Genomic DNA, 144,179 nt, shown 5'->3' with positions numbered 1-144,179 from the left:
GGTGTGCATTGTATAAGTTGGGGAATTGACTTTCTGGAATATGTGCTTCCAGATCACATGGGCACATGGAGATGATGTTCTATATAAATTTTCAGTATATGTAATGTTTAATGATAATTGTCTGGCTATTTGGGATGGGAAGAAAGGACACAATGGATTTGCCTGTTTCCAGCAGTGGTGGCTGGTCTGACTCTTGTCTGAGCTTATGGGGTGAGCACCAGTATCACCACTTTGGAAAGGGAAATAGAAATTAGGGCTAGAAAAGAAGCTATGTACAGTTTTTCCCCAGATTCATATGGACAGAAAAGTCACATGAAGAGTTGGTCATGTAAGTAGAGGGCAGTTTCTATTGTCCAATGAACTGAATGGTAGGAGTTGGAGGGGCAGAGTGATCTTGCCTAGTGGTCATTGGCCTTTCCCCAATAGTCCCCTCCATGACCAGCCCAGTAATCTGAAAGAGGCATTCAAATTTACAAGACTAGATAAGCCTGGTACCTTGCACATACTATACATGCATTATATAGGGGAATGTTTCTGGCCAAAACCAAGTTATAGAAGCATTTAGGATGTGGATCTGTGTTTTCATTGTAACCTACTTAGGGGATAGGCTGCCCTTTGCAGATTATTTTCATTATTGAAAGTAGTTTCTCCCCGAAGAGCCAGAGAAGTGACAGGGAATCTACAGGTTATAAGAGATTTGTGAACTCAGCCAAGCACAGTGGTGACAGGGACTCACAAAGACATGTTTTAGACAATACTCATGTATATGGGCAAAAAACTCAAGGACTTATTTGTGACTAATTGTATAACATGTTATTTTAGTTTCTGTTCTGTAGAAAGTAAAGCATTCCAACAAAGGATTTTAATGTAGAGTTGTTTTTTTTTTTTTTGCACCCATGCTGTTGATTGCTAAATGTAATAGTCTGATCATGATGCTGAATAAATGCCTTTTTTTAAAAAGAAAAAAAAGAAAGATAGTAGGCCCTTGTTCCTGGCCTTTTCAAACCTCTTGTTATGAAACAGCCTTTTGCTGTGATGCATACTCTTACTTCACTTTTTTTTTTACTTTTACTTTACTTACTTTTGCTATATTGTGTTTTTCTCTGTAATTAACTGTAGATTTGTTAGCATTGTCATTTGGGGTCCTATGAGTCTTCTTTAACAACCAAACCCTGTTAAACCCTGCTTAATTGCCACCATCCATGCAGCTGGTGTCAGAAGTAGGCTTTACTGAGACCCCTGATTTATTCTTAACTCAAAATATGGCAAAGTCATTATTTCTAAAGTAAAAGCATGATTCTGATAAATAGGATGAACATGAACAATCTCCTCTTGGTTTGAAGTAGCACAAACTTTGAAATTAGATACTAATAATAAAACTTTCCAGTGAAATTTGGAAATAAAGGAATCTGAACCTCAGGAGCTAGAAAAATGGATAAGAAAGGAACTGCAAACTGCTATCAGATCAGCTGAAATCTCCGTTCTGTGGCTGCTGCTTTGAGCATCAGCGAAATGAAAATAAGTTCAGGATTTCCTTCTGGTGAGCTGTGTCCTCTCTGGCAGGCACTGTAATTTTTGATGAATCAGTTAAGCCTGTGAGACCTATGCAAACTAAGAACAAATTCAGGTAGGGCGAAAAGACAATGAAGGGGAAAACCCCACAGAAATAAGGGGCTGTTCAGTGAAGGAACTGAATCATTGTGTGTCATTACAGACATTACCCTGAGAAGATGACTCCTGAGAATTTTAGAACAAGGAGCAGTGTCTCTGCTTTAAACACTACTGACTAGACGGGGGATATTCAGGCCCATCTCTGGGGGGACGGTTCATGAGGAAGCCCCTAGATTACTAGAATGGATTAAGCGAAGGATCCATCAAACATATCCAGGGAAGGGCAATTTCACCCCCCTCCCTTCTCAACACAGGCTGAAGCTGCAGAAACACTGCAGGTGCAGGCAATATGGGACTACTAATATAAAAACAGAACCCAGCTCCCTAATAGGCTGCCCCTCACCCAGCCTGTGACAGATACTGTAATTAAAGGAGTCCCAGTATGAGCACCTTATATGACTTTGCTGTTGAGATCACAGGAGAATGAAAAAGAGGCAGCCTTGAATCTTTTATCCCAACTACTACATGTGAGATTTCAAACTTAAAAAATAAAAAAAGAGGTGGTGCAACTACTTTGTAAAATAGTTCCTCAAACAGTTAAACACAGAGGCGGCCAGATGGCTCAGTTGGTTAGAGCTTGCGCTCTGAACAACAGGGTTGCCGGTTCATGGGATGGTGGGCTGTGCCCCCTGAAACTAAATATTGAAAATGGTGACTGGGCTTGGAGCTGTGTTGCTCCCTCCACAACTAGATTGAAGGACAACTACTTAGAGCCGATGGGCCCTGGAGAAACACACCGTTCCTCAATATTCCCCAATTAAAAAATGTTAAACATAGAGTGAATATTTGACTCAGCAATTTTACTTCTAGAGACCCAAGAGAATTGAAAGCATTTCGACACAAAAACTTGTACACAAATGTTCATAACAGCATTATAATAGCCAAAAAGTGGAAACATTTCTAATGTTCATCAATAGATGAATGGATAAAACAAATGTGGTATATGCATGCAATAAAAATTATTCACCCATTAAGCAGAATGAAGTTCTGATACATATGCTATAACATGGATGAACCTTGAGAACATTATAAATGAAAGAAGCCAGTCACAAAAGACCACATATTATATGATTCCATTGTTACAAAATCCAGAATAGGCAACTCTATAGAGACAGAATGTGGATTAGTGTAGTTGCCTAAGGTGAAAGGTGATCGGGGGGTGTTAAATAAAGTGGAGCAGGGTTCTTGAGGGGGCAATGAAAATGTTCAAAAACTGATTCTGGTGATGGCTGTGCAACTCTATGAATAGACTGAAAACTATTAAAATGTACACTTTAATTGGGTGAATTGTGTGAAATGTGAATTATATCTCAATAAAGCTGTTTTTTAAAAGGTTAGGATTTTACAAAAGGAAGAAAATCAAAACAAAAAAGGAGTAACAATTCAGTCTCTACTCATGTAGAAATCTTTAAACAGTTCATTTTCAAGCATCATGAAAAAATAATAAATTTCCTGGGTGCCATGAAAACTTTGATAGAATTCTGTGGCAATCTGAGGTTCCCACAAGTAAGTACCCTCAAAATCCCTAAGCTTTAAAAATCTCAAGACTCAGAGAAATCTCAGAAAGAAGATTCCAGTGAGCCTACAGCATTAGATTCCAAAACACCTACTTTTAATATTAAAGCAATAGTTCTTTGTTCCATACTTGCAAATTTTCTTTAAGATTGAAATTATTACAAAATTTTAAAATAATTGATATTATTTATTTTTTAAAAAATCAAGGCAGTAATGGAGGAAGAAGATTGACTTGAAGGCTGGAGTCTCATTCCAACTTCCGGGGGGTAGGGGTGGGGTTCTAAGGTCTTTAATTGATGTGTAGGTGAAATAGCCAGGGGTGGAGAAGAAACTCTGCTAGATCGGGTGGGTGCAGAAGCACAAGTAAAGCACTGCCTCTACTGATTGGCTCCTCAGGGGCAATAGAATTAATTCAGGGGGAGAAGGGGATGCTACCTACTGTGAAAGAGATCAAAATTAAAGTCTGGTTACAAGTTGGAATATGTGATTTTTAAAACATGTATACTGCTATACTTTTTGGTGGAATTGGGGCAGAGTGGAGCGGCGATTATAGAGGACCTTACCAGTTTTCTTTGTCAATATTGGACCTGGTAGTCTCTGTACTGGTAAGGGTTCCAGAGGCTGGAAATATTACACAACAAGATACCATGCCCATTAATTTGGACCTAACTGCAGGAATTCCAAAGGCATTGGTGGAACTGATTGTCCCTCCCCACACCCAACCACCTGAGAGTTGACTGCTGGAAATGTTCTGTTGCCTGGTGGAGAGGATAGTTGTATTTCTCTGCCCTCAAGATCGACTAAAGGGGAGGCCCTTCTTGTCTTGTGTCTTGTGTTGCTACCAGCAATAAAGACGGACTAAGCCAGTGAAGAACCACAGGGTCCTGCTTCAGAGGCAAAGGATTGGATTAAAATTAATGATACAAGGAAGAAGGTGAGATTGCTACAGAGGGAGAGGCTACCAATACATTGTTATTAAAGGGAAAATCCAACTGAATTTTCATGCTTTGTGAAAGCTTAGATCAAGAGAATAAATATGGTCTGTTAGCTTTGACTCATAAGGTCCCTGGGGCAAACTACTATTTGCCAAAATCTCCTCTCTTTTGAATAGCCAACAAGCGAGCTCACCACTGTGGAAAACAATTTGGCAGACTCTCACAAAGTTAAACATAGAGTTACCATACGATCCAGCAATTCTACTCCTAGGTATACACCCAGAAGATTTAAAAGTAGGAAGTAAAACAGATGCTTGTACATCAATGCTCGTGCATGGCGCTATTATTTGCAATAGCCAAAGAATGGAAACAAACTAATGTCCACCAACAGGTGAATAAACAAAATGGTATACATATACAGTGGAATACAGTCTTTAAAAGGAATAAAATTCATCCATGCTACAACATGGATGAACCTTGAGAATATCATGATAAATTAAATAAGCCACTCACAAAAGTGATACAGGTCAACGAGTAGTCCCCCACCCCCCACTGAAAAACTTTTTTAAGTTTTCTTTCCTATAGAAATTGTAGGTTTCCTTCTCAAGTTTTCTTTCCTCCAGTTTTTTAGCTCCTACCCCTGCTTTAGATAATTACCCTAAAACTTGTGATTCATACTTGTTGATTGTAACCATTGAAGCCTAATGTTCTCTCCTACCTGATCAGGGCCTAACTCCCAGACAATTAACACCTGAATGACTGGTTGAATGGCCACAGGCTCTATACAGCTAACAGATTTATTCATTATAATCTATTTTTCCTTATTCAGGGGTCTTGGGGATACAGAGAATACCCCAGCAAGATTGCCAGCCACAAGCAAAGAAGCCAACATGGTCTTCTAGGCGGATCTGGAGACCCCTTCTTCTCATCTAAGATCAGATAGGGCAAGAGTTTCATGAATCCCTCAATAGGTAGGGACAACTCTATGCCCCTGCCCAGCAGGAAGCAGATACAAAAGAAAAGATCTCCTGTCCCTCAACTTTCTATGGAGATTTTATGGGGATCACGTCTCTCATGGGGAGGGCAGGGCAGGCAATTAGAGATAGGCATTGGGTCTCTGCATTACTGCCCAAAAGACCTCCCCTCTCTGTCCAAAACGTCCCCTTTTCATTGTAAACAAATGGGTACAAGATACTCAACTAGATCAAACCAGCCACTCACACCTGTGCAGTTTAAAAAGATGAGGTAATAGCCTCTTGTCAATCACAGGTGTCAATCAAGTGGTCCCACACCTGGAAAGGAACAGCCCATTCTAGAGAAAAAAGGATAAAAACTAAGTCCTCACCAGTCAGACCCTTTCTGAGACCGGGCCCTTGGCCCTTGGGCCTTTTGAGCCTCTTCTTACTCAGCCAGCTCCAAACCCTTTGGGGTGTCCTTTTTCTCCTAATAATGCCACCTTGGACCCTTGAGCCATTCCTACTGCTTGGCTCTGCTCCTATTTCTTTGGAGTATACTATCTCTTCTAATAAACAGCTTTTTCATCACTTTATCTTGGTATCTCGTTCGATACTTGGCATCTTTGCTCGAGATGCCAAGAACCTGGACACTGTGCCGAGGAGGGCCCACTCTCTGGTAACAACAGGACAAAACATTGTATGATTTCACTTATATGAGGCAGCAAGAATAGGCAAATTAAGAAAGAAAGTAGGGCTGACCCGGTGGCTCAGGCGGTTGGAGCTCCGTGCTCCTAACTCCGAAGCCTGCCGGTTCGATTCCCACATGGGCCAATGGGCTCTCAACCACAAGGTTGCCGGTTCGACTCCTCGAGTCCTACAAGGGATGGTGAGCTCTGCCCCCTGCAATTAGCAATGGCAACTGGACCTGGAGCTGAGCTGCGCCCTCCACAACTAAGACTGGAAGGACAACAACGAAGCTGAACGGCATCCTCAACAACTAAGATTGTAAGGACAACAACTTGACTTGGAAAAAAGTCCTGGAAATACACACTGTTCCCCAATAAAGTCCTGTTCCCCTTCCCCAATAAAATCTTTAAAAAAGAAAAAGAGAAAGACAAAGTAGAATGGAGCTACTAAGGGCTGGGGGAAGGGTGGGAAGAGGCATTATTGTTTGATGGTACTGAGTTTCGGTTTGGGATGATGAACTAATTCTGGACATGGATGGTGGTAAGGGTTGTACAACATTGTAAATGTACTTAATGTTACTGTCGCGCAGGGGACCCTGCTCGCTGCGCCATTTGTCGTGCAGGGTCTCAGCTCCCACTCCCCGCCCAAGAACGCAGGACACGGTAAGGCCAAAAAGGAACACCCATGGAGCCATAAGTAGGGGAGTCAAACCAATATATTCTCGCTGGCGGCTGGGCTGGAGACACAGGAAGCAGGATCTACATAATCTGCCTAACAGCAGTCCGCGCTTGCCAGCCACCATCTTCTTGCTAGCCCCCATTCCTTCCTCTGCTAGCGTAGCCACAGCCGTTATATTAGTGGCCAATGGCTTACGGGTTACAGCTGACGGCCAACTAGCCACAGCTGATGGCCATCTGATCACAGTTGATGGCCATTTACTACCCGAGCCAGCACCTTTCTATGTGAGGCCGAGAGCCTGGAAACTGCTTTTTGGGGTTTTGTCCCCACAGTTACTGAATTATACACTTTAAAATGATCAAATTTATGTTATATATATATTTTACTACAAAAACAAAAAGAAGTCAGCTGACGACTTCTAATCTAATAAACTTCTGAGAATGTTCTATGTCCTCACAATTGATGAACAGGTGGGAGGTCTGACTGCATGACCATAAGGAACAACACGAATGTGGCTATGTGTTTGGGTTCACCTTTCACAGAATATGTCTAATACGAGGTAAGATAAAAAAAAATATGGTGAATGTTTAAATTTTTAAAAATGTATTACAGTAAAAGACACATTGGCATTAATCCCCCACAAAATACTCCCCCTCACTTCAAATACACTTATCCCATTATTCTTGCCACTTTCTGAAGCAGTTGTGGAAGTCCTCTTTCGTGAGTGTCTTTAGTTATGCTGTCATGGCTGCCTCGATGTCCTGACTTTGGGGAAGAGCCAGAAGTCACACGGTGCCAGATCTGGTCAAACACACCACAATGTTTTTATTTGACAGAAATTTCTGCACCACAAGCGATGTGGGACATGGAGCATTGTTATGAGGATGAAATAAAGACAATCACAAAAAAGGACTTCCAGAACTGCTTCAGAAAGTGGCAAGAATGATGGGAATGTGTTCAAAGAGACAGGGAGTATTTGGAGGGGGATTAATGGCCATGTGTCTTTTACTGTAATAATTTTTTAAAAAACGTTCACCGTATCTTTTAATCACACCTCATATGTCTGTGTTGGGAAACAACCTGCAGGAACATTTACCTGGTTAAATTCAGAGTATATTAATTAATAACAACCTGAGCAAACATTATGTGGCCACTCCGTGAACCTAAAACTGTTCTTTTAAAAAAACTTTTTTGTAATTGTGTGGGTATTAATAGTGATGATGAAGGTTTAATAAGGGTACCAAAATATAAAGGTAGAAGGTTATCCATCGCAGGTCCTGAATGTCATAATGTTATGTATAAAAATAACTATTTTTTTCTCTCTGGCGTGTGGAAAACCATAAGGAAGTAGATGCACAATTGGGGCACTTGAGTCACTAATAAAGCAAAAGAATGAGCTATGGTTGGGGGCCAACATTCCTGAGAATGAAAAGCCAGACATTCCACACGGATGGCTATGAGTAGCACCATGGCTACCCAAACAAAAGTCTGTTTAAGAGGGACTCAATTGGTCTTACCCTGGAGGGAGGACTCAACATTGTGGGACGCCGTATTTGTGTCCTAACTGTACTAAAGCAGTTAGTATTCAATGGTAACCGCATGTCTACGGATGAAACAGCAGTGACCCACTGGGAACGGCAGAGCCCTACCTAGGTGAACAGGAGCTGGGCTAGGAGTGATGGGCAGGTGGAAATCACTCGTAATGAGGACAGGCATACTGATGAAAAAGACCTCCTTTCTAGTGCTTACAGGATTGCCTCAAAGGTGTCCTGTTCCAGAAAGAAAGACAAGGAGGTGTGAGCTGCCAGAATAGTCACAGCGTGCTGTCATAGCAGACACTAAGACAGCATGGCCACACCTACAATGAGAATAGCTGGCATGTCAGCACAGCAGGTTAGGTTTCTGGGCACCCACGTACAAGGACAAGGAATTCTCATGGCAGAAGCCCAAGATCTGCATTTATGGGAGAGGGGTCTCAGTGTACAGGATTTTTACAGGGAAATGCAATGATAAAAGTGCTTTTAGCAGCACTTTGGTGCCATGACTTGGTGCTAATCGTTCTTTCCCTAAAGTGCAACTTGCAGGTATTGGGCAGTTCAAAGCAGGACCAGAGTGCTTCCCATGGAGAATACCTGGGCCCTGGTGAGGGGTCCCTCTTACTGGGAACCAATATCTGTCCAACCATGTGACTTGAGAAAAGTAGTTTGACTATGTTTTCAACATATTTTGACCCTGGAATAACAGACACAAGGCCTCTACCCTACACTCCTGGGAGAAATAATGTGTGGTATATGAGAAAAGGTAGATTTTGTTGGAGGGACAAAATAATCGTGGTAGATTAATTAGGGTTCAATCAGCCAGCAGAAGTACACTATAAAGAACAGATAATCTTTCTTATTGGAGAATCACTTTGCAAGTTATAGAAATGTTTACTCACTGTGTAGTATACCTGAAACTAATATAATAGTATGTGTCAACTGTTGTTGAAAAATAAAAATAAAAATTGTAAAACAACAACAAAAGAAAAAAATAGATAGTTATTGATGAGGGAGGAAAAGAATTGTAAAGTATGAAAAAGTTTGTGCTGGTATTATTGGATGGATCAGCTCTCAGTTTAAATGAATACAAACCCCTCAAATGGCTGCAAACATTTGGAATTTTTTTGTATATCTGGATTGTCTGCATGAACACGGTCTCTGCTCCAAGGGGTTCTGTGCACGTGTAGGTGGTTCCTGATCTAAGAGGATAATAGAAGCTTGCACCTGACCTTTCCAGACCTTGTGGTAAGACAGCTTTTGGCTGTGGTACATTTTCTTACTTTAATGCTGTTGCTATCTTGTGCCCTTTTCCTGAAACAAACTATAGATTTGTAAGCATTACCATTTTGAGTCCTGTCACTTTGGGTGTTTAACAATTCAAACCTGTTTAACCACCACCATTTTTGTGCATTAACACTCACTGAGTCTCCCGATGATGTGCACAGAGGACACACCACCAAGAGGTGTTGCAAAATGCTTAAATGATCAAACAAATTCAGAATGAGGGACATTCTGTAAAACATTTAGCCCACACTCTTAAAAATATATCAATGTCATGAAAAACAAGAAATAATCCTTTCACAATGTATATGTTTGTCGAATCATCATGATGTACACTTTAAATACCTTACAATTTTGTCAATTATACCTCAATAAAGCTTGGAGAAGGAGAGAAGGAGAGAGAGACAGAGAGAGAGAGAGAGAGAGAGAGAGAGAGAGAGAGAGAGAGAGAGGAAGCATATGGCAAAATGTTAAGCGTTGAGTCAAGAAGGGCATAGGGGCTTTCACTATAGTATTTCAGCAATATTTTTATGGATTTGACATTTTTCTAAATAAAAATGTAGGTGAAAAAATAACAACCATTGTAATACATTAGACCAAAGGTCAGCAAACTTTTATGTAAAAAATATTTTAGGCTTTAGGGGCCATGTGGCCTCTTGCAGCTATTCATCTCTGCCATATACCATGAAAGCAATAAAAAAATGAATGGGAATGCTGTGCTCCAATAAAACTTTATTTACAAAAGCAGGTGGTGGGCCAGATTTGGCTGCAGGCCATATTTTCTGACCTCTGTTTTAGGCTGTGGGAAACTCAGAGTGATTCTGCTACATCCTATGGTCAATTGGAAGTTCATGGCTGTTTAGGAATTGACAGAGTTTATTAAAAAGTGAATCAAATATTGTAGCTTGCAATGCTATAATTGTGGTCTTCTAATAACGGAGGACCTAACAGTCTCAGCCCACTTAAAAAATTCTGTCTTCTGAAAAACAAAACAAAACAAAAAATCTCTCTTCTTTTTCATCTTTTCTGTAATTAAAACTCTTTACATTTCATTACCTTCTGAAGCCCAAGGCCTAAAACTCCATTCTCTGCTCTCTGAGATATTGGGGAGATTTGGTGTAAAATGATGCTTTGGTGTAAAAAAGTGGAACTGTATGGGAATGTAAAATAGTGCAGCCCCTATGAAAACAGTGTGGCGGTTCCTCAAAAAGTTAAAAATAGTCCTATCACATGACCCAGCAATGCACTTCTGGGTATTTCTCCAAAAGAATAGAAATCAGATCCTGAAGAGAAATCTGCACTCCCCCGTTTATTGCAGTACCATTCACAATGGCTAAGATGTGGGGATAATCTAAATGTCCATTGATAGATGAATGGATACAGAAAATTTTGAAGCATAAGCATAGCATGGAATGCTGCTCAGCCTTACAAACAAGGAAATACGGGACACATGGGTGCACCTTCAGGATGTTATGCAAGTGAAATAATTCAGACGCAGAACAACAAATACTGCCTGGTTCCACTTACATGACGTATCTAAAACAGCTGAATTCATAGAACCAAAGATTGGAGTTGTGGTTACCAGGAGTTGGGAGGAATGGGAAATGGGGAGTTATTAATCAACAGGCACAAAGTTTCCGTTAAGCCAAGGAATAAGCTCTTGGAGACCTGCTGTACAACCCTGTACCTACAGTCAACAACAGTGTATTGTACACTTACAATTTTGTTAAGAGAATAGATTTCACATTAAGTGTTCTCACCACAATCAAAAGTAAAGAAAATAAAGAGTGAGGGCCCCGGGTTTGAATCCCGGCTCCCCACTTCACCTCTGTGATCTCAGGCAAGCAAGACACATTGCTGCACCAGCTTTCTTTGTGCCTCAGATAGTATTAGTACCTACCTGCAGAGTTCCTGAGAGGATTAAATGTGTTGTTCCACGGGCTGTACTTAACACAGTGTCTACCGGTACCATGCATTAAGCACTAATTCATACTACCTGCTCTTCTTATTCTTGCTATACTGGATTTGTTAGACATATAAAGCATTTTAAATGCTTGTTTAGCACAATAGCCAGTACAATAAAGGCTAAACACAGGCAAGATACTGTAATTACTCCACTGAGCAGTTAAACGTGCATTTGGTGCCTTGTCACTTCGTGGTATCTTACACTCAACTAAATCTCGAGCTACTTAACTTTTTACACCTTCCCAGTTTTCCTGGATTGTAAATAAACTGAAGGCAAAGTCCAGGACCTGGGCCTTTTTGCAGTCCCTCCAGCACCCTTCTTAGGGTGCTTAGCCCATACTCCGGGCTCAATATATGTTTATGGCACAGAATCAATATGCTTTTACAGGAAGAACATTCAGCAGACCACCTACTCTTTCCCCCCACTGATCGGTTCATCCAAACAGGGCTTTCAGAAGGAGTCCCTGATATTTACAATGTGATAAGAGAACTCTCCACTTCAAATAGTGACCATGTCCATCCACCCCTCTGACTTTTCAAATCAGGAGAAAATGACCAGATGCCTCCCACGCCTCACCTCTTGACTACCTCATAACAGGTGCCATCAGAATTTCAGGTTAATTCTGACAACAGCCTCTCCTAGTGCTTAGGTTAGATTCCCCCATATTTAAGAATGCTTACCAGTCTTCTGGCTGCCACTTCAAATCCAAGAAACTAGATGTCTTTCAGCTTCATTGACTTTTTATTAGGGGATCAAGCAATATTCCTCTGGCAGTGAAACATTCAGCTGGTAAGTACTTCTGTAGAGGGAATTTAAACCAGACATCTACCCCTGCAGACAACTCATTATTCTTTTAAAGAAGGGCAGGCCTCAGAACCTCTGAATAGGGTGATTCTACCCCTACAGGTAACATTCTATATTGGCAAGCAAAGAGAGGTTGCCTGGGAAACTCTATTCAGAGGCAACTGTGTCACTCTTTTTTTAATTTAGTAATTCTTTTACTTATTTATTTTATTTTTTAGTAAAGCATAGTTAGCATACAATATTATATTAGTTTCAGGTGTACAACATAGTAATTTGACATTTATAGATCTTACCATGTGATCACCACACTGTAGTACCCATCTGTCACCGTGCAAAATTATCACACTATTATTGATGTTATTCTCTTCTCTTTTTTTACCCATTCCTTCACCTCTCTTCCCCCTGGCAACCATCAGTTTGTTCTTTGTTTCCATGAGTCTGTTTTTGTTTTGATTTGTTTTCTTTTCTAATTTCCACACATAAGTGAAATCATGTGATATTTGTCTTTCTCTAACTAATTTCACTTGGCTTAATACCCCTTAGGTCCATCCACGTTGTCACAAATGACAGGATTTCATTCTTTTTATTGCTAAATAATATTCCATTGTGTGCGTGTGTGTGTGTCTGTGTGACATATATATATATATATATATATATATAAAATTAACATGACTTAATCTTGTATTATGTAAGAACCGGTCTTATATTATAGTAAAATAAGACCCAGCCTTATATTAATTTTTGCTCCAAAAGACACATTAGAGCTGATTGTCTGGCTAGGTCTTATTTTCAGGGAAACATGGGTGCACTTTCAAAACAAACTTCTCCCTTTAAGAGCTAATATTTATTATTACAATTCTGTGGTGTACAATGGTTTGGAAAGCTTTTGTTTTTATACTCTTAGAATATTTTTGTCAATTTTCTAATTATAAAGCAAACATAAAGTTCGGAAAATTTAGAAAATATTAAAAAAGAATATTAAAACCACCTACAACCCCCAAAACCAATGGCAACTACTGATAATATTTTGCTGCATTTCACCCCTCTCCCCTTTTTTTCTAGCATTACATGGGATTTTAAAATAAATTTGGAACTATGCTTAACATTATTCTAGGACAGTATTATACATAATTATTCTTTAATTTAAACATTCGCCTCTACAACAGTTTAAACACTGGAAAATGTCAACCTCTGTAGTCAATATTTTTACATAAATTTTTTATTGTGTTGACAATTATTTTTTAGCATAACTTTCTAGAAATCAGATAACTATGCCAAAAAGTAAAAAGGATTTTTAAGGCTTTTGACACACAGTACTAATTTACTTTCTGGAAATGTTATAATTGGTGCTTCCATCAATCAGGTACATTTCTCTGTACATTTATAGTCATAAAATGCTATCATAAATTTTCACCTTTGCCTATTTAACAAAAAAAAGTTCTATTTGTTATTGAATCATTTTACATTTCTTTAATTACTAATGAAGTTTAATATTTTTCCTCTGTTGTCCATTTGTAATTTATATGGTGAATTGTTTGTTTATGTCTTTTATGCATTTTTAAATAATTGAAGTGTTTTATTTTTTATTTGAAAAAGTACTTTCAAATATTTTTCATATTTTATTAGTAATTTGTCTCCTTTCTTTCCAGGTTTATTTTGATATAATTGATACTGTGTAAGTTTAAGGTGTACAACATAATAATTGGATACATTTATATATTGCAAAATGATTACCACAATGTTAGTTAACACATCCATGCCCTCATATAATTACCCTTTTTTTTTTTTTTTTGTGGTGAAACATTTAAGGTCTACTCGCTTAGCAACTTTCGAGTATAGAATACAGTATTGTTAACTATAGTCACCAGATCCTAGGAATTTATTCATCTATTACTGGAAATTTGTTCTCTTTGACCAACATTTCTTCACTTCCCCCACTCTTCAGCTCTTGGCAACTGCCATTTTATTCTCTGTTTCTATGAGATAAGCGTTTTCAGATTCCACATATGAAAGAACATACAGTATTTGTTTTTCTCTGACATCTCACTTAGCAAAATACCCTTAAAGTCCATCCATGTTATCACTTAAGTCAAGATTTTCTTCTTCCCATGGATAAATGATATTCCATTTTATATGTTATATATATTAGGTTGGTATAAAAGTAATTATGGTTTTTGCAATTATTTTCAACCTTTTAAACTTTTGCTCCAACCTAATAACATATAATATATTTTGTATATGTCATATATTTTATTATATGTAACACATTTTCTATATTCAATTATCCATCAGTAGACATGTACCATATTTTGCGGGGTATAATGCACACTTTTTGCCCAGATTTGTGAGGGAAAAATAAGGATGTGCATTATACATGGAGAGTACTAATTCTGTATCTATATAAATGTTTGTAATTCTTTTATTTAAAAGTATAACTCTAGAAATCAATAACGATATCTGTATGCAAAATAACACCATGGAATATGATAATCAGTTTTGTTGAACTTATGAACTTGCAATGATGAAGAGTTCTTGGCCTTCTATGATGTGTAAATAAGGTAAATTTGTTACTGGTACATAAAATTTCTTGTACTTTATATCTGTTGTTGTGTTTTGTAATTATTTGTTACATAAAATTTCTTGTGCCATAATATGTTAAAAAATAAATGCTCAAATTCCTTTATAATACAAAAAACAAGTACCTAAATACAAACAAATAAGAATTTAAATTAAAGTAAAAGATTTTTCCCCCTGAAAATCTGGGCCAAAAACATGGGTGTGCCTTATACACCAGCAAAATATGGTAGGTTGTTTCCAGTATCTTGGCTATTGTGAATAATGCTGCAGTGAACATGGGGGTGCAGATATCTTGGTGTCTCTTCAAGATACTGATTTCATTTCCTTTGGATAAATACCCAGAAGTGGGATTGCTGGATTATCATATGGTAGCTTTAATTTTTAATTTTTTTTGAGGAAACTCCATACTATTTTCCACAGTGGTTGCACCAATTTACATTCCCATGAACAGCACACAAAAGTTCCTTTTTTCTCTTCATCCTTGCCAACACTTATTATTCCTTGTCTTTTTTTGGTAATAGCCATTCAGACAGACATCTCACTGTTAGGTGATATCTCTTTGAGATTTTGATTTGCATTTCTCTGGTGATTAATGATGTTGAGCATCTTTTCATGTACGTGTTGGCCATCTGTATGTCTTCTTTGGAAAAATGTCTATTCAGGTCCTCTGTCCATTTTTTTTTCAGATTGTTTTATTTTTAATTGAGTTGTATGAGTTCTTTATGTATTTTCGGTATTAACCTCTTATAAGATATTTATGGTTTGCAAATATTTTCTTCCATTCCGTAGTTTGCCTTTTCATCTTGATGGTTTCTTTCTCTGTACAGAAGTTCTTTTAGTTTGATGTAATCCCACTTGTTTGTTTTTGCTTTTGCCTTTGTTATCAAATCCAAAAAAATCATCATTAACACCAATCCATCATCTAAGTTTTCTCTGGGAGTTTTATGGTTTCAGGTCTTATATTCCATCTTTAATCCATTTTGAGTTGATTTCTGTGTATGGTGTAAGATAGTGGTCTAGTTTCATTCTTTTACATGTCCAGTTTTCCCAACACCAATTATTGAAGAGAGTGTTTCCCCATTGTATGTTCTCAGTTCCTTTGTTGTATATTAATTGACCATATGTGTGTGGGTGTAGTCGCACAACAGCCTAGCCAACTGTCCCTCCATGTTTTTCCTTAAAGAAAGAAGAGTCTGTGAGATTGTGCCTTTCTGGGACTCTGTTCCATCCTTGTGTTTACACCTTATGTCTCTCTGTCTGATCCCCAAAAGATGGTTTGCAGCCAAAGATGGGTAAGATATCTTACAGGAGATACAACCTAAGCCAGGCGGAACCGAGTGGGGACCCCCAATGAGCTGCCTTAAACAAATATGGGAAAAGGCCTTGCCTCCCCTTCCCCCTGCTTGGGAAAGTCTGTTGCCGGCTCTGGCTTTTCCCTCACAGCTGTCAGTTAGAAAAATAATGAGGAGAACAAAGACCAGTTATCTCTAATATCTGAGAGACTTAACACTGAGAAGATACTTACCTTAAGTAAGATATAGTGGGACCTTGTACTTCGGCTGTTTAAAGACTAAGATAAATTGGCTTGGGATGTTTATATGATGAATGAGTCTCACAGACCGTGCCATAAAACACTGTTACTCCCTTGTATACTGGTCAATAAAAGCCTCCAGTCGGCTTTATTCGGGGCTCCAGTCCTCTGAGACTGAGAGACCCCTGGCCTTCTGAGAGATTTAATAGCATTAAGTCTCTGTTTGTTTGTTTCTTTCTTAAAAACTTAACCCACACCCTCACTGCCCGTGTTGCGCTGGACGCGACATGTGGGTATACTTCTGGGCTCTCTATTTTGTTCAATTGACCTATGTGCCTGTTTTTATGACAATACAATACTGTTTTCATTCCTATAATTTTGTAATAAAGTTCAAAATCAAAAAATGTGATGCCTCCACTTTCTTCTTTATTTGTTTGTTTGTTCTTCTTACTCAAGATTACTTTGACTATTTGTTGTCTTTTGTGGTTCCATACAAATTTTAAGACTGTTGTATTTTTGTGGAAAATGCCATTGGAATTTTGATAGGCATTGCATTGAATCTGTAAATTGCTTTGGGTGGTATGGACAGTTAAACAATATTAATTCTTCTGATCATTGAGTACAGAATATCTTTCCATTTATTTGTGTCTTCTTCAATTTCTTTTATCAATGTCTTAACATTTCCAGTGTATAGGTCTTTCACCTCCTTGGTTAAATTTATTCTTAAATATTTTATTGTTTTTGATGCTATTTTAAATAAGACTGATTTCTTAATTTCTCTTTCTAATAGTTCAGTATTAGAATGCAACTGATTTTGTATATTTATATCCTGTAATATTACCGAAGTTATTCATTACTAGTTATAACAGTTTTTTTTGACTCGTTAGGGGGTTCTACGTATAAACTTATGTCATCTGCAAATAGAGAATACTTTACTTCTTATTTTCTGATTTGGATGCCTTTTATTTCTTTTTCTTGCCTAATTGCTCTGAAACTTCCAGTACTGTGTGGAATAGGAATGATGAGAGTGGGCACCCTGTCTTGTTTCTGATCTTAGAATAAAGCTTTCAATCTTTCACCATTTAGCATGATGCTAGCTGGGAGCTTGTCATAGATGGCCTCCATTATGTTGAGTTATGTTGATTCTATACCCAATTGTTGAGAGTTTTTATTATGAAAGGATGTTGAATTTTGTCAAATGCTTCTTCTGAGAGGATCATATGATTTTATATTTCATTCCATTAATGTGGTGTATCACATTTTTTTAAATGAAACAATTTATTTATATTAGTTTCAGGTGTACAAAATTTATACCCCTCCACAAAGTGATAACCCCCCCAAGTCTACTACCCTCTGTCATCATATATGCTGTATTATTGGCTATATTCCCTATGCTGTACTTTACATCCCATGAATACTGGGGGTGCCAAAAAATGTATACAAGTGGACACTTTGGTCAGCATTGTTCGAGCAGTAGTTTGCTGTAATCAGAAATGTCTGGACCCTGAGGATAACCACTTTGAGCACCTCTTATAATTGCAGAAGTCAAATGTGACTTGTATTCATCTTTTGTTATTGATATATATTGAGTATTACAATTTTAATACAGTTTACCTCTCTTAAAATGTGTATACATTTTTTGGCACCCTCTGTATGGAGGTCTGACAATTAAGTGTGAATTTTTTACAATGCTATTGCTAACTTATTTTGATATCAGAGGGATTATTCATTACAAATTTGTACCAACTAGACAGTTAACCAAGTTTATTATTTGGGAGTGCTGAAAAGGCTGCATGAAAATGTTAGATGACCTGAACTTTTTGCCAACAATTCGTGGCTCTTGCATCACAACAATACACAGCTCACACGGCACTGTCTGTGAGGGAGTTTTGAGCCAGTAAACGAACAACTGTATTGGAACACCCTCCCTACCCACCTGATCTAGCCCCCTATGACTTTTCTTTACCCAAAGATAAAGATAATATTGAAAGGAAGACATTTTGATGGCATTCGTGACACCAAGGGTTATACAATGACAACTCTGATGGCCATTCTAGAAAAAGAGTTCCAATATTGCTTTGAAGGGTGGTCTAGGTGTTGCTGTTGGTGCAAATACTTCCCAAGGGAAGTATTTCAAAGGTGACCACAGTGATATTCAGCAATGAGGTATGTAGCACTTTTTCTAGGATGAGTTTGTGAACTTCATTGTCAGTTATATATACACAAAGATATAGATATATAGATAGATATTTAATTATAGTTGACATTCAATATTATTCTATACAGCATAGGGGGTACAGTACAGTGGTCAGGCATCTACACAGTCTATGAAGTGATCCCCCTAATAAGTCCAGTGACCATCTGACACCCTACGTAATCTTTACATTATTCATTATATTCCCCACACTGCATTTCACATCCCTGTGACTATTTTGTGACTACCAAATGAGGATTGTACTTCCTAATCTCTTCACCTTCTCCCCCATCCCCCAAGCCCCCTGCCATGTAGCAACCATCAGTTTTTATCTCTGTATCTCTGAGTCTATTTCTGTTTTGTTTATTTTGTTCTTTAGATTCTACATATAAGTGAGATCATATGGTATTTCTCTTCCTCAGTCTGACTTATTTCATTTAGCATAATATACTCTAGGTCCATCCATGTTATTGCAAACGGTAAGATCTCATTCTTTTTATGGCAGAGTAATACTCCATTGTATAAATGTACCAAATTTCTTTATCCAATCATCTACTGATGGGAATTTTGTTCGTTGCCAAATCTTGGCTATTGTGAATAGCACTGCAATAAACATAGGGGTGCATATATTTTTTTCGAATTAGTGTTTTGGATTTCATTGGAGAAATATCCAGGGGTGGAATTGGTGGGTCATAAGGTAGTTCCATTTTCAATTTTTTGAGGAACTCCACACTGTTTTTCATAGTGGCTGCACCAATTTGCAATCTGACCAGCAATGCATGAGGGTTCCAATGGTGAGTGTTCATCCTCACCAACACTTGCTGTTTGTTGATTTATTCATGATGGCCATTCTGACAAGAGGTGGTATCTCATTGTGGTTTTGATTTGCATTTCCCTGATGATTAGTGAGGTCGAGCATCTTTTCATATGTCTATTGGCCATCTGTATGTCCTCTTTAGAGAAATGCCTTTTGAGGTCTTCAGCCATTTTTAATTGGGTTGTTTGTTTTGGTGCTGAGCTGTATCAGTTTTTTTAAAAATAAATTTTGGATATTAACTCCTTATCAGATGTATCATTGGCAAATATCTTCTCCCATTCAGTAGGATGTCATTTAATTTTGTTGACAATTTACTTTGCTGTGCAAAAATTTTTTAGTTTGATGTAGTCCCATTTGTTTATTTTTTCTTTTCCTTCCCTTCTCTGAGTGGATATATCAGTAAAAATATTACCAAGGGTAATATCTGCGAGTTTACTTCCTATATTTTCTTCAAGGAATTTTATGGTTTCAGGTCTTACATTTAAGTCTTTAATCCATTTTGAGTTTTTTCTTCTATATGGCATAAGAAGGTGATCCAGTTTCATTTTTTTTGCATGTATCTGTCCAATTTTCCCAGCATTATTTATTGAATAGACTGTCTTTACACAAATCTAAGTTCTTGCTTCCTTCGTCATAAATTAAATGATCATAAAAGCATGGATTTGGGCTCTCTATTCTGTTCCATTGATCTAGGTGTCTGTTTTTATGCCATACCATATTATTTTGATTACTATAGGCTTGTAGTATAATTTGATATCATGTAGTGTAATACCTCCAGCTTTGTTCTTATTTCTCAGCATTGCCATGGCTATTTGGGGACGTTTATGGTTCCATATACATTTTAGGATTATTTGTCCTAGTTCTGTGAAAAAGATGTATGTTTTTTGCTTCTTTGTCAAAAATTATCTTTCCATATTCATGTCGGTTTACTTCTGGGTTGTCAATTCTATTCCATTGGTCTATGTGTCTTTTCCTGCCAATACCATGCTGTTTTGATTGTTGTAGCCCCCGTAGTACAAGCTAAAGTCAGGGAGTGCGATACCTCCAGCAGTGTTCTTTTTTCTTAGGATTGCTTTGGTTATTCGGGGTTTTTTGTGGTTCGAAACAAATCTGATGATTTTTTGTTCTATTTCTTTAACAAATGCCATTGGGATTTTGATGGGATCACATTAAATCTGTATATTGCTTTGGGTAATATGGCTATTTTAACTATGTTGATTCTTCCAATCCACGAGCACGGAATGTCTTTCCATGTCTTTGTGTTTTCTTCAATTTCTTTTAAAAATGTGATAATTTTCAGCATACAGGTCTTTCACATCCTTGGTTAAGTTTATTCCTGGGTATTTTATTCTTTTTGCAGCAATTGCAAAAAGAACTGTTTTGTTTTTTTTTAATTTTTTTTTCCTGAGATTTCAGTGCTAGTATATAGGAATGCAATGGACTTGTTTACATTGATATTGTAGCCGGCAACTATACTGTATTTGTTGATTGTTTCTAATAGCTTTTTGGTGGAGTCTTTAAAGTTTTCTATATATAGCATCATGTCATCTGCAAAGAGTGATAATTTAACTTCTTCATTCCCAATTTGGATGCCTTTTATTTCTTTCTCTTGCCTGATGGCTCTGGCAAGGACTTCCAACACTATGTTGAAAAGCAGAGGTGATAGGGGACAGCTCTGTTGTGTTCCTGAACATAGAGCAAAGGGCTTCAGTTTTTCACTGTTAATTATGAGATTAGCTGAGGGTTTGCAATATATGGCCTTTATTATGTTAAGGTATTTTCCTTCTATACTTATTTTATTAAGTGTTTTAATCATAAATGGATATTGTGTCTTGTCAAATGTTTTTTCTGCATTAATTGATATAATCATATGATTTTTGTCCTTTATTTTGTTTATGTGATGTATCACATTGATGGATTTGCAGATGTTGAACCATCCTTGTGCCCCTGGGATGAACCCCACTTGGTCGTGATGAATAATCTTTTTAATGCATTGTTGTATTCGATTTGCTAGAATTTTGTTTAGGATCCTTGCACCTGTATTCATCAGAGATATAGGTCTGTAGTTTTCTTTTTTTGTGTTGTCCTTACCAGGTTTTGGTATCAGGGTAATGTTGGCTTCATAAAATGAGTTAGGGAGTACTATCTCTTCTTTTATTTTTTGGAAGAGTTTGAGCAGGATTGGTGTTAGATACTCTTTGAAGGTTTGGTAGAATGCACTAGTGAAGCCATCTGGTCTCGGACTTTTGCTTTCGGGAAGGTTTTGAATAACGGAATCAATTTCATTACTGGTGATCGGTCTGTTTAGATTTTCCAGTTCTTCATGGTTCATTCTTGGAAGGCTATATGTTTCTAAGAACTTGTCCATTTCTTCTAGGTTATTGAATTTGGTGGCATATAGTCCTTCATAGTATTCTTGGATGATCCTGTGTATTTCTGTGGCATCCGTGATAACTTCCCCTCTTTCATTTCTGATTTTGTTTATTAGTGTCTTTTCTCTTTTTATCTTAGTGAGTCTAGCCAAGGGTTGTCAACGTTATTAATCTTTTCAAAGAACCAGCTCTTGTCACATTAATTTTTTCTATTGTCTTTTTGTTCTCTATTTCATTTAGTTCTGTTTTTGAATTTTTATTATTTCCTTTCTTCTGCTGACCTTGGGTTTCATTTGTTTTTCCTTTTCTAGTTCTTTCAGGTGTAACATGAGGTTATTTATTTGGGATTTTTCTTGTTTCTTGAGATAGGCCTGTAATGCTATAAATTTCCTTCTTAAAACTGCTTTCGCTGCATCCCAAAATTTTTGGTAGGATGTATTTTCATTGTCATTTGTTTCTATGTATCTTTGGATCTCTCCTCTTATATCTTCTTTGACCAGTCGTTCTTTAAAAGTATTTTGTTTAATCTCCATGTATTTGTGGTTTTTCCTGCTTTCTTTTTGCAGTTCACATCCAATTTCAAGGCCTTGTGATTAGAGAATATGCTTGGTATGATTTTAATCTTCTTAAATTTGCTGAGGCTAGTTTTATGTCCCAATGTATGATCTATCCTTGAGAATGTTCCATGTACATTAGAAAAAAATGTATAGCCTGATGTTTTAGGATGAAGTGCTCTATAAATGTCAATTATATCCATATCATCTAATATGTCATTTACGGCTGCTATTTCGTTATTTATTTTCTGTTTGGATGATCTATCCATAGCAGTCAATGATGTATTTAAGTCCCCTAGTATATTTGTGTTTTGGTCAATTTCTCCGTTTAGTTCTGTTAGTAGTTGCTTGGTATATTTTGGTGCTCCCTGATTGGGGACATAAATATTGATGACTGTTATGTCTTGTTGTATTACAAAATGTCCATCTTTGTCTCTTGTTACCTCTTTTACACTGAAATCTGTTTTATCAGTATGGCTGGTATCAGTATGATATCATTATGGCTACACCTGATTTTCTCTGGCTAGCACTTGCTTGGAGTGTGAATTTCTACGCTTTCACTTTGAGTCTATGCTTGTCCTTGTAGCTGAGATGTGTCTCTTGGAGACAGCATATGGTTGGGTTTAGTTTTTTGATCCAATCTGCTACTCTGTGCCTTTTTATTGGTGAGTTCAGTCCATTCACATTTAGGGTGATTATTGATATGTGAGGATTTCCTATCATTCTATCTTTAGTATTCCAGTAAGAGTGTGTCTCCATTGTTTCTTGCCATTTTGTTGTTGACTATTTTTCTGTGTGGTGGTATTCTATGATGTTTCCCTCTGTTTCTTTTTTTTTTATCACTATATATATTTAAGTTCTGGATTTCTTTTGTGCGGTTACCATTAATTTTATGTAAAAGAAAGTTTCATATTTAGAGTATACCTTTTTTTTTTAGCATGCTTACTTTCTCCATTCCCATATTCCGGTTCAGGCCTTTACTCTCCCCCTTTTTATATTTTGGTTGCCACAAATCGTCCTTGTTGGTGGTGGTCGAATAGCCTCCTTTAGTATTTCTTGTAGTGCAGGTCGTGTATTAGAAAATTCCCTCAGCTTCTGTATGTCTGGAAAGGTCTTTATTCCTCCTTCATATCTAAATGATATCTTTGCTGGATATATTATTCTTGGCTCATAACTTCTCTCTTTCAATAGTTTGAATATTTGGTTCCACTCCCTCTTGGCTTGTAGAGTTTCTGCTGAAAAATCTGATGATAAACTAATGGGCTTTCCTTTGTAGGTTACCATCTTCTGTTCCCTGTCTGCCTTGAGGATTCTTTCTTTGTCGTTAATTTTAAACAGCTTCAATACAATGTGCCTTGGAGAAGACCTGTTGGGATTGAGCTAATTAGGTGTTCTGTTTGCTTCTTGGATTAGAGAATCCAGTTCTTTCCACATGTTTGGGAAGTTCTCATCAATTATTTGTTTAAATATACTCTCTGTTCCCTTCTCTCTTCTCCTTCTGTATGCCCATTATTCTTATGTTGCTCTTTCTGGTGGAGTCAGAGAGTTCTTGTAGAGTTCTTTCATTTCTTTTAACTCTCAAGTCTCTTTCTTCTTCTATCCGTGGTCATTTCCAGATTTCTGTCTTCGATGTCACTGATTCTTTCCTCCATATGATCAACTCTACTACCTAAGCTGGTCATTTCATTCTTCATCTCTACTATTGAGTTCTTAATCTCCAGAAATTCTATTTGGTTCTTTTTTAAAATTTCAGTCTCTTTGGTAAAATGTTCATGTTGTTTTTTGTGTTTCTGAGTTCATTAAACAGCCTGTCTGCATTTTCTTGCATCTCGTTGAGTTTTTCCAGAACTGCAATCTTGAATTCTCTGTCATTTAAGTCACGTATTTCCATATCTTTAAGTCCATTTTCTGGAGGTTTTTCATTTTCTGTCTGAGCTGTCTTGTTGCCTTGGTTATTCATGGCAATTAATGACTTATTATTTCTCTTCCTAGACATCTACAGGAGTGGGTTCTGCAACAGGTTATAGGAAGAGGTCTTTCTTTTGTTTTCCAGTAGGTATTGGTAGAATGTTTTATTTCCTCTCTGACTGCCTTTTTTCCTCTGTCACACAGTAGTGCTATGTTTTCTCTGCACTATTCCAGCTTCTCACACAATGGGGGGATTCCCTGGAAGGCAGGCTTCTCCTCTGTTAACAGTTTGCCTGGGTCATAGGGCACCATGTCCCTGTGGGGATGCGGAGAGCTTTTGTAGTTCTAAGGCTCCTCCTGCACCAGTATCAGAGCCTGTGTGTTCCAGCAGTTCTGTTTACTGTGGCAGGGATCCACCCAGATAGGTGGGGACAGGCGGTGGGGTGCGTTGTGAGAGGTGGCCCAGAGCAATGGTGGCGACCACCACAACCAGTCCTGCTGCCACAGTTCCCTCCCCTTTGCCGGAACTAGTTGGGCTGTGAATCTGTGTCTGTGGTCCACAGTTCTCAGAAGAGTAAATATCCTGTTCTTTTGATCTGACACTGCTACTGTTCCGCTTCTAGCACTGGGCAGGGGGGTGGGGGACAAGCTCTGGGCGGCTAGTCTCAGTGCCTAAGGCTTCCATTCTCTGCTCGGCAGTGAGGGCTTAAACCACCGCTTTCAGCCTTCTTCCCTCAGTCTTTTCTCCGAGGTCTCTGCCGTGAGCGTTGGCTTCAGCCATGTTATATGTTGCCCCCTCAGCCCTGTGGGCCGTAAGCGGAGCCCTAGCAGTCCGAGCTTTTCCGTCTCCCGCAGCTGCGGTAGTTCCAGGAGCAGCGGGCTCCGAGCACTGAGCTAGGTCTGCGTCCTGCGCCCGCGCGGCTCTGTCTCTTAACTTCTCCCTTCCCTCCTCCCCTGCTTGCGCTACTTGTCCACCTTTAGGTGAATTCAGTAGTGAGACCCTTCGTCTTTCCTGTGTGCTGTGCAGGGAGTCCTTTGTGGAGTTATTGTTGTTCAACTTGTTGTAAATTCCAAGGGAGATTTCTAGAGGCTCACCTCACACACCGCCGTTTTTATGATGTGACTCCCAGTTAGATTTTATAGCCATATGTTATGGGGACTCCTCTCCCCAGCACTAACGTCCCAGACTGGGGACCCTGTGTGGGGCTGGGACCTCTGCTCCTCAGGCGGGTACTTCCGTGGCTGAGATATCCCACTGAATTCTTAATCGCTTCTTTTGGGTGTGGGACCTGCCTGTTCTTTGTTTCCTCCCCTCCTACCAGTCTCCAGGTGGCTTCTTCTTTATAGCCTTATTTCTAAAACTTCTGTTCAGCTTTTCTTCAGATGGCTCTCAATGAAGGTTGTCCTATAATTTAGTTGTAACTCTGATGTGGTTACGAGAGGACAGGAGCTCAGTGTTTACTTACTCTGCCATCTTGACCAGAAGTACCTCATGAAGTACATATTTATACCTTAATACAGAGAACCCAGCCTGTGGGATGACAGGAGATAGGATTGTGTGTGAGCTGGGGGTCCAAGACCCACACTGTATGCTGCACTGTTCTATCACTTAAAAACACAAATTCAAAGGTTAAATTATTAAGAAACAAAGATGTCAAAGACAAAACATTAAAGCCCAACCACAGGTACCTTCTAAGAACAGGACCCTATGTAACCACCGAGGCCCTGTATAGTGTCTGTTGTGTTTCTTCCTCAATTTTGCATTTTTTTTTCATATAAATCCCCAAAGCTCGTTACTTCAAGGTGATTTATATTTATTTCTACTGTGAATAATTTTTTTCCCATTATATGTTCTGACTGACTAGTAATGAGATATAGAAGTCATTTTGTACAGTTACTTTTAATAGCTACTTTAACATTTTATATGTCACTACTTTAGTGAAATTTAATAATAGCTTTGATATCAATTCTCAGGTTTTCTACATAGAAAAATCACCTACAAATAATGGTATTACTTGAGCACTTAGCATTGCTACGTAGTGTCTTAGTCATTTAATTCTCCGAACCCCTTGAAGCAGGTACTATTATTATCCCCATTTCATAGATGAGGTATGTGAAATCTGAGGGACCTGTCCAAGGCCAGAGTTAATAAGCAACAGACTCAAAATTCAAAACCATATTCAAGCCTTCTAGTTCATGTCCTCACTACCAGGCATAATCGCCCTGTATTAGATTTTTTCTTTTTTTTTTTAGATTTTAGTGGGGAAAAGGAACAGGGCTTTATTGGGGAATAGTGTGTACTTCCACAATCTTTTCCAAGTTAAGTTGTTGTCCTTTCAGTCTTAGTTGTGGAAGGCGTAGTTCAGCTCCAGATCCAGTTGCCATTGTTAGTTGCGGGGGGCACAGCCCACCAGCCCTTGCAGGACTCAAACCAGAAACCTTGTGGTTGAGAGGACGTGCTCCAACTGAGCCATCGGGAACTCAGCTGCAGCTCAGCTCAAGGTGCCCAGTTCAATATTAGTTGCAGGGGGCGCTGCTCACTATCCCTCTCGGGAGTTGAGGAGTGGAACAGGCAACCCTGTGGTTTTGAGCCCACTGGCCCATGTGGGAATCGAACTAGCAGCCTTTGGCATCAGGAGCATGGAGCTGCAACCGCCTGAGCCACGGCGCCGGCCCTGCTCTATATTAGATTAACTCCTTTCCCCCTTTACCTATATTTCTGCTTGAAGTCTGTATACCTTGGGTAAAACTTTCAGAACAATGCTACTGTATTGATAGCAAACATCCTTTTCTTGCTATTTTTTTTAAAAGATTTTATTGGTGAAGGGGAACAGGACTTTATTGGGGAACAGTGTGTACTTCCAGGACTTTTTTCCAAGTCAAGTTGTTGTCCTTTCAGTCTTAGTTGTGGAGGGTGCAGCTCAGCTCCAGGTCCAGGTGCCATTACCAGTTGCAGGGGGCGCTGCCCACCATTCTTTGCGGGAGTCGAACCTGCAACCTTGTGGTTGAGAGGACGGGCTCCAACCGAGTCATCTGGGAGCTCAGCGGCAGCTCAGCTCAAGATGCCTTGTTCAATCTTAGTTGCAGAGGGCGCTGCCCACCATCCCTTGCGGGACTCGAGGAATCGAACTGGCAACCTTGTGGTTGAGAGTCCACTGGCCCACGTGGGAATCGAACTGGCAGCCTTCGGAGTTAGCAGCACGGAGCTCTAACCGCCTGAGCCACCGGGCCAGCCCTTTCTCTTGCTATTTTTAACTGAGATGTCTTTAATGTTTCATTTTAAAGTATGATATCTGTGGCTTTTATAACATGAAAACATTAATAATGTATATTTTCCTAAGATGAAGACTCAGAAATCAATTTGGAAGAGGACCATGAAACTTTATTAATAAGGATTTCTGTCCCAAAGATTTATTCTAATCACAATTATAGTACATAAAATATCAATACTTCTTGTTGAGAAACAGAAACTCTGGCCATAGTATTGATGCTGACTTAGAGAAATGGAAGCCTCTACCGAGGGCAAGAGTCTGTATCTGAAGAATTCAACCAATATGAGATATACACAAAACAATCAGTTCAACAAATTAAAGCATGTCAGAAATCAAGAGGACAGCTTTAATGGGAGGCTGATATGCATATTTTACTTAGGAAACATAATGTACAATGACTAAAAGAACTATATATTCCCAGGAGAATTAAGAGTACGTATACCTGGATTAGCACCTAGAAAGTACATAGAAAAGAAAGCATGGTGGCGGGGAGCTTTCTGTGAAAATCATTTGGGCCCAGGGTTCTAGGAGCAAGTTCTCACTGGCATTTGATTCCATTCCACAGGAGCTTGGTCAGCTGCCTCAGTGAACTGCTTTATGTCTTCAGTGCTTATGACAATGGATGTGTCAGCTTGCTGGGGTTTATATGTAAATTTAAGTAAAATATCAAGTTTTATACTTTCCCTAGTTTTATCCCAAAATTACTGCACTACAAATGTGTGGTACACTATTAACAAGATGTTAGGAAAGTAAAGGAAATCTTTTTACTGAATGTGTGATGTGCCCTTGTTCCAGCATGCTGCCCTGGGGATTACTCACAATCTCACAGGTACACTGATAATCTTTGGGGGGGTCACTGAGGGGAGGAGGACCCCAGACGGCACATCTTGGTTAGAAAAGGCCCTACACTGACCGTGGCTACAAGGCCTCACTGAATGAGATGTCAGCTAACATTATCCTGAGCACTCACTGCAATGTTCTTTGCTTACATCATATTCATCACCAGGAGGATAACTCTCCTGCTTACAGAATAGATCAGTGGTTCTTAACTGGGGGCGATTTTGACCCCCACCCCGGAAACATCTGGCAATGTCTAAAGACAATTCTTCACAACTGTGGGGCGTGCTCCTGGCATCTGGTGGGTCCAGAAGCCAGGGGTGCTTCCAACATCCGACAGTACACAGGGCCGCCCCTGCACCAAAAAGCCCTCAGGCCCCAAGTGTCAGCAGTACCGAGGCTGAGAAACTGGCATGTGTCTGGGTTGTCCACAACGCAAAGAGTACACTCTGGAGGCAAAGGAGCCCCATTACCCACAGCTCCGATGTGCCCATTCAGCTCTCAGCAGAGCCCATTTTCCTCTGTCCTGTGACCCAGGGCAAGCTCTCCCTTCCATCCAAGAGCTCCATAAACATCCGCCGAGTGAACGAAGAAAGACGGACGAGAAGCATGTTCAAAGTCTTCAACTGACTATACTGAACAGTGGCTTTTAGGACTTAAAATTCCCCTGCACCTCAGTGACGTCACAGTGTCTGACTACACAGGACCTCACAGGTAGGGTCACCACACTGCTGAAGATGGAGTCAATATTTAAGGGAAACATGTCTAAATACTTCTAGATTCACGTTAGTAGGGAAAACCGAATAAAAGGGGATAAAAGGCAACATTCAACAAACCACTTTAAAAAGACATGAAAGGCCATGCACAGCACACACCATTCCTTTTTTCTTATATATTTACAATTTTACAGACATCAATATATCTTCTATCTTTACAATTATAAAATTATTTCAAACTGTAGAATAGGTACCATTGAATTCCCTTAAACATACATCTTGTAGCATTTATTTGTTTTATCCTTTAAGAACAATTATTTACCCAAATTCAAACCACTTTGAATGCTACAAAGGAAGCACATGGGAAAATCATGGAGAAAAATAGATTTAGATAAAATTTTCACACATGACTTAAGTGAATCTATTTCAATAACTCAAATAAATAGTGCTTTATTATTTACTAAACTTCCCCTGCCAGGGAAAACAAAACAAAACAAAAACAATCCCCACAAACTGTACCTTTAAAAATGCTGACATTTATAAGCAATTAAATTATACTCTAGATCCAATCAGTAGACTGTGGTAAGGGCTAGCTACAATTTGGGCTCAAATAAATATTACCCATGTACATTTTCTCATCCTGCATAAACCTGAGGTTGCAGTGGTGGAGGAAGTTTATCATTTTCAACATTTTCAGAGTCAATAGCTGCTAAAGACTGATTTGGGGGCTTAATTTCAAGTGGACATTTCTCAACAATGTCTTGAACCTCTTTTGCAATTCCATCCGTCCAATCTATTAGGTCTTTTTCAAGTTTCTTGGCTTCATTCATAATCCTTTCCTGTCGTTCATTCAATTGAGATAGGAGATCCAAGTTCTTATACATCTGCTTAACACCTAAACAAGCATCAGGAGACCAATTCTCAGATTCTTGCTTCCTGGGCGAAGTCTGGCCAGACATATATCGATCAAAATCTTCCTGACTTAAATTCAAAGACTGAGCGTCTAACTTCTCAATGAAAGCCACGGCACAGCACTACAAAAAGAAGAGAAGGTTATTTATTATTGTCACATGAGGAAAACTACAAATATTCCAATGTATTTTTAAAAAATCCTTTTATTATGGCAAATTTAAAACAGAAGGAAAAGTAGACAAAATAGTCTAATTAACCTCTACAGACTTCAGCTTCAAAAACTACCAATTCATAGCCAATCATGTTTCCTTTATGCCCCCATCTGAAACAATGCACTTCTTCCTTTAAAAAAAACCCCACAATAAAATCTAATTACCAGTCCTACGGAGTCTGACTGTCAGAAGTCCGTTCTCTTCTTGGTTGGTTACAGATGCCAGGCCGTGCCCAGGGTGACACACGTGAGGAGGCCTCTGCAGTGTCTGCCCCACACTGGCTACTCCAGCTCCTCGTGCGCAAACCCGGAGACCCCTTGAAGTCGGAGGCTCCGTCTTCCCTGTCAAGTTCCACGCAGAGGAAGCACTGTGGCCGGGAGCTCCGCGCCCCACAAGGGAGCACACCTCGTAACCCATCCCCTTCTGAGGCCCTGCCAGCCCCACAGGCCCCATGGGGGCATGGCCAACCACTGGGCGTGTCCTCAAGGACGGGTGAGGCACACGGACTGCTGGTCCTCAGAGAGGTAGTTTAAATCATATGGTTAAAAGGACAAGCTTTGAAAGCAGACAACTTGAGTTGTCACCTCTGTCACTTGACAGCAGAGTTGTGTGACCCTAGGAAAGTTACCTAAGCTCTGTAAGATTCCACATCTGCAAAATGGGGGCAATCCCACCCAGATTTATTGTGAGAATTAAAGAACACAACACATAACGTGCTTAGCTCACAGGTCTGTAGAAAGCTCACAGGTCTGTAGAAAGCAATGAAAAGGGAACTCTGATGCAGAGAGAATGTGAAGTGAAGATAGAACAGAGAGATTTGAAGTTCTGGCTTTGAAGATTAGAGCCACATAGCCACAAGCCCAGGAATTTTGGAAACCATCGGAAGCTGGAAAAGGCAAGGAACAGATTCTCCCATAGAACCCTCTCTTAGTGGGTGAGTGGCCCTGCTGACATTTTTATTTCAGCCCTGTAATATTGATTTCAGGCTTATGGTCACCAGAACAGTGAGAGGAAAACTACTCTCTGGGTGGTTATTTGAAGCCACCCAGCATATGGTGGTAATTTGTTACAGTAGCCACAGGAAACTAATACAACAGCCATGCCCCCCACCATCTTTCTACTTCATTACTGAGCATGCGCTCAGTTTAATTTCAAGTAACTCTAATTATTAAGTTGGTGCAAAAGTAATTGTGGTTTAAAAGGTTAAAAATAATTGCAAAACTGCAATTACTTCTGCACCAACCCAATACTATCTCCCTCCTTCCTCTTTTCCAGGAAAGGAAGTCATTTTTGCCAACAGCAGCATGTATGACATTTTGCAAAAGTCCTTCAGGCTTTTGGGAAGACTTCTGGGATATGGTCTTCTCTCTTTTCTCTCTTCTCTTCTCTCTCTCTCTCTCTCTCTCTCTCTCTCTCTCTCTCTCTCTCTTTCTCTCTCTCCCTCTCTCCCTCTCTCTCTCTCTCTCTCTCTCTCTCTCTCTCTCTCTCTCTCTTTCTCTCTCTCAATAATTAATGGAAAAGAAAGTATTATAAAAGCTAGTATACTTGGTACTCTCTCAACTCTCCATTAATTAACCAGTACTTCCGAGATTTTCAGTATAATGATGGTCTTTATAATTGATGTCCTTAAGACTTGCAAAACCCTGAAAACTGTTTTGAGACACCAAAAGAAAGGTTAAATTTACCAGTTTCACTATTTCTTTAGAAAAGGCATAGCCATTTAACCTGTTTGGATCATTAAACTGTCTTTATGCAACGTAGAGAGGGTCTTAAAGCCAGGAGGCTGACAGATTGAGGAGAAATGGAACGATAAAGGGATTGGAGATCTTAATGAGGTAATAGTAAAAGCCAGGGCGTGAAAAGTCTGTACTGGAAAGAGACTGATTAGAAGAGTTTAAGACGTGACATAACGTAGGAGTTGGAGCTGCTGTGGATGATGTTAAGTTACCCAGGGAGGACTTGAGTAGGTTCAGTACGATGGATGGCAAAGGGGATTGCTGTCAGGAGTGTCTGGGGCCTCAGTGCATTGGGGTGACCTTCCAATGGGTGCTGAGTTTGTCTAGGATGCGCACATCTAGGACATAGAAGGGAGAGAGAGGCGAGAGAAGCAGTGCAACCAGGATGAAAAAAGTCTCAGTAAAGAAACACCAGTGACGATGACTGGATTAAGAAGCTGTGGTACATTTATACAATGGAGTACTACGCAGCCATAAAGAAAAAAGAAATCTTATCATTTGCAACAACATGGATGGATCTAGAGAACATTATGTTAAGTGAAATAAGTCAGAAAGAGAAAGACAAGTACCATATGATCTCACTTATATGCGGAATCTAAAGAAAAGAATATGTGTATGAACTAATCAGAAACAGTTTTGGGGACACAAAAAACCGAGAGTTGTTACATGGGCGGGGGGGAGGGGGTTGGGGATAAGGGGAAAGGTGAAGGGATTGGGGGGCGGCTGGTGACCACAGGATGGCCTCAGGGTCTTTTGAGAATTACTTTGGGGAACTTACTCAATAGTGTTTTGGGATTTTGTTGGGTGTCCGATGGACATGCGTCCTGTTTGGGAGACCACCTCAGGGATGCTGTGGATGCCTGGTCATGGCATTGTACACCAGAGGCTGGACATTAATGAATGCCAACTATAATTTTATGTGTATAATGTGATGGCTCGGTGTGAGGTCGGGGTGGTGGTGGATGGGGGGAGGGGGTTCACGGTGTGAGGGATGTAAAAATAAAATAAAATAAAATAAAACTAAAAAAAAAAAAAAAAAAAGAAAGACCAGTGAGCAGGTTGTTGACGGCTGCTAGATCACGGAAGAGTTGGAGGTGGCGTTAAAGGAGCGTTTTGTTTGTTTGTTTGCTTTAACAATGTGAAATGAATTTGAGAAGTAAAACAAGGAGAATTATAAAAGAGGCTGCTGAAATTGTGGTCAAGGGGTTATCAGTGAACTTCAAAAAAGCAGTTAGCCCATAATGACAAAAGCTAGTGTTCTAGAGGTTGTTGTCTAACTCTTTCCCCAGTCCTTTCCATTTCTAAAGGAGTTCAGGCCTTTATTGCCTTGTGTGCAGATGAGTTTCCCTGATTGTAACTTCCGTCCATTTCAGTGCTCCTGTATTCCATCACCAGACACACCTTCCTTAAATGTATTATGAGTATGTCACTGCATTGGTCAAAATCATGTATAAGCAGAAAGTTAAGACAACAAGATCACCCAAAAGGAAGTGATCCAAGACCCTTCTTTTTTTACCCAAGACAGAGGGGCTTCCAGGGATTGCGGGCTGTCAGTGCTAAAACTGGGAAAGTCCCAGGCAAACCTGGATGAGTCGGTTACCCAAGAGATTAATTTCAAAAGAAAAAGAAGTCTCTATTGTGACCCAAAGATCCAGTGGATTAATAAGACCCATTAGAAGTCTTCCAAACACAAGACCCACATCACCAATAAATGTAAGGTCAAAATATAAACACAATGAAATCAATGAACCAATTCACAGACAACTATAACGTCTTACAATTGCCTGGTTTACATAAAAAAATTTCCAAAACAAATGCTGAATCCCCAGAGCTGATCTACCCTCCATATGACAACCTGCTCCATATTACAGGCTGCTATTATCAGTCATGGTGACCAACTGTCTTGGTTATAGCACTGAAATCCCATGTTCCAGACAAGCCAGGTTGGTTGGTTATCCACGACCTTACTAACTTTTGTAGGAAGCGAGAACAGAAGAGAAAGGACGAATGTCTTTATTGACTTGGCTTCTCCAGATTTTCCATCAATCTACGATAGTTGTTTAGATTTCATCTTCTGTGAACCCAAAGAATATTTCTATCAAAAGATTACTTATGATGGTGTTAGGCTAACTGGTTAATGAAATAGAAAAAATCAACCATAAACACTTTAATCAAAATGATAAGGTAACTCTTACAAAACTAAACATACTCCTACCATATTATCTGTATTCATACTCTTTGATATTTACTCAGGTGAGTTAAAAACTTATACACACACACACACACACACACACACACACACACACAAATCCTGCACGTGAATATTTATAGAAGTTTTATTCATAACTGCCAAAACTTGGAAGTAATCAAGATGCTCTTCAGTAGGTGAATGGAAAAACAAACTGGCACATCCATACAATGGAGTATTATTCAGTAATAAAAATAAATGAGCTATCAAGCCACAAAAAGACATGGAGGAACCTTACATGCATATTGTTAAGTGACAGAAACCAATCTGAAATGGCTATGTATGCATGATTCCAAATAAATGACATTCTGGAAAAGGCAAACCTATAGACAAAGAATCGGAGGTTTCCAGGGGTAAATGGGAAGGCAGAGATGTAAAGGTAAAGTACAGGAGATTTTTAGGCCAGTTAAACTGCTCTGCATTTGTAATTGTGGCCACATGTCATGATACATTTGTCTAAGCCCATAAAGTGTACAACACAAAGAGTGAACCCTAATGTAAATTATAAACTTCAGCTAATAATAATGTATCAAATTGGTTTATCAATTGTAGCAAATGTTCCACTATGAAGCAAGATATTAATAATAGGGGAAACTGGGCTGAGATGGGGGTGAGATAGTATATGGGAACTTTCTGCTACATTTTTCTACAACCTTAAAACAGCTCAAAATATAGCCTATGAATTAGAAAACAACAATAAAAACAGAATCCACCCCTCAAATGTGGAATCAATTGGTTTATAATCAAATTAAATGCCAGTTTTTTCCCAACAGAATATTAAGCAGAAATCTAAGAATTTTACAATGGAATTAATTATCCATAAAATGGGAAAATTAAATGATGACAACATTATTGCAGTGTATTAAAAGCGAAATAATGTAAATATATTAATTGTCTTTTAAAGGACAAAATTTTAAGGTAATCAGTAAGAAATTTGACAAAGTAAATTCGCAACAATGTAACAATCAAAGGGTTGGTATCTTAATTGTAAATATAGACTTTATACTCTGATGAAGAAATAAGCAAATATTCTAATAAAAAATAGGCAATGAATATGAACAGGAGAGTCACAAAAAAAGAAATACAAAATGGCCAATTAACATTCAAAAACATTCAAACTGAATAGTAAAAAAATGAAGGAAAAATGCCAATACTCACTTATCTAGAGGGTGTGGGGAACTGAGCACACTCCTACAAAGGTCATCTCTGCATAAATGACTATGACCTTTCATGGGGCAATTTATCAGTGTACATCAGAAACCTTAAAATATATATACTCTTTAATTAGCAATTCTACTCCCAGAAATTTATTCCTGGGAAATAATCCAGAGAAACTAGCAATGTACAGCCATATATATTGCAGTCTTAATTATAATAGGAAAAACTAGAAATAATCTAAATGTAGGCGATTAATTAAATAAATGTTAGGACAACATGCAATGGAATACTATAAAGCTATCAAAATGGTTATGAAATATTTTATAATTCATTGACATGAAAAGATCTCGACAACATATTGTCAAATCATAAAAAGTTACAAGACAACCTGTGTCACATCAGCTCTCAAATATGAGGGGCGGTATGATATAACAGGTCAAGGGTAAAGCTTCAGCGTCACACAGATACCTGCACTCAATGCTGTGAGCTAAGACGCTGTTTGGCTGGAAACTTGGACACATTATGTAACTCCCCCAAGCCTTAGTTTCCCATCTGTAAATTCAGGATAATAGTATCTACCCCTTATGGATGTTGTAAAAATTGAATAACTTAAGCAAAGTTCAGTAATGGCAAACAAAATTGTCTGAAAAATTACTAAAATTTTAATAATAGTTGCCTTTGGATGGTGGGTTTTAGTGTGATTTATGCCTTCTTTTATACTTTTCTGTATTTAATTAAAAATATGTGAACATTATTAAATTTTTACTCAAAGAAACAACAAAATGATTTTTATTTATTACACGCAAAGAAGAAAGACTAAAATCTTTCTGTATTATTTGAACTTTTATGGTGAGAATACATTTACTTATTATGTATGGAACTTTAAAAAACAGAATGCCAGGATATAAAGTAAAATATCATAAGCAATCTCTGGATGATAGAATTCTAGACAACTTATTTCCTTTGGTATATTTTTTTCCCCATTGTCTAACCTCACAACAAAGATAATACTTGTACAATAAAAGAATTATAAAGACAAAATCATGATGTCAACTACTTATTGACATTGAAATAGCCCACCAATAGATTACTAAGTGAAAAAAAGCTACAAAACAGAATGTTATGATTTTTGTTTTAAAATATGCACCTACATAGGAAGAAACAGTGAAAGTGCACACACCAAAATGTTAATTGTGCTTACTTTTGAGTAGTAAAAATATATGGCTAATATTTATTTTTCACTTTATGGTGTGTGTGTATGTATGTCTGTGTATGTGTGTTTTCAAATATTCTGCATTAATCAATAATTTTATAATGAAATTTACAAATAAATTCTTGTTAAATAAATTTAGAAAAATTAGAAGAACATAAATGATAGAACAAGAGACTATTTGGGCCAGAATCCTTAGGCCTTCATATTAGAATATCAGATAAAATGCTGGAATGCTAATGTGGCTCCTATAACTGGAACTTTGAAAGGAGTTTAAAAAAAAGTGCTCTCTGAATGCGTGTAGAGAAAACAAGGCTTAGGGTAAGTCCAATACCTGTGCAGGCTTTCTGACCTCCCAGCGATCCGCACCTCAGTGCCACTACAAGCTAGCTAGCTAAGAATTACAATACTGGCATCTCTCTTCCCTAGGTCATTGACAGGTCTCCTTCATTTCTGTAAATTAAACACCTTTCCAGGGTCCTACATTCATGCCATTACTCTTGACATTTTCAGCTCCTCACTCCTAAATTAAGTGAAGGCCAGCGCTATCCAAGAAGACAGCCCTCATTTTAGTAAAGGCACATGCCTCACATTTGGCTTTGTATTTCTTCAAATTCCAGGCTTCTGCTGATGAGACTGTGTTAGTCCAAGAAGCAAATGCCAGCGAAGCCAGATTCTGCTCTCCCCTTGCGGGATGGAGCCGCACCAGTGGGCAGCTAGTAGCCTCTCTGGGTACCTTTTCTGGTGCCAGAAATATTTCCCCACCTCTGCCTATTGGTAATCACTAGCTGAAGCTTTGCGCAAGATCCCCTCTCAGCAAGAATTTTATCCATGAAATCCTGCCTCCTTAATCCTAGTCCCCTGTGTGGCCACACCAGGGGCTAATCACACACAGTTAGGTGAAAACTATCGACCAAGGTCCCAAATCATGCATGTATATGCACAAGTTTCTCACCAGGCACATACAAAAAGGACACGCCGGGTTAATGCCCATTATTTATTGCCAACTCATGCTGGCCCCAAATCCTATCAAGTGTCTTGCTCCAGCAGCTAGGCTAGAAAATGTGGACTCCCGAAAGATACTTTTGCACTCTGATTTAAGAATGTCCCAGGCACTAATCATAAGGCAGAGAAAAGTGAAAAGACCATTACAAGAGCTGACCAAAGCCAAAATTCCCAGAGATGATTGACAGGGAAAATATTCTCAGTCCACTTCCATTTATAATGACTTCATTCCAACAGAATCTCCTGCAGAATCAGCGTTTCTATAAAATATCCATTTTGTTCTCAATTCATTTCAGTTCCTTTTTTTTTTTTTTTGTGGAATGAAGGACAGTAACCTTGAGCTCCCCCTGGAGGTAGGAGTTTGCCTAGAAATAGTGTCTGAACTGTGGCTCTTAACTCATTTCACCCAGTTCATACCCAGTTCATGCGTAATTTGGTTGCTGACTTTCACTCATTTGCAGTCAGCTTCTAGGTGACCTGTCTACAGTCTCCATGACACCTGACTGGGGCTTCCATCCTCTTTGGGTTTCAGCTCCTTTAGTCCTAATAATAGAAAGGCTTGATGCTTAAACAGCACAGACCATGTATCCCAGTCTTGTCTTCCATTTTCTCCTCTAATGAAAACAGTTAGTCGTATGATTCTATTTGACATCTCTTCAACATGTTCTCTCCTCTGTTTCCTTATTATTTCTTTTCATATTACCCAGAATTCTTTTCTTCCCTCAGCCCTTATGAATTTATGAAAATCTTTTTCTTCCTTAAAAGCCCAAGTTTCAGGCCAGCTTCCCCAGACTCACCTCTGAAATCCTATAGAACTTGTTTACAAAGCACTTACGTTTGCTGCTTTGTATTTCAGTTATCTATATATGGCTTATCTTACTATGTCCAACCAAATGCCCAGTATGTCAAGATCTAGCTTGCATAAAATAGTCATTAGATAAATGTTGAATTAAGTTGTTGAAGGATGACTTCAAACATCCTATTTTGAAAAAGAAAGAAATATAAGTAAATGCCTTCTTAAGTTCTGTGAGTCAGTTTAGTGAAATATCTAACCTGAGCAGGGGGTCATGGGAATCCTTCATTTATATTTGATGGGTCAGAAGCATTGGTGGCCTAGACTTAGAATTGGTATCAAAGTGGGGGCAGTCTTGTGAAACCGGAGGCCAAACTAGTCCGGGGCTCGTGCTGTCTGTGCCGCTCAGCCAATAGACCGACACAGGATTTGGGTCATGGAATAGGCGTTTATTGTCAGAGCACCGGTGGTCTGAGAAGGCAGCGGGTTGATACTTCCAAAAATTGCCTTAACATTAAAAAAGCTGCCATCTCCCCATTTAAGCACACTGTAGCTGATTAAACAAGATAGCATTCAGATGGCACCTGCCATAGAGCCTAACATAATGTGTGTGCTAATAAATGTCCGTTCCTTATCTTCACACATAATGAAAATGTTCTGCAACATTCTCAATTTTAAGAAAGGGGAAAGTTTGCATTTATCTGATATAGGGATCTCACGATTCCCCAAATGACATAGGATTCTGATGCCTGGTGCCCAGAGATCTTGGTCTCATGTACCCGAAGAATGAGAACGCGGACTCGGAAGTAGAGGTAGAAGAGCAAAGATTTTTATTAAAGTGAAACTATAGCTCTTTGCAAGAGGGGGTACATGAAACTGGGATGCCCACTGACTAAGGCGAAAGGCTCTTATTTTTATACCTTCCCTTGCCTGCTTAAGGAAGGGAGCTGGTGCCTTCTAATGGAATTTGTCTATCAGATTTGCTGTTTGTCCAGCCTGAAGGGATTTACAAAATAACCCATTTCTGTCTATCAGATATGTTCTGTTTGTCCGGCCTAAAGGGATTTACGAGATAACTTATTACTTCAGAGGGCAAATTACATTTTTTTTGTCCTGGAGTGAATGAGTTATTTCAGAACCTGGAATTTCACGATATGGCTCCCTTTGTTTATTCCACCAGGGACTTTCCTGTCTACCTAACAACACGCTAACTAACCTGTCTCATATCCACTGAGGATGAGGACATACAAGAATATTTGCCTGATAACATGGTACTAGAGAACTGTACAACTTATTTAATCAAAAACATTGCAGAAACATTTGTTTTCCCCTCTGGATATATATTTTATGAAAGAACCTTTTGGTGGTTGGGTCTCTTAATAGGCGGAAAATGTGTTCTGATAGTTTATTTCCTCTAGCTCTTGTCATATGCCATTTCAGGTAGAAGCTTCCCTTCCAGCAATTGGAGGAAAACTGAAAAAAAAAAAGCTATCCAAAACAAATTCTTAGTCAACCACGTCATGGTGTGTAGGAGGAAGAAATTTTCCTCTTCCCTCAAGGTTTTTCTTTTGGTCTAGTAATCAAATAAACATGAGGCAGATTAGCAAGAGAAAAATAACCAAATTTAATACATACATGCATATGGAAATCCCGCATATATGAATCAGAGAACCCACATGAAGAAGAGGTTCAGAGATAGAAAAAGGGATTGAGGTATATAAGACATTCTGAGCTAGGGGTGAGGTAATGCAACTTCGGGACTTCAAAGGGTCCAGGAGGATAACAGCAGATGTTTAGTAAATAGAAGTTTGCCCTGCCTTATAGGTAGGTCAAAAGAGGTTATCTTTGGTAATCTCTTATTATGGGCAAAGCCCCTAAATTCAAGTTCTTCTAGGTAGTTAACAGAGGGGCAGAAGTTTCTCTTGAACCCACAGCTAAAGTTGCCTTTAGCTCAATACAATCCCCATACCACAGGGACACATCTTGAGGTAACTCATTCTGAACCCCCATAACAGTCTGGGAAGATGTGAAAATCACTCGACAAAAATTGTTCTATATGGTAAGCAAGAGAGGAAAAGGCTAACACTTGGAAGCCAATAAAAAATGGGAAAGAATTTGAATAAGGTATGCCAGGAAAATAAACAGATTCCAGGGAATTAATCAAAGTTTCTGGAACCTAGGACAGCTGCAGATGTTCACGTCAATACATGTAGTAATGAAACAGAGCCCAGATGGTAGCCCTTAGTAGAGGCCTCTCCATGCCCTGGCCCCCCCTTTCCTTGACCTACCTATAGCGTGACCATAAATCATCTCTGTGGGGACAGAGCCAGGAGAGCAATTTTCAGGCTCTCGGCCTCACGTGGAAAGGTGCTGGCTCAGGTAGTAGATGGCCATCAGCTGTGACTAGTTGGCCATCAGCTGTAATCAGTTAGCCATTGGCTACTAATGTAACTGCCGGGGGTTGGTTAGTTGGCAGAGAAGCAGACGACAAATTGCGGCTCCTGCTTCCTGTGTCTCCAACCCAGCCACCATCGAGAATATAGTGGTATGACTCCCCTATCTATGGCTCTGTTGGTGTTCCTTTTTGGCCTCATCATATCCTGTGTTCTCCTATGGGGAGCGGGACCAGAATCCCTGCATGAAAATCCCCCTGCAGCTTGAGCTCTGAATGTCCCGTTCCAGTTTCCTGTTTTAGAAAAGTACCCTGAAATTTAGGATTAATTCACTTGGGCTTATTGATCACAGTCTCAATGGTCTACCAGGCTAATCCCATCATTGTTCCCGTGTTACTGACTCCACCATAGAATCACATGGCCACAGGGGAGTTCCATGCAGACCCATGGAACCATCCCGTAGCCTCTGGAGGAACGCCCAGATTTTCCCTTAAAAACCTGAACCCGGTTTGAGAATGTTAAGGCAGTTTTTGGAGGTGTTGACCCGCTGCCTTCTCGGACCACCCATTCTCTGATGGTGAACGCTTATTCTATAACCCCCCCCCAAAAAAAAGCAATGAATAAATGGTAACAATTATTAGTACAGAAATGCTAGAACTAATGCTCAGTGAAACAGACACCCATTAGTTATACTTTCCTATATTGATAACATTTTTCTACAAGAGGCACATACCATTTTCACATTAAAAAAAAGCTATTTTTCATAAGAAAAATGTGCAATATAAATGGGAAAACAGGCAGCTCTCAAAATTTCTTATGAGAAACTCATCCACAGGATCCCATTACTCATAAAAAAGCAAATGTCTCTTGAAGGGGTGTTTCGCCAAGCTTTGTCACAACTGATTCATGTGATAGAAGTGGCCCAGCAGAGCCCTGCACACGGGCTCGCCCGGTGTGGAACCACTGCACCGCTCACCTGGAGATAGGAGGTGTCTCAGGCGATTCAGCACTCCTGGCTGGGGGATGGGCACATAACTACCACCAATACAAATAGTGCACAGTTGACCCTTGAACAACATGGGGGTTAGGGGCGCCAACCCCCATGGAGTCGCAAATTCACCCATAACTTTTGACTCCCCCCAAAATTAACTAGTAGCCTACCAGCTGCTTTACCCATAATATAAACAGTTGATTAACACATTTTTCTGTGTTATATGTATTATATACTGTATTCTTACAATAAAGTAAACTAAAGAAAAGAAAATGTTAAGAAAATCATAAGGAAAATACATTTACAGCATTTATTGAAAATCTGCGTATAAGTGGACCTGTGCAGTTCAAACCCATGTTATTCAAGGATCAACTGTATATCAGAAAAGAAATAGAAATCTGATGGGGAAGCAGTTTCAGCTTTGAATAAATTAAATTTGAGGCACAACAAACAGCTGGCAGTGGAGCTCAGCATGAGGTCAAAACAGGTGACACAAACCTCTGGGTCATCACTATACAGGTGACCAGCAGAGCTGTGAGCAGAGGAGACAGCCTAGGGAGAGTGGTGCACAGAGGACAGAACCCCAGGGAACAACTATTGAAGAGGAAATAGAGGACACAAACCTACAATGAGACAGGAAGAAGTGGAGTTGTGGAAGTCAAGGGCCATGAGCAGTCCTAGAACAAAGGAGTCAGCAAGTATAAAAAAAGGAAAGGAAAATGAAGACTGAGTCCCCATGGCAACTGGCAGAATTTTCACTTCTGCCAGAGCATCCACGGGAGAAGTGGGACTAGAAGCTCACTGCAAGTCAGGCAAGAGCAGGATGAAAACAGCAGGTGCGAGCATAGTTAAGCCTGCAGGTCAAGGCACCAGGGGACCGCAGGGAGGAGCGGAACCAGCAGCCCCCAAGGCGGGTGACAAGCAAGGCTCCCTTGGTCAGCTCCCAGTCTCGCTGCCACCCCTCTCCATGCCTCCATCTCCACACCACTCAGGGGTTCCAGACTGTCTCGTGTTCTCTAGACAACTGAACCCAAAAGGCTCTTCTCTAGCAGTCAAGTGCATGCTTCACTTACGTTAAGAAATATGAGTACTTTAGTCACTAAAGCATTTTTGTGGAGTACAAATAATCGTGTGTGGAAGGATGAAAAACACTGCAAATAACGGCCACACATCATTCTGAAAACACATCTCCAAGTCCCTGCACCTGCGCAGACGCGAGCACTGGAGTCCCAGGTAGGTGAAAACAAAGGCTGACAATGGTTAACAGGGGCGGGTCCAGGCTCTGAGGGACCTAAGGCTTAGATGCTTTTGGGAACCCACTTAAACAAAAATAATACAAACACAAAATTAGGTACGAAAGTGAATATATACTATTTAGGATGTAAAAATCAATCACCACACGTTTCTGGAGGCTTGGAGATTCAAGTACCTGTCTTTTTAGACAACTGATGCAGAAACATGTTCTCATGTGCCCTGGCTTCCTGTCCCTACCTATCTGTTATGCTGTACAACTTCCAGCACAAGAAACAGAGCACAGAAGGTGTCTTGCAGCTCAAATTCATTAGCATGACAGTAAATCTAGTCTAAGCAAACAAGCAGAAGTTTAGCAGTCAGTAAAAGGAAGTATCCCGCTGTATAACTTAGATATATATATACTTTAATACTGTCTTGCCTAGAATCAATTAGCACTGTAAAAAAATAGTTGAAAATCATTTCACATCCTCTAACCTGACTTTTTATTAAAATATCTCAGTATTCAGTTCTAAGATGTAACTTACAGAAATAAAACAAAAAATAAACCCTAAGTCTTTTAATAAAGGAGTACAAGTCCAGGATGTGACTTGCTTATGGTTGAAATAAGCCACCTAAGTGCATGGCTCTCACATCTGGGAGCCCGGGGAGTGGTGGTCAACAGCAGCCGACCCCACGTGGGGCTGTTTCCCCAAAAAGTCCAGTCCCAGGAGAGGGATGTTTACATGCCTGGTCACTCATGCTCTGTGACAGCAAGCAGCCACCCTCACAGTTATGCCGACTCCTTAACTCGAGAGCACTAACCTACCACAGGCCTGGGAGTGATCTGTCACATCATGGTTTCTTTGTCATACCAAGAAACCAGATACTCACCAGATTGGTGAAATAGTAGCCATCCTCTCCAGTCATCAGCCGGCTGGGGTTACAGAAGCGAGTGACATACTGGATGTTAGACTGCAGGCGTGGGGGGTTGCCCTTCAGGACAATGTAGATGAGAGTGGGCAAGAAATCGTCGGCTGAGGCTGGCTCGTTCTTGGTGACCTTGATGGCGCTGAAGACGTGCTTACTGCACCTGGTGACACAGGCCAGCTTGTCCCTGGGCACACGCTTCGAGTCCATCTCGATGATGTCTACAAGACAAAAGACACGATTCTAGTGAAGAACGACTGCATCACAGCAGCATGAGCAGTCACAGAGGTCAGCTCGCTACCCCTTCTCCACCAGTTAACTGAGTGGATGAAAACCTGAGATGGCAAAGCCAGGAAATATGAGGTCATACGGTACTTACAGAACACAACACCATGAGCCAGGGACTAACAGCTGGCTCTACAAGCATGTTTCTCTTCATCCTCAGGGGATGCAAGGGCACTACTATTATTAGGAGAACTGAGGTCTGGAGAAGTTTGAGGATTAGCAAGTTAATGGGGGTCGGGGGATTCAAAACCTTGTCTTTCCGATTCTAAAGCCCGATGGCAAACTGCTTATGAGCGCCATGGAGAAATGCGAGCCTATTCCTGCTCCTGTTTCTCTTAATAATTGTAAAACTCAGTTTAGAACTCAATTTGCATGCTGCTTTTTAGAAATGCAGCCACTATACAAAGCATCTTTGTACTGGATATCAAGACCCAGATGTGGAAACCCACCCCCACGGAGTCTACAGTGGCCAGTACTCAGAGTGTAAATCTCCGCCACTACCAACATCAACAGAAACTTTAGGACCCTTAGAACCCACTGCAGAGCAGAGGGATAAAGCAAGGGTATACATTTAATCTCATCAACATTTTATTTCTCTCAGAAAAACATTAGTTCACGGCCCTTCACTACTATGAAGTCCCACTCTGTGTGGGCTCTTGTGTGCACACACTCTGTCACAAGGACTGGGAAGTGGTGAGAAGTTGGCACAAACTCACTGCTAGAACAACACACGCAGGGGAGGGAGTTATATCTTTGGACACTTTACCACCTGAAACATCATGAAAGAAAAGAGCTGAGGTGGCTGAATCTGACAGCAGTTCTCGCCATGAGCAGGAATAAAAGTGTCAGATTTAGGCAGGATGGTGGGATGGAGCAGCCTAAATCTGCTGCTCTCATTCTTTCTGTTCTCAGCTCCTATCCCTGAGGTCGGCTACCTGGGGACCCGTAGGCCCAGCAGCCATATGTGGGGAACAGAAACGCTGAAGAGTGTAAAGGTCTTATTTTAACTTACTAATGCTTTCATTCCCCCCCACACACACCTTTTTTGTGAATTATATAATTTTTACCTATTTTATTATTAGTTCCCTTAATTTTTAAATTCTGCATTGTAATTATTGTTACTATATCTCAGTCTATTTTTCTTTTTCTATTTACATAGAACTTATTACAAAAAACATATTGGGGAAATTTTTTTTACCATTTTTTCTATTTTCATATACCCTATTTAGCCTTTTATTGTTGATATTTATTCTCTACGTTAAATAATTATTAGACTGGCGCAAAAGTAATTGCGGTTTAAAAGGTTAAAAACAATTGCAAAAACCGCAATTACTTTTGCACCAACCTAATAACTACTTTCTCATTCTTTACATTTTAAGTTAATAAAAAATGAATTACTTTTTATCTGGATGCACGTGCCAGGGGCAGGGCCAGGCGTGTACAGAGGAAGAGAGCAGAAGGGGGGACCCAATCCAAGGCATTTCTCCCACACTCTTCATCCTGCAGCCTGAGGGAAGCTTTGCTGTTGGCCGCCCACCCCGCTGCGACCCCACAGAGCAAATCCCCGGTCTGCAAGGCCCTGCAGTCTGACCAAACAGGCAACTCACCACTGCATCAGCTGTCCTTCTAGTAATGACACCCCCCTCATCTGCCTGCTTCTACTGACTTTTCAGAGTTCTCAGACACTGCTTTGTGTCTTCTGTTGGGGGCTGTTACTTCTAATCAGCAGGAAAGGTAGGGCTGAGTATCGATACTCTCTGTCTCCGCAGACGTCTAAGACTCATCTTGAATGGAGTTGTGAAACAAAGCAGGCTATACTTCCCAGTCGTGTTTTCTCAGCCTGGGCACCACCTACCTTCGGGCTGGAAAGCCCTCTACTGGGGGCCGACCCGACCCGACCCGTGCACTGCAGGGTGTTTAGCTGCGCCCCTGGCCCCACCCACTAGCTGAGCGATGTCAGCTACAGTGGAAAATGCCTCATGCGGTGTGTTTATCAACTAAACTGATAGTGCTGATCAGTAGCATCTGGGATGATGTGGAGAAAATTTAACTGACATCTCCACATTTAAGGCCCTTATTATAGAATGTCCTCTATAAACACTCCCGTACTTAGGCTGACAATTTTAGATCAGGAAGAAAGTGATATCACCTTTGGTCCCCACAGAGGCAGACTGTGTCTGCACTTGGATTGCCAAGATGTCAGAGCTAAAATGAGAAAGAGTAAAAAGGTTTTTAATATTTTGAGGCTGAATATTTGGTATCAAAAGAACTCTTGAAACTCAATCCCAGGTGCGTTGAAAAGTGAAAAGTTTCACCTCTCAAATTCTATTAACACACTGTTGATGTATTGAAATCCTCTTTCTTAGTTCTATTTTTAAGTAAGCAATAGTTGGGCACTTTGCAGTTTCTGGTTTTTCAAGGTCTGTCCTGTAGCTTTTCAGAAGAGTCCACAACATGAATTCCTATAAAGTACTTTAAACATAAACCAGTTGGTCTTGAACTTGGTAAAAACCTAAAAGGTCCACATCCAGGCTTTTGAGAGGCTCTCACCTCAATTTCTTCACATTTCCTGAACAAGGTAGGAATGGGGGTGGGCCCTGACCCACAGGACTCAGTTCTTGGACCTGTGACACAGCCTAGCTGAAAAGCTGTGAACAACCAAGATGACAGTATTTAGCTAGGCCAGTTAGATTAGATTCTACCTGGGGAATTAAAGAGTAATTCATTTAAGAATAGGAGTTGAAATGTGAAAATATACAAAGAGAATAGAACCTGAGAAAGTGGGAAAATCATGTTAACGGCAGGTAACTCAGTCCCTAGAGGGGCCCTGGAGCTATTTCTGTGAGAGTCCGATCCCCCTTCCAACATGGACAATATATTAAGCAACCCGCCATTTTTTCCTGTTACTTGAGTGAGTCTTTGGTTCTTATAAACAAAGGAGCCGACTTAATAGCCTGCCTCCAACACTCTCACAGCAGCTGACCCACGTTCCCTCCCAGCAGAACGTCATGAACAATCTCTAAATGAGCAAGTCTTTCCAACTCTTCTCCTTAAGTTGGCCAAGGTTGGATGTCTAGGAGTTCCTGTTTTTTAAATGTTTGCATTGCATTTCTGCTGAGTTATTCCTATGAATAAGAAACAGGAACCTTCTTAGGTGCCTGTGATAGGGCAGGTAGGAAGGTAGAAGTGAGCAGGAGAAGGACAGAGCCAGTCCCATTAGGAAGCCCCTGGCAGCTGCTCTCACTTAGGGCATAAGCACTGTGCTTGCTCAGCAGGATACTGAGAACAAGATATGTTGTAAGACAAAGGAAAAATGCCAGAGAGGGAGGGAAACCATCCCACTTATCAGAATATACACTCTGCTTCTCAGGACCATTTTAAAGGAGCTTCTCAAATAAATCATGGGAGATAAATGGGCTTATGCTTTCACCCTGAGAAACAACCCTGGGAACCAGAGGGGTGGATGGGACACCTCAGCAGAGAGAGGAGAAGATAACTGAGAGGGCGAGGGGGAGATAATTCTACCCACAGAGATAAAAACCCTCCCACAATGTAAGCAGGAGCTGCTTCCCTGTCTTGGGTCAGCCCGTTCTGCGTCTCAGAGTGTCCTTGCTTTTACTAATGAACTTCTCTTGACTGAATTCTTTCCTTCACGAAGACAAAAATGGAGGAAAACGTACCTCCCAGTAATACCTGGACCTGTCCAGAATGGCAGAGCCACATCAATTTAGGGTACTTCATATAATTCCTGAACAAACCAGAAAAATAATTCGAAACATCTCTGATTGACAACCAGTTAGAAGCATCATTCTAATATGTAACTCTAGCTTGGGGATTACCTTGCCTCACCAATTCCCTCACTCCCTTCAAACTTATTTTGAATATATAAATACAACTGGGTTTTAAGAAATTTACCCTAGCCATATAGGACCTTAAGTTAGTTCAATACCCAAGAAATAAGAGACCTTGGTCATGGAAAGTGAAAAGTAGCTTACCTGATAATAAGAATGCTTCAAATTCATGAAACTAACAGTCTCGCAAATCCCTTTTTACTACATTCCAATATATCTCTGGCAGTCTGGACTTTAGACATACTTATACTGTCTTTCTGCTCACTGAAATAAGTATAGATTTATAAAATATAATGTTTACTTCAAGGGAAAATCATCCCATTATAAAAGGTCTCAGTTTCACTGACCTGTAATCGCTTTCACCACCATATCAGACACTTCTGGAATTTCTTCATTAACAGGAACACAAAGCATCTGAGGTGTAACCCAGTGCAGGGCTCTACAAGAGAGAAAGACAGTGAAACAAGAGTTCCAAGAATGGATTGCAGTCATTCATCTCGTCATTTCCTTCAGTTATGGGAAAGCAGGGGACACCACCGACCAATGAGGCAATCCTAAGCCCAAGCACACCCCATTGCACATTAGCTCAGCTGATGTGCCAAAGTAGCTAAAATCCTAGAGTGAGGCTTCTCTTCTGCACTTATCACAAAAAAAGCATAACAGAGTTTTATTGGCTGAAATGAGGTTACACCAAACCTTAAAAGTACTAGATACTTGAGAACTAAGATTTGAGAAAACCTGCTGCTCCCTGCCCACCACCATTAATATCTTCATGGCTCTACCCTTGACTTCTAGGCGTACCAGAGCCTGTGTAAGAGGCTAACAAGCACGTATCACTCCAGTTGGAGTCACTGAGCTCCCCGGTCACATCGTAGCTTCACTCCAGATCTCCTGCCACTGACCTACACCACTTGCCTGCTTCAGGTTCTCTCTGCTCCTCAGCCCAAAGCCCATCTGGTTACTTCTGGCTGTGTCTTCCATCTTCCCACTATCCATTTCTCATTCCTGACACCAGGCAGTAGGTCTACCAGTCAACAGCCCCACTGTCTGGGAACCGCATTTGGAATTCCCTGGCTCCTCTGCTCCAGAAAACTCCTCATCCTGCTCAGTCTTCCCCGGTCCCCAACCCTGATGGCCTATTTCCTAAGTGTCTCACTGCCCTGGAATGCAGAGAACGAAGCTTACTCTGTGGCCATGGAAGTCTGGGTACTCTGCAAGTATTATCAGCCCAGTGCCAGTGGGAACATGGGACAGGAGGAATGGCTCAAAAGAGAGCAGCTTAGTCAGGAGGTGGGAGAATGACACCCACTGCTTTGATGTGGGCATTCACAGCTTCCTGCCCAACAAGATAGTACAGGGAAATGAGAAAACAATGACATTTCCTCCTTAGAAATTTTGGGGATTTGAAGTCAACTCAAACATCAAGTGCGGTTCTTACCTAAAGAGGCCTGGAGTCAGCTGGATAAGCAAGATGGTGATGTGAGCCCTTCTCTCCTACCAATGTACCATATTCCTTTACTTTCTGACACCACAAAGCAGCTTATATGCTAAGGATGGCAGGTACCTTAGCTGTTACTTGCTCTAAAGGTTTGAAATTCAAGTGCCCTGTTTTCCCACAATGTGTTCTTCCAACAGTTGGTAGTAAATAAATTCCCTCTCATTCATGGTTTCGCTTTCTGCAGTTTCAGTTACCCACAGTCAACTGTGGTCCAAAAATACTAAATGGAAAATTCCAGAAATAAACAATTCCTGTTTTAAATTGCTATTCTGAGTAGTGTGATGAAGCCTCCTGCTGTCCCACCTGAGATGTGAATCATCCTTGTGTCCAGCGTATCTGCACTGTATACTTTACCCGCCCATTAGCATGATATTCTACTCCAACAATGTCTAAGGAAAAGAACTGTTTCAGCGTGCTGACTCTGGGATGGAGTTGGATAAGCTAGATTGGAATGAGTTGAAACTGGGAATGTGTAGAGGCTGCGAACCAGAAACCGTTTCCCATTATAAAGCAGTATAGCAGCGCCCCCCATTCGCGGTTTTGCTTTCTGAGGTTTCAGTCACCTGTGGTCAAACGCAGTCTGAAAATATTAAAGGAAAATTCTAGAAATAAACAATTCACGTTTTAAACTATGTGGTGTTCTGATTAAATCTCGTGCTTTTCCACTCTGTTCCTTCTGGGACGTCAATCATCCCTGTGTCCAGCGTCTCCACACTGTATCCGCTCCCACCCCTTAGTCACTCAGTAGTTGCCTCAGTTATCAGATCGACTGTCATAGTACTGTAGTTGCTTGTGGTTAAGTGACCCTTATTTTACTTAATAATGGCCCCAGAGTACAAGAGTAGTGATGCTGGCAATTCAGATATGCCAAAGAGAAGCTATAAAGTGCTTCTTTTAAGTGAAAAGGTGAAAGTTCCCAACTTAGTAAGATATTCTGTGAGAGAGAGAGAGAAAGAGAGAAAAAGAGAGAGAGACAGAGACCACATTCACAGAACTTTTATTACAGTACAATGTTACAATTATTCTATTTTATTATTAGTCATTGTTGTTAATCTCTTACTGTGTCTAATTTATAAATTAAACTTTATCAAAGGTATGTATATATAGGAAACAGTATATACAGGGTTTGGCACTATCTGTTGTTTCAGGCATCCATTTGGGGGCCTACTAGACAACAAGACAAAGCGAAACAATCAACTACCTGATCCTCTTTTGAATAGTGAGATCTTTCTTCTCATCATCAGTAGTTTCTGGACAGAACACATACTTATAGAGGCGAGTCATGATGTATTTCTCAATCTGATCCATTATTTTCTCAACTTTTTCTGGAGGCACTGAAATATCCAAGTGGATACAAAAGCTCAAGATGAAAATGGACATTTGAAATTAAGAGTATGTTTTCATAGTACTTTCTACATAGCAGAAAACTAATTTGCTAGAAATATATTAAACACACCCAGAAACAAAAGTTTAAGATGTTACACTGAAAAATACCCTTTAAAATATTACCTCACCTTTGGACTGCCTTTTATAGAATCCCCACTTCTAACTGAAGTTGTTTTGGCAAGACCTACCAGGGGTCAGGTCTTCCTAATGAACACCCAGGTGGGAAGACCTCAGCATGGGTCACTCTCTTTCGCTACATTAGAAAAGCACTTGTGGGCAGGTGGGTGGCTCAGTTGGTTAGAGCGTGAGCTCTGGGTAATGGGGCTGCCAGTTCGAGTCCCACATGGGCCAGCAAGCTGCACCCTCTGCAACTAGAATGAAGTCAATGAGCTGCTGCTCAGCTCCTGGGTGGCCAGATGACTCAGGTGGCTGAAGCCCGGGTTCTCAACCATAAGGTTGCCAGTTTGACTCCAGCAAGGGATGGTGGGCTGCGCCCCCTGCAACTAACAATGGCAACTGGACCTGGAGCTGAGCTGTGTCCTCTACAACTAAGATTGAAACAACAACTTGACTTGGAAAAGGAAAAGTCCTGGAAGTATACACTGTTTCCCAATAAAGTCCTGTTCCCCTTCCCCAATAAAATCTTTAAAAAAAAAAAGAAAATAAAAAAAAGAAAAGCACTTGAAATTCCCAAGACTAATGAATGCTGGCAAGACTCTCCCTTTCACTTTCCTGAGATTTACTATAAAACTTTAGAGATCCCTCCAAAGTACTCATCTGGGGCAGATTTCTCAGATATGCATGTATGTCAAGTACATCCTAAAATCTAACATCAATGAAATCAAATTCAAAACCAATTCCTAAAAACCTAAAGTGCTAAATCAGTGGTTCTCAATTTTTTCCTCCCCAACCCACATAAAGAATACATAACCGTGAACAACACCAAGATGGTAATTTCAAGATGGGGATTTCATTTAGAAGCGTCCCAAAGGATATTAATCGATTCTGCCCCTACCCGTAATGAGGTTATTAAACATTGCTCAATAAATTATCCAATTGCTCTGATTATCTCGGAACGATATACATGGTAGTATTCAAAGACACTGCTAAGTATAAGACCAGCTACCAGAATGTCGGAGTAGGTATAGGACGGGTGGGCGCACCAGCCAGGCAGGCCTTCAGAGAAACTGCTGAGAGACTGCTGAGCAGTCTGGCCCTGTGCGACTACCAGCAACTCCTCAGGGGCTGGCTAACAGAGGATTACCTTTTCCACGAGTCTGCATTCTTTCAGCCATATTCTGGTAAAAATCCTGAGTGCACTCTGATTGTTCCTCGATGCTTAAATCCTGAAACAAAGGGAAAAAGAGGTTGCTTGGTAGCCAAAGAAAGATCAGGAGTAAAGCTTTAAATTTTATGAAGTCTCCAAAACTCACTCCTTAAACTGGTAGTAATCTCAAAAGTACTTACAAATTATAATATATAACTCTGCAGGGGAGAGAAGCTTATCCGTAAATATTAATTATAACATCCACGACCTCTCATTTCTTTTTATCGTATATACATATTCTTACATGGGTATGAGGTCTGATAACGAAGTTCGCAAACTCATCCTAGAAAAAGTACTACATACCTCATTACTGAATATCACTACATTCACCTATGAAGTACTCCCCTTGGGAATCTATGCACCAGCACCTAGTCTACCCTTCAAAGCAATTTTGGAACTTTTTCCTGGAATGGCCATCAGACCTGTCGTCGTATGACTCTTAATGTCCTGAATGTTATCAAAATATATTCCTTTCAACATTTCCTTTATCTTTAGGTAAAGAAAGAAGTCATTGGGGGCCAGATCAGGTGAGTAGGGAAAGTGTTCCAATTGTTATTTGTTTACTGCCTAAAATCTCCCTCACAGACAGTGCCGCGTGAGCTGGTGCATTGTTGTGATGCAAGAGCCACGAATTGTTGGCACAAGTTCAGATAGTTTTAACTTTTTCACGCACCCTTTTCAGCACTTCCAAATAGTCAACTTTGTTAACTTTTTGTCCAGTTGGTACAAATTCATAATGAATAATCCCTCTGATATCAAAAAAGGTTTGCAACATTGTTTTGACTCTTGATTTGGACTGACGACTTTTGTGGTCGTGGAGAATTGGCTGACTTCCATTGTGCACTTGATGCTTTGTCTCAGGGTCGTATTGGTACACTCATGTTTGATCACCAGTGACAACACGGCCCAAAACATCATCTTGCCTCTCCAAAAAGTCTTGGCAAACTTTGACTCTCCTTTGCTTTAGCTCATTGGTGAGCTTTTTCGGTACCATTTTTGCACACACCTTTCTCATGCCAAGCTTTTCAGTTAAGATTTTCCTAACTGTTTCTCTATTGATGTTTACTTGGTCTGCTATGCTTCTCAGTAGTCAGGCGACGATTTTGATGCACAATTCGATGAATTTTTGCAATGTTTTCGTCAGTTCTGTTCATTACTGGCCACCCTGACCTCTCTTCATCAGTGACGCATACTCTCCCTTCAGAAAAAGTTTAATCCATTTGTACACTGCCATTTTCTTCATGGCATTATCCCCATAAACTAGGACTAACATGTCCCTGATTTCACTTCTACTCTTGTCAACTTTTTTCTTTTTTTTTTAATTTATTAGTTTCAGGTGTACAAGACAAGGTAATACTTATGTTCATCATTTATATCCCTTACTCTTGCCAAGTTTAATAAAAATTTAATGTTTGTTCATTGCTCTAACTCAAGCTCAGACATTCTGGCGACGGCACGCAAAACACACAACAATATGAATGCCACTCAGCAAGACACTGCCACACGTCAACATGAACACAGCTGTGAGACACTGATACACCAAGGTTATGAAACCTTACTGAGCTGTTTGTACAGTGCTGCCAATGTAAGCGCATGGTGGCAAGTTCGCAAACTTCATTGGCAGACCTCGTTTTAGTGTATTCATATTGACTTGCAAAGTATTCGTAAATTTTATTTTCCTCAGCTAGATCCCAGATATAATCCTTAGTCTTTTAATTCTTTGAATAAACCTCTAACTTCCTATATTATATTGTTATTAATATTTAATCTTATTTATTGCTAGTCTTTAAAACTGCTATTTTTAAATAATGTCCTAGGCTTTTTATTACTAGCATGTTCTGCCCTAACTGAATTTTGTGGACTTTATCTCATCATGTTGCTAAATTTATCCTCTATTAGTATTGTGTTTTCCCTTGGATGTTCCTGATAAAATGGGGGGGAGGGGAGTCTCTACATGAGCATGCTGGCTATGTGAAATACATGGTTTCCTTTTGGTGTTGGCAATTCCTAATGAGACTTCAATCTTTTGTTTCCTATCTACCCCTGATCTATGAATTGATCAAAACAATGTATTGTACATTTGTCAAGCTTCATCTTTGTACAAAAAAGATCACTAGCCAGATGCGCCCATGGACTGAACGATTTGGAGCCCCCGGCAAACACCGCTTCAGATGACTGGTCTTACTACCAAGCCTAGGCCTGCGCGGAGACAACCAAGCAACAGCTACATGAAGCGCATGTCCATAGGGATGAGTTTATAAATCCCAGATATCATCACATTATTCACTTGCTCTTATTCTTCTTTTAAATAATTTTATAAATCTCAAATCCTTTCAATAAGCAAACTGGGTTTAAATAAACAGAAGATGGACTACCATATGGAGTTTATGAGATGAAATTTTTTTACTATTAAACCTACAAATCTAATTGTATTTTTAACATGGGGGACTTTAACATTTTAACTGTGATATTTTAATTTTCCTTTATGATACTACAATTTCACTTGTTATTTTATGCACTTTTTGCAATGGATTATCTATTCTTTTAATCTACCTAGATAGCGTAAACATGGTTATCTTTCATTTGCACCAAATCTTAACACTTAGAACAAACTACATTCATTCTTATGATTGTTATTAGCACTAACTTCTAACTAGAAACAAGGTAACCTCCTTGTAGAGGCATAAATGGCCTGTTTTCACTGGTGCCAATGAGTGACCTATTCCTCCCACAGCTCCACACAACCACTGTAATTTTATGTTACAATTAAGAAATTTTTTTCCTATTTCTACACACAGATTTACACTTCATTACAGTGTATTTTAATGATATAAAACAACTCCCCTGCCACTGTCCTTGTGTGCTGCTTTGGATTCCTTACAGGCCTCACCACTATGTTGTATCATATGGTGTACTGTTTGCTGCACTGCTCACCACCATATCCTCAGTGCCTGTAATGGAGCCGGGCGTAGGGCTAAGTGCTCAACGCTGGCTCAATGAAAGAAGGAATGAATGTGGCCATTCAATACTGTTCCTCCCTTGATAATACTATGAAGGTGTTGGGAGACAATTCCACATCGATCTTTTATATTTCCATACATCATGTGAGGAGAGGCACTGACTGCCTTTGTTCTGTACTCTTCTGTTCTGTAGTCAAGGATAGCTGTGTAACGAATAGCCTTGAAACAGAGAGAGTGCCCCCCTGAAGTTAGCATAATGTTGCCCTCTGGGGCAAGGTCAAGCAAGCTCGTGCCCAATATAAAGACCTACTTCTCTAACAACTCGCTGCAACTGCAGGCATTACGTGGTCTCCTCTGCACTGCCATGTGGGAACTGACACTCAGGGAACTGATACAAATGCTGGTATACTCCGGCTACTCCCACTGCTGTTAGAAACTGGTCTTTTTTATGACCCAAGAGACTTGTGTCTTCTGCCAGTATCCATGAAATGATGGCAGGCTAATTTGTTCACTTGCAAGTTGGGTAAATCTCCGGTCCTTCAGAGTTCTTTCCAAAGAGCTAAACGATAGCAGGTTTGTGTTGGTAAATTCTTTCAGGGTCTACAAAATTCCAAAAGGTTTTTTCACAGTTTTCTAAGAAAAAAATACAGCTTAACAGTGTAAATGAACCCTTCTCCTTAAGTGTTCTCTAACCATTGTCTAGGATCATCTTTTCTATAATGTCTATATAAAGTCTTTTTACATTTTTTTCTAAACTGTTTTTTCTTTGTAGTTTACTGAGAGGCTCTGTATACTTTCTTCATTGACTGGTTGAAGTCTTTTTTTTCTTTCGCCTCCGGTTTTGAGTCTTTATTTGACTATTTCTTTAATTCTATTTTCTATTTCATCTGGATCTCCCATCTACAGAAATTGGATCTCCGTGATCATTTTCTGGGTTTATTAAGTTTCTGTTGCACTGTAGTTAATTAACTGTTTTGATGTATTTAGGTTTTAGCTTTCATGTCCTTATTTTTTTATATTACTAGTTTCTGCTGCCATCAATATTTTTTTAAGAAGAATAAATATATTAAGGCTTTAATTCTCTTAAATAAAATTTTAAAAATTTAACATTAACATTTAAAGTATACCAAGCCTGCAGTCGTGATATATTGAGATAGTCTGTCTTACCAGGGAGTATTCGTTGAGGTCATTAGTAGCTAACTGAATACAGATTTAAACATTTCTACATTTAGATGAACAAAACAGAGTAAAAGTAATTGATTTTGTCAAATTCAATTACAGGCAAAATAAAGGTGGTGAGAACTGTTAAGGTACTTATGTTCATTTTACATCTCTAAGGAAAAACCAGTAGTTGATCATTTTTAGCAGCTGGATAGTTATTAATTACAAATGAATCCACATACGTTCTTCACAAAGGTCACTATGAAATTTTTTTTAGCAAAAAAAGTTTAAATTCTAGCTTTTCTTTCATTGAATGAAATGTGGTATGGGTTAAGTATTCCAGTAGCTCATAAGCTACAGTGAGATGCAGAAGAAACAGTGCAGTTGAGCACAGCCAGGCAGCCAGAGTGGAATTCCCGAAGACACTGCATTCATTTAAAATACCTCGATGTCACCAGTCTGGGCAGATACAGCGTTATTCATGATACTCTAGGCTTTCAGTAGGGTTCCGCTGGCCTCTTCTGTGAGTATGTGAAGCTATTCAACATGAAACACTAAAAAGCCATGAGTAGGCTCCTGAGTTAGAGTTCATTAACACAAGGGTGCAGTTGTGTGTTTAGCCACTGTTTTCCAACAATGTTTCAGAAAAGCTCAAAAGTATTCATAGATGAGAAAAGTGAACCAGACTTTCAAGAGTTAACAGCAGTTAAAACAAAAACAAAAAACCAACAGCTCTTCCAGACACAGCTAAGCTTCTTTCACCATGCTCACCAGGATGGGTCTGGGGGTGCCCTGTGCAGCCTGCACCCTACCTTGTTAACCAGCACGATTGAGCCTGGCTCTTTCCTCTCAACCAGCATGTGGAACAAGGCCTCATGCCTGTAAGGGTCAAGCTTGGCTCAATCTGAATTATAACAGTTCAACTTGAGCAAGCCCTGCCTCATGAACAGCTTCTGAATGGGGACTTCAAGTCACCATGAGGCCCTCACAGAGTTTCTTCAGATGAGTATCATCTCTGATTTCTTCTTTTGGAACACACTGTTTTGCCTCCACCAAAATGTCTGCAACCTCTGACAAGTCGTTGCAAAAGCCCCAAATACCATGCAATCTGCCTCCACCATTCTGGCTCCTCTGCAACAGGTTCTCAGTACTAGCCAAAACTTGCTTATATTTTTCCATAGTCTCTTTCAGCTGCTCTTCAAACTTCATGTTCTCTTCCATGAGTTTCTTCTCTGTAGAGCGAGTATCTCTCTTCTGTTCCATTTTGACCTATGTCCTCTTCATTCTGGCCATTGTTCTTTTGTTTTATAGCTGTGCACAACAGGAGAGGGCCTTAGAGACAACACCAAAGCTGAGAGCCTGCATCTCTCCAGCCTCCCCACGGAGCCACCATGGCTGCCCTCCAATGTTCTATGTTTTCTCTCACACGTCACCGTACTCTTGTACGACATGTTCTTGATTATTTTCACTCATCTATCGCTTTCAACATAGGTATCAACTCTTTTATCTACTTTCGTTTCTTACGATGTGTAGATTCCAAGAGCTGAGATCTTTTCCCATTGTCTTGTTCCTTCACTTCTCATCCTTGCTGCTTCTATTGTAATTTTAAAATTGGGACCTGGGTCACTGTCCCCCTCCCCAAGATTTTCTTACCATAATTAAAGACTATTTTGTCAACTAAAGTTACTGTTTTGGATACATACTTCTGTTCTCTTAACAGTAATTACATAGCAGGGCAAACTACTCCTTGTATACACATATGGCTTAGAATAGTGAAGTCATTTTAAGGTATATAAGAATACCTATTCTTTTTATTTATTCTGGGGAAAAGAAGGTAAATGAAGATATAGCCGTGTTTTAAACTATACATATTTTTTTCTCTTCAGTCAGGTTTAGAAAACGTTTTTCAAGAGAATTACTATCAGAGAATTTTAAGTTTATATAATATAATCAACACCAAATTTATATAGAATAACAGGAAAAAGGATAGGGAAGGCAGCAAAAGGTCTCACGTTGTGCTTGACGGCTTCCTTAATAAAGAAAAGGAGTATATTTGAATGACAGCTAATAAAGGAATCTTGTTTTTAAAACTGCACACTGAGAAACCCAGAAAATCTGTTTATTAAAATGCTTTAATGTAATGTTCAATAAATTAAAGGGTCAGTATTTTGAGAAGTAGAGGGTTACACCGGCTATACTTTTAAAAATAGGGCGGGCTACCGTTTCAGAATAGGGCATAATTCATCTGAGGGATATTAACATTTAGCAAAGGCAGGATTTAAACAGTTGGGCAGCAATAGAGTTTCTCTAGGAGCTTCATTTACTCTGATTTAACTATAGTCTGTGTGTTTTGAAGATGCTTTCATATAAATAAATTAGTGGGAAAAAATTATTTATAAAGCCAGGGATCTCATTAAGTTAGAAAATATAGTTTTCTAGTTTTGATAGGAAAGGTTAACATCTATATATAATGCTTTAAAATTGTCCTGGGCACATAAGGTTTTATCAAAATGACAAAAGGAATTTATATATCCTTCATTTCACTGGTGACCATATACATCCCTGGATATGTGGCCACTCTTAGACCTAGCTGAAGCTTGGTTCTTACAGTACGATTCTTATAGTTATTTTGTAATGATAAGAAGTTTAAAAACATAAACCTTATAAATTCTTCTTAACTTCTTCTTCATACACCCCTCTGATCCCCTGGCCATTTTTTCAATTTAATTTAAATTCTTGCTATGGTGACTTCTAAGAACAAAAAAGTAGCTGATAACAATTGTATGTTCAACACGAATGGATTTTGCATTAATGATGTAGCTGCCTGTCTTCTTTGCAATAGAAATATCTTATTTTAAAGAATATGACAGGGTCTATAAAGCAATACATATTTTAGTATTAAGCATCTAATAAGATTAATCAAAAAAGAGAAAAATAAACCAGCTGCTGAAGAGTCTTAGCAAAAAACAGTACATATTGAACAGTAAAGCATTACATTGCAGTACTGCTGTGTTCTGTGAATTATGTAGGAGCTAAATGAAATTTTCGCCAAAATTTCCCCCCTTAGGATAAGAAAAACTCTTTAAAACGTCTAAATACAGAGAAAGGGTTTCCCAATAAAGATGAAATGGCTGAAAAAAAACTTTTAATGCAATTCTGAAAATATTTAATTTTCTAGACTTGACCCATATGCAGAAAAGGTTGCTCACTACTGGCATACATTAGGATTGGAGAAAACAGGAAGGAAGTGGAAAAAGATATAGGCAAGAACAATTCAGTGTTCTGAAACTCAAAAATGTGGGGAAGAATAATACTGTGGGATGCAGTAAGAATCATCAGTTAATGGCAATATCAACGGGGCCATTTCAAACAGACAAGAATGAATTTTCATATCAAGTAGATCATTAGAGTAACATGACTAGAAAGTTCAGTTGGCAAGAATAATAAGGTTTTTAAGCAGTTTTGATGAATTGAGTACAGAGAGCACCTTGCATTGTGACATACTTCATTTCCTCACAGGAACTACAATTCTCTCAAGAGATTTGTATGATTATATGATTTGAATCTAGTCAGGTATAAGGTTGCCTCATTCGGGTATAAAAACTATTTCACTTACTTGAAACAACATTAAGTTGCAGCTAAAGAAAAAAGGGCTTCCCCAGAGACATTTGGCTTAACAAACGTCTCTTCACTATCAGATAGGTGTTGAACATACATGTGTAGGACTTGGCCACTGAACCATGAAACACTTAGTGCTAGTGTAGAAATGGAAAACAGGTTGCACAGTGGCTCTTAAAGAGGACTCTGAAGCCATATCCAGGTCTCTGATATCAATTAACAATGCCTTGAAAACAGTTAAGTATGGCAGTATCTGCACCAGTTAATTACCTCTTTACTTTAGTATATTGATTCAAAAGTCAACTAAATTATTATAGAACACAGGCACATTACACTTCTGAGCAAAAGAAAAATGAACAAATCTGAGCTAAGCAGTTTAAAAAATTTATAGTATTATACAGTGTATATTCTATATGTACTATAGTATAAATATTCTCTAAACATTTCATGTGGGCTAAAGAACCTTAGTTTTTACTTCTGATAAAAAATGAAAGTTGTACATCACACGAACTCCGAATTTTTTCATATTAAAGAAGTCTATCATTGCTTCTAACGCAAAACATCAATGATATCTTGCTTGTTTTAACTCCAAATGTCACTACTGCTTACAAACACTTTGGGTAAAAAATGAGGGCTGCTTATTTATTCTCAGTGTAATTGCACACCAAAAACCGAGAAAGCTTCTTTTCTCCTTTACAAACTGAATGCAGTATTTAAAAAATATTTTGACAGACGTCAACTGTTTATTAGCCTACCTCTGACCACAGGTAAAATAGAGCTAAGCAGTTAATCACCTTGCTGTTTTTCTAATTCCCTTTTCCTTTCTCTCCAAGACTTCCTGACTCCATAGAAGGACTTTTAGAGCTAATTCTGAATTTAATGAGTGAAGAATGTTACAAATGAATTAATCACTATTTACAAAATGAGTCCCTTTACAGTCTTATGAAATACTGTAACTGAAATTATGGGTTAGAAATTAAAGACGTGTGGAAGACACAAGTTCTAGTTCTGACACTGGCAGAATCTGGTTGTGTAATCTTGGTTAAGTCACTTATCGTCTCTGGCTCTCAACCTGCCCATCTATAAAACAAAGGGACTAAAGCCAGATAATTGCTAAGGTCCTTTTCAATACCTAAGGCTAGCTTTCCCTTCTCTACCTTAACAATGAGAGGAAAACTGAAAATCAAAATACAAAACAAAAACAAAAATACCCTAAAATGATTGCTACTAGTCTAACAATTGTTACTTAAGAGCTTAAGGTCTTCTACGGCAGTTTATACTGTTTACAAGGTGTCAAGTTAGGAAGGCTCATTACTAAAGTACGCAATAAAAGTGGTTTGGATGTCACACTTTCCACACAAAGATGATTCAAATACCATTGAGTTGCAGTGGAAAAGTACTGGCCCGGGAGTCAGGTTTTAACTTGGTACAGTGGTATTTCGTTGGTAACTTAACATCTCCGGGTCTTGATTTTCTCAGGTGTAAATGACAAAATTATACTAGAGTACCTCTAAGATCTTTCCTAAAACTAAAACTCTATTTCTTAGTGGTTATTCTCAACCTACCCTTTTGTAATGCATTGCTTCCAAAAACAGCTTGGTCTGCTTATAGATGTCTTGGCCTGTCTTGTGGAAGGTCTTGAGAAATTCTATGAACTCTTTAGACACTCTATCCGTTTCAATGCTGGTTTGCCGGTTTATGGAAGGACTGGGAGCTTTGGTTTCCTGAATTTCTGCTGGGAAAATTAAAAATAAGTTTCATTACATAGAAGATCCATGCATGGAATTACTTTAAGTATCTAATTTAAGGTTATTTAAATTATGCTTAATCAAAGTTAAACTTGAATTTAAGTTATTTTATGTTTAAATATTTGGACAACTTTCCTTAAAGGAAGCTAAATCTATTTTATGAGTAGGAATACAAGTAGATAAAACTACATGACCAAAAAGATATCCCTATTCAATTAAAAGTTGCTCTATTCATATTTTCTTAGCCAAAATATATGATATTTTGAGCTACATAACCATTAATACTGAAATGTCACCACTATCTTGAACAGTTTACAAAACTAATGAACAAGTAAAATAACAAGCAATAGCAGCACAAAAATGTTAGATGACTTACAAAATGTTAGACAACCTTTCCAAATCCATTTTACTTGCTTAAAAGGTAAAGGTTAATTTGTTTATGTGGAGATCAACAATTATTTATCCACCACTCAGTTTTCAAGTCATACTGCTCAAAGTGAAAGAATCCATTCAAAGTAGCATAATGATCATGACAGAGCACACAGCAAAGAGACAGGGAAGCAAATAAAACACTGTCTGACTAGTTGGCCCCCAGCTCTCTCCCCTCTTCCGTGAATACTCTGGAAAAAAAATGGGGTCTTTATAGGACAGAGATAAGGGGACTGGAACAGAGAAAGCACTCTCAGGAGCGTGACCTCTCTCTTTGCTTATCACGTTCTAAGCCTCCGGATTTTGAACTGTGCTCTCTATTTCAATACCTGTAAGGAATTAGGTACCTCATATACCCATAATTCCTTTTTCACACAAAAAGAAATAATTCAGAAAAAAAAATCTTTTGACAGTATTAAAATCAACCTATTACATATTTTCTCAGAGTAATTTCTTATAATCTTAGCTTTTAAACTTTAGTACCTGAGATACATTTTAATGATGAAGTTGAAATTTTCAAGATAATAAAGTCATTATTTCTATTAGAGTGACTGGTTTATTCAGGTGAGACAAACACATGTCGATTACCTAAAAGAATATACTATTAGCTGTAGCAAACTAAAGACTCGACATCTCACTTATTACATAACTGGTTATTAAACTAATGTGTTACATAATTGCTTTACTTATGTTCAATTTAAAGCAAAAACACTCTTACCCCACCCCCAAACTACAGTTTAGCTAGCAGAAAAAAAGTGCACTTTATAGTTATCTTTCCATATCAAGTATTTTCCTATATTTTAAATTATCAGGTGCTACCTAACTGTGATTCAAAATGTAAAAGCCCTTAAAGAATTCAATCACATTAAGAGAAAAAGATAAAAGAAAGGAAAAAGTACATAAAAACACTGTACGTATGGTTAAAAAGTCAAGTCAGACAACAAACTGGAAAAAAACGTTTGTATATTACATCACCGACAAAGAGCTACGCTCCCCAATGTAAAAGGACTCCTATAAATAGAGAAGAAAATCCAATAGTTCAATATGAAAATGGGTAAAGAATACGAACAATAGACAGAAAGGAAACACAGATAGATCTTAAACATAGGAAATATGTTCAATCTTACTCATGTTAACAAATATGCATATTAATACTTGCATGAGATGCCATTTAAAAAATTAATAGGCAAAAATCTGAAGTTTGATGTTGATGAGGACACAGGAATCAGGGGGCGCTCTCCAGCTATGGAAGTGGGAGCATAAATGACATAACTGCAATGGAATGCAATCTGGTGATAACCATCAAAATTAAAACTACATTTATCCTATGACCAAACAATTCCATTTGTCAGAAATGTTCTACTTATAAAATTGCACATGTACGAAATGAAATATGTACAAGGCTACTCATTTTAATGCAAAAAACTGAATTGGCACAAAACAGTGACTAAAGGACTAAATAAATTATGGCTTAATCCAAAAATGCAATATCATATCATTTTAAAATTAAAAAGTATGCTTTTTATGTACGGATAAGGAAAGAGTTCTTAAATGTATTGCTAAGTAAAAAAGCAGGGTATGTGTAGTGCCATCTAGCAGGGGGCGCAGATGTGCCATCTTTTACGTAAAACAGGAGAATTGGGATAAGAATATGTGTATTTACAAATGAAAACAAAAGTACAGAAGGATACAGAAGAAACTAATAACAAAGGTTGTCTGAATGTGGGGAAGGGTGGTGGTAGTCGCTGGAAACTAGATGACTTGAGGGACTATATACCTTTCATTTTTGAGCCATTTGGATGTACCACCTATTGTTTTCAAGCAAATAAATAAATCAGTTGCAATTTAACTCAAAACAAAAACTTGCAGCATCTTTTCTGAAACATTGTTTATCAATATGGAGAACCAAAAATTGTATTTGATATCCTGTGTGACTAGAAAAAGTTCTTTTAATACTTGAAATTTAATCCTTCAGTCAATCTGATAATTCCACTCCCAGTCATGTTGGAATAATATGATTGGGATTCCCCTACTGCCTTAAACAACTAGAAAATCAGACAAGAACCATATAACAAACAACAGTTTTTAGACACTGAACAACAGGCAGATGGGAGAGAAACCCCTACAAGAAGAGGATAAACATGGTAAGTGCTACAAGTGGCCCAGTTCACTGCTGGGAGAGTTTTTAGGCCGTGGTTCAGGGACAGGCAACTCAAACAGAGCTTAGCCAATGTGCTGACTTGGGGAAACAGAGTTTAGAGCACAGGGAAGCCAAAGTCATTAGAATTGGCGTGGCAAAATACAGAGAGGGTGGGGCTGCACAGAAAAAACTCCAGGTAACTGCAAAGGAATTCCTTGAGTCTCTGCATGCTACACATGTCAGAAAACTAACCTACTGGGTAAAGGAGCAGGTAGAACAATCCCCAGAGCACATATGGCTGAGAGAAATTCGTTTTCCGAACAGCCAGGAACAAAGAGCATCAGCAATGGCCAATATGTGGGCAGATAGAGAAGACATTTTATCACTTAAAAATTTCTTTAAAAGATAATTAACTGTTTGAAGCTAAAGCAATAATAATGGATTGTGGGATTTATGTCATATGTAGAGAAGTAAAATGTAGGACAACAAAGGATAGGAAGAAAAAATATAAGAATACTGTTGGTAAGATTCTTATATGTAAAGTGGTATAATATTATTTAAAAGTAGAGTAGTAAAGATGTATTTTGTAAACCCCAGAACAATCGTGGATGGGCGGAAGGAAGGAAGGAAGGAATAAAGGAAGGAAGGAAGGAAGGAAGGAAAAGAGGCAGTGAGGAAGGGAGGGAAGAAAGAAGGAAGAAAGGAGCTAAGAAGCCATAGTGGAGATGAAGATATACTCATAAAAAATAGTCTATCAAAAATAAGTCAGGAAAAGAGAAAAAGAACTAACTACAGATGAGATAAAAAGAAAACAAAGAACAAGATGGTAAATTTAAGCCCCATCTTATTAAAAAATCGCATTAAGTAGTCTAAACAGTCCAATTAAAAGTCAGAGGTTGTCAGATTAGATTAAAACCAGATCCATAGGCCGGCCCGGTGGCTCAGGCGGTTAGAGCTCCATGCTCCTAACTCCGGAGGCTGCCGGTTCGATTCCCACATGGGCCAGTGGGCTCTCAACCACAAGGTTGCCGGTTCAACTCCTCGACTCCCGCAAGGGATGGTGGGCTCCGCCCCCTGCAACTAACAATGGCAACTGGACCTGGAGCTGAGCTGTGCCCTCCACAACTAAGATTGAAAGGATAACAACTTGACTTGGGAAAAGTCCTGGAAGTACACACTGTTCCCCAATAAAGTCCTCTTCTCCTTCCTCAATAAAAACAAAATCTTTAAAAAACAAAACAAAAACAAACCAGATCCACGTATCTGCTGTCTATAAGAAATCCACTTTAAGAGTAAACACAGACATGTGAAAAACTAAAGAAATGAAAAGGATATATCATCCAAACAATCAAAAAGAGCTGAAGTAACCTTATCAATATCAGGCAAAGTACATTTCAGAACACAAAGCATCACCAAGGATGAAGAGGGGCATTTCATAATGAAAAAGGGGTTAATTTTTTAACAAACAGCAATCCTAAATGTGTATGCAACTAATAACACAACTTCAAAACACATGAAGCAAAAATTGCTAGAACAGAAAGAAGAAATAAAAAATCCACAATTTTATTTGGAGAATTCAATACTCCTTTCTTAGTAATATCTTACTGATATTACAGGTGGTAAAAACTATCCGTAGGCAGAATACTTGAACAATGCTATCAACCAACTTGATCTAACTGACACTTATAGAACATTCCACTCAACAAAAATGAAATACGCATTCAATCTGACAAAATAATAACAGTTTACGTACAGCAAATGTTTCTGATGTGCTAAATACTTTTCCAATGCTTTTTGTATAATCCTCACAACTCTGAAGTAGTACTTTTATGACGTTTCCAAATGAAGAAGCTGAGGCTTAAAGATGTTAAGCAACTTGCGTAACGTTGCAGTTATTTAAGTGGTCAAGGCTGAAGTTTAAACCCAGGTCTCTGACTTCACTTCAGAGCCCGAGCTCTTTACTATGCTACAGCTGCCTCCTGAGGCCAAAGACAGGCCTGCACACCTTCAAAGGAACACCAGTCTCGGACTCTGGAGATCTGCAACCCAATCAAGGGTGGAAGCTCTGACCACCCCTCATCGCTTTACTTGTGCACACTCCTCCCTCTGCCCCAGCAAACCCTTTTGCCCAAAGACGGACAAGTTGGATGTTTAAAAATCCTCTTTCAAAATGTAAATGAACATAAAATGTAAGCTGAAGATACTCTGTTTGATACTATAATGGTGGATACATTTGTCTAAACCCACAGAATGTACATCACCAAGAGTGAACCCTAATGTAAATTATGACTTTGGGTGAGAATGATGAGTCAGTGTACGTTCATCGTTTGTAACAAATGCACCCCTTAGGTGGGGGTGCTGGTAGTGAAGAGGCTGCATGTGTAGGAGGCGGGGCTAGATGAAATCTCTGTACCTTCCTCTTAATTTCACTATGAACCTAAAACAGCTCTCAAAAAAAACCTTAAAATATCAAAAAAAAAAGTTAGTCAAGAGTAATTCTATTCACTAGTTATGAATTAGTACAAATTACTAAAATCAATAACCATTTCTCTCTGACCTTCCTAAAAAACCAACCCTTAATAACAGAATGAAAGCTTGGATTAGAGAGTAGAAAATGAGAGACACAATTCATGTAACAGGAAAAGGGTGTCGTAGTTTTGAACAGCCAATGGGTGTTCATAAGGATGTATGTAAAAGGAACAATTTCACATGCATTACATTTTGGCTAGGACCCAAATGGGCAACCCAAATGGGCAATCTACAATTTAAAATCTTGTTTTCAACAAAGAAAAAAGCTTGTATTTCAAGGACAGCCCATCTGCCATGATTATATTATCAAGCTTTCCATTCCTCAATCTAAACACAGCTTTAAAAAAATCTTCCCATCAAAGCTAAAATAAATGAATGGGACTATATGAAACTTAAAAGCTTCTGCACAGCAAAAGAAACCATAGACAAAATAAAGAGGCAACCAACTGAATGGGAGAAGATTTTTGCAAACAGTGCCTCCGATAAGGGGCTAACATCCAAAATATACAAGGAACTCATACAACTCAACAACAAAAGAACAAACAACCCAATTGAAAAATGGGCAGAGGACCTGAAGAGACATTTCTCCAAAGAGGACATACAAATGGCAAATAGACATGAAAAAATGCTCAACATCACTAATCATCAGAGAAATGCAAATAAAAACCACAATGAGATATCACCTCACCCCAGTCAGAATGGCTATCATCAACCAGACAAATAGTAACAAGTGTTGGAGAGGCTGTGGAGAAAAAGGAACCCTCATACACTGTTGGTGGGAATGCAGACTGCTGCAGCTGCTATGGAAGGCAATGTGGAGGAGGTTCCTTGAAAAATTAAGAATAGAATTACCATATGACCCAGCAATCCCTCTCCTGGGTATTTAATACCCCCAAAATCTGAAAACATTTATCCATAAAGACATGTGTGCTCCAATGTTCGTTGCAGCTTTGTTTACAGTGGCCAAGACATGGAAACAACCAAAATGTCCTTCCATAGATGAATGGATAAAGAAGTTGTGGTATATATACACAATGGAATACTATTCGGCGGTAAGAAAAGATGAAATAGGAACATTTGTGACAATACGGATGGATCTTGAGATTATAATTCTAAGTGAAATAAGTCAGACAGAAAAAGTAGAGAACCATATGATTTCACTGATATGTGGTATACAAAACCGAAAACAACGAAAGAACAAGACAAACAAATGAACAAAAACTCATAGACACAGACAATAGTTTAGGGGTTACCAGAGGGTAAGCGGGGAGTGGGGCTCTAGAAGAGGGTAAACGGGGTCTAATATATGGTGATAGAAAGAGAACTGACTCTGGGTGGCGAACACACAATGTGAGATATAGATGACATACTGGAGCATTGTACGCCTGAAATCTATGTAACTTTACCAACAATTGTCACCCCAATAAACTGATTTAAAAAAACAATCTTCCCAGCAGAACATATGCTTTTGCTTATAATACCACCTATAGCTACCATCCAATGAGAATTTTCTACATGGCACTGTTTTCACTATGCATCCTCATTAATCCCTGAAAATGTTGTTAGATCCTGAAACCGTATGAAATAATCAATGTTTTCCACTTTTAGCCATGAATGCACTGAGGTGAGAGGGGAAGTCACTGTGTGCCTCAAGTCCCATGGGCAAGTCAGAGGAGGAGCTGATCTGACGATGGTTCTGTTTGATTCCCAAGCCCACGGTCTTCACAACCACACCATCGTATCCCTCCTATTAGTACAGCACCTACTTATTCCTATTTAAATCAATCAACAAGTATCAGTTGAACACCTACTACATAAGGCTGTATGCAAGGCAGAGCACATATTAAACTAAATCTTTAACATACAAAATAAACCTTAAAAGCAAAATCTTCACTAAGTGTACTTGAAGAATAGTCATCAAAGACAACCTGAAAATGTCAGTATTAAAAAAGAACATGATCATATAATAAAGACAATTAACACCATTTCCAGCACTGAAGACATTTTTTATCTCAATGTCAAAAAATTTACATTTCTCAGCTTATCCAAACAATGTTAAGGACAGTTCAGTAGTTCTGACTACAGTTACACAATATGGACTAAAAGGCAGACAGTCTGTAGTACAAGAAACATATATTTGGTCTTTTCCCCTGGGTTCCTGAAACAGAACTCCTAAAACCCTTGAAATTTCTAGAGTGATAAGGGTGACAGGAACCTCTTTTTTTATTGCTAACAAGACTCTTTCTTCCATATCTGAGTTCATGCTAATGAGGTGACTCCAGCTGGGTCCTGGAAAGCTTCAGGGCTGTCTAGAAGGGGCTGGGCACCAGAGGAACAACCAAGGGATTAGGTGCTGGGACTCTCAGTCCTTTCCCACCCTTGACCTCTGGCTTTGGGGAGGGGAGAGGAAATGGAGACTTTTAATCACCAGTGGCCAACGATTTAATCAATCATGCCCACAAAAGCTTCCATAGACACCCTTAAATGACAGGTTCAGGGAGCTTCCATGTTGGGGAACACATCCAGGCGCTGGGAGTGTGGCATGCCCAGAGAGGGAGGGCATGGTGGCTTGGCACCCCTCCTCTACCTTGTCCCATGCATCTCTTCTATTTGGCTGTTCCTGAATTGTGTTCTTTATAATAAACCAGTTATTTTCCTGAGATCTATGAGTCACTCGAATAAATTATCAAACCCTAGGAGAGGGCTGTGGGAACCCTCAATTTATAGCTGGTTGCTCAGAATTATGGGTGCCCCCCGGGTCCTGGGAGCTTTGACTGTTGTCTGAAGTGGGGGAAGTCTTGTGGGACCGAGCCCTTTCCTGTGGGATCTGTGCTGACTCTGGGTAGTTTGTGACAGAACAGGACTGAATTATTGGACACCCAGTGATGTTAGATAATAAAAGACACCACATACTTACTGCCAAGGAAAATTTCTCATTGTCCTTATCAATGAAAGTCAGAAACTGATCATTTTCCAAGTGGATTCTATTTGATACATTGTGAAAAATGATTTTACCTGATAAATAATCTTCAGAGTGAACAAGAAAAGGCAACCAAGCTGACTGTACTTGCAAAATGATTGTAAAAACAGGCACAGTTATAAAATCTGTTCCAAATTCAGCTTGGGAATTGTTACCTCAGTGTCATGTGAGCACCAAACAGACCCTGATGGTTAAAGTAATAATTCATTAGTAATCCTTCAAACAATGTGATTAACACCAAGCTTCTACTTAATCAACATCTGAAATTCTGGTCTTGGGATAGCATTGAATGCTGCAAGATTATAGTTTTATTTTTATTTTTTTAATCTTACTTTAAAATAACTTTATTTACAGAAAAGCTACAAGATTATTACAAAGGATTCCTTTAAACCCTTTACCCAGATTCACAAAATTTTAAGATTTGCTACAGAACTATTATTTCTTCTAAATTTTTTCCAGAGTGGATTGTATACACCATGCTCCCTACCCCTTAATATGAGTATTTCTTAATAATAAGGATATTCTTTTACATAACTACATTCAAGCTGGCTTCTGGGTCTTTGGCCTATCCCTACCATTCTGGAGGGGACCTCTTACCCTCTCCAGCCCTAGAATCAGTCATTTCTCCAAGGAACCCTAGTTCACTTTAGTGAAAAACAGTATTAGAACGTAAGACCTAGGTAGAGGATTAGTATTTTAATTCTAGGAGCACAGCCTTTAGCTTTGTAAAAGATACACATAAAATTCTACTCAGGGTGACAATACATATTTGGGCGCTTTTAAAAAAAGACATTTTGAATGTATGAGCAAGTGTGATGTACTTTGTTAAGCTATAGCTCACTTGACCTTACTTTGGGGGTTAGAAAACTGTAAGTAAACTGAGTTTTTACAGTCATGCTGTTCCATTTACCTTCTCTTAAATTAGGGCATCCAACTCTTACTAAAATAGTCTTCAACCCTAAGGAAGGTTACTTGTGTTCTGTTTATTACCAAGCTGCCGTGATTTAAGAGCTTCCTTCTGTGCTAACAATAAAAGTGAGTAAAATATCAAGAGCAAGGCAGGATCAGGTATTAATGAAGTGACATAAAGAAGACAGAACACATAGATCTGTGTTAGTCTAGACCCAATAAACTAACACTGCATTTAGTATGGGCCAACTTTATCCACATGCAAAGGCCAATCAGTCTGAAATGCCACGTCGTTCATCTGTTACATAAGCAATACATGAAAGAAAGAACCAACAGCATTCTCTTTGTATCCATACAGACACAGTGAGTTTTTCAACTCTTTGAGGTCTTCATCCTCATATACTTTCTATAGACAAAAAACAAAACAAACAAACAAACAAAAAAAAACCAGGTAAAGATCAAAAACCTAAAGTAAAAATCTATTATTCTAAAAGAAAAGAAAAAACATAAGAAATCTTCCATATAAAAGTTTTAAAATAAAAATAACTTGGAATTGTTTCTTTTAAAGTACAAATCTTTCTATAATTCGATGCACATTGTCAGAGCTCTCAGGACATTTTTCAAAACTGCCCAGGATGGTCAGTAAAAGTGCGTGACTATCATGCACGTCAGTAACAGAAACGTCACTGTATACCTATATAGATGTAAATACAGATATAGATACAGATACACACACATATACTGAGGTCAAGGGATATCATGGAAAAAAAAACTGAACCAGGAGTTAGGAGGCCTGAGTTCTAACTCATCAGCTCATTACATGACCTTGGGGAAATTAGTTAACCTTTATGGGCTTTCATGCTATCATTTGTAACACAGTTAGAGCTCATGGTTTTATCACTTCTTTATTACTTCATTTTTTGTCATATACCATTTCACCATGTATCGTAAATGCCTAAGGTTAGTGAGACTTTCCCAAAGCAGGAAACAGAATTTAAGCTAAAAAGAAATGAATGGCTTTGACCAGTACCGTTGAGCTGCTTACTAGCAGAGATATTCTCCCAGAAAAACAACATACGTATTTTTAAATAGCTAACAATTAGTAGAGACTTATAATGTGTGTCAGGTACTGTGCTAAACTCTGTAGACACATCAACTCATTTCATCTTCAAGACATGTCTCTGTAAGAATTACTGTCCCTCAGAACACACAGGGCTTAAAGAGATTAGCTTGTCCCAGTCACACAGCTAGTAAACTACAAAGCTCAGACTCAAACCAGCTTACGTTCTTAACCACCCTTTATACCACCTCCTAATGAATAAATCACGAGCCAAACACATTCTTAATTTAATCTCTAACAGGTACTGATTATTTTCCCTTCTTACTGCAGGAGAGAAAACTGCTACAAGTAACAGCCAACCAAGAAACAACTTCAAATTAATCATGTGAACAAAAAGATTATTTAAAGTTAGGCTTGCATTTATTAAAGAGAAATGCTGTGTTTTTGCTTATAAGGAATCATTCCTTTTAAAAAAACAAAACAACAGTCATTAAATCCGAAAGACCAGCAAAGATCTTAAGGGGTGACTTATGTCCCTGCCTTTGGGCAGACCAGAAAACCTTACGACAACTAGGCCAGGTCGGGGGGCTGGGGATGAGACACGGGCTCCAAGAAAACAGCTCTTCCATCAGCAGCAGCGCCGGGTCCAGTCTCCCTCACCACTCCAAATTCACCGCTGAACTGAGTACAAACATGAAGGTTTAGAGATGAGCCCTAACGACAGACATCCTGTCTTGCTTTCTGCTAGGCCACGTCAACGAGCTTGTCTGCTCACTGGTTGAACAAGTGTGACTTCAGTGATAATCCTTTTGCTGGTTACACAGCATTTAAAAAATCAGGATGAATAAGGCCAAGTACATACAAACCTATGCACCATAAAATACATACCATGGGTCACATTCACCCCTCTAAAAGACCAAAGTGAGCCTTTTCCCTAAATGTTCACTCAACATGTTTCCTATATGTTCCTCCATACTTCCTCAAGATACAAGCTGTCTCTCAAATAAACTCTCTCAGAAAACTGTCTCTTTAGTTGACTTCAAGCCTAGAAACAGCCATTCTGATAAGGTATGGATGGTGAAGATACTGTACAAAGGAGAATAAACCAGGATCCAATGATTAAAAGTACAAAAAGGAAAACATCCACAAAGATAGCCACTTAGATGGGAATTAATTTTATTTAAAAAAGCATATATTTCAATTCTCTTTATTCCTCCTATCCAAGTAAACAAGCTTCTGTAAAACACAATGTCCTCCAACCAAAAACATTTTTGGTTTCATATATTGTCTGACCCTTCAACCGAATATCAGTCTCAATCTGAGCTGACAGTCTCTAAATTTACAGAAATTAAAAAGCTGAACCCACATGCATAACGGATCTACTCTGTACCTCATCTGAGCACAGAAGGAAAAAGAGACTCAGAAAATCACCCTTCTTTGATCCAACCCTGGATGAAGCGCTGAAGAACCTCTTCACGGTGGTGACCTTGCGGGTCTTCTCATTGGTTTTCTTTTCCTCGAACTTGGAAAATGTGAGGGATGGGGCCGCTTGGCCGCTCTGACTGCTAGCAAAGGCCTCCTCCTCCTCCCGCTGCAGTCTGTAATGCAAGAGGGAATTAAGAATGACCCAGATATTCTCCAAGTTTTCCTTGTGTCTAAAGGTTATCACTCAATGAATCGAGGAGGATCTAAAATTTTCAGAACTAGAGGCTAAATATACCAAGTAGGTCTGAGATCCGTGATACTGTAACTACCTTACATGCTACTACAGGCTGTTACAGGGGCCTTCTCTGTAGAGCACATTCATTTAGCAATTCTACTAGGGTTACATAAGAAAAATAAAGTCTAGCCCAAATTTTCCCCAACAAGCTCAAGGTTGGAAGAGAGAAAAAGGTAAATAAATTGCAATATAATGTGACAGTTCCTACAGTAGAGAGTAAAACCCAAGTACTGAAGAACACAGGAAAGAACTAAGTCTGCTGGAGGAGTCCCAGAGGTTTCACAACGGTGACATTTAGGTCTATCTTAAAGGATGAACAGGATTCTGTCAAGTGAAAGGGTGTTGCAGGAAGAAGGAATTACAAATGTGAAGGCAAGTGGTTCTTGTTACAAACCAAGTTCGGTGCAGGCAGAGCACTGATGGATGGTGTGATGGATGATGAGGCTGGATGCCCCAGGTGGTAAGAAACCTTGACTGCCATCCTGGATTTCATCATGTGAGGGGACCAAAACTGGCTGTCAATCCAGTAAGTTACCATGATCAGATCTGTGCTTTAGAAAGATGATACAGGTATTCGTGTGACAATATGAGGGGCAGAGAGACTAGAGATAGGGACAATAATTCAGAATATATTACAAAGATTTAAGTGAGAGAAAATGAGGACCAAGAAAATATAGGAGAGGGTGAAATTCAAGACTTCTCTAAGCTGAAATAAGTAGAACCTGCTCGTAGCTGCAGACAGTGTGGGAGGTGAAGGAGAAATTAACAATGACTCCAGTGTTTTTTAGCCAACTGAATAACAGTTATGTTAACTGATACAGGAAGAAGGTCAGGAAAAAATGGGGAGTGGGGATCAGAGGGAATAAAAGCAATAGATCTGGCCTTGGATCTACGGAATTTGCGGTTTATATGACAAAACTCAAAGGCCGTCTACAGAACAAGAGTTATCAGACAGCAGCAGCACTGCCACCTAGGAACTTGTTACAACTGCAAGTTTGGAGGTCTTACACCTAAACAAATAAAGTCAGAGACTCTGAGGCTAAGGTCCAGCAATCATTCTACAAGATTTCCGGGTGATTTTCATATTTGTGCAAATTTGAGAAATTGTACTATAGGAAACCTCAAGTGAGGTCACAACTGGAAGGAGTAAGAAACCAACAAAATTACAGGGAGAGGTGTAGTCTGAAAACGGACTAGGACACATCTTTCCCTGAGGCAAAACAGAAATTAATATAAAGATATTGGTACATTTTGATATGGAGACAGGAGAAAGCTAAGGGAATTCATGCCTACAAGCCTCTACTTATGAAATAGGACCAGCTACTGAGAATATCGGGAGTGCAGTGGGAAACTTGAGGAAATAATTAATGTTCTATGTCTGTATTTTCTCTCCTTGACTGACGGTGGAGTCACTGAGAGCAGTGAGTGCACTTTGTAATTCTCTGAGTTCACCATAGAAGCTGGCAAAGAAGTCACTCAACAAATGTGGCTGATTAGATATAAAAAACTAGCAAAGAGTTTGACTTTCAGTTTGACTTTCTTTAATTGAGAAGTTTTAGTTTCTAGGATGCTTTGGTAAAGGATTAACATTATTCATGGCATTTTATTAGTTCCTATGCACACCAGCTATTCCATCTTCTAATTTTTATCATAATCATATTTCTGGATAATACAAACTTATCAAATAATACTTTTGGCCTACAAACCCCATTCAGGAAAAATTAAATTTTCATAATGCAAGGACTACATATATAAACCAACAGATTTCTACTCTCATATGTTTATGACTGTGCCAGATGCCATGCTGGATATATCCACAAAATGAGAAAAACAATGCTTGATGAGTGCCATGGACATCATATATATGTTACTTATTTAACCCCCAACATGAAGTACGTCTATCTCTGTCCTGCTACTGCTTATATTAAAGAACTAAGACTAACACATCCCAAACAAAAAATAATTAAAAGGTAAGACAGAGAGAAATTGAAGAAATCACTGAAAGCTACAAGTTGTGATTAAACAATATGGTGAATGTTTAAATTTAAAAAAAAATTATTACAGTAAAAGACACATTGCCATTACTCCCCTTCAAAATATCCCTCCCCCCCCTTCCCGCTTTGAACACACTTATCCCATTGATCTTGCCACTTTCGGAAGCAGTTCTGGAAGTCCTCTTTCGTGAGTGTCTTTAGTTGCGCTGTCGTGGCTGCCTCCATGTCCTGAATCATTTTGACTTTGGGGAAGAGCCAGAAGTCGTGTGGTGCCAGGTCCAGTGAATAAGGTGGATGAGGACACACCGTAATGTTTGTTTTTGTTTTTTTTTAAAGACTTTATTGGGGAAGGGGGACAGGACTTTATTGGGAAACAGTGTGTACTTCCAGAACTTTTTTTCCAAGTCAAGTTGTTGTCCTTTCAATCTTAGTTGTGGAGGGTGCCGTTCAGCTTCAAGTTGTTGTCCTTTCAGTCTTAGCTGTGGAGGGCGCAGCCCAGCTCCAGGTCCAGTTGCTGTTGCTAGTTGTGGGGGCACAGCCCAACATCTCTTGCAGGACTCGAGGAGTTGAACCGGCAACCTGTGGTTGAGAGCCCACTGGCCCATGTGGGAATCGAACCGGCAGCCTTCAGAGTTAGGAGCACGGAGCTCCAACTGCCTGAGCCACTTTTATTTGACAGAAATTGCTGCACCAGAAGCGATGTGTGACATGGAACATTGTCACGATGGCAGATGATTTACGGCACACTTGAAAACATACCTTCTCTCAACCGTAGCTCACACACGACTGACTGCACTGAACAAGTTGAAACTTGTTGTTACTAAGGTTTGACGTGCCACTTCCCGTATTGAAGATCCCTGCCCTTCCGTTGGATGGCACTTGGCAGCAGCATTCACCGTCTTTTGTGATCACAACGGAAAGCCTTCATGTCACACATCACTTCTGGTACAGCAATTTCTGTCAATTAAAAACATTACTGTCCTCATCCACCTTATTCACTGAATCTGGCACTGTGCGACTTCTGGTTCTTCCCCAAAGTCAAAATGATTCAGGACATCGAGGTAGCAATGACAGCACAAACTCACGGCACAAAAAAGGACTTCCAGAACTGCTTCAGAAAGTGGCAAGAATGATGGAATAAGTGTGTTGGAAGCGGGGGGAAGTATTTTGAGGGAAATGAATGGCAATGTGCCTTTTACTGTAATTTTTTAAAAAAATTTAAACATTTTTCGTGTTGTAAACACCTCGTATTCATTAAATGTTGACAGAGAAAAGGGCAGGAATCCATTTCTCTTTATATTAAGCAGACTTGCTGATGGCTCAAAACAGAAGAGAAAAATATATGCTGACAGCGATAGAACTATGTACCCAGTATAACACAGTTACGCCACCCCTAGTTAAATCTTTTTACCGCTCTGCCAGTTCCCAATCCTCCTGAATCTGCTTCTGCCTGGCTTTGTGGTACTCCTCCCTCCAGCACTTGGAACAAAAACCCTGCCAAGCAGGGTTGCCGTAGTAACCACATCCTTTCTTGCACAGGAGTTCTGACTGATCCACATGAATTCCTCGGCGTTCAGACTTAAGGCTCATCTTCTTCCTGCCAACCAAGTAACAAACAAAAAAATGTTGTTGAAAATGAATTATGCTATCAGCACAGCAATTAAGAACCAAAAAAATGAGTACGTATCTTCAAACTATAGTGGAGGTAGGAAAAGAAGGAGGGAGAAAGATAGGGAAGGAAGAAAAGGGAGGGAGGAAGTGAGGGAGACAGGGAGGAAAAAAGAAAGTTTAAATACAGCAAATTCCTGACACAGTCATTAAGAAAAAACTTATTCCTGCCAATAATACAACAAATACTTTATGAAAGTTCTAACGTTGGATTAAAGACCTAAAAGTAAGACATGAAACTATAAAACTCCTAGAAGAAAACAGAGGGGAAAAACTTCACGATATTGGCAACAATTTCTTAGATATTGTACCAGAAGCACAAGCAACAAAAGCAAAAATGGACAAATGGGACTACATCAAACTTAAAAACTTCTACACAGAAAAGGAAACAATCAGTGGCCGAAGGGCTTAGTGGTTGGAGCGCAGTGCTCATAACACCAAGGTTGCCAGTTCGATTCCCACATGGGCCACAACTAGACTGAAAACGACAACTTGACTTGGAGCTGAGCTGTGCCCTCCTCAAATAGATTGGAAACAATGACTTGACATGGAGCTGATAGGTCCTGGAAAAACACACTGCTTCTCAGTATCCACACCTCCCCCCAAAAAAAAGAAAGAAAAGGAAACAATCAACAGTGATATAAAAGTGAATATTTTGTCTCATATAAAACATTTAACATTTACCAAGAAAGTGAGTGTAATTAAACCATTAGAATAATCTAAACTCTTTGAGATGACATTCAAGGCCCTCAGCAGCCTAGGAGAAATAAACATGAGCCTACTATTTGCCACCATCACTACATACCCAATAGTGTGATGGGTACTTGATATAATTATCTCTTGCAAAAAACAAAAAAACACAAAAGGTAGACATTATCTCCATTTCATTAGATGTGAAAATTGAGGTTCTGAGAAATTTTCAAAGTATGTAAACTCTATTAAAAACGAGCAATTTATATGGTGATGGAAGGAGAACTGACTCTGGGTGGTGAACACACAATGGGATTTATAGACGATGTAATACAGAATTGTACACCTGAAATCTATGTAAATTTACTAACAATTGTCACCCCAATAAAATTAATTAAAAAAAAAAAAACGAGCAATAAAGAAGGGATTCAAAACTAGATGAGCTTCCAAATCTTGGTACCACATTGTCCCCAATCTACTTGCCCAAGCTCATATCCCTGAGCACAGTAATGCTCAATCATTATGACCGTCTCCCAAACAAATCATGCATGTTTGTGTCTCAGCCTAGAATTCTTTCCTATACTTTTCAAAGATGATTCACTATTGAAAGCTCATTTTAAGGGCCATCTCTTCACTGATGTTTCCCAGGAGCTTCCTTTCACCCAGAATTAACTTTGAGCCTCCATTTTCATAACACTGCTTATTTAGGAACCAGTTATACCTATTCTGATTCATTATAAAGAATCATTTCTGTTTGACTTCCTCCCACCTAGTCTAGAAGCATCCTGAGGAACTGCTTTCAGTATGGTGCCAACGTGCTAACGTGTATTTTGGATTACATATGGAGACAGCGCTGTTTTCTACTCAGCCTCTATTTGGAAAGTAAATAAGGTTTCCTTTAAGATTTGATACAAATTTGAGGACTTATGTAAGTTATAAAGACAGAAAGTCATCTGAATAACAAGGAAAAACCAATTTAAAAATAGGACTTAAGTTGACTATGAAACCAGAGAAATTTTCAGTTATGACTTCCCTTTTTAGACTGTCAGCAAAATAATTTGGATGTTCTGAAAACTTATTTTCTAACAAGATTCTTTCTTTACTTGGCAAGTTAAAGGCATTCAGGTAGTCTTTATCTCTAGCAATTGACTGGATCCTACCTATCTTGTTAGGATAACTCATTTTACCAATCCTTATTTTCTTCCTGCTGCTACCACATTACAGTCATTAAGGGAGTGAGGAAGAACCACCTATGAGCTCTGAAAAACGGGGCTTTCTCTCTGCTAGTATACAGGACTAAACAATAGGGATTTGGATAGAGAGGCATAAACAGATGTAGAAAACCTACTGTGTCAAGTACTTACAAAATATAACCATTTATTCATCAAAGCAAAGGAATTAGTACCATTCTGAAGCTGAATAAACAAAGCTTGAAGAGGTCAGGTACCTGTCTGAGGTCATACATGTTAGAGTAAAGATCTGAAATAATACCATAACAAGTTCCAAAGTCTGTTTTCTTTTCTACTATATCATACCTTATCTGTTCATGGCATCGGGGTTATATTATAAATTGCTACCTAACAATTTCCATTAATAAAACTCGTAAAATGAAATGGTCCTCATTCTTCTTCCCACAAACAAATAAAATGGAAAACAAGCACCGAGAAAAGTGGCACTCCACAGCACGTATTCAAGAAACTCACATGTCCAGACAAAATGAAATCCTGTATCTTAGGGATACTACCATAATTTAACTCATACATTTACTGTGCCAACGGTGCGCACAGAACTGAGCTAGATGCCATTGTTAATACACTCGATAGAACATATCCTTGCCCCCTAGAAGCTCACGAACAAAAAAACAGGAGTATCTTTTTGTAAAAGATATTCTTCCAGTCTGGAATGTCCTCCCTCTTTTGTGTCACTTCTTCCAGACGCTGTAATTTTTAACTCAAGGCTCTTTGACGGCTACATGCCCCCACCCCAAGGTCTCTCCATACTCCCTAAGTCAGAATTACTTTGCCTTTTCCACCACCCCCCACCAAGTTTCATAGCACTATATCTTCCTGCATTGTTCAGTACGCCTGCTTTTTTGTTCATGAGCTTCCGGGGGGCTAGGATATGTTCTGTCGAGTGTATTAACAATGGCAACTAGCTCAGTTCTGTGCACACCGTTGGCACAGTAAATGCTTGAGTTAAATTATGACAGCCATTCTGACTGGGGTGAGGTGGTATCTCATTGTGGTTTTTATTTGCATTTCTCTGATGATTAGTGATGTTGAGCATTTTTTCATAAGTCCATTGCCATTTGTATGTCCTCTTTGGAGAAATGTCTCTTCATAGATGGGAGGGGGGTGGAGATGGGAGAGAGGGTGAAGGGATTAGAAGGCACAATTGGTAACCACAGAATTGCCATGGGGATACAGAGGACAGTTTGGGGTATAGTCAGTAATATTGTAAAGATGTAGGGTATTCGATGGACACTTGTCTTACTGGGGAGACCACCTCAGGGTCGGTGTGGGTACCTGACCGCTGCAGCGTGTACCTGAAGCTGAATAGTGATGGGTGTCGACTGTGGTTTAATACATATACATGTATCGTCACGGGCTGTGGAGTGCAGTGCAGGGAAAGGGGTGAGTGGAACTGTGGCGGCTGTGCGCAATGGCGGAGGGGTGGCAGATTGGGGGACGGGGGTTGTCACTTTGTGAGGGGTGTAAATGTCTAACTAGTACATTGTTTTGTACACCTGAAACCAATAATAATAAAATACATAAATAAATAAAAATTATGGTAGGATTCCCCAAGATACAGGACTTCATTTTGTCTGGACATGTGAGTTTCTTGAATACATGCTGTGGAGTAATGTTGTAAAGCACTTTTCTCTGTGCTTCTTTGGTAGTTGTTCATGGGAAGAAGAGAAAAAAAAGCTGGGAAACAGGAAAGCAAATATAGAACACAACCGATGTGGTATAAATAGGAGGTTAACTGAAGAAGTTAGGTGTGAAGTCAAATATGATGGCTTTTAAAAACTCCAGGCTATAGAATGGACTGAAGCATCACTGAGAGCTCCTGAAAAGGGGAAATCGTGAGACGATCTCTATTTTAAGATATAAAAACTTGAGAGATGAAGTTCTGTCTTCCAGCATGATGAAGTGAGGAGGACAATAAATCCTCTTCCCCCCAAATCAGGTATAAAAATGGTAACACTTCCTCTTTGCTAATGGATCAATGTGTTAGCCAAGGAATGCACTTAAACTTCAGGCCACCAGCTCTATCTCTGGGCTCTCGTGTCTCCCTCATGTATGGCACAGGTTCTGTTTGCTAGAGTGGAAGCCTTACTGGCTAGAGGTATTTGCGCACAAATCCTTTGTCTGAACAAACAACAATCTTTGGCTGAACATTAAGGTCTACAGGCGCCGGGTGACCCTTAAAAGGAAGTCAAGCGTAAAAATAAAAACAAGAAAAACCACTGACTACAGACCTCAGGGCCACCTGCTGTGGGGGCAGCCCTCACAGACTCAGCCCAGCTAGACAGCCTGGGTGGTGTGCACAGAGCACTACTTTGGGGGATTCTCAGTGGCAACAGGGAGAAGTGGGAAAGAAGACCAAAATTCAGGGAGTCACACTCAGTGAGTTTACCATTTCTCCCAGAGCCAACCCAGAACAGACACCAAGGCACAGAGAGAATGCCTCTAGTTCTCGCTCAAGGAAGGAGAAAGGGAACTCAACACTGACAGAAAATATGAAGATCCCTCCATTGGACTGTCTTTCCCACTTCTCTTCAGCCACAGCAACCAAGCAACCACATGCCATAGGGGCTGGAAAGACAGACTGCAGGAGCCAAACTCTGAGGAAGGGGAACCGTCCATTTCCCCCCACTTTCTATCCTCCATTTCTCGGCCCCAAATGTGCAGACAGTTGTGGAAGTACAGTATACAAGACACAGTAGGAGAACTAACTCCACAGTTTAATGGCCAAAGGAAACAAAAGATGAGAACATAGGAAGCAAAAAAGGTACCAGAGAAATCACTGAAAAGGAGAACTCAAGAAAGCAGCCTGAAAATGTTGTTAGTGAGCCCATGGGCTCACCTCTAGGTTGTGCATAATGGATCTGATGCTGTTCAGGATCAAAGACTAAAATTCAAACTAACAGAGACCACTATAAAAGTTTCAGACTAGCAGACACATGAAACAGATGGAAACAGTACTGCAAAGGCTTTGAAAAATGAACTGACATTGGAATCACAGCCCACAGAAGGTGGGTTAGAACTTACAGCCCCAACTTGGCAGCAAAACTAAAAAATTTTCATTAAGGAAATTAAAAGACAAACTACAAACTGGGCAAAAATACGAAGGTCTCACAATTATGTTCTTGAACTCATCCTTGAAAAAGTGCTACATACCTCATTGCTTAATATCACTATGGTCACCTTTGAAGTCCTCCCCTTGGGAAGCTATGCCCTGGTGCCAGTGCCTAGTCCACCCTTCAAAGCAATTTTGGAACTCTTTTTCTGGAATGGCCATCAGAGCTGTCGTCGTATTACCCTTGATGTCCTGAATGTCATCAAAATGTCTTCCTTTCAATATTATCTTTATCTTCAGGTAAAGAAAGAAGTCATTGGTGGCCAGATCAGGTGAGTAGAGAGGGTGTTCCAATGCAGATATTTGTTTACTGGCTAAAAACTCCCTCACAGACAGTGTCCTGTGAGCTGGTGCATTGTCGTGATGCAAGAGCCATGAATTGTTGGTGAAAAGTTCAGGTCGTCTAACTTTTTCATGCAGCCTTTTCAGCAGTTCCAAATAGTAAACTTGGTTAATTGTTTGTCCAGTTGGTACAAATTCATAATGAGTAATCCCTTTGATATCAAAAAAGGTTAGCAACATCATCAAGTTCGCGAACTTAATTGTCAGACTTCATACTTGTAATCACATATTTGACAAAGGATATGTATCTACTATAGAATATATGAAGAATGCTCAAAAGTCAACAGTAAGTAAAACCACCCAAGAGAAAAATAGGCAAAAGGCTTGAAAGACACTTATCTAAAGAAGATACACAGTTGGGAGATAATTCTCACATTTTAGTACAAGAGGCCTTTGCAACAGATTATCTTTTCAAGGATGTCTGAATATCTAACTAACATCCTTACAATAAACACATCATTATCTCCCCCCAGAGCAAAGGGCAAGTTCCTTTACTGTCAAGTACAACAGATACAAAGTTTCCCTCCAGGTCAAAAGTCAGACAGGTCTATTTGCTACCCACTATAAAAGATTTGAGTTCCATAAACTTGGGTTCCACAGCTTTGGGATTTGGGGGCAAAGGTAGCCCATGTCAAAATGAAGTTTGTTTGGTTGATCCTGTGAATAATAAAGTCCTCTGTCTCCAACTCAGGACCTCATGTCTTCTTCCAGCATCCACGAAACTATGGCTGGCTAACTTGCTACCTATAAGTAGGGCAAAAACTCAGGTCCTTCACAATTCTTGAAACATGGCAAATAAGCACATGAAAAGTTGTTCAACGTCATCATCCATTCAAGAAATGCAAATTAAAACCACCACGAGCTATTACTATTCACTTATCAGAATGGCTAATGTTAAAAATACCAACAGTAACAAGTGGTAGCGAGCACAAAGAACAACTAAACCCTCATGCGTTCCTAGCAGAATGCAAATCTAGTACAGCCACCACGAAAGACAGTTTGATAGTTTCATAAAAAGTTAAGCATACACTTACCATATGACCCAGCAATCCCACTCCTGGTTATTTCCTCTAGAGAAATAAAACTGATGTTCACTCAAAAATCTATATACGAATGTTTCTAGTAGCATTACTCATGATCATTAAAAAAGAAACAACCAACATATCCTTCAGTGAGTAACTGGATAAACAAACTATGTGATACATCCATGCAATGGATGCTCCTCAGCAAAGCAAAAAAACCAAAAACGGGCAGGGGCGCAGGTAGTATTGACACCCCCAACAGTTTAGATGAATCTCAAAGGCCTTATGCCGAGTGAACAAAGCCAGCTTTAAAAGTTTACATATTGTATGATCAGTGTTTGTTAGGAATTAGGATTGGCGGAGGGTATCTATAAAAGAATAGCACAAAAGAGTTTTTTTGGAGATGATGAAACCATCCTGTATTCTGATTATGGAGGTGTTTACATAAATCTCTACATATTTCTAAATTCACAGAACTGTACATTCTCCCAAAATTCAATTTTACTGTATGAATTAAAAATAAAAAAAAACTTGAGAGACAATTTCTAGGCTAGATTAATTAGGGGAAAAGTGCAGAACAGGAGACATGGCTAGGGATCAAGAGACGACTAAAATAGTAAGTTATAATAATAGAGGTAAATACAGTGGGAATGGAAAGTGTAATGGTGGCAACACACTTGGGAGGTAGGTAGGATCAGTAAGAATTAATGAGACATGGCAGAGAGACTTGCAAGTTTACAAATACTCTTTACTGTCTCTACAAGATTAAAGCCCTCCAAGGTCAGTACTATAGGCTGTAATAGGCTATAATACCCTTATTAGTACACGAGGTTGAGGTTGAAAGGAAGACTAAATCTAGACAGAGTCTAGAATGTTCAACTGAAGAAACTTTAAAGACCATCTAAGTTCTCCTATCACAATAAAGATGAGAAGTTATGATTTGTTCAATCAAAAAGGAAAGGTAGTAAGTGGCAAAGACATCATTAAGCCCTATACTTACGCTAAGTTCTCAGTTCTATGAAACTATTTTCAGAGTCTGAGCTAATCTTTCACCCTTATCATCCTGTGGTCCCTTTCTTCAACTCCAAGAGGAATGGGCACAAAGCAGTATCTATTTTTTCCTTATATCAGTTCAGTAAGTTACGCATTTTAGAGAGTCATCTGCCTAGCACATGTGCCAGCAACCTACATTTTCTAAGCACAGTATTAGCACAAGAGCCCTACAAGCAAAAAAGGACAGGAACCCAAAATAGTCAAAACAATCTTGAAAAAGTAGGAAGACTTACACTTTGCAATTTTAAAACTCCTCAAAGCTGTAATCAAAGCAGTGTGGTACTGGTACAAGGGTATGGATCAATGGAATAGAATTGTGAGACCAGAAATAAAGCCACATATCTATGGTCACCACAAGGGTGCCTAGACTATCCAATGAAAAAAGGAGAATCTTTTCAACAAATGGCACTGGGACAACTAGAATCAAGTCAGGCCCTTACCTCACAGCATATACAAAAATTAACTCAAAATGGATCAAAGACTTAAATGCAAAACCTAAAAGCATTAAGAAAAATGGAGGTAAATTAAATGATCTTGAATTTGGCAAAGGATTCTTAGATATGACATCAAAAGCCAAGAGGGACAAGAAAAAATATAAATTGTACTTCATCATAACTAAAAATTTTTGTGCTTCTGAGGACTTCATCAAGAAAGTGAAAAGGTAACCAACAGAATGGGAGAAAACATTTGCAAATCATATATCTGATAAAGAACTTGTATCCAGAATATATTAAGAACTGTTGTAACTCAATATAAAAAAAATAATAATAATCTAATTTTTTAATGGGTAAAAGATCTGCAAAAAGACACTTCTCCAAGGAAGATGTACAGATGATGAATAAGCACATGGAAAGATCTTTGACTTCATGGGTCATCAGGGAACTGCAAATCAAACCCACAAGATACCACCACACAACCAGTAGGATAAAAAAGTCAGATAATAACTGCTGACAAGGATGTGGAAAAACTGGATCCCTCATACACCGCTGCTGGGAGTGTAAAATGTGGCAGCCACTTTAGGAAACCATCTGACAGTTCCTCAAATGATTAAACCGTTACCACATGACCCAGCAATTCCACTCCAAGGTTTATATCCAAAAGAAATGAAAACATATGTCCACACAGAAATTTGTACATGTTTATAGCTGCATTATCCATGATAGCCAAAAGGTGGAAACAACCCAAATGTCCGTCAACTGACGAATGAATAAACAAAATACAGTATGTCCATACGATGGAGTATTAGTCATCAAGAGCAATAAGTACTGATACATGCCACAATTAACTCTGAAAACATGATGCTAAGTGAAAGAAGCCAGTTATAAAAGACCACATGTCACATGATCTAATTCACATAGACGTCCATAACACTGAAATCTACAGACAGAAGATTAGTGGATTGAGGGGGAGAGGATGGGAATAAAGGAGATAGCTAACGGGTAGGAGGTTTCTTTTTGAGGTGATGAAAATCTTCGGAAGTTGGCCATGGTGGTGGTTGCTATTGAACTGTGCCCTTTAAATGGGTGAATTATACCTCAATAAAGTTGTTTTTAAAATAAAAGTCAGAAGAGGAAGTCAGAATGGGAAGTCAGAGCACTACTGTTGGCCTTGAAGGTGGAGAGACTGTAAGTCAAGGACTGTGGGGCCTTCTAGAAGCTGAGAATGATCCCAGCTGACAGCCAGCAAAGAAATGAACAACTTAGTCCTATAACCACTTGAAACTCAACTGTGCCAACATGAGTATGTCTGGAAGCAGAGTCTCCCCAGAGCCTCCAGGTAAGAGCCCAGGCTGGCTGACACCTTAATTTTGACCTCTTGAGATCCTTAACAGAGTACTCAGCTGAGCTGGCAAGGAGTTCTGACTCACAGAATTTTGAGGGAATAAATGGGTGTTGTTTTAAGATGCTAAGTTTGTGGTAATTTGTTATGGCAACAACAGAAAGCTATTACAGGCCTCCTTTCCTTTGCTCTCACCTTTGCACGGGTCTTTTAATTCCTATAATGTTATGCTCTTAGCTGTTCATATGGTGATTTCTCTCATCACTTAGGTCTCACCTTTACATGTCACACTTGCAGAATGGCTTTCCCTGGCCACTCTATCTAAAGTAGTACCTATCCCAACCTACCCAACTGTCACCTCCACCCTGGGCCAAGCACTGTTTCTCCATACCCCATCTGTTCCTAACAAGGAAGGATAGGAACGGTGTGCAGGGGCAAGTTAGCCAAGCAGGTCTGAGTTGCTCAAATCATGTACCTTCTCAGACGGGCATGCTGTGTGACTGGCTCCTAACCAGCTCCTGGTAACTGAGTTCTTGGAGTGTCCTTCCATACTAACGATAAGGGTGTTTTGTATGCCTGGGGTCTTGAACCACACTGTGCCAGCTTGTCTAAACAGTTTGTGCAAACAGTGTGATGTATGGTGAAAACCTGCTTTCCTTCCAGGGCCTGGAGCTGCAGTAACTGTGGTCAATCACGAAGGCTATATGTCTATGTGACCAGCTTCCAATTAAAACCCTGGAATCCTAGGCTCGAGAGAACTTCCCTCACAGAAAACACATTACACGTGTTGCTACAGTTTGCTGTTATAGGCTTAAATGCACCCTTGCAACTCTCCTGGGAGAAGACTCTTGGAAGTTCACGCCTGTACCCTCCAAAGTCTGCTCAGTGCACCATTTTCCTTCACTGATCCTGCTTTCGGTCATCTCACCGTAATAAAACACCGCCAGGATGACAGAGTCCTGTGAGTCCTTCTAGTGAATTCCCAAACCTGGGGCAGTCTTAGGGACTACTGACACAAGGTGTGATTATAAACGGGGTGGCAAGAGAGAGAGCTTAGTGGTAATAGAATAGTATCTTGACTATGGGGATGGTTACAAGAATCTACATGTGATAAAAGGACAGAACTATACACATACATTGTGTAGACGCCAATTTCTTGATTCTGATATTGTGCAATAGTTATGCAAGATGTAACATTAGGGGGAAACTGGTTATCTTTGCAATTTCCTGTTAATCTTTAATTTCAAATTAAAAGATTTTTTAACTCCACTTAAAATTTTAAAATTACAACACCTGTGATTGAACCAATGCTTATCAGACAGTTAAACATACCATTCAGATCCTTTCTGTTTCTATGTACGGAAAACAAAGCAAGCAGGTGAACTCCCAAATGTGCATGTCAGGATCTGAGAGGCTATGCAGTGGTGATGACAAAGCAGGTACAGTCAGTACACCCAGATTAGGCATCAGAGCTGTACACACTGCATATCCTTTTCAGTTAGGGATAAGCACAGGAATCAATTCTGTCTTTCCTAGGCAGAAAGTCCTACCCCTCGTCAGTGGGACACAGTCCAGAGGCAAGCTACCATCACCACTGCACCTAGGAGGGAGGTCAAAGGGACCACACCAGTTCCGGTTGGAGGCTGCACTCCAAGAAGCAGGTTTTTATTGAGTAACCTGGGCATAAAAAAATGCATAATTCAATTGGTCCACTTACTGGGAAAGACAGTAAAAAAACCAATCTCTACTGCTGAGATTCCTGTGAACTGTGCCCTGGACTAGTTAAATACTGGGCTAGTATTTAATCTGGACTGTAGTACTTAAAAGAGCCTGAGGAATACAAACCCAGAGTTACCCATGTTCTTCCTTAAGGCTCTGTATGCAAAACAGATTCATCTCTACTAAAGAAAACAAACAAACAAACAAACAAAAACCCAGCTTATGGATTTGAGTAGCTCCCTACTACCTTCCTCATGAGAGTCCTGCTTCCTTCCTATTCTTGAGTTCAATGCCACATCCTCAGAGATCATTCCTATAGACAACTCACCTGGGATTGGAAACATCCAATCAACTCTACCAAAATGATAAATGATCCTTTGAACTTGGTCAAGAAATAAAACTTATAGGTAAGCTTTTTACCTTAAATTTGCTTTTTTCCAGTTATAGAAGTAAAAGATGTTTACTCTAATTTAAAAAAAACAACAAACCCTGAGATATATAGACAAGCAGAAAATAAAGTGGAAAGAAAATAAAAACATAACCCAGAGACAGTCATTATATTCTTGTAGTGCTTTCCCTACTCATCACTCATTCATTTATTCAACAAATATTTATATACTGATTTACACTACAAAGGTCTGACAATTAAGTTTGCGAACTCATCCTAGAAAAAGTGCTACAGACCTCATTGCTGAATATCACTACGCAACCTTCAAAATACTCCCCTTGGGAAGCTATGCACCGATGGCAGCGCCTAGTCCACCCTTCAAAGCAATTTTGGAACTCTTTTTCTGGAATGGCCATCAGAGCTGTCGTCGTATTACCCTTGATGTCCTGAATGTCACCAAAATGTCTTCCTTCCAATATTTCCTTTATCTTCGGGTAAAGAAAGAAGTCACTGGGGGCCATATCAGGTGAATAGGGAGGGTGTTCCAATATAGTTATTTGTTTACTGGCTAAAAACTCCCTCACAGACAGTGCCGTGTGAGCTGGTGCATTGTCGTGAAGCAAGAGCCATGAATTGTTGGCAAAAAGTTCAGGTCGTTTTCGTCTTTTTCACGCAGCCTTTTCAGCACTTCCAAATAGTCAACTTGGTTAACTGTTTGTCCAATTGGTACAAATTCATAACGAATAATCCCTCTGATATCAAAAAAGGTTAGCGACCTCGTTTTGGCTTTTGATTGGATTGAGGGGACTTCTGTGGTCGTGGAGAATTGGCTGACTTCCATTGTGCCCTTTGATGCTTTGTTTCAGGGTCGTATTGGTACACCAGTTTCCTCACCAGTGATAACACGGCCCAAAACATCGTCTTGCCTCTCCAAAAGGTCTTGGCAAACTTTGACTCTCCTTTGCTTTTGTTCATCGGTGAGCTCCTTTGGAACTATTTTTGCACACACCTTTCTCATGCCAAGATTTTCAGTGGAGATTTTCCTAATTGTTTCTCTATCGAAGTTTACTTGGTCTGCTATGCTTCTCAGTCAGCCGACGATTCTGACGCACAATTCGATGAATTTTTGCAATGTTTTCATCAGTTCTGCTCATTATTGGATGCCCTGACCTCTCTTCATCAGTGACATGTTCTCTCCCTCAGAAAAATGTTTAATCCATTTGTACATTGATGTTTTCTTCATGGCATTATCCCCATACACTTGGACTAACATGTCCCTGACTTCACTTCCACTCTTGCCAAGCTTAAGAAGAAATTTAAAGTTTATTCGTTGCTCTAACTGAAGCTCAAGACATTCTCGCGACGACACACACACTAATGAACGCCAGTCAGCAAGACACCGCCACTCGTCGACGCGAACACAGCTGCGAGACACTGATATACCAAGGTTATGAACCTTCCCGAGCTGTTTGTACAGCCCTGCCTATGTAAGCACATGGTGGCAAGTTCATGAACTTAATTGTCAGACAGGCAATTTATGACAGGCACTTTGGATACAAATGTAAGTAAAACAGTCCCTGTGGCACTTACTGTATGAGCGATATAACTATATATCTAGGCCTGAGAGAAGAAAATAAAACACTATTTTATGAACACCGAGGAATTATTTAATTTTAAAGGTTCACAAAAGAATTTTATATAAAACTCTTATAAATAGTCTAAATTAGGAAATAAAGACATCTTATTCATAATAGTATCAAAATATAAAATCACTTAGGAAATATTTTAATAAAATTATATGAGCTACGCAAAAATACTGAGATATAAAGAAGTTTTAAATAATTGGTAAAACATATACCAGGATACAGTATGAGAAAATAAAATATTATATAAATGGAAAATGTTTCAAAATTTTAAGTGTACTACAAATGACAATAAAAACCCAAAAGACTTTTTTGAACGTGACAAAATTATTCTATATTTTATTAGCAATAATAAACAGAAAAGATTTTTTAAATTTTTCTAAATTGATTTATTGATTTAAATTTTCTGCAAACTACTGTAGCTAAAATAGTGTCAGCTTAACAACAAAACTGGCAAATCACTACAGAACAAACTGACCCAAAAATGAATGCTTATATACTACTCAAAATAATTTAATATTACATGAAAAGGGATAGGGAAGAATTTTCAATAAACAATGCTTAAATAACCAACTGGTCAGCAATCTGGTATTCCCACAATTTAATTACCTTAATGAGATACAGGTTTTAAAGACAAATGAAAAAATAAAAAGAACTAAAATTAAGTATTTATGAAACTTCTAAAGAGGTGAAGGCTTACAAGCCGCAGGATAAATAAAAAAGAAAACATTTGAATACATAAATTGAACCAAACAGAAAGGCAAGTCAGAAACTAGGAAAAGTATGTTAACTAAATAGGACAATGAAGTTACTTTATCATACTTGGTAATTATACTAATAAGAAGAATTTGTAAATCTCTGATATGCAGGGTAAGGATATGAACAGACAAATCGCAAAATGGGAATAGCTTCCTAGATACAGAAATGGAATGTCAAAGGGTTTATGCATTTTAAATTCTAATATACTACCAAACTGGCCTCACAAAAAGATTGTGCCCATTTACATTCCTACCTGCAATGTTTATATAAGAGGACCTACTTTCTCATAAACTTGTAAACACTGAATTATTAACCTTTAATTTTTGCCAATCTGAAAGGTAAAAAAATAAATCATTTCTCATTTTCATATGCATTTCCTTAAGAAGGTTAACCATCTTTATACATATCTATTGGTCATTAGTATAATTTCTTTGAGGAATTTATCTGTCATGTTTTTGCTCATTTTTGTCATCCTTTTTTCTTTTTATAGGTGCTCTTTTTATATTATCTCTTAGTCCTTGACTTTAATGTTATGAAGACACTACAGTTTTAACCAAAGATTGAGTGTTTTAAATCTGTACCTAAATTTCACTAACTTTCATATCATTTACTATACTGCTTCCAAAATGAATGTCACACAGAGAATCAACGGCAGAGTTCCAATGTTAAATATAAAAAAACAAAGTATCCAAACACTAGCCTGCCCAAATAATTCCAAATGATAATCAAATCCCTGGAACAGAATGTACAGTTTATGCTGCCGGAATGAGCAGAGCTGACAGCATTGTTAAGGAAGGAATTCTGGACAATTTCCTATTGCACTAAATCACGCCCTCTTCAGGTAAGTGGGGCTATGACTCCAACCTGAGCATGCCATTCCCCAGGCTAGTGACTCAAACTTACATGGACAAGAAGTACGTGCTGCGCTTGTCTGCTTCTACCACGCTTTACCTTCTCCCTCAGAGGCCGCCGATTCCCCAGCTGGCCAGTTAATCCGATAAGCAACTGACCAAAAGTCATCTCTTAACACCACTTAAAGTAACAACAAACTGCAAAATATAAAGTGGCTTCAACAATTGAAAGTTTTTCTCCCCAGTTGTGTCTTAGTTTTAGCTTTGCTGCAGGCATTTCACCCTTAGTTGCTGTGGCTGGGCAAAGTAATAACAGATATCTCTGAGACAGAAGGAACACAAAACAATTTCCTGGACTGAAAGTGTATTTATTCAGATTTGTCAAGACAGCTCTGCTCAAATAAGTATTTGTATTGTTTTAAGCTTTCGAGAAGTGCCTTGTGTGTACAGAAAATTCAATCCAATTAAACTGCAGAAAGTTTCAAAAGCTGCTATAACCATCCCATCTGTTGTGCGTTGAACTGTGTCGCCCCCAAAAGACAGGCTGAACCCCAATACTGTGAAGGTGATTTGGAATAGTACCTTTGCAGATATAATTAGTTAAAACGAGGTGGGCCTTGAATCCAATGAGTGGGATTGACAGGGACAAGTTCCTGAGAGACAGACACAGACAGAGCCATGTGGTCAGCAGGCAGAGACTGGAGTGATGCAGCTACCAGGCAAGGAATGCCATGGGCCGCCAGCGACATCTTCCCCAGCGCCTTCTGAGAGAACAGGGCCCTGCCCATACCTGGGTCACACTTCCAGCCTCCAGAACTGTGAGAGAAGACATTTCTGTTTTAAGCCACCCAGTCTGTGGTAATTTGTTACAGCAACTCTGGGAAACTAATAAAGCATCCATTAAGAATTGCTGTAAACTCTAAATAATTAAAATAAATGAGTTTTCCACAAGCTGACACAGAACAAGGTTCACAGCATCACTTGCTCTTTACAAGTCGGGTAATCATATATCCCACTTAGTGACAACAGTCCTGGCTTATGCCTGGTGTCCTGGAACCCCTCTGGTTCTCAAAAGTAACCTGCTCTGGATAATAAATTAGATGGTCGTCTTATTTATGACCAACCTAGAATACTTCTGTTTGTCCATCTTTAAATCCCACCTCGTTCAAATAACACCTGATTTCCCCTTTCCCAAAGACGGAATAATTCTCTCCGCATTTACAGTATTTTATAAATACAGCCGTTATAATACTTATACTCCATGTTCGTAGACACATAGCACAGTGCCAGGAACAGAGTACTCAACAGTTGTTTTCTAAATTTATTAAATGGTTTACTCGGAAGACTAAGTATCTGCACAGACAGTTTTCTTTCACTTTTGTCCCTTACACACCCTCCAGGGCCCATTGAGGGTAGCAGTACAAAATCCAACCTTCTAATCAGTTTTTCTGTCAGAATCTAAAAACTTTAAACTTCAAAAGAATCTCAACTTATTTCTCATACACTATTTTATTACATATAAATAAGAAGTTTTGAAATTTTATATATATGGTATAAATAATTTATTCAGTTAATCAAATTACTGAAAAGGCAAAAATTCTCCTTTAAGGAAATAGCCTACAACTTCTTATGGGTAACTAACTAAATAAATCTGTCTGCAATTTGTTACCAAATATGTCCAAGAAGAAAAGCAGGCTCTTGGTAGAGAGTAGTGTCTACGTAATACAGCTGATATTCAAAGAACTTAAACACTGAATTTCAATGTTGTCTGTCATCAGACATTCTATTTCCTGGGGCAGGTAACACATCATAATGATGTTCTGTAGATGCGTCAGCAGTTAGCACATAGGTATGCAAACACTGCTATCTAATTATTTCTCATAAATGGTATTTAAGATATGTTCATTCATGACTATACAACATTTGAAACCATAGACAAATAAAATCTACACACTTATCACACTACACCCCTGCAATGGCTAATAAATTCATACAAATAAAAATATAATTCAATCTACTAAGTAGAAGCTGAGCATATGACTTCCTGAGACACTAATTATAATGGCCTTTGACATTCTATTTCATCAGCCAACAGTTTTGTTTTTCACATTTTTTATTTGCACATTCTTAAAATATCCTATTCAAGACTTTGGCCACTAGCCCAATTCATTTTTCAGGAACATATTTTAAAAAACAATGTCAAAAGCTCTATGGAAATGCAATTAATGAAACACTGTGTTACATAACTATATTTAGGCAAGGACAGATGCCTCATTGTTTACTGATTAAGAATCAATCAGGATGTTCTCTAACCTCTGTAAGAGCTATAAGCTATATATATAACACATCAAAGTAAAATGATCTGGAATTACCTGAAATAGTCTCATATGAAAACTCACAATAAATAATGGTTTACTTATCTGTACAACTCTAATGCAATAGAGTTCCTAATAAAACACAGAATGATATTTAAGAACACATACACCGAGCAAAGTCACTACCAAGGTATAACCTAAAGTCATCACAAATCACAGCAGTGAGATCACCAGCTAAAGTTTTACTCTAACATATAAATATAAACCTCTTTTTCCAGGATGGCACAGTATCTTTATAAATATCATTATGGCTGCCCTAATCTCATGAGACAAATTTATAGCAAATAGAAAAACTATATGTACTGTACAGCAAACAAATACATAAAATAATATTCCAACTTCTCCAGTCCTGATGGGAGCCTAGATATATTTTTTCTCCCGTTTTACAAAGCATGGCCAAATGCCCTGAGTTTGTAACTCCCAGCCCATTTTCTGGATGGAAAAATGCAGAACTGTCCAAGGCCCTTTTGAAATGGTGAGTTCTGATCCCTCCCAGTATGCTGACTTCTAGTAACCGTATAGGTCCAGCCCACCTGTGGGCCCACAGCCCAGTCCACCTCAGGTGGTATTAAGTCATGGTTAGGCGCAGACCACTGAGTCGGTCAGACTACCTGGCTTCAAACCTCCAACACCTCTTGTACTGCTCTGAACCACATTTGTTTACATTTTTCTTTTCAGGGGATGAGGGGAGAGGACAATGAGTTAATGCATGTAAAGAGCTTATTATTAGCACAGTGCCTGGCCTGCATTAGCACTTAAAAATTTTGAAATATTATTACATAAAAGGGCAACTTTTTAGCTTGCACAAAATACAGATATGTTCATTTAATTTACTGGACACTCCATCTAAGATGAGTGGATCTGTTCCCTTCTTAAAAATAAATTACATGCCTGGACTTTTCAAGCCAATGCTCTCTGTGCTAGAGCTAACACCTCAAACCTACTTCCAGAAATGAATCTTAGGTCTGTTGTTTGGTATTCCCTTCAGCCCATCTCTTTGTGGAGGTTAAGTGACTTTCATTTAAATATTTGTCCTGGTCAGACTCCTCCATTTTCATAACCCCCACCCCTCGCCCTACGATAAAGCATGCCTGCTAAAAATATGGCTCTGTGATTAACCAACATCATAAAAAGTCAATGTACTGAAAAAATTTGTCAGGAAGCACAAACTCAAACCCCACTGCTAATAAATTCATAAAAAAAGCGCCACTGAGAAATAAAGTATTTATGGAAAGTAACCCAAAGAATGTGCAACCCCCATCTCCTTATCTAGATAATCTAAAAAGATCCTCAAATTACGTCTAGAGATTTAAGTACTTAGATGACATTATTTTGGCAGCACTGGAACTGCTTTTATTGAATTATGTTTCGATGTTATGTCATCAACCTACACAAGGAGACAAGAAGGAATTTTACTATAAAACAAAGTAAAACACAACACCGTCCTTTTAAATGTATGCTGTATTTACTTAAGGATGTAGTTGAGGAGTTTCTCAATACAAGGAGTCTTTGGGAACCCTAAAGAGAAATTGTTTTTTTCTCTTATGGTCACTGAACCCTCTCTGCTCTGGCTACTAAAAAGAAGAGTCAAACTTTTGACCCCCTTACAAATACTTATGACACCAATCCAAGTACTTTGTGTACAGATCTTATTCCTGTTTCTACCTTAAATTTTCTTTCTCCCTCAGTCTTGAATTCATCACCCCTTATTTCTATATGCTACCAAAGGTATGTTGTATGTATCTTTGTAAGTCATTATGAACTCCTTCTGCAACAAAATGTGATATAAGTAAATGACATCCTCTACTTCAAAAACATTACAGCACAATAAAATATTTTCTTCCATTAATAACGTCTTATGAGTTCAGTTTCTAAAGACATTACCTTTTTTGTGCTCCAAAAGAAAACAAAGTATTTTAGCAACTATTATTTCTAAAATTAGGAAATACTAACAACAGAGGAAATACAAAAATAAAACACTTTCATTATGTATTTTTAACTTTGGAGCACACAGAAAATTGTAAATATATCCCCATGTAAAAATCCAACAGTTAATTTTTATTTTAAAATACACACCAAATCATCATGAGTGCAATTACAATTGAGTATTTATTCTGAATGGGAATTGACCAGACTATCTTCAGATTTGATTCATACGATTTGTGTACAACCCCTTCGTTGCCCTGTTCCTAGCACAGAGGATGCTGCCATCACTCCTTAATGTGAGACAGCAAAGAATTTAGAGCCCCAAAGGCTCTTGCTACATTCCTGCTTCAGGGAAGCCAGCAATCTCCTTGCTGTCATTTGAGGAAAATAAAAAGCTTAAGATTCTCTTAGTGTGTAAAACTACCCATTCATGAACTCATACTTGTCATTCTGATCATAACTCCTGACTTTTAACTATATATGTATCTAGTTAATTCATTATAATTAGTTTTTCACCCTCCTCGTGACCATAAATGAGGTATACTACCAGAAACACGAAAAAAGGCTCTACTATGCAGTAAAAATTATACTTTCTACCCCAACAGTACTTCATCAAAATCAGGAATCTCACTGGGTAATTTGAAAGTGGCACCATAAAACGACAGCCTTTTCTTAAAGCATTTTAGCTTCATCCAAATATCAAACAGAAAAAATATGAGTTACACATATAAAGTGGGATAAAAACAAGTCTATCATTTCTCCTAAGTATTTATTCAACAATAGTCTAGCTTATTTCAAGGTATTTCAGTCATCTGAAACATGATGTTTCTACAATGCTTTATGAAAGACATGAGCATTTAATAAGACTTTCAAAATGTTTGGCCTCTATTGTGAAACTTTTATTTTTAGTGTGACAAATTTATGGGTTAAGAAGACACTTAACAGCATTTCTATTCTGCGTCACAGAATAGACAGGTGTATGTTACACAGGTATTGCCTACATTTTAGGGATAGATCAGCTCTGCTAGAAATGTCTACTTTGCAACCAATAAAAACACATGTGCCCAAACTTAAATTCATACTGCCAAGACTGAAATTCTGTCTGTAGCCAAAGACTGCCACAAGTAAATCAAACAGGATCTTAGTTATTTTTGTATGTAAATATTAAAATAAGTACTGAACAAATTTTCACTGAAAACTAACATCAGAAATCAATGAATTCTCATCAAGGGAATAAGTCTCATGGAACATTTGTGAATTCCCAACCTGGATTGAAAATGCAAAGAGATAAAAGCAGAATTTCTGTTTATAGAAGCTTACAAATTCGCAGGTCAGTCACTCTTACACAAAGAAACAAGTAGTAAATAAACAGACAATTCAATTCAAACACTTAATGAGCAGAAAAGATTAAAATACGCATATCACATAATCAAGCACACAGAACTGGGCACAATCCCCAGCCACCACGAAATGCCCCTCCCTAAAGCCCCTCCCCAGTGCTGTCACTAGCAGGTCAAAGGCCGAGCTCCGGCATCTCTGCCCCTCTCTACCTCCACCTCTGCCCTGCTCTTTTTCACTTTTCAAAAACCACCTCCTGGTAGTTACTGGCCTCTTTTCCTTTAGTGGCACCACGCCCACATTCCTATCTACCCCTAAAATTCCCACCCGCTGTTAGACTGAATATTACTCATTCTTCACTTTACTTCCACAAAGGCATCCCACGCCACCTTTCTCCACCGTCCACATCCTGCAGTCCCTCGGGGTGAGGAGGGACCTTTAGGGTGCTCCAATGTTGTTTTCAAAGTATGTTTGCTGTGTCTCCTCCCTCCCCTCTCCTAAACTGTCTAACTTCTACAGAGAAGAAACATGATAGCTTACAACGTCAGTAAAAACTCAAATCTTGAACACTTCTTAATCTTCTGCATGCGAACCAGTAACTCTTAAAAATTAACATTATTTACTAAATAAACTAACAATGCAATCAAATCTTCTAGCACCTCTGGCAAGTTGTACCTCTGGCACAAGTATTTAACACTTTTTTAAAAGCAGTTTTAGGTTTATAGAAAAAAGTACAACTATTTTTTAATCTCAAAAAACAAAACAACTCTTCGGTTCCCAAAAAACCACACCTCGGGTGATGCCGTAAACTCGTTCCGGCAATTCTTCACGTGTAATCTCAGAGCAACACGAGCCCCCGGCGAGCACTGACGACACGTTTCCCAGACCCCGGGCTCGGTCCCCGGCGCGGAGACAGCACCGCCCGCCGCCGATGAGCTGTCCTCCAAAGTGGCGGCTCCTCCCCTCCCTCTCCACTAAACTTCCGCGACGGCTGCGCATCCCCTCCGCTCTCCTCGGAAGCAGGGACTTCTGCCCCAAGCCCAGGGCCTCAACCAACCCCAGGGCGAAGTCAGGACCAGTCTTCGAGTCCCGCGCGACCGAAGTCAGCACCTTCCCGCTCCGGCTCGTTCCCCTCCCCGAGACCCGCGCGGGTTCGTGATGTCCCGGCGCCCCTGCAAGGCCAGGCTGCGACCTGAGAACGAAGCCTCCGATCCGGGCGGGTCCCCAAGGCCCCGGGCACGACCCGACCGGCCGCCACCACAGGCGCACCTTCGGACTCCGCGGACTGGACGGTGAGGAGGGAGCCGGCCAGAGGGAAGCCGGCCCGCGAGGGCAGGGAGGGCGGCGCGAGTCGGCCAGGAAACGACAGTGAGCGTCTGTCCCGCGGAGTTGGGCTGGGCCGCGGGGAACTTGACGCGCGCCTGCCACGGGCAGGCTGAGCACTAGGAGGACTGAGGGAGCCGACCGCGGCCTGGGGCCGGCCAGGGCCGCGCTGCCGGGGCCGGGGCCGGGACAGAGGACCACAGAGGCTCCGAGACCAGACGGCCCGGCCGCTGGGAGGCACTGACGAATGACCCAGCAGCCCCGCCCGGATGGCGCCGCCGCCCCGCCACCGGCAGCCGCGAAGAGCGCTGCCCTCGGCCCCGGTCCGTCAGCTCCGTACCTCGTCTGCGGCTCAAACAGCGTCCAGAACGCGGCTCTCCTCGCGTCTCTCCAGCGGGTCGCGGGCCCGCCAGTCCACAACCCGCCCTCACAAGGGCCCTCCCTTTCTCAAGCCCCGCCCCCGGCGCCGCGTGCGCACGTGACGCACGCCCAACGTCACTTCCGGGGCCCTGGCTTGAGTGGGAGGTTACAGGTGCGGGTTCCGCTGGAGTCTCTGCTGGGTGGCGCAAGGCCGAGGCGGGGCACGAAACGACAGCACCGGCAATGCCAGGCGAGGTTGGCGGCCTCGAGGCTAACCCTGGGCGCCGACCTGTAGCGTCGGGAGCCGGCCAAGAATCGGCGTTTCTGTCTTTTCTTCGGTCCTCGCTTTTGCGATGTCACGCGACTTTGCCTGTTCTTCGGTCCTGCCCGCCCGTGTCTTAACGTGGAACCGGAGGCGGAGGCTGCTGAGTTTGCGGGAGAGGAGTCATTGGGCCCGAAGACGGTTGTCAGCACGTAGGGAATGAAGCCGCTTGAAAAACTAATGAATCCCATTGTCTCACGGATTTTAGGATTGTAAAAGTGTTCACATTAAAGGATGTGAAAGGTTAGTTGATCCAGAAGCGTTCTTAAATACCTGAGCTAAGCGACACTAGAAGTTGAATAAATTAGCCAGTGTCACACAGTATTAACGGTCAAGTCATAAAAAAAACCAAAAAAAAACAGTTTTTGTGATTCCTATTTCAGAAACTTTGTGTTAAAAAACAAAATTTACCGGGTATAATTTGAAGATCTAATTGGCTTTATTAAGTGATTCATGAATTGGTCAGCACACCACCTAGTAACTAAAAGGATGCTCTGAGGGGTTGTACAAAATGGAAGGTTTTTATAGGAAGAAGGTAGGGCAAGGGAGCTATTAAAAGCATTATTTTGGGGTCTGGACATTTTATTTGGGGGAAGAAAATGGGAAGAGTTTTTATCATTAAAATTGCCTCTTCTTTCTATGAGGTATGAAGAGGGCTCATGTCACAGATTACCTTACTGGTGCTTGACCAGGAAGTTCCAGAATGGTTAATTAAGATTACATTTCTGGGAGAGGTTGAAATTGCAATCTTTGACCTTCTCGATTAATTCCTAAGTATCTTATTCATTTCAATGCTATTGTAAGTGGAATTATTTTCTTAGTTTCCTTTTCAGATTATTCATTGTAAGTGTGTAGAAATGCAACTGATTTTTGTGTATTGCTTTGTATCTTGCTACTTTGCTGTACTTATAATAGGTTTGTGTGTGTGTGTGAGATCTTTGGGATTTTCTACATATAAGATCGTACCACCCTCAAACAGATATTCTTCCTTTCCAATTTGGATGCCTTTTCTTTTTCTTGGCTAGTTGCTTGGGCTACCACTTCCAATACTGTGTTGAACAGAATTGGCAAAAATGGGCATCCCTGATCTTAGTGGAAAAGCTTTCAATCTTTCACCACTGAGTGTAATGTTAGCTGTGGGTTTTTCATATGTGGCTTTCTTATGTTGAGGTGGTCTCCCTCTATTCCTAGATTGTTGAGTGTTTCTACCATGAGAGGGTATTGAATTGTGTCACAGACTTTTTCTCTATCAGTTGAGAAAATCAGGGAGTTTTCCCCCCGTTATTCTAACATAGTGTATAACATTGATCAATTTCTGTATGTTTAACCATCCTTGTATTCCAAGAATAAATCCCACATGGTCACAGCATATAATCCTATTAATATGCTGCTAAATTCAGTACTGTATATTGTTGAGGATATTTTTCTGTCAGTGTTCATATGGAATATTGGCTTTGTTTTCTTGTAGTGTATTTGATTGGCTCAATTATCAGGGCATTGCTGGCTTTATACGGTAGAACGAGTTACAAAGCATTCCCTCCACTTTCAATTCTTTGGAAGAGTTTGAAAAGGCTTGGTATTAGTTTTTCTTTAAATGTTTGGTAAAATTCACCAGGGAAGCCATCAAATCCAGGGTTTTTTCTTTTCTTTGGAAGTTTTTGATTCAATATCCTTACTAGTTATAGGTCTATTCAAATTTTCTGTGTTTTTTTCTTTGTTGGGAAGTTTTTGATTATTGATTCAATATCCTTACTAGTTATAGGTCTATTCAACTTTTCTGTGTTTTTTTCTTTGTTGGGAAGTTTTTGATTACTGATTCAATATCCTTACTAGTTATAGGTCTATTCAAATTTTCTGTTTCATTGTGATTCAGACTTGGTAGGCTATGTTTCTAGGAATTACTTCATTTCATTTGGGTATTCAATTTGTTGGTATACATAAATGCTCATAGTACTGCTCTCTTATAACCCCTTTTTTAATGTAAAGTCAGTAATGTCCTCCCTTTCATTTCTGATTTTAGCAATTTGAATCTTCTCTTTTTTCCTCAGTCAGTCTAGTAAAGATTTGTCTAGTAAAGAATTTTGCTCATCTTTTATAAAAAAACAAGTTTTGGTGCTGTTGATTTTCTGTTTTGTTTTCCTATTCTCATTCCATTGATCTCCATTCTAATCTTTATTTCCTACCTTCTACTAGCTTTGATTCACTTTGCTCTTCTTTTTCTAGTTCTTCTAAGGTATATAGTTAGGTTATTAGAGGTCTTTTAAAATGTAGATTAAAACTATAAATTTCCCTATGAGCATGGCTTTCACTGCATTCCCTAGGTTTTGTTTGTTGTGTTTTCACTTTGATTTGTCTCAAAGTATTTTCTTTCTTTTTTATTTTTATTTTTAAGATTTTGTTGGGGAAGGGAAACAGGATTGGGGAACAGTCTGTACTTCCACGATTTTTTCCAAGTCAAGTTGTTGTCCTTTCAATCATTGTTGTGGAGGGTGCGGCTCAGCTTCAAGTCCAGTTGCCATTGCTAGTTGCAGCGGGCACAGCCCACCATCCCTTGCGGGAGTCAAACCGGCAACCTTGTGGTTGAGAGGATGCTCTCCAACCAACTGAGCCATCCGGGTGCTCAGCGGCAGCTCAGCTCAAGGTGCCGTGTTCAGTCTTAGTTGCAAGGGACAGAGCCCACCATCCCTTGCTGGAGTCGAGGAGTCTAACCGGCAACCTTGTGGTTGAGAGCCCACTGGCCCATGTGGGAATCAAACCGGCAGCCTTGAGCATGGAGCGCCAACCACCTGAGCCACTGGGCCAGCCCTCAAAGTCTTTTCTAATTTCTTCTTTGACCATTGGTTGTTAAGGCTTTTTTTTTTTTTTAATTTGTATATTTCTGGGAGTTTTTTTTCTGTTTCTGATTTCTAAATTTGTTCCATTCTGATGAGAAAAGACATTTTGTCTGATTTCAGTCTTTTAAAATTTATTAAGACTTGTTTTGTGACCTAACATGTTCTACTGTGAACAATGAATGTTCTGTGTGCACTTTAGGAGAATGTATAATCCATTATTGTTGGGTGAACTGTTCTATATATATTTGATAGGTCTAATTATAACATTGTTCAAAGACTCTCTTTCCTTATTGATCTTGTCTTTGGTTGTTTTATCCATTATTGAAACTGCGATAGTGAAGTTTCCAATTATTACTTTAGAACTATCAATTTCTCCCTTAATTCTGTCCCTTTTTGTTTCATATATATTTGGTGCTCTGTTGTACATATATGCAGAGGGTGCCAAAAAAATGTATATACATTTTAAGAAAGGAGAACTGTATTAAAATTGTAATACTCGATATAGACCAATAACAAAAGATGAAAACAAATCGTTTGACTTCTGTAATTACAAGAAGTGCTCAAAGTAGTTACCATCAGTGTCCAGACACTTTTGATTACAGTGAACTACTGCTTGAGCAATGTTAACCAAAGTGTCCACTTATATAAATTTTTTTGGCACCCCTGGTTTTTTGGCATCCCCAATATATGCTTATAATTGTTGCATCATCTTCTTGGATTAAATCCTTTTCAGTATATAATATCCTTCTTATCTCTTGTAACCATTTTTAATGTAAAATCTATTCAGTCTAATAATATAGCCACTCCAGCTGGTTACTATTTACGTGGAATGTATTTTTCCATCTTTCTACTTTCAACCTCTTTGTACCTTTGTATCTAAAGTGAGTCTTTTATAGACAGCATATAGATGGAACTTTTAAGAAAATTCATCCTGCCAATCTCTGAGATTTAATTTGAAGTAATTTAAAGTACTGATAAAGAATGATTTATTTCTGCCATTTTGCTACTTGCTTTCTATATGCCTCATATGTTTTTGTTTCTCAATTTGTCCATTACTTCATTTTTTGGTATCTAGTTGTGTTTCTGTAGCCTACCATTTTGATTCTATCATTTTCTGTATTTTTTTTCGTTATTTTCTTAGTGGTTACCTTTGGGATTGTAATTAACATCTTAAATTTATGACACCAACTTGTTGTAAGTTCAATAATACCAACTTATTTAAAATAGTATATACTCTGCTCCTATACATCTCTGTCCCTCTCATTTTATCTTTGTCAGAGATCATTTTTATAAATCATGTGCCTATTAACAAATGTTTATAATTAATGTTTATGCATGTCCCTTTAAATCATATAGGGAAAAAAGAGAAGTTACAAAACAAAGTATAATACTGGCTTTTACATTTACCTAGGTATTTGCCTTTACCAGCGTTCTTTATGTCTTCATGTGCTTTCAACTTATTATCTAGTGTCATTTGTTATTAAGCCTGAAGGATTCCTTTTAACATTTCTTATAAGCAGTTCTACTAGTAATGAACGATAGCTTTTGTTTATCTGGGGATGTCTTAATTTCTTCATTCTTGAAGAATAATTTTACCAGATATAGAATTCTTAATTAACAAGTTTTTTTTGGTGTTTTTGTTTTACTTTCTAATTTTTTTGACATTCAGTTGTTCTTTTATATTAATTTCAGGTGTACAGCATAGGGGTTAGACATTATAATTTAAGAAGTGATCCTTCTGACCAGTCTAGCATCCACCTGGCACTATACATAATTATTACCATATTATTGACTATATTCCCTGTTTTATTTTATATTCCCATGACTATATTTGTAACTACCAATTTGTACTTCTTAATCCCTTCACTTTTCACCCCGCCCCCCAACTCCCCTCCTATATATCACTACAATAAATCTAGTATTCTTCTGATCCCTTAGTTATTGCAAAAGTATTGGCGATATTCCTTATGCTATACCCCACCTAGTCCCCATGACTACTATGTAACAGTCAATTTGTACTTCTTAATCCCTTCACCTTTTTCACTCACTTCCAACCCCTCTCCCATCTGGCAACCACCAAAACATTCCCAGTATCTATGAGTTTGTTTCTATCTTGTTTGTTTATTTTGTTCTTTAGAGTCCACATAGAAGTGAAATCGCATTGCATCGATCTTTCTCTGTCTGACATTCTCCACTCAGCACAACACTCTCCAGGTCTGTTCATGCCACCCCTGATGGCAAGAACCCATTCTCTTCCATAGCTGAACAATATTCCATTGTGTATATATACCACCTACTCTTTATCCATTCATCCATTGACAAACACTCAAGCTGCCTCCACATCTTGGCCATTGTAAACAGTGCTGCAATGAACATTTGGATGTACACATTGCCTTGAAGTAGTATTTAGGTTTCTTCAGATAAATATCCAAAAGTGGGATTACTGGGTCCTTCTGTCTCCTGTTATAGCCTTTATTTCAAAATCTATTTTTCCTGGTTATAAGTATTGCTACCCCAGATTTTTTGTTGACTTGTATCCATTTTCGTGAGCTATCTTTCCATCCCTTTACTTTCAGTCTGGATGTGTCTTTCAATCTCAAGTGAGTCTTGTAGGCAGCATATGTAAGGGTCTTGTTTTGTTATCCATTCAGCTACCCTATCTTTTGATTGAAGCATTTAATCCACTTGCATTGCAAGGAGTAGTTGATAGATATGTACTTATTGCCATCTTATTCATATTTTTTTATATATTTTTTTCATATTAAAGAAGTCCCTTTAACATTTCTTATACTATTGCTTTGGTGGTGATGGACTCCTTTAGCATTTTCTTGTCTGGAAGCTCTTTATCTATCCCTGGATTCTGAATGAATAGCCTTGCATAAAGCAGTCTTGGTTGTAGGTCCTTGCTTTTCATCACTTTGAATATTTTGTGCCAATCCCTTCTAGCTTGCAAAGTTTCTGTTGAGAAATCAGCTGATAGTCTTATGGAAGCTCCCTTGTAGGTAACTAACTGCTTTTCTCTTGCTGCTTTTGATTTTCTCTCTTTGTCTTTAAGCTTTAGCATTTTAATTATGATGAGTCTTGGCATGGGCCTCTTTGAGTTCATCTTATTTGGAACTCTGGCTTCCTGGGCTTGTATGTCTATTTCCTTCATCATAGAACGAAAGTTTTCTGTTATTTCTCAAGTAGGTTTTGCTCCAGGTGTGTCCCTTGTGTGGGTTGTGTGTGCATGCTCTCCTGCTGTAGTTGAGCCTTGATTACTGTTTACACATCAGTGGGAGGGATTGACCCTTGCGCTGATTGGTTGTGAGGATTGGCCATGACTACAATAGAATAGCTGTGGTGCAAAGGCTGACCCTACAGAGCAGTATTTGCTTTAGCAGGGCTCTGGTGCCTGCCCAGTCTGTACTTTGGGTGTATCATCCCTACAGGCAGGCGGTCAGGTGCTGCTCCAGCTTGATCCTAGTGCTAGAGCTCAGAGGAAGTGAGTCCATCAGCAAGTAGGTCTGTGTGTGGGCCCCTTAAGAAGAGCACCTGGGACTGCAGCAGCCCTTGTCTCATTCAGCCACAATCTCTGTTGGTTTTCATAGCCAAAAGTTATGGGGACTTCTCTCCCCAGCCCTGGAATTGTGTGGGGCTGGGACCCCTCAGTCCTCCAACAGGGACCACCATAGCTGAGTCCCTTCTAATTTTTAATGGTCACACACAGGTATGAGACCAGCCAGTATTCATCTCTGCCGTTCCTACCAGTCTCAATGTGGCTTCTTCTGTATGTCCTTATTTGTAGGGCTTTGGTTCAACTAGATTTCAGGCGATTCTCAATGATGGTTGTTCTGTGGTTTAGTTGTAATTTGATGTGGTTGTGTGAGGAGGTAAGCGCAATGTTTACTTACTCCACCATCTTGATAGGAATTCCAGGTTTTCTTTCAACATTTTAAACACGTCATCCCACTGCCTTCTGGCCTACACAGTTTCTGATGAGAAATCAGTTTAATCTTATTGGGGATCGTTTGTATGTGAAGAGCTGGTTCTCTCTTGCTGCTTTCAAGGTACTTTTTCTTTGGCTTTCTACATTTGATCATAATGTGTCTTGGTCTGGGTCTCTTTATCTTAGTTGGAGTTCTTTAAGCTTTGTGAATTTGTAGATTTTCCCCCATTTTATCATTTGCCGAATCACTCTCTCTCTCTCTCTCTCTCTCTCTCTCTCTCTCTCTCTCTCACACACACACACACACACACACACACACAGTTTTTTCCTGCAAAAAATTGATACTAAGTTTCAGACATGCTTAACTCCTACATATCTCAGTGTGTATTTCCTAAGAATAAAGATATTCCCTTAGAAAACCAAAGCAAAATTAGGAAAATTAACATTGATAAAATCCTATTATTTAATCTACCGCCCTTATTTATTTTTTATCAATTGTACCAAGAATATCCTTGATAGCTCTTATTTTTCCCGGTCCCAAATCTAATCTAGGATCACTTAATTGTCATGTCTCTTTAGTCTGGAATAATTCTTTCATTCTGTCTTTCATGATCTTGACATTCTTCAAAAGTGTAAGACAGTCATTCTAAAGGATGACCTTCAATTTGGGTTTCTCTGATGTTTTCACATGATTAGATTCAGGTTATTCATTTGGGGAAAAAAATCAAATATTTTGGGTCCCTCTCAAGGCAAGATAGGTGGTGCACATGATGTTGGTTTATCCCATTTTGGCTAATGTTGACTTTGGTTACATGATTAAGTTGGAGTCTTTCAGGTGTCTCCACTATGAGATTACTATTTTTACCTTTGTAATTTATTAGTAATTTATACAGAAATACTTTGAGACTATGTAAATATCCTGTTTTTCTTCAAAATTTCATCTATCAGTTTTAAAATCCATTGGTGATTCTGGCCTAAATCAGTTATAATTATGCTGGTTGATAAATGGATATTTTCTAACCCTGTCATTCCTCCTATATTTATTAACTGACATTTTATTCTAATTAAGAACTTTCCTTTCTCCCTTTTATGTAGTCCAACATGAATTCATGGATTATTATTTTATTCCGTAGGATATAACCCATTACTATGTTTGAATGCTCAACTTATCCCATCATTTCGAATTTTAATAATGTATTCCTAAGACAGGAATTTCAACTTTATATAATATTGATCCATTATTTCTAATAGCAATAATATTAAAGAAACAAATCTTTCTTAACTAGACTTACCTGGTTTGTGATAGTAAAATCACATCATCATAAAGGAGAATTACTTTTTCTACTTTCTATAATAGAACACAGTTCAGTTTGTCAAAAACTACAACAAACCATTTAATATATATTTTAAAGAGAAAATCAGTTAAAACTGATCCTCTCCCCCCCTTTTTTTCCCTTTTCCCCAGAGGAAATTATTATGTTTTCTTATTTTGGTACTTTGGAAAGACTTTAAGAGACCATCAACAGTTAAAGAGATCTATGCTAAACTCATATATGTGGTTATGACTAATGTCTGCCAGTGAAAACAGAAGTCCCTATTAGAAGAAAGAAAGAACATACAGTTTTGTAAAAGTAGTAGAGGATGCGTGTTTTTTGTCTAGCTTCTCTTTGGGGAATGACACCTCCCTCCATTATTAGCCCACATAGTATAGTCACTGATGACCCTATCCCTTGGCTTCAAGAGCAGGCAGGTGAGCTCTGCCATTCCCGACCACAATGTTGCCCACATCCAGGTTGCCCATTAGTCCTTCCTAGGACTTCTCTAGCTTGTAGGAAAGTGTCTCTCTTTTCTCTCTTTCTCTCTTCTTCTCCTACCTCTTGCCCCGGTTTTGCTAAGGGGAGTGGAATCCTAGAACTGCAAAGGCCATCTCTGCCCCAGGGGTACAGGCTGCCTATGAATAAGGCGTCAAGGGGAAAGCCTCAGGAAGATGATCAAATAGTTACGACAGAGGGCTTATAAGATCACAAGATTCCCAATGAGAAACAGTTTAGAAATCACATAATTTGAGCCACTTTCCGTAGGACCAAAAATCTGGGGAAACAGATTGTTCAGATAAGCAAAGGAGTACATTCTCTCTTGCTGAAACCATATTGTGGGAAAACCTGACTCAAATCTATAAACATTTATAGAATCAATCCTAAGACTTCCATCTTACTTTTTTTTTTCTTAAGTTTCCAAGTAGTCTTTATCAAGAACAAGAAAGTTGAGAACTGTGGGAAAGGCTTATAATCTGTTGATAAATATTTAGAGGCAAGTGTATCTCATAAAGCTGCATAAATTATTTTTAAAAGTTCTTTCATGGAACATGCTTTTAATGGAATACTATCAAATTTAAAAGGGGGGCAGCTCTATATGTGCTAAAATGGACAGATCTTTAAATGATAGTGTTAAATGAGAATAGTAAGGTGGCAGAATATGTGGTATGCTACCTTTGGACTTAATTATAGATATATATTGTAGGATATGTCTAAATCTCATATATATATGTATATACATATATATACATATATACATATATATACATACATATATATGTATATATATATACACACACACATATATATATGTATATATATATATATATATACACACACACACACACAAATGCATGCATGTACACACACACAGGGTGCCAAAAAATGTATACACATTTTAAGAAAGGGAAAAACCATTAAAATTGTAATACTTAACATATACTGATGACAAAAGATGAATACAAGTCACGTTTGACTTCTGCAATTACAAGTGCTCAAAGTGGTTACCATCAGCATAATTTAATAGTTTTTTTTCTTAAAATGTGTATACATTATGGCACTCGGTGTGTGCATATGTGTATATATACGTATATATACATATACGTATATATACATATAAGTATATATACACATATATAGACATATATATGTGTATATATGAGAGGGAGGGAGACACACATCCTAGGATAGGTAGACATAGTAAGATATAGAAGATAATTATTTTAAAGAATTGGGTTATGTAATTTTGGAGGCTGTTGAGTCCAAAATATTATGGGGAGGCCAGCAGGCTCAAAAAAGCTTTGCAGATCAAGTCCACAGGCAGTCTGCTGAACCCGGAAGAGGCGATGTTGCAGCTGAAGTCTGAAGGCAGTATGCTGTCAGAATTCTTCATGCTTGGGAGAATTCAGCCTTTTGTTCTATGCAGGCCTCAATTGATTGGATGAGGTCCACCCACATAATGGAGAGCTATCTGCTTTACTAAAAGGCCACTGATTTGAATGTAAATCTCATCCAAAAACACTGTCACAGAAACATCCAGAATAGTGTTTGACTAAGTTGACACATAAAATTAACCATCACAACTGGGTCCCTTATCAACTTGATACCCATTTGCATCTCCTGAAATCATACTTAATCTCCGTATTTAATCTCTTTTCCTGGTGGGGTGACCCAAATGTTCATCATGTCTGAATTGGGTTGTTGTTGTTTTCCATTGACTTTAACCACAGGACACGGTAACACTAACATGCCCTAAGAGGTCTCCTGTCCGTACACTGAACAGATCATTTGACCTTGATGGAGCACCTCTTTTCCAGGCACTGTTCTAAGCATTGGGATATAGTTGTAAACAGTAGAGACAAAATCTCCACCTCAGGGAGCTTATTTGAAATGAAATAGAGATATAGACAAAATAATTACTATTGGTAAAAGACACTCAAAGGAAATAAATAGGGTGATGTGCTAGACAGTAATAGGAGTGTACTTTAGATGATGTGGGCAGAGTCGGTGCCATTGAGTGTGTAATACTTGAGCTGGAACAAAAAATGTGGAAATGACCCAGCCATGAATGAGAAGGACTGGAGGAAAGTCATTCCGGGCAGAGGGAACCTGGAACCTGGGGCAGGAACTGCAAGGCCGGGATGGAGGATGTGAACAAGGAGCAGGGTTGCAGGATGAGGTGGAGGTAGGGAAGAACCAGACCAAACATGCCAAGTCTTTTTGATTTCTTTCCAAAAGCAAAGGGTTTTAAGGAGGCATATTGCAGGATCTAATCCACCCTTTCAAAAGGTTGTTGTGGAGAATAGGCGAGAGGGGGTAATCAGGGCCAAATAAAGCCAAGAGGACTTTGTAGTAATGCAGGGCGAGAGGTGATGGTGATTCAGACAAGTAAACTTGTGAATGTTCTCAAGATGTTAATACATCTTGAAGATGGATTCAAACACTAGGTGATGAACAGCACATAGAAGCTGAGGTAAGAAGGGGAGTCAAAGGTGACGCTCAGGTTTCCGCTGACTGGTGGCTGGCGGTATCATTTCCTGAGACAGAAGAGATGGACTGAGGAAGATAACACAGGGTGGGGAGGGGAAATGAAGAATTCAATTTGGATGCATTAAGTTTGAGATGGCTAATAGATATTTCAGTACTAATACTGAGCAGGTTATTGGATGTATAATTCGAGACTGAGAGGCCTGGGCAGGAATATAAATTCGGAAGTCATCAGCACACAGATGATGTGGCAGTTACTGCTTCTTAGTTCTGTATTCATCCTTCATTGTCTCTGCAAAAATGGCGTTGGGACCTCTGAATATGTTTTCCTTTGCTAATTAACATAATCTTGAGCTTTATTAGTAGAGGACATTGGTGAAACACTGCAAGAGGGAAGCTGTTCTCCTTTCTGGGTCTCGTGTGCTTGCTCACAGCACACAGCCTGTCCAGCGCCTGGCTCCCACCGCGCACGCTGGGCAGCGCCACAGACGCCAGCAGTTTCTCCAGCACTGCCCTTGGGGTTTGTAGCGGAGTGCCCCTGGAAACATATCTCCCATGCACAGATTTTCCCAGCACCCTACAGGGTAGATTTCCAGCAAGTTCCAACAGCACAGCACCCAGTGACTTCCTTGCCACTCAGCGAGCCATGGCCATGCCCTCTCCAAAGGTCTGAATATCAGCTCTGGGTGTTCTTCCTTGGACTCTACTTCTCAGCCCTAAGTGTAGTGCCTGCTTCCTTTATCTGCCACTCCTATACTCTTATAACTACTCTTTATTAGGCAATTCCTCATTACTCCAATCCTATTATAATTGTTTAAAGATATAAATTGTTCAAATTACTGTGTGGGTTTTTTTCCTCCTAATACACATGACTAAATGCAATTCAGGCAAAATCACCCAAGGAGACAGTATATGTCTGACAGTTGCTATGTCAGACGTAAAATCTGAAGAAGTCTCTGTGTGTTGTTTTCCATTTTGAAGGGGTGAGAAGTAAAGGCACATGGTACAGCAGTGGGGTGCCTCAGGACTACCTCAGCTGTTTCCTCTCCAGCACACCAATCAGCCATTGTAAGGGGACACCTACAGTCCCTTTCTGTGTCCACTCTGAGAAGCTCGGCGTTTGGCTGGCCATGGGCACCTGCCTGCCACCTGCAGGGGTCTCAGCTACAACCAGAGCTGGAATTCCTCTGCTGGCTTTGGGGTCTTGCGTGTATAATGGAACATCTTCTGAAGCCAAAATGTTGAAAAACTTAGGCCGCCCTCACTGTGTAGATAGACCAAGCTCCCAGTTTCACCTTGATTGCTGTGAACAAGGTGCCTGTACGCCTCAAATCTGTTATTAGAGCTACTACACCCACAAGTTGTTGGCCTCAGCCAACCCAGCATCATGGAGATGTAGAAACAAGGGGCAGACCCTGCCCATGCTGTGCCTCCCTGTGACCCTAAGGCGTTGAAGTGTGCCTTGGTGATCACCGCCAGGACAGCAGAAACGCTGGACAGGGTAGCCACCATTGGAATGCTGGGTCCTCAGCAAGGGGTCAGGGGAGGAAGCTGAAGGTCATGAACAAATGAGCAGTACTCCTATAAGCCCCAGAAATCCTGGGACACAGTTGAGTATCTGGAAGCCTTCCACCTCAGAAACATTCTTGTCCATTATCATGCCTTGATTGGACTTACCTGGGAATTCTGTGATCTCAACCCACAAATCTAGCTTATCTCAGGGGTGCTGCTGCCATAAAGGGATCGGGACTGCCATCCTCGCAGACAAGGGCACTGATGGGTCCCAAGCCAGGCAGTAAAGCCCACCTCAGTGGAATCCTCTGGGCTGCAGGCCCAGCTGAGGAAGTGGTGGAATATATTCCTGCAGGTGACTACAAAGGGGATTCCTCCATGTTCTGCCTCTCTGGATAATGGGGGTTTCCAAACAGAGCTGCACTCGGAGGAATATTAGGCAATTGGGTGGAACACCCCCTGAATATGGAGGCAGATACATTCTGCCTTATTTATGGGTGTGCCGAGTAAATAATGCACCCTCATTTCAGCCCATAGCGATGTGATCAGCTCACCAGGGAAGTTCCTATTTTTTGTTAGGCAGCTCTTGGTGAACTTGGTTTCCAGGGAAATTTTGATACCTCCTTCCTGGACTAGAGAAGGATGAAGTTAACTTGTCTTCTCAGCGGGGTCCTGTGGGCATCCTCTGCTGTTGCTGTAGGGGTGGAAACAGAGCTTAGCGAGGGGAGCTGAAAATGTTTTCCAAATCCTAGCAGGCCAAATGAGAAAGCTGAAATTGAAAGGCAGGGACCTCAGTGCAAGAAAGCACTTACTACATGACAGTAAGGAGAACAGCCCTGGGCCCAGCGTCACTGCCACAGCTGGCTACCCAATGCCAATGAGGCATGGCCAGAACTGTCCAGCCAGCTTTAAAATGCCAAAGACAAGACAGTCATGAGCAGAGGGGAGAGGTGGAACCGACACAGTGAGGGAAAGTCAGTTCCCACGACATGTGCATACGCAAGTAGGCCCTTGGGCAGACAGAAGACGACAAGCACAACTGGTCATCAGGCGTTACGTTGAGAAACACGAATACGGGAATTTATAAAGGCTAATACACATTCTAGGGAACTAAGCCTACTCACGATTCTTTTATAGAGAGAACAATGGTACAAAGATTTGACTCAACTTGTAAATTTCTTCTAATGGAGGTCAAGCCCCAAGTATTGTGGTGCTTTGGGGATCTTGATTTTAGTAATAAGTATGGATACGTCTGATCCAAAGTCCTGCTGGGGCCAGGCCTCCTGTCAAGACCGCATGATACAGGAAAAATTCAGGAATCCTCTGAAAGTCATGGCTTGTTGAATGGTGAATCGGGATTCCTCTTTGATCACTGAATTCTGGCAAAGATGCATTATGATCACGGGTAAGGAATGCTTCTGGATGGTTCAATTTAAAGTCTTTCTTGCAGTTGTGTTGGATTTTTTTCATGGTGCACAACTGTCTTGTTCCCACTTGGTGTTAGGTGGTTGGAGGAAGTGGGATCTAAGGATCGCTGGATGGTGTCATTCTTCAGGGAGAACAGGTGTGTGAGGGAAGAAGTCCTTAGCAGTCCAGGAATGGAACTGCCCTGTTCCTAAGGCTGTACTTCCTGTTACTTGGTGTAGGTAGTGGAGGTACATTTTGGAGGGGGAGGTAACAGTTTGGCCACCTCAGTTACCTATAACCCAGATCTGTAACTTTGATAATAACAGTTTTTCCTTAGAGTTTAGAAGAAGATATTGACCTAAAGGGAGAAATGAGGTATCTGTTCACAGCTACTATAAGGTAATTATAGAAATGACTAGAGAAAAAACAGCACATAATCACTCTGCTCAGCCAAGACCTATCTTCACTGTATCCTATTCATACATGCGCTTTACTTAAAAGTTATGTTGGAAATAAAGTTTAGTGAAATAAGTCAGAGAAAGACAAATGTGTGACCGTATGATTTCATTTACATGTTGACTCTAAAAAACAAACGAACAAAACAGACTCGTAGACACAGAGAACAAATTGATGGTTACCACATGGGTCGGGGGTTGGGCTGGGTGAGAAAGGTAAAGGGATTAAGAAGTACAAATTGGTAGTTATAAAACAGTCGTGGGGATGTAAAGTACAACATAGGGAATATAGTCAATAATACTGTAATAACTATGTATGGTGTCAGATGGGTACTAGATTTATCAGGGTGATCACTCATATGCTATATAAATGTTTAATCACTGTGTTGTACACCTGAAGCCAATACAGGTAACCCCCTTATAACACAGTTGTTAGGTTCCTAAACGAAGCTGTCATGCAAATCTGTGTGATACGAAACAAAAACTAGTACAAAAAGGGGGGTTAGGTTCCAAAAATTTTAAAAACACACTATTATATTTTTATAATTAAGAGAAATGTCTTTATTAAACAACTTTCACCAAAAGTATAACATTAATATGTATTCAATAATGTTTTCATCATCACTACTAAGCACCATTAACCAAGGGAGTTTTCGTTTTGACAAGATATTTTCATCCTCTGAACTTAATACTCCATGAACAAAATGGATTTAAAATTCTAATAAATTTTAAAATTCTGCAATCAAATCTGATATGACATTCATGCTCGAATGAAAAATTTCAAATGAGATATCTTTTGCTCTTAAAAGCTCTTATTACATTCCGTGTTGTTCGGGGATTGCCCTAATTTCGAATGAGATTTTTTTTTGCTCTTAAAAGCTCTTATGCTCCTCGTTGTTCACGGGTTCTCTAATTCTCAAACCATGTTAGAATGAAACCATGTTCTAGGATGCCGTGTTGTACCAGAGTTTCCCCCACTTCTGGAACCGTGTTAGAGCGAAACCATGTTATAGAAGTGCTGTGTTATACCGGGGTTACCTGTATAATATTGTGTCAACTGTAATTGAAAAATTTTTAAAAAATTTAATAAAAACAAGAGCTAAACCAGTGTCCCGTTCATTTTGCTCTTGACACCCGGGGTCCCTGAAGGAAGCCTCCTTTCCCACGTGATCATGCTGCATGGCACATCTGTATGGTTAGACCCAGGACTGCACGAGTCCTGGGTCATCCCACCAGTGTCAGCCAGGGGGTCCTCTCTCACCTGCTATGTTACCCTCCAGTCACTGTCCCATGAGTAGAGGGCCCTTCTATCCCGGGTAGGCACTGAGGACGCACCTATCTCCTTAATTCTCAGGGCTACTTAAGACCTACATGTCTAAGGAAGTTGTTTTAGTACTTCTTCTAGAGTATTTGCTTTTCAAATCTTACAGGCGAGGCAGGTGAAGCCCTGAGCCTCTGAGGTGGGATGTCCCGTGGGGGGCTCTACTACTGAACATTCATCAGGAGCTCAGAAAAGGGCCCTGGATTTGCATCCTGGCTCAGCAGCTATGGGCCTTCGGGGAAATTAGACATCCTGGAGCTTCGGTTTCCGACTTGTAAGGTGTTACTGCTATGTGATGTGTGAGCCGTGATTAGGTCACAGAATACACTTGGCACAGATGATGCAGTGTTTGTGTTTAAAAGTGAGAATAATCAGAGATTGAAGGAGAGCAGTGGAGGGTGGCATAGCTACCCAGCACTTCAGAACTCACCTTTCTGGGTTAATCCATGATGTGACTCCTAGGGCATCTTGATGACAACATTCATTAACCAGGAAGGTGTCAAACTCCACTTTCAGAGGAAAAGCATTTTATACCCCCAAGGAAGAGTCTAACCACTGAGGCTTACATAAGCTTAGAGCCACTATCTCCCCTGGAAAGAAGTGGGTATCTGACAGGAGGGATTTCTGTTGGAACTATTGCCATGGGTGTGGGCCACACAAGTGACTACACCTGTGCCATCTTCTGCCCCCAGAGACCTCTCAACATGAGGGCAGAGCGGTCTGCCTGGGCGAGGCGGGCATACTTCTACCTGACGGGGCAAAGCTGAGGCTAGGTAAGCACAGAAGGACCTTCGTGGGGCCTGTCTGCCTTTACTTCAAGTCAGGCCAGATGTTCAGCTGCCAATCTCAGGGAAGAGCATGGCATTTGTAATAGTGTGGCATCCCCCAAAATACCATATTTTAAGAAAAAATCAAGACATATTTGCTGGCCAAGTGGTGGGCCAAGGAAGGATGAGTAATTCTCCAAAAGAAAGGCACAGCACTCAGGTTCTCGATGTTCACTTTAATGCCACGTGAGGGAGCTGAGGCTCTACGCACCAAAGTGCACACAGACAGGTAAGGAGCGAGCAGGAATATCATTCTGTGTACATAACCCACAGCCATACAGACGCTGAGCTCCCTCCCACACTCCAGAGGCAATTGCCTACTCCTACACCCAGTCTTTGTTCCCACCTCCTCCAGCCCCTCACCAACCCACCCTCCCCCAATTAACATATGTATACATACATGTTTCTTCCAGAACTCCAAAAAGTGCCTCCCCCACCCCAGCTCCCAATACTCAGGCTTCTGATGAATAAAGCCCCTTCTTTTAAGGATCATGAGGCGGGCACCGCCTTTATGAAAGAGTTCCAACAAAATGGTACCCAAGAAAGCTTAATCACTTATATCACAATTAAATATAGACAGAAGGTATGCAGAAGGATGATGTCTGAAATTCTACCTGGGATCAAAATGCTCAGTGTGCGTAGTTTGTGCTCTGTTGTTATTGTAGACCCTAACGTCTTCAGGGTCTGGCTTACGCCCAGATCACACACTGAGGTTCACCCCACTTTGTGGTTTGCAAATGTCAATTTCCTAGTCCTCCAATGAGCAACCCAGACCAGAAAGACTGTTACAGCTGATCAACCTGAGGCACAGGCGCAGACAGCTCTCAGAATATCCTAAGCTCCAGGAAGAAAGGATAGAAGCTTTAGGGCACAACTAACTGCCTTCCAAATGATAAGCACTGGATAGCCCGAGGTAGAATAAGGATGGTGGTGATTTCTCTTTCTTCCTCCACCTGGGATGGTGTGATGTGTTTCACTGGAATTTTGTTTCAGCCTTTTTTGTTGCCATTAAGTTTTTCATTTTCGTTGAATTTTGTTGGGGCTAGTATTGCACCATACAGTCCTATCTCCTAAAACTTTCACCTTCCCAACCAGTGAGCATGGCACCTGGGAGAAAAGGTGCCCAAAGTTAGGAGGGAAGCTCCAAAGGCAGGCACTCTGATCCATCGATAACCACTGGCCTGTCACATGGCAGGATGAAGCTAGTCCCTTGTCAGGATGAGAGGCATTCACTGGCATTATGCACAAGAATTCGGTGAAAATATACTACCTTTCTATCGGGGAGAAAGTCATCCTTCGCAACCTTCCTTCCTGAGCCAACCCTTCTTATGCTCTGAGCCTGGCCCTTTAAGAGTTAAAAAGGGGTCCAACTGGGGGAAGTCACTTCCTCAGAGATGACTTTTATGTGGAGGCCATTATCACAAACCACCACATCTAAAAGCACTTTTCAGACTGGCCTTGGCTTCTCATCAGAGAATGGCCAAAATAGGCCATGGATTCTTGCACTCCATTTAGAAAGAGCTCTAAGTTGGACGCCAGTGTCCCCGCTTCTCTTCCTGGTCTACTGGCTCACAATGGCACAGAGCATACCACCCTGAGGACATCACAGAGGGACAGAGAAAGCAGGTGTCCCTAACAAGAGGCATAGGAACAGCATCTCTGTAGCCCCAAGCAAGTCCCCAGGGCCGGTTTTTGAGCAAACCAGCCACTCCTGTCTGACATGTATGGCCTCTAAATAGTAAGTACTGTGACGCTCAACACCAGGGTGGGTAAGACAAGGGGCCAAGGCCGGACCACTGAGCACGGGGCTTAATTCTCAGCTCCCCACTCACACTGACTTCCTCCTGAACGGCTTGTCAAAAACATGAATTTGTATGAGGCAGTAACACCAATCAGAGCAACTAAACAAAAGACTTGACTGTCAGAACAAGGCGAGAGCCATGCTGCTGGGCTAAGCTCTAAGCAGAGATCTCAGCTCCAGAAAAGTGACATCTATTTGTGGGTGAGCACAACAGACAGAACATGTACCTGGGAACCAGGACGACTGACTACACTTTCATGTCTCAGTCTGCATCTCTGCTCCACATTCTAAGAGTGTAGAACTGTGCCCTGCAATCTGTTCTCACACAAGGGCCAGGAGGTTACTGCCCCATCAAAGAATTCAGCCGAGGTCTCAGGGTTGGGCCTTCTCTTCCTCAGGAGGCAGACATTTTCAGCGCCCCCCTTGCCCTATCTTACCAACCTGCTCTTGGACGACAGACCAGTGAGGCTGTCCTCAGCAGCTTTTCACATATGAAGCATCTCCTTACAAGAACACCCAGGAACAGTGAAGTGTAATCAGGATTACTGCAGCTCAGAAATGTTGCGCTCCAATTAGTGGTGGTGCTTCCTTTAGGAGAGGCACGTCTATACCCTGACTAGCCGCCCCTGGTTGCAGACAGAGCAAGAAGGAAATGCAAGGGGAGCAGAACTGTGCAGATGGTTTTCTCTCTGAACTGTGGAGAGGTTTGCTGCTGTTTTCCTGCAGCTCCTGGGGTATCCATGCCTCTCACCAGCCCTGTCTTTACTTCCCCAGAATAAACACTCTCCTAGAAGGGGAATGTTAGTGGGATAAAACAACAAGCTTTTAAAAAGTAGGGGGTCCCACCCAAGGAGGTTCACCACACACTGGATCCTGACACACGAAATGGCAGCCAAGGAGGTATTCTGAGTCTCTAGAAAGGGTATTACATCTCGAAGATAACAGATCTAGGCATTGTGCCTACTGGACTTAGGGACTCTTCAAAAGGCACCTCTGAAATTAGCCTTCCAGCCCTGTGAGCAGGTAACCCTTCACGCGAGGAAGGTTGGTAGAGATAGGAGAAGCCAAGGCCCATGCAGGGCTGTAAACACTGTGCTTTTCTAAGGCCAACCTGGTGCATAGTTTTGGCAACTATGGTTATATTGCCAAAAGGTGATGTACAGTATGTTCTGGGAGGAAGAGTCTTTCCACATCCTGAAACAAAGCATGGGGCTATTCTTGGGGGAAAAGGAAAGATGCTCATTCTTCAGCCAAGGGCTGTGGGTGGTTACTTGGGTAAATTCTGCATGGTGTTCTGTGTTCATACCTATACACTGAGCACAAGAAAGCAATACCTGAACAGGTATGAGGACATGATTATGTCTATATTCGTTGGTGATATGGCTCTAAAAAGGGCAGAAACTCTCTTACAAGGTCAAAAAGTGACAAAACCTTTCTGGACTTCCTGGTCAAGCCCTAGCTAGCCAGACCCCGTCAGCCTCAGGCAAAGACTCCGGTGCCTGGAGGAAAGGCCAGGTGAGTGCAGGCACCAAGTCCCCGTGGGCCAAAGCCCATGCCTGACCCCAAGGTGCAGCCTGGGAGACCAGAGCTGCAGCTCCGTCCACTTGGCACTTTGCCTCTGCACTTGGTCCTCACCTCAGCAGGTTCTAGGGCAGTCAGACCCCCCTTCCAGGGATCTCACTCCCAGAGCCACTAGGAGAATGGACATCGTCCCTAAAGGGACTCTGTTCCTACCAGGACTACTCACCACCATGTGATCTTGAACTCATAGATGGGGCGCTTGCAGTAGTAGTGGTTGACGAGGTGCTTGTCACACACCCCAATGCACTGGTGGTCCACGACGAGGCCCTGAGCTGAGAGGTCCGTGACCAGGCAGTGCAGCAGGTCGTACACGTCGGCCACAGCCTCCCAGGGCCCAAAGGACACGTCCACTTCACAGTGGTGCTCAAAAAGCTGCCCATCACTGTCGCTCCGCTCGAAGCGCAGGGAGTTGAGGAGTGGACACTCGTAGGGGGTGATGGGCATCTCCTCCTTGAAGACACAGACCTTGAGCTTGGCAAAGCGTGCCTTCCGCTGCACTGCGCGGAGCCGGGCAATCTCCACAATCCGCTCCAAATGGTCTACAGGGGTGAGCACGCCCCCGTCACTGGGAGGGGTGAGAACACCCCCCCACACCCACCCACCCTACTTCCCGTCACTGGGAAAGGTGAGAGTGCCCCCCATCACTGGGGTGAGCGCACCTCCATCACTGGGAGGGGTGAGAGTACCCCCATCAGTGGGAAAGGTGAGAGCGCCCCCGTCACTGGGAGAGGGGAGAGTGCCCACTCACTAGGGGGTGAGCGCCCCCCATCACTGGGAGGTGTGGGGGGCAGGGCGAGGCAGTGGGAGGGCACGGAGAGAACCCAGTGACCACTGGAGCCAGAGGGAAGGGGCAGAGTACAGGGGGAAGGGAAATGCAGGGTACAGACTTAAACAAGGTTTATGGATCTCCAGAGCAAAAGAAACCAGAGGGATGGGATGAGGACGGTCCTTTTGAAATGTGACTTGATGATTGTCAAAGGCAGGCCCTCCTTATCCTATATTTTCTCAGTGGGACCAAGATGGGGGACAGACGGGACAGAGATTCTCTCCCACCCTAAGGAGCATACATGAACCCTGGACCCAGAATCTGTTTCGGGGGAGAGGAGGCACTGACAGATGCCTTGCATACCTCACTGCCCCCACCCCCATCCGCCGGCCACCCAGGGCCCGGGCAGCCGGCCCCTCACCTCTGTAATAGGGCATGAGTCCCAGGAACGCCTGACGCACTCTCTCCCCCTTCAGCGGCTGCATGTCCTCCAGCCGCTCCAGCAGGGGCCCAATGGCATAGTACTGGGCCTCTCGGTACACAGCCCGCACACGTTCCCTGGGCGGCAGGTCCCCAGAGCGCAGGAAATTCAGCACGTCTCTGAGCAGGAAGGAAAAGAGGTGGTGAGGAGGGGCTACTGCACCAGGCAGTGTCACACAGCGTTTAGAGCACAGAATCTGGAACCAGACCGCCAGCTGTGTCACCTTGAGTAAGTGAACTTAACCTTTCTGTGCCTCGATTTTCTCATCTGTAAAATAGGGCAAATAAGAAAACTACTCAATAATGTTATGAGAGGATTAAATGAGTTAGTATATAAAAAGTGCTTAGAAAATAACCTGGCCCAAAGTAAGCCCTAAATAAATGTTAGTAGTTGTTATTATCAGTATCACTATAATAACAATTATTATTAGAATAATATTAGATATTGTTATTATTAGGTACATACAGGAATAATGGAACTTTACCAGCCTCTTTATAAATATTTTAATTGTGGTATAATTAATATTCAATAAATGTATAAATCTTAATTGCACCATTCAATTACTTTTTAAGTATGAATATATCCATACAACCACTGCCTAGCTCAAGAAATAGAACACTTCCATCTTCATTTTTTTTTTTTTTTAAAGATTTTATTGGGGAAGGGGAACAGGACTTTATTGAGGAACAGTGCATACTTCCAGGACTTTTTTTCTTAGTTGTGGAGGGTGCCGTTCAGCTTCAAGTTGTTGTCCTTTCAGTCTTAGTTGTAGAGGGCGCAGCTCAGCTCCAGGTCCAGTTGCCATTGTTAGTTGCAGGGGGCACTGCCCACCATCCCTTGTGGGAGTCAGGAAGTCGAACAGACAACTTGTGGTTGAGAGCCCACTGGCCCATGTTAGGAGCACGAAGCTCCAATTGCCTGAGCCACCGGGCCGGCCTCCACTTCCATCTTCTTAACGCTTGCTTGTGTCTCTTTTCAGTCAATCCTGCAGAAGCAACCACTCTGCCTCTAGTTCTGTCACCAAAGATTCTTTTTGCCTCTTCTTCATATAAGATAGAGTCATAAAAGTAGAGATTCATATAAGTAGAGTCATACGGTATATTCTCTTTTGTGCCTGGCCTCTTTCCCTCAACCTCAGGTTTCTGAGATGTACTCACTCATATGTTGTGTGTAACAGTGGTTTGTTGCTTTTTATTGCTAAGTAGCATCAAACTATATGGATGTACCTCCTCCTGTAAGTTATTTTACCCATTCTCCCATTGCTGGGCATCTGAGTATCAGTTTCCAGTTTGAGATTTGTAGGAGGTAAAGCTGTGATGAACATTCCTGTAAAGGACTTCTTGTTAATACATGCACCAGTTTCTCTTGGGTAGACACTGAAGTAGAATTGTTCACTCACAGTGCATGTTTAACAAAGTGGTTGTAGCAATTTACATTCCCAGTAGCAATGTATCCAGCTTCTATATCCTTGCCACTAATATTCTTCTGTAGCTATACGGAAATCAAATGCCTACCCCTAACATGTAAACAAACTGGTTCCAGGAGTAAATGAAATCACATATTGCATTTTCTTAAAATAAAAATTCAGTTCTTGTCATTCTCTTTTCAGATTCTTTAGTGCTAAGAGTAATCAGATCCATCATTAGTAGATGTGGGAAGGGCTTTTCTGTAAGGATCTGTGAGTAAACCCCAAGATCAAGCTGTTACTTGATCGTAATGCAATACCAGCTAACAATCACTGTTAATCTGCGCCAGCCACCATTTGTATGTTATTCCACTGAATCCTTTCAATGACATTATGGAATCAGTGCTATCTTATGTCCATTTTATAAATGAGGAAAAAGTGGGGCTCAAAGAGGTTAAGGAACACACTTGCTCAAGGAGCCACAGCTAGCCAGAGGCTCGATGCAGACACAGTTGGCTCTGAGCCCACAGCACACCCACAGTGGTCCAGACTTTAGTCCAAAGACACCCTGCCTTGATTAAGTGGGAAACTGCCTCCATGGTGGGTGCAGGGGGTACATGAGCTACCAACAGAGACGATTACCCCACCAAATGCCCTAAACTCCTATTTTACTTTCTCTGAGTCTTTTAACAACTTAAACTGCTGCTGCTGAATCATAGGCCACTGGAGCCCAGCAGTCTGAGGATAAATTCCATAATATCCTGCTTTCTGCCACACCCTCCCCTGGCTCTGCCACTTTCCAGGTGTGGTGACCTGAGCATGGGCACATTAGCCTGCAACCAAACCCTATTCTCCCTCCCCACAACCCTTTTCCAAACTGGTCCTCTAGGATCTTAAGCAAATGTTCTCAAGGTCTGAAAAACATAACCCCAAGAGAAGACCCAGCTAAGAGTGCTGACACAGCTGCCAGCTGGGGCCAGCACTTTCCTCCCCGAAACAGCCTGTAAACAAAAACCTTTTTATAGCTCTGCAGTGATGTGAAGCTTTGTTTTCTCAGCATTGGAGGCAGCTGACAGCCCAATAGGGAAACTCAGATGCTTCAAAGCAAATTATTTGACCAGAAGTTCCTTTCTGCGAATAAAAATGACCCTTCTCCCAATGTGCAAAATCCTACTTGGCGGCCATCTTTGTTCAAGGTCAAGGGCCATCTAAGTTCTTTAGTCATTTCCAAAGTTAGACTGAAGGGGAAAAGAACTTCAGCCATATACTCTGAGAGGACCTCACCAAGGGTCACACCAAAGCTCTCTATTTAATCCACATGACAGGCCTGCGAGGCAGCTATAATTATTTTTCATTTTGCAAACAAGGAACCTGAAATTAAAAAGTCTTTATATTGCTTACGTGTAAGGCTATCAGAAATCCTTTCTTGGGAAGGGGTATCTATGTTTTGAGGTTGTTTTTCCATGTTTTAGTGTTAAAATAACAGTACTTATTCAAGGTTGTTTTGTTTTTTAAGACTTTTCTTGGCAACATTAAAGGATGGTAACCCCATGTGCCTGTCCCTTACCTTTTCTTACACCATGCTCCCTTCCTAACTGCAATGTTGAGCCCCAGAATCTGACCTGAGGGCATTCACCGAGCAGGCGTTTTGGAACTTCCTCACCCCTAGGTGGAATCACACCTATTCCTTTCCACATGAATGACAACGTCACCATCTTAAACTACATAGGACAGAAGCAATTTCATCCCATCCAGCCAGTATGTGTTACCTGGCGTTTCTTTAACTGTCCTGTCCCTCTGGGAAAGAATTAAGAATTTTGATCTAATTCAATATACACGTTTATTAAATTCTGTGAGTATGCTATCTCCTCTTCTAGATACTATGGAAGATATGAAAACCCAGATCCTCGCCCAGGCCACTCACTTGCTAGGACTACAAAGCTGATAGTAGAGGGAGAGGGAGAAACATACCCAAAGTGCGTGCCGTCCCGATCAATGAAGTACCGGCCCTCAGCATCGGTGGGGATGTAATGGCGCCCGCTGAACATGGCAGCCAGCATGGTGTCTTCGTAGCGCCTCAAGGTAGACAGTCGTGTGGTGAAGTAAGCCCCTCCAATGTTAAGGGGGACAACCTCAGGAAACTGGAAAGAAACAGCTACGTGTTCAGCCAGGGAAGGGAATGAGAGCCGGGCAGCTCCATCTGCAGTCTATTTGGGTCTGATTCACTTAGACACCATTCACTTAGTCACCCAAAGCCAAAACCCAAGAGGGTTTCTGAACACTCTTCTCTCTCCTTCCTTTCACCACACTCACTAGTGGCCAAGACCTATCCATCGCCCTCCTCCTCTATCTCTGCTCTAGAGTTCAAAGCCTTCACTGTTCCCCTTCTATTTCCCGAATTTACCATTTGTGTGCCCTTACTCATGCAGTCTTCTCTGTCCAAAACGCTCTTACCACTTTCCTTTGTCCATCTAGCAAATTTAAGTGCCCAAATGGTTGTTCACTGCATAGAGGCACTTGGATGAGTGATCTGCTAGCCCAGATGTGTGCCCTTTCTCTAATTCACACCAAGGCACCATATAGGTTAGCAGTATCCAGTCATCCTAAGAGCTTCTATTCAAGTTCCCCTACTCTGTGAGCATTTCCACTGTATTGTCCCTTGCCAGTCCCCAAGACAGAGTTAACTAAACTCTCCCTCCATTGTGCCTTCACTGTATGCCACATCTCCTCTATTATAGTGCCTAGAACAACACATTGGCAATTATTTCTCTGTCAGCCCACCCTGCTAGACCCCAAGCTTCCTGATGGCAGGGACAACATCTTGTTCACCAATCATGAGGCCACACACAGAAAGGCTTATGGATGTTTGATGAATAATTCCTTCTTAATCTGTAGAATGAGATCAGTCCCCAGTCCAGGTGAGGTTCTGGAGGCAGGATGCAGAATAGGGACTGATGGAATAGATTTGCCCTGAGAAGCTCTAGGGTCTCTCTAAAATGCTCAGGACCTTTTCTTTCTTTTCTTCCTTCCCTCCTTCCTTTCTTATATCTTTCACTCCTTGTGATTTGGAAAGAAACGAGGCCAGTTCTCTCTAGTTTCCAACCGTCCTCCTCCAAGTTAACAAAGTATTGGCGCAGTGCATGCTTTTCAATGTTACATCTCTCTGGCTCCATGAAAGTCTGTTAGCTCCTCCTTCCTAGTCTCTGTCTTCAGTGCCCAGCAATGCCCCACCTTCCCTCCTCTTTTTCCTTTTCTTGAGGGTCCTTTCAGGTGTTAATATGAGACTGTCATACCCAGTAAGACCAGTGGAAGCCACGGAGCACCGCAGCACAGCAGCGAGTGAGGGAAAGCCAGGGAGTTGTCAGGTGAATGTGGACACATCTATCAGTTGGTGCTTCTTATCTGCACACAGTCCCTTACTCCACTCTCTGGGCAGCTGGAGACTGGGTTTAGGCAACCACCAGAGCCTCCTCCTGGATTTTCTAGAAGACACTATCATCTCTTGGGGCTCCAAGGTCCCCTTCCCACAGTCTATCCTCCTTCCTCTAGTTGGTAAGGGTGGGGCACAGGCACGGGAGTAAATCGACCTTGTAGGCAGTGAGTACTGGAAGGAGGGGGTTGGGGGCCAGGTGACCTCTGGAGCGAGGAAAACCCACCTGGTGCATTTTAGGAGGGGCGGGCAGGTGAGTACAGCGGCTCGGCCACCGCCCTCAGCCTGACCGAGCAACCCGAGCGTAGCTTACATCCCGAAGGTCAGCTCCACCCAGTATCTGCTTCTCCCTCTGCGCCCCTTCCCCCCGTCCCCGCCTCCCTCCAAGTCCAGGTACCTCCTGGGGCAGCAGGGCCAGCGCGTGCCCCGCTTGTGTGGCCGTCGGGGTGGCCGGCTCCAGAAAGTCGTCTTCGGCGTCGGAGCTGGACATGGCACCGTCCGGGCGACGGCTGTCTGGCTCGCGCCCCGTGACTACCACCATCCCTTTGGCTCTGGGCAGTGGGCGCGGCTTGGGGCAGGCGGGCAGCGGACCCGGCACTAGCGCGGAGCAACGCCTGGCATGGCGCAACGCGGCCGGCTGGCGGGACCGAGGGGCCGAGGGGGCAGCGCGCGCGGGCCTGGGGGAGGCCGCTCTCAGCCGACAGAGCCGCTACTCGGCCACCGCGCAGACCGCCGGGCCGCCGGCCTGACCCGGTCGCCTCCCGCTATTGGCTGAGTCCCTGCTTGCTCCGCCCCTGACTGGCAGGAAGCTCGCCCAGTCCTGGAGCAGGCAGCGCGTCAGCCTGCGCCTGAGTGGCCGCTGGAACCGGCCGGCTTGTCTGCCTTGCTCTGATTGGCCCTCTGGCCAGCGGACGCTCCCTCTCCTCCCGCTAACCACTGGTCCCGCGGTCTGTACCGGCGCGCGCGGCCACCTCTTCCGAACGCGGACTCCTGGTTGGCTCTGCGGGTGGCTCCGGCATCGGGGGCGACACCTAGTGATTGAGAGGCGGGAGGGCTCATGACCTAGTCGTTCGTCAGTCTTCAGGCTTGCGGGTCCTGCGCTGCCTCGGGCGTCGAAGGCCTGGGAAATCCGGGGTGGGGGTGCGTGGGTGACTTCAATGGAGGTGGAGGGGAGAACGGCTGAGGTCACCGAGGTTATAAGAGAGGAGGGGCAGGATTGCGACATGGGCTACCCCTCTTTAAGCAACGAGGGCAAAACCTGGGTTTCCAGTCCTTCCCGATCACAGGAATCTGAAAAAGAAAACTCAAAATAGGGGCAGTTGAGTTCAATTAAGAATGACAGTGATTCTCCACCTTCTCCATGCCAGTTCCTCCGCTGGGTACCTGGGCACACGGATGGAGACAGGCCCTACCCAAAAGAGCTCAGGCTGGTGAGGCGGAGTCCAGCCTATCCCACACATCTGTCTGCAGCCTGGGATGCTGTGTCCACAGGTATGCCTGGGTCTGCCCAGAGACTCTCCTAGGAATCAAGGTTTCAGCTCTCTCAAAGCGTTTCACACCCAGTTTCTCATTTGATTCTCACATTGTTGTGACAGAAAAGGAAAATGAGGCCTAGAGGATTGGAACAGTTTCCAGGAAGTTAACAATGAGTTAGAGGCAGAGCACTTCCTCTGTTGGACCAATCCCATTCCCAGCTGTAGTGGTCTCCTAGATTAGGGTTTTCTCAAACTATAGTTGTGTCAGAATCACTGGAGGGGGACCTTGTTAAAATACAGATTCCCCATCCCTCCTCCAAAGAATCTGGTTTGGTAAGTCTGGAGTGAATCCCTTGAATTTGCATTCCTAACAAACTCCTAAGTAATTCTGATGCTGCAGGTCCTTATACCACATTTTGAGCAGCACTGCTCTAAAGAAGGCCCCCAGAGGCCTATCATTACCTGTTCCAGCCTTTCTCAAAAATATATATAGCAAGATGTCCTTTCCATCCTAGGACAATTAGTGTGTTTCAGCTGTAACAGAAACCTCAACCAAAAGTGGCTTAAATAATAAAAATACTTTTTATTATCTTACATAACAAGAAGTCTCAGTTAGATCCTGGATTGGCTCATTAAATAAGGAGTTACCTGGACCCATTAAGTAAGGAGTTACCTGGACCAGATTCCTTCCATTTGTTTACTCTGCCAGACAGCCTCTCCTACCCTACGAATCCATATGAGAAAACCACAGAACTAGGGCCTATCAGGGAGACATTCCCACACTTTAAAGCCAGGCTGTATACAGAAAATGGGAAGGGATTCCAAAGGCTTGGGAAGTAGGAAAATCTAAACTTAATGTATAATTAGTTTTATGTTGCTGAAATTGTTGGAGTTTTCATCTTACATTTCTACTGAGAATTCCCTTTAGGAATGTAGTTCCCCAGTTGGTTGTGTTTACACAGTGGGGAGAAATCCAAGGTCAGCAGCCTGGAATGAGGACTTGCTGAGTAAGTAGGAAGCGGCTAGAGCAGGCTTTCTGGGAAAGCAGGGAAGTTTGCAGGCAGCTGCTATCCCCACCCCAGTGGAATGACTTCCAGGCCAGTTCACATTAGGCCTGCAGGGAGAGTCAATGAAACTTTGAGGGAGGGACGCCCATGCAGAGTAGGAGCTGCTCTCAGAACACAGGAAGTTATAGCCCTGGGATTACTTCTCCAAGAGTCAACCAAATAAATAATTCTATAGGCATCAAGCACTGAGGTTAGTAAACTGGATTCTATTTTCTATGCCTCCCCAAAGAAAAGAACTTTTGAATGCGGACAAATCTCCAAAGTGCTGATTCAGCTCCTGAATTTTCTCTCCTGATTCTAATTTACTGAATAAATAATTTAACTTTAGGAAATGAAAAAAGGAACAAAAGCACATGTCTTCTTTTCTACATTACCTTCTTTTAGTTTTCATTTTTATTTAAATATTTGAGACATATAAACAACTATAGGTATAATAAATTAAAACTCATGTATTCAGAAACTGGGGAGACTTCTGGTCAAAATGGCAGAATTTGGCAGACTTCTGGTCAAAATGGCAGATAAACGCTGTGCACACCTCCTCCCATGACCACATCAAAATTATAACTAAACCACAGAACAACCATCATTGAGAATTGTCTGAAGACTAGCTGAACAGAGGTCCTATAACTAAAGATATACAGAAAAAGTCAAGATTAGTAGGAGGAATGGAGAGAAAGAACAGGCAGGCCACACGCCTACTGTGTGGAGGTTAAGAAATGGGAGGGACATCTCAGCTGCGCAGGTACCCCTTGAGGAGCAAGGGGTTCTAGCCCCATACTGGGCACCCCAGCCCAGAGTTCCAGTGCTGGGAAGAGAAGTCCCTACAACTTCTGACTGAAAACCAGCAGAGATTGTGGCTGAGTGAGACAGAGGGCAGCTGGAGACCCAGGAGCTCCTCTTAAAGGGTCCGCATACAGATTTACTTGCTGATGGACTTACTTACTCTGAGCTCTAGCACTGGGCAGCAGCTCAAAAAATGCCAGGGGCATATGGGGAGAAACTGAGTTGTCTGGCTTCAGGGCAATGGCTGGAGGGGCAGCTTTCTCCCCGACAGAAGTGCTGGTAGACACCACTGTTCCTTTGTTGAACCCTCCCGACACCCAGTGTGCAGGTGCAGGCAAGTGCCAGGTCAGAGTCTTCCTCGACCTAGCTGACACCATTCATTCTGCACTTTTGATTCCCTGAGATACCACCTCACCCAACTTGTGAGCTCACCCAAGCGCTTCCAGCCGGTTTTCCATACAAATGGCCTGTGTCAGCTCATGCTGCAGACTTTCCTAAAATCTCTGAGTGTTTGTATACCTGAAAACACTCAAATAGCATCTGAACTTGGTGTATCCCATACCTCTTGTTAAGCAGCTTCAAGCCTAGAATTAGTGGCAGCGGCACCCCATTCACAGCTTAGCTTCTCCCGGGCACCTCCAAGCTCAGTACAAATGACAAACATCTGGAAATCACTTTGTAGTTTACACCACATCGACCTGTCCTAGGCACAGGCAGCAGCTGACCATGGTCTATACCAGAGCCCTTCCCAAGAGGCTCCAGAACCAACACACCTGGTGGCTAGCTTCAGACCACACCAGAGCACCACTGAACCAGCTCCACAAACAACACACCTAAAGGGCAGGCTTGGCAGGTGCCAGAGACCCACTAAAGTAAATCCCACTCTGTGGGGTCAGCCCCTGCACAACAGCACTCCCACTGTAGTCACAACTAGTCCTCACAGCCAATCAGCCTGAGGGTCAATCTCTCCTACTGACATGCAAATACCAAGGCTCAACTACAACAGGAGGGCACACACAACGCACACAAGGGACACACACCTTGCTCAGGTGACCAGGGAGACTGCACTACTGGGCCACATAGGACACCTACTACATAAAGTCACCCTACCAACACTGAGACTAGCCGATCCACCTAATGCATAGAAACAAACACGGGATCAGCCAAAATGAGGAGACAAAGGAACATGTCCCTAATGAAAGAACAGATCAATATTCTAGAAAAAGAACTAAACAAAATGGAGACAAGCAATCTGTCAGATGCAGAGTTCAAAACACTGGCTCTAAGGATTCTCAATGATCTCAGGGAGAACTTTCACAAAGAGATAGAAAACATAAAAATGGAGATAGAAAATAGAAAACAACCAGTCAGAAATGAGGAATACAATAACTGAAACAAAGAATAGATTAGAGGGAATGAATAATAGATTAGAGAAGCAGTGGATCAATTCAGCAATTTGGAAGATAAAGTAGCAGAAAACAATCAGAAAAAAACATTCAAGGGTGCTTCTGGGACAACATCAAGTGTACCAACATTCGTATAGAGGTACCAGAAGGAGAAGAGAGAAAGCAAGAAACTGAAAACCTATCTGAAGAAATAATGACAGAAAACTTCCCTAATCTGGTGAAGGAAATAGATACACAAGCCCAGGAAGTGTAGAGAGTCCCAAACAAGATAAACCCAAAGGGGCCCACAGCAAGACACATCATAATTAAAATGCCAAAGGTTAAAGACAAAGAATCTTAAAGGCAGCAAGAGAAAAGCAGTGAGTTACCTACAAAGGAGCTCCCATGAGACTGCCAGCTGATTTCTCAATAGACACTTTGCAGGCCAGAAGGGATTGGTATGGAAATTTCAAAGTGATGAATAGCAAGGACATACAACCAAGATTACTCTAACCAGCAAAGGTATCATTTTAGAATCAAAGGACAGATAAAGAGCTTCCCAGACAAGAAAAAGCTAAAGGAGTTCATCACCATCAAACCAGTATTACAAGGAATCTTAGAGGGACTTCTTGAAGGAGGAGGAGGAGAAGGATGAGGAAAAGGAGAAGAAGGAGAAGGAGAAAGAGAAGGAGAACAAAAGATAAAAAATATGAATAATACAATGGCAATAACTACATACCTATCAATACTTTAAATGTAAATGGATTAAATGCTCCAATCAAAAGACATAGGGTAGCTGAATTGGATAAGAAAATAAGACCCATGCACCCATACATATGCAGCCCACAAGAGACACATTTCAGATCGAAAGACACATACAAACTAAAAGTAAAAGGATAGAAAAAGAGATTTCATGCAAATGGGAAAAACAACAACCAAAAAGGCTGGGATAGCAATATTTATACCAAACAAAATAGACTTTAAAACAGAGTCTATAACAAGAGACAAAGGAGGACCCAGCAATTCCACTTTGGAGTATTTATCCAAAGAAACACAAAACACTAATTTGAACAGACATGTGTACCCATATGTTCATTGCATCATTGTTAACAATGGCCAAGATATGGAGGCAGCCTTGGTGTTCATCAGTAAACGAAGGGATTAAGAAGATGTACATATAGAGGGTGTGAAAAAAATGTATACACATTTTAAGAAAGAAAAATCTATATTAAAATTATGCTGATGGTAACCACTTTGAGCACCTCTTGTAAGTGCAGGAGTCAAATGTGACTTGTATTCATCTTTTGTTATTGGTATATGTTGAATATTACAATTTTAATACAGGTTTTTCCTTTCTTAAAAATGTGTATACTTTTTTAGGCACACTCTGAATATACAGTGGAATATTATTCAGCCATAAAAATAGTGAAATATTGCCATTTGTGACATCATGGATGGACCTAGAGGGTATTAGGCTAAGTGAAATAAGTCAGAGAAAGACAAATAACATATGATTTCACTTATATATGGAGTTTGAAACAACAAAATAAACAAAGAAAACAGAAACAAACTCATAGATACACAGAACACTTTGATGCTTGCCAGATGGGAGGAAGGTTGTGGGGATGGATGAAAAAAGGGAAGGGATTAAGATGTGAAAATTGCCAGTTATAAAAACAGTCATTGGGATGTAAAGTACAGCATAAGGAATATAGTCAATAATATTGTAATAACTATGTATGGTGTCAGATGGGTACGAGACTTATTGGGCTGATCACTTCTTAAGTTACATAAATGTCTAATCACTATGTTGTACACATGAAACTAATATAATAGTGTATGTCAACTGTAATTGAATGATAAAAATTAAAGAAAATAAAACAACCCATGTACTTACCTGCCAGCTCTTGAAACACAGTATTACAAACACAGTTGTATCTACACATACCTTCCTAACCTCGGCTTTCTCCTAAATGTGGTATGTATCAATCCACATATGTTTTCTTTTGAGTTGGGATATATGATACAGAGAAGTGGAAAATCATATATATATGCAGTTTGAATAATTATAAAGGAGATATTCACATAATCACCACTCAGTTAGGAAATAGAACATCATCAACTCCCATGCTCTCCGAGGGCTCCTTCCTGATGAAGGCCTTTCATTCTCCCAGAGGTCACCACTGTCCTTACTTTTCTGACAATCATTTCCTTGTTTTCCAAGCTTCACCACATATATATGTATCTCTAAGCGATGCAGTTTAATTTTAGCTCTCTTTGGACTTCAAATGAATGGAATATTATCCATGTCACTGTTGATGAATATTTCATCATTTCCCAGTGTTGTTCTTTGAGAAACAGTGCTGCTATAAACTTTATTTTTATGTCTCATGCTGCTTTTAGTAGGTTGGTGCAAAAGTAATTGTAGTTTTTGCATTGTTGAAATTCGCCGTTTGATATTGAAATACATTCTTAAATGTGGTTATGTTATACATCATTTTAATGTGCATTTCTCCCTTTATGTTTTTTTGCTAATGACTTATTACTTGCTGTTTATTTTATGTTTATTTTAGACTATAAAAATGATGTTAGACAAAAAGCAAATTCAAGTGGTTTTCTTATTCGAGTTTAAAACGGGTCGTAAAGCAGTGGAGACAACTCACAACATCAACAATGCATTTGGCCCAGGAACTGCTAATGAACGTACAGTGCAGTGGTGGTTCAAGAAGTTTTGCAAAGGAGACGAGAGTCTTGAAGATGAGGAGCATAGTGGCCATTGGAAGTTGACAACGACCAGTTGGGAATAGTCATGGAAGCTGATGCTCTGACAATTAAACAAGAAGTGGCCGAAGAACTCAACGTTGACCTTTCTTTGGTCATTCGACATTTGAAGGAAATTGGAAAGGTAAAAAAGCTTGATAAGTGGGTGCCTCATGAGCTGAACGAAAATAAAAAATATCGTCATTTTGAAGTGTCATCTTCTCTTATTCTACGCGACAACAATGAACCATTTATTGATCGAATTATGATGTGCAACGAAAAGTGGATTTTATACAACAACTGGTGACGACCAGCTCAGTGGTTGGAACAAGAAGAAGCTCCAAAGCATTTTCCAAAGCCAAACTTGCACCAAAAAAAGGTCGTGGTCACTGGTGGTCTGCTGCCGGTCTGACCCACTACAGCTTTCTGAACCCCAGTGAAACCACTACATCTGAGAAGGATGCTCAGCAAATTGACAAGATGCGCCGAAAACTGCAACGCCTGCAGCCGGCGATGGTCAACGGAAAGGGCCCAATTCTTCAGCACAATGTCCAAATGCATGTCGCACAACCAATGCTTCAAAAGTTGAACAAATGGAGCTACGAAGTTTTGCCTCATCTGCCATATTCACGTGACGTCTCGCCAACTGACTACCACTTCTTCAAGCATCTCAACAACATTTTGCAAGGAAAACGCTGCCACAACCAGCAGGATGCAAAAAATGCTTTCCAAGAATTCGTCAAATCCCAAAGCACAGATTTTTATGCTACAGAAATAAACAAACTTATTTCTCGTTGGCAAAAAATGTGTTGATTGTAATGGTTCCTATTTTGATTAATAAAGATGTGTTTGAGCCTAGCTATAATGATTTAAAATTCATGGTCAGAAACCGCAATTACTTTTGCACCAATGTATTTTATGTCATTATGTCACTACCCGCATGTAAAACTCTTCAAGGGTATCCTTGTTTCAGAAAGAGGTGAGGAAAAAGGCATGGCTCTGAGTGAGGTGAGGGGAGAATGTGCAGCAAAAAAAAAGAAAAGAGCTAAGTACAAATATCCTGTGGAGAAGCGTTGCTGGCACCCAGAATTCTTCTACCTCCCAATTTTAAATATATTTAACTCCAATATATTGGTCTTTAATCACTAAGTTCTGTCTTTCCCTCTCTCCCCAAACCTAGATTACATGCCATTCTACTTCCTTAAGACTGATATTCCCTTGCCCACCCACCGTTTCCTCTCAGGTATCTAATCACTTCATTATATTTTTTCTCCTATCCTACCAAGACCCTATGTGTCCCTTTAAACATCTCTCTAGGGACCATCTACCTGACTGCCCTGCAAAACCAATAACCTTAGATTAACCCATCAATCCTCTGCTGTACCTTTGGGTGAGTGCCACCACCCTGTGAAATGGTGCTACCAGGAAGGCATGATTACCTACCTCACAGTACATTGGGGCATCTGTCCATGTGTTTTTTTAGTGAGCACTCTCTCTTTTTTCGTTTTTAAACTGAGACATAATTGACATAGAATATTTTATTAGTTTCTGGTGTGCAACATAATGGTTTAAAAGATATCTATAAGGTCTGACAATTAAGTTCACGAACTTTCCACCATGCACTTATATTGAGAACACTGTACAAAGAGCTCAGTAAGGTTTCATAACCTTGGCATATCAGTGTCTTACAGCTGTGTTCATGTCGACATGTGGCAGTGTCCTGCTGAGTGGCGTTCATTATTGTTGTGTGTTTTTGTGTAATGTCACAAGAATGTGTGAGCTTGAATTAGAGCAAAGAACAAACGTTAAATTTCTTGTTAAACTTGGCAAGAGTGGAAATGAAATCAAGGATATGTTAGTCCAAGTTTGTGGGGATAATGCCACGAAGAAAACAGCAGTGTACAAATGGATTAAATGTTTTTCTGATGGGAGAGAATGCGTCACTGATGAAGAGAAGTCAGGGCAGCTAGTAACGAGCAGAACTGATGAAACTATTGCAAACATTCATTGAATTGTGTGTCAACATCATCGGCTGACTGTGAGAAGCATAGCAGACCAAGTAAACATTGATAGAGAAACAGGAAAAATTTTTTTTTAAGATTTCACTAATTTTCTATTTTATCTTTTTAAAAAATTATATAAATTTCTTTTTTTTATTAGTTTCAGGTGCACAAGACAAAGTAATGCTTAGACGTTTATCATTTATATCCCTCACACTCTGTGAACCCCCCTACCCCCATACACTATCCTTCTGACATCGCACAGAGACATTACATTTCCACTGTTTCTATTCCTAATGCTGTACTCCGCTTCTTGTAAGTATATACATACATATATATGTGAAATTATAGTTGGCATTTATTATTGTTCAGGTTCAGGTGTACAGTGCAGTGATCAGGCATCTACATCATCCCTGAGGTGGTCTCCCAAATGGGACACATATCCATCGGATACCCTACAAAAACTTTACATTATTGATTACGTTCCCCAAATTAATTTTCAAAACCCTGTGGCCATCTTGTAATTCCCTACTGTTTTCTAATCCCCTCACCTTCCCCCTTATCCCCACCACCCCGCCCATCTATCAACCCTCAGTTTTTCCTCTTTGTCTACAAAACTGTTTCTGATTAGTTCATTCATTTATTCTTTTCTTTAGATTCCACATATAAGTGAGATCATATGGTATTTGTCTTTCTCTGTCTGACTTATTTCACTTAACATGATGTTCTCTAGGTCCATCCATGTTATTGCAAATGGTAAGATTTCTTCTTTATGGCTGCGCAATACTCCATTGTATAAATGTACCACAGTTTCTAATCCAGTCATCCACTGATGGGCATTTTGGTTGTTACCATGTCTTGGCTATTGTGTATAGTGCTATAATAAACATAGGAGTGCATAAAGATTTTTGAATTGGAGTTTTGGATTTCTCCGGATAGATACCTAGGAGTGAAATTGCTGGATCATAAGGTAGTTCCATTTTCAGATTTTTGAGATATCGCCATACTGTTTTCCATAGTTGCTGCACCAATCTGCAATCCCACCAACAGTGCACAAGTGTTCCCTTTTCTCCACATCCATGCCAGCACTGTTTGTTGATTTATTGATGATAGCCATTTTGACTGGGGTGAGGTGGTATCTCATTGTAGTTCTTATTTGCATTTCTCTGATGGTTAGTGAGGTTGAGCATTTCTTCCTATGTCTGTTTCCCATCTGTATGTCCTTTTTAAATAAATGTCTCTTCAAGTCCTCTGCCCATTTTTTAATTGGGTTGTTTGTTGTTTTGGAGTTGAGTTGAGTGTTTTTTATAGATTTGTGATATTAACTCCTTATCAGATATATCATTGGCAAATATCTTTTCCCATTTAGTAGGATCCCTTTTTGTTTTATTGACAGTTTCCTTTGCTGTGAAAAAACTTTTTAGTTTAATATAATCCCACATGTTTATTTTTTCTCTTACTTCCCTCGTGCGAGGGGATATATCAGTAAAAATCTTACTCCGGGTAATGCCTGTGAAGTTTCTTCCTATATTTTCTTCTGGGTAATTTATGGTTTCAGATCTTACATTTAAGTCTTTAAGCATTTTGAATTTATTTTTGTATATGGTGTCAGGAGGTGGTCCAGCTTCATTTTTTTGCATGTGTCTGTCCAGGTTTCCCAGCACCATTTATTGAATAGACTGTCTTTATCCCACCGTACATTCTTGCTTCTGTTGTCATACATTAAATGGCCATATAGGCATGGATTTATTTTTAGACTCTGTATTCTGTTCCATTGATCTATGTGTCTGTTTTTATGCGAGTATCTTGCTGTTTTGATTACTGTAGCCTTGTAGTATAATTTGATGTCAGGTATTGTTACACCTCCCACTTTGTTCTCATTTCTCAAGATTGCTGAGGCTATCTGGGGTTTTTTATGGTCCCATATAAATTTTAGGATTATATGTTCTATTTCTGTGAAAAACGTCGTTGGTCGGGCCGGCCCGGTGGCTCAAGTGGATAGAGCTCCATGTTCCTAACTCTGAAGGCCCCCAGTTCGGTTCAAAAAAAACACAAAAACAAACAAAAAAACCCCAAAAAACGTCCTTGGTAGTTTGATAGGAATTGCGTTGAATCTGTATATTGCCTTAGGCAGTATGGTCATTTTAATTATATTAATTCTTCCTATCCATGAACATGGTATGTGTTTCCATCTATTTGTATCTTCTTTCATTTCTTTCTTCAGTGTCTTATAATTTTCTGAGTACATATCTTTTACTTCTTTAGTTAAATTTATTCCCACATATTTTATAGTCTTTGGAGCAACTGTAAATGGGATTGCTCTTTTAATTTCTCCTTCTGATGTTTTATTATTGGTATATACAAATGCAAATGATTTCTGAATATTAATTTTGTATCCTGCTACTTTACTAAATTCATCTATCAGCTCTAATAGTTTCTTGGTGGAGTCTTTAGGGTTCTCTCTGTATAGTATATATCATCTGCATATAATGACAATTTTACTTCCTCCTTACCAATTTGGATGCCTTTTATTTCTTTTTCTTGTCTGATTGCTGTGGCTAGAACTTCCAGCACTATGTTGAATAGAAGTGGAGAAAGTGGGCAAACTTGCCTTGTTCCTGATCTTACGGGGAATGGTTTTAGCTTTTCCCCATTGAGTATGATGTTAACTGTGGGTTTATCATATATGGCCTTTATTATGTTGAGATATGATCCCTCTATTCCCACTTTCTTAAGGGTTTTTATCATAAATGGCTGCTGTATTTTATCAAATGCTTTTTCTGCATCTATTGATATGATTGGGTGATTTTTAGTTTTCATTTTGTTAATGTGGTGTATCACATTAATTGATTTCCAGATGTTGAACCACCCTTGCATACCAAGTGATCCCACTTGATCATGGTGTATGATCTTTTTAATGTACAGCTCAATTCTGTTCGCTAATATTTTGTTGAGGATTTTTGCATCTATGTTCATTAGAGATATCGGCCTGTAGTTTTCTTTTTTTGTGATCTTTGTCTGCTTTTGGGATCAGGGTGATAGTGGCTTCGTAAAAAGCGTTTGGGAGTCTTTCCTCTTTCTGGATTTTTTGAAAGAGCTTGAGGAGAATAGGTGATAATTCTGTTTTGAACGTTTTGTAAAATTCACCTGTAAAGCCATCTGATCCAGGGCTTTTGTTTGTTGGGAGATTATTGATTACTGATTCAATTTCCCTGGTGGTAATCAGTCTATTCAGGTTTTCTGTTTCTTCTTGAGTTAGCCGTGGAAGGTTGTATGCCTCTAGAAAATTGTCCATTTCTTCAGATTGTCAAATTTGTTGGCATATGGTTGCTCATAGTATTTTCTTAAAATTTTTTGTATTTCTGCGGTGTCTGTTGTCACTTCTCCTCTTTCATTTCTGATTTTATTAATTTGGGCTCTCTCTCTTTTTTTAATGAGTCTGGCTAAATGTTTGTCAATTTTGTTTATCTTCTCTAAGAACCAACTCTTGGATTCATTGTTCTTTTGTATTGTTTTTCTGGTTTCTATTTCATTTATGTCCGCTCTGATCTTTATTATCTCCTTCCTTTTGCTCCCTTTGGGCTTATTTTGCTGTTGTTTTTCCAGATCCCTTAAGTGTGAAGATAAACTGTTGATTAGTGATGTTTCTTGTTTCTTTAGGTAGGCGTGCAATGCTATGAATTTCCCTCTTAGGACTGCTTTAGTGGCATCCCATAGATTTTGGGTCATCGTGCTTTCAAGTTGGTTTGTCTCAAGCTACCTTTTGATTTCTTCCTTGATCTCCTGCTTGACCCATTCATTATTTAGTAACATGTTATTCAGCCTCCATGAATTGGTGTGTCTTCCAGTATTTTTCCTGTAGTTCTTTTCTAATTTCATAGCACTGTGGTCAGAGAAGACAATTGGTATGATTTCAATTTTATTAAATTTATCAAGACTTGTTTTGTGGCCTAACATATGGTCTATCTTGGAAAATGTTCCATGTGCACTTGCGAAGAACGTGTATTCTGCAGCTTTGGGGTGAAATGCTCTGAAAATATCAATTAAATCCAAGTGGTCCAATGTGTCATTTATGGCTGTTGTTTCCGTATTGATTGTCTGGAAGACTGTCCCTTGTTGTCAGAGGTGTGTTGAAGTCCCCTACTATGATAGTGTTACTGTTGATCTCTGTCTTTATGTCAGTCAATATCTGTTTTATATATTTAGGTGTTCCTATGTTGGGTGTATAGATGTTCACTAGGGTTGTTGGATAGATCCCTTTATTATTACATAGTGCTCATCTTTGTTATTTAATATGTTCTTCATTTTAAAGTCTATTTTGTCATTTATAAGTATTGCAACTCCAGCTTTTTTCTCATTTCCATTTGTGTAGTTGCACAACAGCCTAGCCAACTGTCCCTTCATGTCTTTCCTTAAGGAAAGAAGAGTTTGTGAGATTGTGCCTTTCTGGGACTCTGTTCCATTCTTGTGTTTACACTTTATGTGTCTCTGTCTGGTCCCCAAAAGATGGTCTGCAGCCAAAGATGGGTAAGATATCTCACGGGAGATACAACCTAAGCCAAGCGGAACCGAGTGGGGACCCCAAATGAGCTGCCTTGGACAGGTATGGGAAGGGGCCTTGCTTCCCCTTCCCCCTGCTTGGGAAAGTCTATTGACGGCTCTGGCTTTCCCCTTGCACCTGTTTCCACTTCTCTCAACGGAGTTGTTACAATGTGAAAGACTTGATCCTGAAAAGGTACATGCTTTAAGGAAAAACATCCTGGGATCTTGTGCTTCCGCTGTTTAAAGACAAAGGGCGATTGGAATAAACATTTTCTGTTATGAGGTCTGAGCCTCACAGACCGTGTAAGAAACAATGTTGCTTTCTTGTAGTTGTAGACCTATCAATAAAAACCTCCAGCCAGCTTTATTCTGGGCTCCAGTCCTCTGAGACTGAGAGACCCCTGGCCTTCGGAGAGATTTAACTGCATTAAGTCTCTGTTTGTTTCTTGCTTAAAAACTTAACCCAAACCGCCCCTTCTCACACCCTCACTGCCCTTTTTGCGCAGGACGTGACCCATCTGCATGAAATATTTTACTCCAACCCTTCACTTTCAGCCTGTGTGTGTCTTTTGATCTGAGGTGAGTCTCATGTATACAGCATATACAAGGGTCTTGCTTTCTTATCCACTCAGCCACCCTATGTCTCTTGCTTGGAGCATTTAATCCATTTACATTTAAAGTGATTATTGATATGTACATAGTTATTGCCATTTTTAAATTTGCAGTTAGATTGTTTTCATCTTTCTTTTATTTACAGAAGTCCTTTTAGTGTTTTTTGCAATGCTGGCTTGGTGGTAATAAATTACTTTATCTTATTCTTTTCCCGAAGCTCTTTATGTCTCCATCAACTTTAAATGATAGCCTTGCTGGATAAAGCAATCTAGGTTGTAGGCCTTTGTGTTCTATCACTTTGAGTATCTCCTGCCACTCCCTCCTGGCCTTCAATGTTTCTGTTGAAAAGTCATTTGATAGTCTTATGGGAGTTCCCTTGTATGTAACCTTCTCCTTTCTCTTGCTGCTTTTAGGATTCTCTCTTTGTCTTTAAGGTTTGCCATTTTAACTATAATGTGTCTTGTTGTGGACCTGTTTGGGTTTATCCTGGTTGGAACCCTCTTCACTTCCTAGTCTTGTATGTTGGTTTCCTTCACCAGGTTAGGGAAGTTTTCAGACATTATTACCTCAAATATGTTCTCAATCCCTTGCTTCCTCTCTTCACCTTCTGGTATTCCTATGATGCACACGTTGTTGCGCTTGATGTTATCCAAGAGGTCTCTTAAACCATCTTCATTGTTTTTTATTTTTTCTTTCTGTTGTTCTGTTTGGGTGATCTCTGCTAACTTGTCTTCTAAGTTGCTGATGTGATCCTCTGCTTCATCTAACCTGCTGTTAATTCCTTCAAGTGAGTTCTTAATTTCGGTAATTGTGTTCTTTAGTTCTAACTGGTTGTTCGTTATTATTTCTACATCCTTTATGTCATCTCTAAGCTCCTTAAACATTCTTATCACCAGTGTTCTGAACTCTGTCTCTGATAGGTTGGTTACCTCTATTTCATTTGGTTCCACTTCTGGAGGTTTGTTCTGTTCTTTTATTTGGGACATGTTTCTTTGTTTCCCCATTCTTTTATTTGCGACATGTTTCTTTGTTTCCCCATTCTGGCCGACTCTCTGTGTTTGCTTTGGTGTATTAGGTAGATCCCCTAGAGTTCTTAGTTCTTGCTGGGTTATCTTATGTAGTATGTGTCCTTTATATTTGACTTGCACTACTTCGTTCTTCTCCTCTGTGTGTGCTCCAAAGGTGACTCTTGTGTTGTGTATATTGTTCTGTTAAAGAAGACCTTTAATTGCTTTTCGCTTGTGAGTAGGTGGGGTTAAATCCTAGGCTGAATAGTTGTGAGACTAGGCTCTGCCCACCGCAGGGTGTTCTGTTGCATGAAGGTTGACCGCTTAAATGTGGTTTGGCCTCTATGGGCTCTTGTCCCTGTAGAGAATTCCCTCTGGGTGTGTGACTTGTAGGTCAAACCCGGTAGTACTCTGGTTTGGTCTAGAGTTGGCCTCTGGATATGTTGAATCTTGTGGCTCTTAAGCTGGGCCCTAGTAGGGAAATTTCAAAACAAAGCAAATCACCAAGCACAACAACAACAACAACAACAACAACGAAGAAGAAGAAGAAATCAAATACATTCCTATGTAAAAACAATCAACAACCCCCACTCAACACAGGCAAAGATGTCAAAGATATAAAGACAAAACAAAACAAAACAAAGCAAAACAAAAAGCAGCGCCAATCTTGGCTTAAGTCCACCAAGTAATCTCCAGGTTGTCCTCTGCTGTACCAAAGAGTCTCATGTGTATTGGGCAGGCAGAGCCGGTCACCTAGGGCCCAGAGTGACTTTGGGACTGCAGATTTAGATGCATGGGGCTGAGGGGTCTGGATGGTAGTTTTTACAAAGTCAGTGCAGTTTCTGCCCTTGTCTGCACATATGCACACTGAGAGTAGCACCACCAGCCCTATGTCCAGTTCTTCTGAGTCTTATGGCACTTCTTCCGTGTGTGTGTGTGTGTGTGTGTGTGTGTGTGTGTGTGTGTGTGGTGGGCGCGAGATTTCTGAGCTGCTGAAAGCTGGGAGCTGCCTCTGCCGCTTACTGCTGATCCCTGGGAGTTCCTCCGCAGTTGTAATTGCCCTGCCCTAGGCAGGCCAGAAGAGGTGGTGGCTGGGGGTAGAGGAGTCTCTTCTCTCTAAGCCCAGCAAAAATCACACTCTTCCCAGCCTCTTCCCTGGGTCAGTGCTGTCTGCCAGTCTTCCCAGAGCCTGAGCACTAAGGCTCCTCTGTAATCTGACACTACTCCTCAGTTCAGGGACCAGTTTAAGTCTCTGGAAGGGTGGGGGTAGGATTGGAGGAGGGGGTGGAGGGGCCCAGGTATGGGTTTGTGTCCTTTGTCTGACCTAGGGCCCAACTAACTGCCCCCTCTGTGGGAGAGTTCAGCTGTGGGACGCAGGGAAAGAGCCCACCTCCTGGCTTTTGTGTTCTCTGTTCTGTCCTGGGATCCTGTGTCTCTGCAGCTGCGGATGCCAGCCGCGTCCCCACAGTAACAGGTGCCGACCGCGTTTCCACCACCGCAGGTGCGGACTGCGTTTCCACTGCCGCAAATGCGGTCCACGTCCCCACAGCCACAGATGTGGGCCGCATCTCCACTCCGCTCCCTTCCCTCTTCCACTGCTCGCCCAATTTGTGCACCTTCAAGTATTCCTTGCATGAGTCTCATAGCTGTTCTGCGTGATGAGCAGAGAGTCCTTTGATGGGTTATGTGTCCCGTTTGTGATAACATCCGGAGAAGAACTCAAAAAGTGCACCCCGCTGCCGCCATTCCTATGACGTCACTCCAGGAAAATCTTAACTGAAGATCTTGCCATGAGAAAGGTATCTGCAAAAATGGTCCCGAAGGAGCTCTTGTATCACGACAATGCACCAGCTCACATGGCACTGTCTGTGAGGGAGTTTTTTGCCAGTAAACAAATAACTGTATTGGAACACCCTCCCTACTCACCTGATTGGCCCCCAATGACTTCTTTCTTTACCTGAAGATAAAGATAATATTGAAAGGAAGACATTTTGATGACATTCAGGACATCAAGGGTAATACGACGACAGCTCTGACGGCCATTCCAGAAAAAGAGTTCCAAAATTGCGTTGAAGGGTAGACTAGGTGCTGGCATTGATGCTTAGCTTCCCCAGGGGAGTACTTCGAAGGTGACCATAGTGCTATTCAACAATGAGGTATGTAGCTCTTTTTCTAGAATGAGTTTGTGAACATAATTGTCAGAACTCATATATTCCAAAATGACTACCACAATAAATCTAGTCAGCACTCTCTTTTGTATTTCCAATCTTACCATTCTTTTCAAGACCCTTCTCACTTCAGGAAATCTTTCCTCTTCTGGCAAATGGCGATTTGCCTTTCAGTGCATAGAGAAATGGAGGCTATCAGGCACGAAGAGCTCCTCACCTTCTACTGTGTCACCCACAAGTTAGCTGTGCCTACAAGGTTCTCTTAACCTCCAGCTTTGGAGGAAGAAGCTTCTCTTCTCTGCGTTTGAGACTAATTCTCCTAATAAGGCTCTTGCTTTCTAGTTTGGTACTTGTTCCATCAGTTAACCCTTCTCTCCCCGGAATTCTCAGTCTCTCCCTCAATTTTGTTTTCTTTGCTGCCACCTAGTTGATGTGCCAGTTTCTCCCATCAGGACAAACACAAATTATTCCTTGGTCCTGCATCCTTCCCTCGGTAGCACCCCTTTCCCTGTCCCTTTGTAGTCAATATCCTCACAGGAACAGCCCACACTTGCTTCCTCTCCTTCCTTATCCTGATTACAGGTTAGAATTCTGACCCATCACATCACCGAAACTGCTCTCTCCAGGATCACAGTGACCTCCTAGTTGCCAAGCCCAACGATTGTCTTGTTGAATTCCAAAGCATGTCACAAGTTTCTCCCTCTTATAACTCCTTCCTTCTTTGAATGTCATGACCCTCTTCTGGCTCTCGTCTTCTCTCCAACTCTTTTCCATCTCCTTTGCAGACCCCATTCACCCTCATCTCTTTAGTGGTGTTGGACCCCAGAATTAGTTCTGGGCTTGCTTCTTTCCTATTCTACACATGCTCGCAAGTTGATTCCGTCTACTCCCATCGTTTCAGCCACATTAAAGATCTCCAAATTTAAATTTCCAACCTCGCTGTTTCTCTTGAACTCCAGATCCTTGTCTTACATAAAACTGACTACTTGACATCTCTAACTGGGTGTGTCCAAGGGCATTTCAAACGTAATATGTCCCAAACCTAACTTCTTCTTACCAAATGTTTTCATCCTCATTTCCTTCAGTTCCCATTCCTCATCCATAGATACAAAGGGAGAAGTGTCATGGCTGAGCTGGAGTTGTAGACTTGGCCTCTCCTTGTTCTCCTGAAGTAGGTTGTTTGCCAGCA

The 144,179-nt window shown here is 40.4% G+C and overlaps 2 protein-coding genes and 1 pseudogene across 14 annotated transcripts; all 3 read right to left on the bottom strand.

Moving 5' to 3' along the window:
• Positions 1–27,344: 27,344 nt before the first annotated feature.
• RABGEF1 (RAB guanine nucleotide exchange factor 1) lies at positions 27,345–98,930 on the bottom strand. Of its 12 annotated transcripts, none has more exons than XM_081053052.1 (9): positions 98,801–98,930; positions 76,634–76,819; positions 72,940–73,106; positions 61,279–61,448; positions 51,912–51,993; positions 50,463–50,595; positions 48,111–48,202; positions 43,592–43,848; positions 27,345–29,843 (listed from the first exon to the last, which is right to left on the bottom strand). In XM_081053052.1, exons 2-9 carry the CDS (start codon positions 76,810–76,812, stop codon positions 29,445–29,447), a joined length of 1,479 nt encoding a protein of 492 aa, XP_080909178.1. In that variant the 5' UTR covers positions 76,813–76,819; positions 98,801–98,930; the 3' UTR covers positions 27,345–29,444. The 12 variants fall into 12 exon arrangements, with proteins under 12 accessions (XP_080909178.1, XP_080909184.1, XP_080909185.1 ...); XM_081053058.1 differs by having other exon boundaries at positions 61,279–61,445; XM_081053059.1 differs by having other exon boundaries at positions 61,279–61,445; positions 98,407–98,909.
• LOC308500151 (grpE protein homolog 1, mitochondrial-like) lies at positions 56,863–57,546 on the bottom strand (annotated as a pseudogene). The gene has a single exon. The product of its transcript is annotated as a grpE protein homolog 1, mitochondrial-like (transcript).
• A 17,181-nt stretch (positions 98,931–116,111) lies between the features above and the next one.
• KCTD7 (potassium channel tetramerization domain containing 7) lies at positions 116,112–125,943 on the bottom strand. The gene is made up of 5 exons (XM_081053051.1): positions 125,589–125,943; positions 123,733–123,902; positions 120,297–120,475; positions 119,276–119,648; positions 116,112–116,834 (listed from the first exon to the last, which is right to left on the bottom strand). Exons 1-5 carry the CDS (start codon positions 125,730–125,732, stop codon positions 116,807–116,809), a joined length of 894 nt encoding a protein of 297 aa, XP_080909177.1. The 5' UTR covers positions 125,733–125,943; the 3' UTR covers positions 116,112–116,806.
• Positions 125,944–144,179: the final 18,236 nt, after the last annotated feature.

The sequence above is a fragment of the Rhinolophus hipposideros genome (assembly GCF_964194185.1).
Source record: "Rhinolophus hipposideros genome assembly, chromosome: 7".
Lineage (NCBI taxonomy): Eukaryota > Metazoa > Chordata > Mammalia > Chiroptera > Rhinolophidae > Rhinolophus > Rhinolophus hipposideros.
The sequence above is the reverse complement of the archived record's forward strand: the minus strand, read 5'-3'. Positions and strand labels throughout refer to the sequence as shown.

Coding starts and splice junctions, on each gene's coding strand:
- RABGEF1 (XM_081053052.1), bottom strand. CDS start 76,812: ATGAGCCTTAAGTCTGAACGCCGAGGAATTCATGTGGATCAGTCAGAA. Junction 73,107..76,633: donor GATTGGGAACTGGCAGAGCG/GTAAAAAGATTT, acceptor CTTGCATTACAG/ACTGCAGCGGGAGGAGGAGG. Junction 50,596..51,911: donor AATGCAGACTCGTGGAAAAG/GTAATCCTCTGT, acceptor TGGATATTTCAG/TGCCTCCAGAAAAAGTTGAG.
- KCTD7 (XM_081053051.1), bottom strand. CDS start 125,732: ATGGTGGTAGTCACGGGGCGCGAGCCAGACAGCCGTCGCCCGGACGGT. Junction 120,476..123,732: donor CGGGACGGCACGCACTTTGG/GTATGTTTCTCC, acceptor CTTCCTGCTCAG/AGACGTGCTGAATTTCCTGC. Junction 116,835..119,275: donor GAGTTCAAGATCACATGGTG/GTGAGTAGTCCT, acceptor CTTTTCTCCCAG/GTGCCATGCTCACTGGTTGG.